This window comes from Bactrocera neohumeralis, chromosome 6 (assembly GCF_024586455.1).
Source record: "Bactrocera neohumeralis isolate Rockhampton chromosome 6, APGP_CSIRO_Bneo_wtdbg2-racon-allhic-juicebox.fasta_v2, whole genome shotgun sequence".
NCBI classification, from domain to species: Eukaryota; Metazoa; Arthropoda; class Insecta; order Diptera; family Tephritidae; genus Bactrocera; species Bactrocera neohumeralis.
In genome coordinates, this window is record NC_065923.1 from 54,634,411 (window position 1) to 54,778,589 (window position 144,179).

At 36.4% G+C, this 144,179-nt stretch overlaps 1 protein-coding gene across 2 annotated transcripts; it reads left to right on the forward strand.

Moving 5' to 3' along the window:
- The first annotated feature begins 37,506 nt into the window (after positions 1-37,506).
- On the forward strand, positions 37,507-111,601 carry LOC126762296 (SOX domain-containing protein dichaete). Of its 2 annotated transcripts, XM_050478969.1 has the most exons (8): positions 37,507-37,605; positions 42,288-43,264; positions 65,827-66,839; positions 70,750-70,913; positions 98,477-98,543; positions 98,704-98,831; positions 103,450-103,538; positions 109,691-111,601. In XM_050478969.1, exons 3-8 carry the CDS (start codon positions 65,968-65,970, stop codon positions 110,336-110,338), a joined length of 1,968 nt encoding a protein of 655 aa, XP_050334926.1. In that variant the 5' UTR covers positions 37,507-37,605; positions 42,288-43,264; positions 65,827-65,967; the 3' UTR covers positions 110,339-111,601. The 2 variants fall into 2 exon arrangements, with proteins under 2 accessions (XP_050334926.1, XP_050334928.1); XM_050478971.1 differs by lacking the exon at positions 37,507-37,605 and having other exon boundaries at positions 42,234-43,264.
- Positions 111,602-144,179: the final 32,578 nt, after the last annotated feature.

The window sequence follows — 144,179 nt, forward strand, 5'->3', positions numbered from 1 at the left end:
TTATGTAAAAATTTTAAAAATAGATGCTGACTATTCAAAATATTCTAAGTTGCGTCAACAATTTGCTGAACTCAACAAAATATGTTCTAATAATTTTATAAATAAAATAAAAAATAATATTATACGTAATTCAAAATAGTTCTATGGTTTCGTCAACTCCAAACGCAGGATTTCTAATATTCCGTAATTTCTTAGTAATAGAATTCAACAAGTCATATTTAACGATCCTTTTCTGACATAATCAATGTTCCTTCAGGCGTTCCCCAAGGTAGCCATCTTGGTCCAATTCTGTTCTTGTTATTTATTAATGAAATATCATCTGTTGTTAAGTATTCAAGAGTTTTATTATATGCTGACGATGTAAAACGTTTTAAAACGTATACTTCAAACAGCGAAAGATGTTAGTTGCAAACAGACTTAAACAACCTAGTTTCTTGGTGTGATAGAAATGACATGCCATTGAACCTTAAAAAAATGCAAAAGGATGTGCTTTTCATGCTGTATACCCTACTCCATAGGCAATACAAAACTTTAGGTTGGAGCAAGTATGCAGTTTTGTTTGGGAGTACGGTTTTTCAAGCTAAAGGCGCTCTTAGTTTTGTTAAACATTGGTCTAAAGAATTTAGAGATCCGCTTACCTCAAAAATTCTTTTTACATCTCTGGTGAGGCCTATATTAGTGTATGCTTCTGTGGTTTGGAACCCTAGTTACCAAGTTCATTCGGATAAGTTAGAGTTCGTTCAAAAACAATTTTTACTTTTTGCCTTAAATCATTTGCATTGGGATTCCAGTTTAAATCATCCCCCTTACACTAACCGTTTAAAACTTATAAATCTCCCGACACTCGCTAGTCGTAGGGAGATGCTTGGTATAATATTTCTTGTAAAACTCATGAATGGGTCAGTCTGTAGCCCATCTCTCTTATCTGATATTAATTTTAACGTTCCCGCTCGCCCTACCAGGCAGTTTAGACCCTTACTTTTAAAATTTTCTAGAACAAATTTTGAGTTAAACGAACCATTCCGCCGTATATGTCATGATTTCAATTTTCATTCCAGCACATTTGATCTAACAGACTCACTCTTTACCATTAAAAAAAAATATTTTATCTACTCTTAACAAGTAACATTTAAAATTATAAACTTTAATCTAATTCTAAATTTTGGCTGTTGAAATTTTTGTTTCTGTAGCTGAGCAGCTTAAGATCGCAACGCTTAAAACTCTCTTGCCTTTTATGACTCGGCTAATTCCGCTCGTTCGCGGATTGCGCCCCTCGCGTCGGTTGGGCGGGTGGAGGGTAATTGTTGGGTATTATTATTAATTGAGTTCCTTTAAGAATTTTATTTTAAATTTTGTTTTTTTTATAAAAATTAGTAATATATAATGAAAGAGGACACATTCAGTCATAATCGTACTGAACACATTCCAAATATTGATAACAATAATTTTCCGAAATTTTCGAATTTCGAAAAGTCTCTTGCCACATGTTGCTTCAGAGTATAATAGTTTTGTTCATCTAACGGCTGTAAGTATCACCTGAAACTAATCGAGTTAGATAGAGAGTTATATATACAATATACTTGTATGTATGTATATGGAATTCTTCTTGGCTATTCAAAGCGTGAGAAAAAAATGTCGATAGCTTTCAACCATGATGGGCTTTGAAAATGAAATATGCAATTAAATATAATTCCATCTTAAGAAAAGACTTTCCAGATTTATGCGGGGGTAATCTTTGTGGGTGAACCTACTGGTTTGTTGTCATTCAAACCACCCCAAAATCTTTTAAACCACATTCCTATAAACCCAAAAATTGCTTTTAAAAATACAACATGAGTTTGAAATGATATTGACATTGACAATGACACATTTTCAAAATACTTCTATAGAATACTCGTATTCATTGTAGAAGCTGCACAATAACAAGGAGCGAGGAGGAACATGTGTGTAATAGTTCATCAAAATATGATAGAAAAGGCATTGCTGCGGCAACTGGAACAGGTTAGGTTAGACAGTTCATCTAGGCGATCGTTTTTCTTCGACTACAGCACACAAGGGTAATTCTGTCGGGCGCGCAAAGAAAAGGTGAACACGTCAAATTTGAAAGAAAGGGGTTAAAACAAAAATTACAATTCATTGAATTTAATCAAATGTAGCACTGATGCACTCAGCCCAATAAGTTGCTATCTCGACCGGCGTGGCTCATGGCAAGCAAGTTCACGAAATAATGGGGAGTGATTTCTTGCAAGCATGTCACATAATGTTAATAGTTTGGAAAAGGAAGTGTTCAAGGATGGTAATGAAATTAACTGACGAACTGGTTTGCAGACCGCATGCTACAATTAAAGGTCACCATATGGGCTACTGCAAGGCGAACGACAGATAATCTAAATTTAAGAGTTGTGTGAGATTGCGTCGTCATAGGACCTCGAGGTTAATTTGTGTGTGTGCTTGTGTGTAATGGACCGTTTGCGAAACACGCACCAAGTAAGAAAAACAGATACTCGCGCAATAAGACTGCAGTGTCCAACAATTTACCACAAAGTGATCGACCTAGCAAATTAAGGGAAATTACTGCTTAGACGGTTGACACATGACATGAGTAAACAAAAACGAAAATTTTGGAAAAATTTCAATATATTTATCAACATAACTCGTCTGAAAAATACTTTTCTGCAGGTCTTGACAGTAGGTCGCTCTGGCGGCGAAAACCTCTTTATTCGACTGAAATTTCTGCCTAGCCCAGGTTTCTTGATGTCTCCTGCGAACCATTTAGCGATGGGAGCCGATCTAGGACACACAAAAGGAAGAATCGAATCATCGAACGAGATTTGCAAATTTTCTAAAATTCGCGGAAACACTCAGACAAAATAAAACTCCGGATCCTATTTGTCTGTAATTTCGGCATTAATCGCTTAAGAAAATGTGTGACGTATGTAAGTATATAAGCAAAAAGTGTAGGCGCTATTGGGTGGTGAGGCTATGTTGTCATCAGAGCGGCCTCGTATGTGTAACACCACTTTAACATTTTACAAGTTTTGAGATATTCAATCTGTTTACTGATTGGTATATACATAAGTATTTAAACGAATTTGCAGAGGCAAATCTATATAATATATACAACTCGTTCAGTCTCTAGGCTTTTTGTTGCTTGTCTCTTATAAAGTGATAGGTATACAAGTGTGTGTTGCCATGTGTAATGGAAAAAGTGTCAGTTTATGCGAATGGTCACATACATGCGTTCGCATGTACTAGAAATGCACTTCAGCTGAAGGAAGATATGAGATGTGTGCGGGTTTGTCTACCTTCAGGCACTTCAATGTTAATATGCGTGATTTTGATGTGGCTATCTTTGATTGCTTTTGACAGCATCTAAAGGGAAAGCGTTAAAAGGAAAAAACATTTTTCGTTTGTTGTGGAGTTACGCATGCGCATCAAGCTAGCAAACAAGCAAACAAGCGCGCATACACATGATGATTTACGTGCATATCAATACCTATGAGGATGGTATGCTTGTAAGTGAAATTGTGATCACACAGCTGCTGGCGAATTTCACGTTTTTTATGTTCATAGATACGCGCCGCTGAAAAGGGGTCAATCCGAGAAATATCCTTAAAGATGTTTTTAATAAGTGCCTCATCATCGCCAGAAAATCTCGCCGTTTGTCATTCATTTAAATTTCTGATCCAGATTTCAAATTGTTGTTTTTACTTTTTGGAATTGCCCATTGTATGCCTAGAACGGGTGCTTTAAGGTGTTTTTTATGCATCCCCGCTGATGAGGCCGATTGTTTAGTTGGCGCGTCTGCAACGGCGTTCTTCAGGTCCTTTGCTTTGTATGATTATTTACAGAACGCGGAAAGGACGACATTAGTTTGGACTTATGGTCATGCTTTGAAGGAACCTTTGATTGAATTCCAATTGTTAAATGTATGTTTGTATGTCTCATCATGTGTAGCAAATGCTTGTGAGGAATTTCTCATGAGAGCGGTCCACGTGCATTCTTCAACCAGTGGCATTTGCATACATTTTCTATGCATGTATAATTTGAAAATATTTGTGAACACGCATTTGTTTGCATTGTATTTTCAAAAACAGTGGACAGCAAAGTAAGAAGCTAAATGGCTACTAGTAACGGTTTTCCATTTTGATACAAGTAGAAATGATATTAAAATAATGCGTAGCATTCTTCTTTATAACTGCTCAGTTAAATGCCTTGCAGACCTCGTTCTTTAATTACAGGAATACAACTTTCAGAATTTTTTGATGGTGTACTCAAGTACACCATGTTTCCACTAAGGTGTTCACTCTCAGTTTATTTAATTACTTCAGTCGATTAAGTGAACTAATTTTGACAGACATTTTGCCTTCAAGGGAATGATTTTTATACGCTCGCAACAAGAGTGTATTATAGTTTTGATAACCTAACGGTTGTTTGCATCACTTTAAACTAATCAAGATAGAAATAGAGCTTTACATACATAAATGATCAGGGTGACGAGATGAGTCGAAGTCCAAGTGACTGTCCGTCTGTCCGTCTGTGCAAGCGATAAATTGAGTAAAAATTGAGATATCTTGATGAAACTTCGTACATCTGTTCCTTGCTACGCAAGAGGGACCGAGCCGAATCAGTCCTTTGCCACGCCCACAAAGTGCCGTTAAGCGAAACCATATAAAGTGGCATAACTAACTACTACATTATTATATAAAATTGTAATTTGGTATAGGAAAAACTGTTAAAACGGGTAAAATCACATGATAATCACTCCCACTTTCCATATAACGGTTTTCTTAAAAACTACAAAACGTGCGATAACTCACCAGTAAAAATTGAAGAGTGGGCGTGGCACCTTCTACTTCTTGGTGAAATCCCAAATCTCGGGACCCGACCAACCGATTTCTACAAAATTTGGTATTTCTATAGACCCTGGTACCTATAGTTGACTTTTGATCGAAAATGTCGATCAATGTGTGATATACGATATATAACTGAAATTAAAAGATAATCCTTCTCTTATAATGGTATTTCTGTACGTCAAAAGTGGGTTGAATCGGACCAATACTTCCCTTAGCCCCCATATACTTAATATAAAGATTTTCGAACTTCCGGGTGATTTTGTACCGCATATATCGGTCAATATCGCAATAAAAAGTACAAAGAGTGTTTTACTCATAACAGTGTTTCTTTGTGCCTAAAAAAGATAAATTTGAGCGAAAACTTGGCTTATCTCCAATTTAACTTATATCAGGATTTTCCAATATCCAGCTGACTTTACTCTATATGATTAATTTTTTAGTATGTGACTTGTTAAAAGACGTGGTGTTGGGAAAAATAGATAAAATCTGGTCGACACTACCCCAAATATATACTACATATGTACGTATATAATGGTTTTCGTTTTTCTAATAAACCTTATGTGTCTGTCAATATGAGAGTTATATACAGTATATGTATACCATATATAGAATTGCTTGGATTTCGATGCTCAGGTTGACATTTTCCACCATAAAGTAGATTTTGAAACTTTTCTGCCGAAATAAATTTGAAATTGAATAAATTGAATTTCACTTTCTTGAATTGAAATTTATTTCATCGAATATACATAATTGCAAGGTCGACGGTGATTTTGCAAAAAGGCCTCCGTTAGGACCTTATGTAGGAATAACCAAATTACTATGCCAATTTTCATGTCTAGAGTCTATACACTATATATTCCAAGTCCTTTTTGTGTATTGCTAACAAACATCGTCATCATTACTCCAAGTCTCAGAGTTTGCATCGAAAATCACGATTTATGCCAGTTTTATGCAGTTGATAATTCCATAATCATATATGTACTTACATTACCCTAATTAATAATAATGGCGACAGACGCACTTCTGTCTCACTCCACTGCATATAAAAAAGGACTCGCTGACCTGCAAGGTTGCATTTTTATAGGAAGGTTGGCATTGCAGATGTGCGCCCACAAAATGCCATTATATGAAAACATTATAAAATGACATAACTATGCGGTGAATTAAGATACAAAAATGTAATGTGTAATTTTGTACAGCGAATCGCAGTAAGGAGAGATTTCTGTGATTTGAAAATGCTTTAAAAGAGGGCAGGGCTCCTAATACTACTTGGCTTAATACACATATCTCACAAACTACTAAAACTATATCAACTAAATTTGCTTTTGACATCAAGAGACAGAAAGGCCTCATACCAACCGGTGTCAAACGGAAAATTTGTGTGGCAGCGCCCACTTTTAGTTAAAATAACAGTATATTCTTCTGCTCAAAATTAATAAAATCGTGTCAATACTTACCCTAGTCCCCATGTACCTATTTAAGGGATTTTAAAACTTCCGATATCGATAAGTATGATTCTTTTCTTCTTCTTCTTTTTCTGCTAATACTTAATATGTGGAAATATCAAAGTAATTAATTAGTGTTAAAAATTGTACAATGGGCGTGGCAGTGGCACATTTGGATCCTTTATCTCAGGAACTACCTAACCGGTAGATACTGTGAAATTGGAGAAATCGAGTGACAACCACGCCTACAAAGAAAAGCAAACATCAGTGAAGTTATCAAAATAAAACTTGGCACAAATAGTGCCCTTAAAATTTTCCATCTTACGAACAAAAATTGTGAAAATCGATCTACTTGTATAACTGGGCCCAAAAATGGGTAAAATCAGGTCAAGAAATAAATATTTTCGATTCTCCGGTTTAGTTTGTACCGCATCTATCGATCAATATATAAGAAATCTTAATGAAACTCAGAAAGAATCACCTTTCATCATCAGGCTTTTCTCTTGCTATAAAGTGATGATACTTTCCAAAGTTAAATATAAAGTTGTGCTAACACCTGAAGGTGTTTCCCAAACTTTGATCCCTGCAAGTTGCGATAGTGTAAAATGTTCTGTTACACCCGAACTAAATCCTACCTTACTTGTCTAATGTAAACTTTTGCCAATACCTGGACAAAAAAATTTTGCAAGAGATATATATCCAAGTATTGACAAAGTTTACATTATTAAAGTAAAACTGTTAAAAGAACACACGATTTTAAAATAATACAATAGAATACGGGTATACGTATGTATATGCATCAGGGATTTTTCAATCCTAGGTATAAACAGATTTTGTTCTAATTTTGATTGGCAGTTGGATTCCAGTTATAAGCTGTAGTGGTCCGACATGAAAAATATGTTTAGAAATTGTAGCGATATCTTGGATAATAATCGCTGTAAAATTTTTCGAAGATACCTGGCCCAACCCAAAAGTTTTCCGAAGAAGCACTTGATTCCGTTCGTTAAGTCTGTATGGCAGCTACATGCTAGAGTTGTCCGATATCGACTGTTTGTAGAAATAAGCAGCTTCTGAGTGAGGCAAGGACATGTGCAAAATTTCAAACCGATATCTCGGAAACTGAGAGACTAGTTAGTAGTAGAGAGGCGTACATACAGACGGAAAAGGCTAAATCAACTCAGCTCATACACTAGTTAACAGTCATTTTGCGACTGTGATGTTAGAGACTGATATTGTTTATTATATATTTGTGCAATTACTTGTGAAAGTTTCTAAAGTTTATTTTAGATTTAATTACTTAATATGGTACGTTTGAAAAAAATATATCTTGATCATGAGTTCCCATTCTGTAACTTTTCTTTTTGGCTTCGAGCTATAAAATTATTATCAAGTGAATACTTTCTAAACACATATACAAATGGATGTGTACAAATCTTTTATGTTTTTGTATTCGAATGGACATTGTGCACGTAATGGTAAAACTGTATTTAAATTTTAATATAATATTTTTGAACATGAGGGGTGGTAAATCACACAAGCCCCTCACATTTAAAATTCACACTTCCATAATAAGAATGTATAAAAAATGTGTACACTTTATTCAATACAAACCTTAGACTTGTGCAAAATGTCAAATGCCTTTGTAACATTTGCACGTTCGCAACGCTTATGCACTGCCACAATTCGCAAAAATGCGAACTTAATCGATTTTTGGCAACCGTTGAAAATGGTCGCAATGTCAATTGAATACAAATGAAATGCAAATGGGTGAAAGATGGAAAAACATAAATTACATAAAATTACTACAGAGTTCTGAAAACTACACAAGCTCTCACACATGCTCTAAATCTCGCTCAAGGTAAATCGAGTTAAAAAAGAAATCAAAAACTGTAGATTTAACCCTTCTTTAATGTAGCCATTCCACAATGGCGCTGTCAATAAATTACTCCTCGTAATGAAGTCATTAACACACATAAATGATTGCATATACATATGTATGTATACTGACATCAAATATTTATTTTGCGGTAGAACACTATCACCCTCCTTCCATTCGTTTATTGCGAACATTTGCAATTGCAAAACGAGCGGCAAGGAAATCAAAAGTGGGCGTTGCAATTCGGTTGCTTGGCATGTCTCTGTATCATTGATCGCATTTAAAAATTGGCAAATCCTACTTTAAAGGTTCACACAACTGTGCATTTAATGGTTCACGCCCATTTTGCGCTTTGGTTTTGCGATCCCAACGCGTTTAATGACCTACTGATTTATAACTGATATTGGAAAAATCATTCGATTGTCATTTCATATGCTTTACCGAGATTTTTCAAATGCGTAAGACATCAAATTTTAAATTTAACCATTATTTAATGCTTTTAAAAGTATAATTCTGAAACGGATGCTTACGCACGTGCGTTGACCACGTATTGCTTCGAAAGGGTTGAATTTCTAACTGCCATTTCACTTTCTCGACTATTGTATTCCAATAACCATTCGATTTTATTACGTTTTATTTCCTTTCAACAGACCATTTTCAATTTACAAAATTAAACCATTAATGCAACTTCCTTTCAACATTGTTGTAGAATGAACAATCAAACCCTTTGACCTTTGCTAATAAAAATCTGTTTTTAGTACTACCACACATTTTTATTGTAATGACAAATATGAATCGTCGTAAATAATGGCTGCATTCAATATCTTCACGCTCCTAATCCATTTTTCCATATCTAGTTGTTTAAGTACTAAATCATGTCAAGTATTTGTTGTCCTCATTCTTAAAAAAATAAGAAAAAATTAAATATTATTAGCATATTGCTTAGATATTGCTGCCCTTAATAGTGTTAAAAGACTCAAATACATGGCACGAAACACCAATGGTCCCTTTAAAAATGTTCTCTTACATTGAATAAAAAGATTTTATCTCAATTTCTCATCTTGCAACAATTATGGAAAAGTAACGTTCGGTTGCAGCCGAACACCCGATGTTTTCTCTATTTCTAAGAATTAAAGGTTATAGAAAGAAAATAACGATATTGTTACATCAAAGTTAGAGCAATGTACTTATTGAAATTTAAATATGTTACACAGCACAAGATATTATGCTGTATAGAATCAACCGGAAAAGCGATAAAGTCAATTTGGTTTAAATGAAACTAGCTTTTCCAGCTTTTCCAGCGGCTTCGCTCGCATTGAAATAACAACTGCCACTGAAACAGCAAATTGCTGCTTTCCTCTTTCTAAATTTTCACGTCTTCTTGTGCTGTGGTTCGGCTGACTACATAAAAAATACAAATAAATGTATAGACTATTATAAAAACTGTTGATAGCAAAAGTCTTTGTGCTAAGTTTAGCACAAGTCACTAAACGACTCGAAAGATAAAGTGTTTACACTGTTTAATGTTCATATCTTCCAAACCACTAAATCAAAATTAACAAAACTTAGAAGAACTCCTTTAAGCAGCTCTTTGTACAATATGGAAATAGGCAAAATCGTACTAAAGTATGATAGCTCACTGAACAAATGCGTCACAAGCATTACACTTAACCAGAAAGATGGTCAGAAATGAATAAAATCGGATTAGTACTTATCTTAACCCCCCTATCCTCTTCTTTATTGGCGTAGACACAGCTAACTCTCGAAAATTTCGAGGATTAAAAGGGAGTTAGCAACGGAATTATCTTCACTAACTTTTTAATTAATTCAGATTAATGCAGTTAACCCGGATTAACGCCGTCTGTCAATGCTATTACGCGAATATAGCCTAGTGAACAACAGCGCGCCAATCGTTTCTTCTTTTCGCTACGTGACGCCAATTGGAGATTCCAAGCGAAGCCAGGTACTTCTCCACCTAGTCCTTCCAACGAAGTGGAGGTCTTCCCCTACCTCTACTTCCCCCGGCGGGTACTGCGTCGAATACTTTCAGAGCTGGAGTGTTTTCGTCCATTCAGACGCCATGAGCTAGCCACCGTAGCCTCTGTCTCTTAGTTCGCTGAACTATGTCAATGTCGTCGTACATATATCTCATACAGCTCATCGTTTCATCGACCGCGGTATTCGCCATGGCCAACGCACATAGGACCATAAATCTTTCGCAGAACTTTTCTCTCGAAAACTCGTAACGTCGACTCATCAGATGTTGTCATCGTCCATGCCTCTGCATCATATAGCAAAACGGAAATAATGAGTGACTTATAGAGTTTGGTTTTTGTTCATCGAGAGAGGACTCAATTCTCAATTGCCTACTTAGTCCGAAGTAGCACCTGTTGGCAAGAGTTACATTGTTGGTGGTGTTGCTACTGGTTCCAAGATAGGCGGAATTATCTGCGACTTCAAAGTTATAACTGTCAACAGTGACGTGAGAGCCAAGTCGCGAGTGCGACGACTGTTTGTTTGATGACAGGAGATATTTCGTCATGCCCTCGTTCACTACCATACCCATTTGCTTCGCTGCTTTATCCATTCTGGAGAAAGCAGAACTAACGGCACTGGTTTTGAGGCCAATGATATCAATATCAGCGACATACGACAGCAGCTGTACACTCTTATAGAAGATGGTACCTGCTCTGCTTAGTTTTGCAACTCGAATTACTTTCTCCAGCAGTACGTTGAAGAAGTCGCATGATAGGGATTCGTTTGAAACTACGTGTGGTATCGAAAGGCTTGGAGAGGTCCTCCCTGACCCTGACGTATCTTTCAATGTTGCTCAACGTCAGTTTACACTGCCGTATTAGTTTTGCGGGGATACCAAATTCAGACATTGCGGCATAAAGGCTTTCGTGCTGTCAAAAGCAGCTTTGAAATCGACGAAAAGTGGTGCGTGTCGATTCTATTTTCGCGGGTCTTTTCCAAGATTTGGCGCAAGGTGAATATCTGGTGGGTTGTTGATCTTCCAGTTCTAAAGTCACACTGATAAGGTCCAATCAGTTTGTTGACGGTGGGCTTTAATCTTTCACACAATACGCTCGATAGAACCTTATACGCTATGTTTAGGAGACTTATCCCACGGTAGTTGGCGCAGATTGCGGGGTCTCCTTTTTGTAAAGCACACTTAAATTTCAATCGTTGGACATGCTTTCGTTCGACCATATTTTACAAAGAAGGTGATGCATGCTTCTTATCAGTTCTTTGCCGTCGTGTTTGAATAGCGAGGCCGGCAATCCATCGGCCCCCGCCGCTTTGTTGTTCTTCAGATGGGTAATTGCTTTTCGAACTTCTTCATGGTCGGGCGATGGAACGTCTGCTCCATCTTCATTGATTGGGGAATCGGGTTCGCCTTCTCCTGGCGTTATGCTTTCACTGCCATTCAGCAGGCTAGGCATCGCTTACTAGATCATCTCCGTGGATTCTACAAGAGTATGTTCCGGTCTTGAAACCTTGTGTTAGTCGCGGAATTGTCCCTTGTCGGCCAGCTTGTCAAGCTGTTCATACTCACGCCTCTTTCTTTTTCTGTCTGCAAATGCTTCTCGCTTCCCTCTTCAACTCTCGATATCTCAGTCTGCTTTCTCTAAGCTGAGACGCGGCACTTCTCGTCGTACCAGCTGTTCTTTTGCTTATTCCAAAAACCAATGGTTTCGGTCGCAGCTGGACGTAAGGAGCTTGAAATGCCGACCCACAGTTAACCCTCATATACCAACCATAAATATTTTCGACTTTACGGTTGACGTTATACTCCATCTATCGGGCAATTGGGAAGATGTCTTATTGAAGATCAGAAAAAAATGAATAACAGTGTATTCTCTTGTCTAAAGTGCTTGTAATCAGGGCAATACCTTTCCCAGTCCCCATATACATTCCTAATCAATCTGTGAGTTATTTTAATTCAATTCTTAGGGCATATACAGAGGGCAGCAAATGTGATTCCGGCATCAACATTTACTTGTTTGAGCGATAAAACTTTTTTTCTAGAATTAGTATATAGTTTATAACAATTATGGATTTCTAATTAAATAAATAGAAAAGATATGTAATAGTTAAGAAACAAAAGCAAAAACAAAACAAATGTACTCAATGTTGCACCTTCCGTTTTTACTTGCTGTCGCTCTCCTTACTCCCTAAATATATTTGTCTCGACCAAAAAATTGAACCAAATTCCGAAAATTTTCGTGCGATTATTTTTTGCAACTTTCGACGTGGATTAATTCAGCAACAGTGCATGGATGAACCTCATTAACTTTTTGATGATGAAGCTCCATCAAGGACCAGTGTTCATTAATTCCAGAAACTACTGATGCTGTGCGCAAACTGATATTGCAAGCTCGTCATGTGACCAATTGTGAGATTTAGACAGCTATGAGTAAAACTATGGGTTTTTCAAGATGAGCCGAATCCAACAAAAATTGTTCGTCACGAAGCACTTCCAAGCAAATGGATGCCTGTTTTTTTGGAAAAACTAGACAAAATTGGAAACACTGGAACAAGGCAGAACAGGATATTGTGAGTGGTATACAACCTTTTGTTTGAATGTTGTCTTTCAGGAAGTCTGGAATACAAACCGTGGAAGACGGATCGCTCTTCACCACGACAATGCTAGCTTTCACACATCGACTGAAACAACTACAGTTTTGAGCACTCAAAATATCCTCCGTATAGTCCTGACTTGACGCCAATGACTTTTTTTATTCCCGTTTATAAAAAACAAACTAAGTGGTCAACGTTTTGCGACATCTGAAGAGCTGCTTTTGGGAGGTTACAACCTAACACGTTTTAAATATATGATCAATCTCCCCGAGACAAATTCCGTCTTCTTATCGCGATCTATACTGTCTATCCTCTTATGCGAACTGCCGGGTTTGCGACATGGAACCCAAAACTCCAGAACACCTGAGTGCCCAGCAATTTGTAGAAGCAGGTTCAAGGCCCTTGATCCATCTACGTGGACAGGGATCACTTCACTTCCATGGCGCTCAGCAAGTTCTTGTAATTTTTCAGTGTGATGAGCCTTTGTGACATGTGATAGAGAAAAGAGCACAATAACCATGGAACGTGGTGAAAAATCTCAATCCATTTCTATTATATTCTATGTGAGCTAAAAGATATTCACCCAATTCATCCAATTTTTGACATTCAGACATGCGTCAGGAAAGGATTATAACCGATTCAATTATTTATCTCACACATTGACAGATATCTTTATTTTTACACGGGAAGGTGAACGAATCAGATGTAATTTGGGTTATATGGGATGTAGGTGTGGTCGCAATTCGAATTCGCCTTTTTCGCACTGAAATATAGGAATATTTAAGGAATATTATGTACCAAATTCGGTGTAAATAGGTAAAGCAGTTCGCGAGATATGTCATTTAACCTAAAATTCGATGGCGCCACGCCCTTCGTCCAATTTTGACACTGGCTCCTATAAGGCCTTCTTGTGCCACCATGGAAGCACTTTTTCAAAATTAAACTACTCGAGAAATACATATTTATAAATAATCAGGCAAGTTCTCTGTCCGTCCGTACAAGCGATAACTTCAGTAAAAATTGAGATATTGATGAAATTCGGTACACGTAAACCTTGACACCCAGGGGGATTGGTACTGTAGATGGGCGGAATTGGATCAATATCACGCCCACAAAATGCAATAAATCGAAAGCCTACAAGGCACCATAATTAATATTGGGAATACGGATCTCTAGTAAAATGGATCGAATTAGAAAAAGGCATCTGTGGTTTAATGGCTTACAATTATTTTTAAATTTGTCGTGACCCTGCCCTTTATTAGGTAAATCTTCTAAACCACTTAAGTTAAATCAACCAACCGCACTCAGGACAAATCTTTCGATCACCACCTCCGAAACCGTAAAAATGGGTGAGATATCGGATTATAACCATACCTACACCATACAAGGGTTATGTTGGAAACTACAAAAGCTGCGATAACTCAACAAATAAAAGCGTTAGAGGCACTCAATTTTGCATACGAAATGGTACAAAAGGCTTTGTAAGAGCCGGTATAAAAATCAGACTTTAGGCGTGCCACAACCCATACTTAGGTGAAAAATCATATCACGGGACCTGCTCGACTAATTTCTACTGATTTTAGCACATCATATCCTGTCATTTACCGTGAGAGAAATCAGACCACAACCACGCCTACTTCCTATACAAAAAACTTTAAACTTCATCTGATACTTTCACTTTCCAGTATACAAATCAGGCACCAATATATATATCGAGATAAAACTTTTCACGAATCGAGCCTTAAAATTATGCCATATCAAGTCTAAAAAATGTCAAAGTCGGACCATAGCTATTAAAGCCCCCAGAAACTACGGCTGTGATATATAATTGAAATTAGGGGAAAAACTTTTCCTGATAATAGTATGTCTGTATGTCAAGAATGGATTGAATCGGGTCAATACTACCGCTATCCCCCATATACCTAAGAAAGGAATTTCCCGATTTGGTCGAATGAATGTTGGACTGTTTCCCAACAATTTTAAAACCAAATTTTGACAACACCTGACGGCATTTCTCCAGTTTTGATCTTGGCAAGTTGTAAGAGTTCGATGAAGGGCAGGGAGTATGTCACACTATGGTTATGAGGACGAAATTTTAAAAGAAAAGTGTTTATCAACAATCGATAACAACACCCACAAATAATGTAAACTGCAAGGAATTCATACATACATACATATGTAGCTGCGTAGCAACCAAAATAACCTTTCCATTTTGCCGAATGGATTTCAGTGTTCGGCCATCTGCAATTCCGTCTGTGGGCGTTTGAATAACTGACAAACACCCACTGCGCCTTTGTTTGACATCCTTTTCACTGTTACTTCGCTTTGGTTTATTGACAATTGGCAAACTACCGAACACTTACATGTACAAGCAGGTATTCTCATAAGCATAAATATACATACATACATATGTATGTATTTCCTCATGTTTGTATGTATGTGTTTGAGGTTTAATCCTTTTCGCAAACACTCTGGCACTCATTGCAAATAAAAGATTTCCTCTGTTGGCTTTTGTACAATTCGTGTTTACCTTTCGCAAAAAATACGAAAAATCATCAATGCCGTGACAAATGTAACAGCAGATATAGTTATGTAAATGTACTTAGGCCCACACTTGAAGTATGTATGCCCTATGTCTTGCCGTAGTGAAGAATTATCCAATAGTCCCAAAGGTCTATTAACTTGACACATTTTTTATTTTGTTCTGTTTGATTTGGAAGACTGTCAACTGCAGTGATTAAGTTTTTCTTCAAATTGAATTATAAGGTTTCAAAAATGTAACTAAGTTTTAAATACAGTGAAGTTTTTCATAACCGTCACAGTGTTTAAAACGTATTCTTTGAGTTAGAAGCTGCAACTCAACTTGCTTCTGTTAAGAGATCGTCTCAGTGTGACCGTCCGAAAAATCATTGATTTCACAAATTTTTTTCTAATGTTGAAATTGACTAATCGGTTCGGTTTTTTTATAAATAAATACATTCATTATAAAACCAAAATGATTTTTTGTTATGTTTATTTATTGGGTGTGTAATAGTTAAATAAATTATTGAAATGACACGCAAAGAAAAAAGTCCTGTACAATGTCCACGATTGCGGCCGCAATTTTTGTCTAAAACAAAATTTTCAAAAAGATTATTAATCTGTACGAAAGTCGCTATCGCACTATGGAAGCTTTTTTTGTTTTTTTCTTTTTTGAAATTTGACAAAATGGTGGCGGTTTAAAAAAAAGTTTGAATTTTGCCTTTTTTTCGACAGTTTTTCGTAGAAAAAATAGGAAGATTTAAAAAAATAAAAGCTTCCATAGCGCGATAGCGATTCACGTTAAATTGTTCTCCAAATTGGAACTAGATATCTTCAAAACTCTTCTTTTGAGAGTGGAAACCGTTTTGAAAACGCGTTCAAAAATTGGAGTCGCTATGTTCCGCACTCTGTTCCTTATCTACAAGAAACGCTGTAGCGAGCGTAATAATTTACATTTCGCTTTCAATATTGGAGAAAATGTTTGTTATAGTTATACTATCCAATAATGCTACAAGAAAAAATCGATTTCTCGAAAACTTCACGCTGAGACGATCCCTTAAACCACTACGAACTAGGTGCCAGTGCAAGTCAATTTGTTTGCGGTGATCATTTTGTTCTTAAAAAAAAGCTGTCTCAAAATACAAAAATAATGAGAATTTAAAAAAACTGGAACAAATTGTTTTTTCTTGACAAATTTTATGAAATCTTGTTCGCTTATCAGAGATTTGAATGAAATTGTTTGCATCAAAATATTATAATAATGGAAACAGTGTGTTCATGAAATGTGTCCAGTTATAGGTATAGGTGTCCGGCTATGAGGAATGTCCGTATTGGAGAGTCTCACTGTACTTGGTTGATATTTATTTAAAACATTCACCAATAAGAAATACTAGTAGTGATAGTAAGCAATTTAAATAATTGTAAATTGTAAACATTGAGACAAAGAACCGTATATCATTTGTCATCTGCTTCAACTTGAAAATTCAAATCCTTCCAAATATTTCTTGGTGAAGCACCGCCAGAACTCATTTTTTTGGCAGACGCAGTTACGACTAACTTAGTTTCTATGAAGATTTTAAACGAAAGTGAGCTGCTTCTCTCAAAATAACACAGGTATATATGAGTAATACTCACAAAAATAAAAAACATCTTCTCTGCTCGCCATCTTTGTACGCTGCTCCATTGTCAATAAAATTACATGCAAAAGCAAACATAAAGTTATCGAGGTGAATTTTTATGAACGAGTATGAAAATACCTCATTAAAGTGGTGTAAGCAGCTTCGTTTTGCATATTTTAGATCAGTTTACCTATTATGAATGGATCAAATTACAAAGTATAGTCAAAAAAGAAAAATGCGGTTTTTTGTTTCTTTTAAAAGCTTAAGATTGGTTTCAACATCAGGTGGTTAAATGAAATTAAAGATCAAGAAAATTTTATACAAAAATAGGAGGATTAAAAAAGATGGCTGTCTAGATACTTATATATGTATATGGTCTATATATAATTTAACTAAGACGAATATTGATTTTTATTCCAATGTAAATGAAATTGATTGATTCAAATACAACATATGCACTCAAATAATATTAAAGAAAATGTGAACAGCATGGTTTGCAAATCTCAACAACTCGGGTCCAGTAAATCTGTAGGTCCATGTGTTACCAAGCAAAAAGTAAAAAAGGTTATTCATAATTTTTCTAAAAAACCGGACACCCATATGTACATATTTGTCCGTCATTCTGCTACTCGACCCTGTGTGTAAAGCTATTGCCGAAATCAATGAAATTGTAACACATAAAAATGAAAATCCAAACAAAATAAACAAGACTAATAGCCATTCAAAAAAGTTGCAATTCACTATACGCATTAAAAATGTGTGCACTCATATATTCATACATACATACATACATACATATGTGCAGGCAGGCGTACAAACATGCCTTTGTGTATGAATGGAGAGCAATCATAAATTAGCACTTGGTGCATTTCGGACTCCATTCGACACGGTTGGCCACTGTATGAACGCCCGACATTTGGCATTTTAATGGACACTAGCCGCGGAAAAAGAACACCTCACCAACATTAGCTACCTGTATAACAAATGGTTCTCCTGCCGCCTTAGCCGCCTCACATCCAGATGGCATGAGAACCAATGCAGTACACGCGCCATCTTTTTGTCGTTGCTTTAGGAAGCTAAACTGGGCAATTCGCTCATGCCACTTGGCTATCAATTTCGTTGGTCTCACAGTTAGGATAAAGTAGTGGCAGCGCAGATGTTATCGCGCTGGCAGATTTCTCATATGTCATATTAATAAATCTGCGGATTGGAGCAATGAGTTGGAAAACTGGACACTCGATGATCAATTAAAAGTTCTAATCCGCGCTGAAAATAAGTATGAAACTCACGTTTTGTGAGTGTATGTACACATAAATGTATGCACATACATACATATGTATGTGGATATGTATAAACATTTTTACATCTTACTTATCGGTGGATTGTCGCACATTGTATAACATATAGTTCGAGATCCAAGGTTAAAATTGAGAAAACTCTTGGACGGTGTGGGATTCTTTAAGAGGCGTTTTGCTAACTGTAAATTATATATACCATCAACTGTAAACTCAAAATAATAATTTCTAACGTCTGGACGTTATTGTTGCGAATAGAAGTATTTTAAGAAGGTATTCTACTCTAGAATTTTGAAAAATTCGATTTTTTTCATATATTTAAAGTTTAGACCCTTAAGAACACATCCTCCAAAGGATTTTTAAAATTAAAATTATTTTAAGAGCTACTGTTACTTTAGTGACGCAGTACCTAGCCCGTTCGGCCGATGGAATTTTTTTAACGCGTTTTTCTCGAAACTACTTCTTTCCACACGGTACCGGCATTATCTCAAGTTCTATGTAACCGATTTACTTGAAATTTTGTGTGAACCTTCTTTATACAATCCTTTATCGTTCCTATAGGCATCGTGTCAAAATTTTTATTTTTAATATAAAACAATTCAGGAATTTCAAAAAAAGCGTAAAAATGATTTTTATTTTCAGGCCGTCGCCATTTTTCAAAAACATTGTTTTTCGTGTTCCCTGAGGTAAGGACTATAACAGCATCCTTACTGATTAAGAATTTCTTTTGATTTTTTTTTTCAGACCACAAGGAGAGTCAGGATCAATGTCACCAGGATGCGCCATTTTTTTACACCTGTCTCTCCCCCCCTCTAATTAGTTTAATTTTTAAAATTCTTTTGTAAATTTTTTTTTCTGTATTCTTAAGATATCAATAAAAACACCATAAAAAATATTATTAATTGCCTCTTTTTTACGACACTTTAAAAATTACCTGAAATTCATGCTTCTAGAGTAGAATACGCCCTTAGGCCTATACGAATGGAAATTATATTTTGAACTTAAGGAGTTAATTTTGTTGTGTTTTTACTTCTATAGAATCTCTACAATATCTCTATAATATTGTTCTCTCAAGTTGATCTCAATAATAGTTTTGGGGATAAAGTTCAGTTATATTATAAAGTCACTTAACAAACTCGTTTTTCTTGAAACTGCGTTTTCGAAATCAGTTGTCAAGACTTCTTGCGAATGAAAATTTTACACAGGCCTTCGTGATATAATTGAGAAGATCTTGAACAAAGGATGTAAAAAAAGAAAAACATTAAGAATCTTACAGTAAAATTTACTTTTTTTTGGAAAACCTCTGCCAAAAATAAAATTTTAACTTTGTTTATTCTTCGTCTACTACTTAGTTCATGGTCTTAATTAAAGCATGTATTTATACCCTGGACAGGATTTTGGCACGGAGTTTGTAACACCCAGAAGGAATTGTCGGAGACCCTATAAAGTATACATTTAAATGATCAGTATGTTTAGCTGAGTCGATTTAGCCATGTCTGTCTGTCTGTCCGTCTGTCTGTATATATACGAACTAGTCCCTCAGTTTTTAAGGTATCGTTTTGAAATTTTGCAAACGTCATTTTCTCTTCAAGAAGCTGCTCATTTGTCGAAACTGTCGATATCGGACCACTATAACATATAGCTACCATACAAACCGAACGATCGGAATCAAGGGCTTATATAGAAAACTTTCGCATTTGACATGGTATCTTCACGAAATTTGACATGGATTACTGCTTAAAGTAATAACATAATCTCCAAAAAAATTGTTCAGATCGGATTACTATAGCATATAGCTTCCATACAAACTTAACACTAAAACACTAAAAGAAATGCACCTGTGAAGGTTATATTAGCTTCGATGCAGCCGAAGTTAACGTTTCTTTACGTTATTGTAAGAAGTTCAGCTGTCAACGCTTTTCTTTGTCACAAAATCTTTTTCAAGTAAGCATCTTTGAAATAATATGAAGTTCGAATAAAATTTATGTAAAAAAAAATTGTTGAAAACAGGTCGTATTTTGTTCGACGCAACCCATGTAACCCCTTATTGAAACTTGTGTAGTTCGTGTGGGTTTCGCAAATTCATACATAAATAATTACGTAGGACTTCATATAAATTACTAAGTTAAAATCTTACATCCTTTTTCCGGTAAATTGTTTGTTCGATAAGGCTCCGCAATCCATAAACCCGATGAAAATGCTTCTCAGCAACCAGATTTCCCCATTTATTTGCACATATTGTATTGGTAAATGCAATGTTGTTACCCAAATATAATCGCGACAACTCATCAATTTGCATTTGACTACAAAAGGAATAAAAAAATTTCAATGGTTTGTTAGAAATAGAACCACTCCCACTCCTGCTAAAATATTGTAGTAGAGTCTTTAGGGATTACTAGCGATAATTTTTTATTTAAATCGTTTTCTACATTTATTGTTGAATCCATTTGCTGGCCAGCAACGCATGCAAAAATGGAAGACGTATGAGTAACTCGCTGTTTCACATAAACACACTTTCCTCCTGCGTTCCGCTTGCTTTTTTCATGTTGCCCCAGCATTGTTTGCACTGTTTTGTTTACTTTTGAAAGCTTTTCTTTGAAGGCGGCGCGTTTTGTCAGCTTCTTAAGACGGATTTCGACCGCCTTTCAGCATTATTATTTTTTTCAGTGCACTCGTTTTCATAAACTGAATTTAAAAAATTGAAATTTAGAGAGAATATTTTATTTTATTCTTGCGAAGAAAGTAAGTGATCAAATGTTGCACCTGCCGTGCGACCACCCTCGATAGATTTACACAACAAAAGATTTCCCGAGGATTTCACTTGTGCATGAACATATGCAAAGGTGTAGAAAAAAGTCGCTACGCGGCTTCTGAAAAGCACACAACAGAAAGCATTGCGGGGAAAAATTATTGCCATTATGCAAATGAGCAATTCACAAGAGCAATGTATACCATCGTCACGTTGCCATGGAATGCAACAAGAGATGTGTAGTCAGGGCAGCACACATTTGTACTATTTGTAATGGTCCACTTTGTGGTGGATCTGGCAGTATGTTACAAACATTCGGCTCAATAGAGGTTTATTTAAATCTCCTTGTTATAATTCCTTTATAATATATTTTTTAGTACTATAGACATACTCTTAAGGCTTACTCATGGTTTTGAAGATGAGTCTGAACATACCCATTTATAGATGATTTACATTATCTACCTTATCTGTCATACTGAACCAAATACATATATTTGCATCATAGACCAACATATATGGTCCAGTTACAAACCCTGAAACACCCGTTATCTTTGAATTGAAATCGTAATCAAAAATAAAAGTACGTATATGCTCACAAATCAATTGATTTATAGGAGCCCAACAAACATTCACTAATAGGTTTACTCGTGAGATCACGAATCCCGCTTGGACTGCTATAGACACTTGTCCGTTGTGATGCAAAGAACTCCAAAGTCTGGCATAAGCTGGACAGTGGAGGAGAAAGTGTCTAGATGTTTCCACCTCATCTTTCTCATTGCAACTTTGACAAGTTGCGTCAATGGGACAGTGTCTAGTAAGGACGCCTATCATTGTAGACGAATGCACGCTGACAAGGGAAACCCTGCCCGTTCCCATTCATTTCCCAAAATGAAGCCGCACTTCGGAGAAAAACATCTGCTGCTACTTTTATGACTGCCACTTCTGCTTAAAAGACTCCACAGTGGACTGACAGACTGAAACAAAAGATGATGGAGAGCTCCCGAAAGCAGACTCCCCTCCAACCTTCCCATTGAGATTCAATCCGTGAAAACGCTCACTGCATCTCTTCCTCAGCGACTCTTCCCCTCATATTTCTCCTAGGTATGAGCACGCAGAAAATTCCGCTAGGAGTTCTCAGGGATGCAATTGAAGTTGTAGAGAATTTTAGAATGTCCCCTCCTCGTAAATAAAACCAATTTAATTTTATTAAAACCAGTATAGTTTTATTTGGATTGGCATAAGTCGCTTCTTTCCGCCCTTCTAGCTGGCAGTGTCTCTCGACTGGCCTATGCTGTTGACACGCTGCGATTCTTCCAATGGCCAACAAAGAGGTTTCTCTTTGACTTTCTGAGTTTTTAGTTTCCCCTTATGAGGGGATACACAGAAGCACATTCTGCGGCGTTCGGACCCAATAATCTTAACAGACGTTCTGCCTTTTCCAGAAAACTGTTCAGTTTTCCCATATCCCAATCCAACCTACTTTCTCCCACGTCTGTTTTTGTATTGTTATTACTTTTCATGCTATAAGGGTCCCCACTCAGATGCAACTTAGCCTTAACCCACCAGACACATACCACGACTGCCAGCCCATGCTACAACCATATCCAAAAACGTCATTCTAAAAATATTCCGTGTCGGTCAGAGTTTCACCAGTCTAAAATTTAAGCAATTTTAAACAAAACAAATACAATTTTAGGCAAGTGTTTTGCCATATCGCGTATTAAAAACAAGATATTCATCGTGTTCTTAAAATATTTCAGTAAAACTTAGAAAATTTTGGCCAAATTGTTTTTTTTTTAATAAGACGGCCTATTGTCAAAAATGGATAAAAACGGATCAAAGCTTCTCCTAGCCCGCATTAACATAATATAAAAGTTTTCGAACTTCCGCTTTGCTTTATACCGCTTATACCGGTCAAGATGTGAGTTACTGAAATTCAGAGAGCATTTACTTCTAATTGGAGTGTGTTTAAAATCGAAAATTTCCGTCTGACTTTTTACTACATATATCGGTCAATGCGGGAAGTATCTTAATGACAACTGGTAATAATATGTCACACTGACAAAAGTGGATAAAATCGGGTCAATGGACGAATGAAACTAAGTTAGTCAATAAAATGTCATGTTAAATAAGAATTAGTTATAAAAACTCGAAGATTAGCGAATATTGAATTCTTTCTTGAAAGTTGAAAGAGTACCAGAACTTAACCCTGTTTTACTTCTTTCGTTCGTACTTTTAATTTCAAAGGAAAAAATTAAGAATTTCCGCCCATTAATTTAATGAATTAAAAATTTCAGTGAACCTTCAATGAGATTAAATAGTTTCTGAAGAGTGTGCATTTCTCAAAGAGTTTTATAAATCCTCCAATACGATACTTACAAAAACATTTAAAAGCGACAAAAACAATTCTGCTGGTCATTCGGTACCGAAAAAATACAATCAGGATAATCATTGTAAAACCCGTTGTCTCACACGCTTCGAAGGTGAGACACGTTTTATGCGTCTGTTCTATCGAAATTTTACAAATTTCTCAGAAAACGTATAACAAAGGAACAGCATATCGGCCCAGTAGGAGAACAGCTTCATAAAACATCATAAACTATTAACAATTCACATACCTATAGATCGTACAATAAAAAGAAAAAGAAGAATAACGAAAGAAAACACAAATAATTGACTTTTGTGTAATTTCATTGAGAAACAAAGTAACCATCCAACCAAACAAGAAGACAGTCAACGGGTCAACCGACTTTATCGAACAGCAGGATACATGTACGTGTGCAGGACATTCCAGGACACCTGAACAACTACCAAAACACCGACAGAAAAATGGATACTAAAGCGAACGAGCCAGACAGTCTGGCGACGATCAATACTGCGAATGGGACGAACGGACATGCATTATTCTCCATACGCTATGTATGTTTGTATGTATGTGGTTATGTACATACATATGTATATATCTGGATATGTGGCTTAACGAATTTCTCAATGGAAGTGGAACACCAACGGTGCACATACTCATAAAGTGTCGGAAAGAAGAAGAGAGCAGTAAAGTGTCAAAATGCCATAATCCGCTTTAAGGTGTTGTAGAACAACGTCTCGAATTGAAACAACGACGGTAACAATGCTGCTTAGCCAAGAGAAGTGAGGGAGGACTAACGACAGTCGTATGTACGTTTAGTTTTGAAATTTGTGCGTGTGTGAATAGGTGCAGCACCTTGTCTCTTACGTTCACCTCAGCTGCCATATGACAGTTTCGAATGACTTGAATGAATTTTTAATTTAGAGGATTCCCATTGTTCGTTCGAACATATGTTGTTGTTACATATATTCATACATATATAGCCGCATTTGTTTCGATTGAACACAAAAGGTGAGCTGAAGAAAAATAGTATTAAAAAAAATGTTGAATGGGCGATGCATTTGAGAAATAAGAATGAAAAGAATGGCAAAACGTGCAGTGAGACAAAGGCACAGTATGATGGGGATTAAAAGGACACACTTATAGTAATTCATATTAGCATATGAAAGTGCACGCACAATATACCCTGCAATGAAAGATCGAACTAGTCAGAGAAAAATACCAGTTTAGGACTAGGACTTTTCAAATGGAATCGTGCTAGTTAGAAACGTTCAATTCACTTTTCTATATACTAGACTAGAGTTCATAACTTCTTGATTCAATAAATTTTAAGACGTAAAATCTATTTAAAGTTTTATAATCATTTAAAAACATATTTATGTTTAAGTACAAACAGTTGCGGACAAACTAAAAGGCTCACCCGTTCAGCAAGGCCAATAAAAACAACTTTTTAAATCAATTAAATAAAATAATTATTTTCATTTTAGTATTCACTGCAAAAGTGAAAATTGAATTTGAAATATAGAATTTTCTGCATATCTACCTAACTTCGTAATTATATTATTTAAAACAAGTGAAGAAGGGCTAAGTTCGGGTGCAACCGAATATTTTATACCCTTGCAAGAATTAAAGCCAGGCAAATAACTGAAGGTGCAAACCGTCAACCCGAGGATCGGGATCCAACCCATTATATTAGGTCTACAACTTTGATTCCGCTTCCGTTTTCCAATAGATGTCTCTAGGGTGAAGCACTGGTCGATTAAATCGATTAAATCGTTTTATATCGATCTTGGACATTTGTGTCAACATTAACCCAACAAAATATTTGTAGAGATCTGTTTGCATCCCAAACTTATTGTCAACTGAAAATGTCACTTTTTGAGCCGAATTCTCTACATTTGCGGGAAATTTTGCTTTTCTTTTTTAATTCCTTGAAAAGTGCGGCTGAGGCTCATCGAATGCTTTCAGATACGTGCGGTGAGGCTGTGAAAGAACATGTCGCGAATGGTTTCAACGTTTTAAGAATGGTGATTATGTAGTCGAGGACCGGCATGGTGGGGGAAGGGAGAAGATTTTCGAAGATGCTGAATTGGAAGCATTAATCGACCAAGATGCGTTTCAAGCCCAAGTGGAATTGGCCGAATCGTTGCAAGTGACACAGCAAGCCGTATCAAAACGCCTCAAAGCCATGGGGATGATTCAGAAACAAGGAAACCGGGTTCCTTACGACTTGAAACCAAGAGATGTCGAACGGCGCTTCTTTGCATGTGAACAGCAGCTTCAAAGGCACAACCGAAAGGGATTTTTACATCGCATTGTAACTGGCGACGAAAAATGGGTCCACTACGATAATCCTAAGCGAAGAAAGTCATGAGGAAAGCCTGGACATGCCTCCACGTCGACGGCAAAACCGAACATTCACGGCGCCAAGGTCATGCTCTGCATTTGGTGGGACCAGCGGGGGGTGATATATTATGAGCTGCTAAAGCTAAGTGAAACCATCACAGGAGATCGATACCGAACGCTATTGATGCGTTTGAGCCGAGCACCAAAAGAAAAACGGCCACAGTACGAGGAAAGACACATTAAAGTCATTCTCCAGCATGACAATGCTCGGCATCACGTTGCAAAGATGGTCAAAAAATATTTGTAGACGCTGAAATGGGAGATCTTACCCCACCCGCCGTATTCTCCAGACGTTGCTCCATCTGACTACCACTTGTTCCGATCGATGGCACACGGTCTAGCTAACGAGCACCTCAGTTCTTATGAAGAAGTCAAAAATTGGATTGATACTTGGATCGAGTTCTTTCGTCACGGAATACGCATGCTGTCAGAAAGATGATCAAAAGTAGTAGCTAGCGACGGCCAGTATTTTGAATAACATTTTTGTAACCGTTTTTATACAATAAAGCCTTAAATTTACAAAATATACAAATATGGAAGTTCAAATGTATTTTGCATATATCGACCGACATATTCGACCGACATATTCGACATGTTTGATAGAAAAAGGGAAATCATTAAGTCACCCGGATGTTATATGTGGACACCATAGGCCAAGTTTTCGCCCAATTTTATCCATTTTAAAACTCGCTCTCTTATTTTCAGAGAGATATGTAACTCACATATATGCGGTTTAAAGTCACTTGGAATTTCGAAAATCGTTGTGTTAGTTATATGGGAGATAAAAGAAATATTGACTCGATTCAACCCATTTTTTGCACACAGACAAATCATTGTCAAGAAATTATTATCCCTGAATTTCAATTGTATATCTCACACATTAGCCAATTTTGTGATAAAAAAAGTCTACTATATATGATGGGGTCCAAATATTCGGTACCCGGGTGGTTGAACAGTTTTGGTGGATTTGAACAATTTTTGGTTTTAAGGTGGAATACTCGAAGTGGATTATTCTTGCCAAGTTTGGTGAATTAATCAAAAAAACATCATTTTATATGGGAAGTAGGCGTGGTTGCAGCCGATTCCGCACCGTAAAAGAAGAATCTTAAAACCTTGTTACGTATGCGATTTGGAATCTCCCCCCCGTCGGCCCCGGGCGCAACGTCTTGGGGGCGGCAAAACGATCTTCGCTGTTTTTTAATATTCAGAAAAACACTTCAACAAATTTTTTTACAAAATTTATTATAAAAGATAAAGAGTTGTACACTCACAATGTAATAATCTGAATAACAATGAAAAATATTAATTTTTACTCGAATACTCTTCAGCCTTTGAATTTGTCTTATATCTTTTGGCTTATATCTTTCTTAAAAATAGGGATAGAACTTAAAGATGCACTTTTCTTTTGTCTAGCGACATGTCACTCTAACAGTTACCCTATGCTTTGAATGTAACAAGTAATTTTATTTCTTCAAATTTTCAAAAATTGTATTTAAAAACTCCAATTTGGGGCAAAAATTCCTGCAAACTGTGCCAAAAGTGTAAAAGATATAGGACGAAAATGAGTTTTTTCTATAGCTTTTAATAAGATGTCTTGTAAATTTACTATCAATTTCCTCAAAAACCGTATTGTGAGAATTTTGGAACTTCAGAATTTGCGTGGCTTCTAGTTCCTAAATTTTATATATTTAATATCGAAGATATTTTGTAAAAATTCACTTTTGTTCGAACCACCTCATGAAACTTGTAGATAGGTAGATAAAAGAGAGCGGCAGAACATCTTAAGCATTTATTTATTTTACCGTTTGCTTCGAGTGATTGTAAATAAGAGAATGTTAAGAACTGTGACCCACTAATAATTTCCCAAAGCACTCAATAATTACTGGCTAAGGATCCCAAAGAACTTAATTAAATTACATTTCCAAAAAGTAACCCTATTATTTTGACCATAATGTACATATGTATGCATATGTACTCTATTTTTTAGACACTATTGTATTTGTTTGTATGTCAGCTTATATGATAAGGCACGTCGACTGTATTTGTCATTCACATCAATATGTTCTCTCAAGTGGTAATTGGTTATCTATGGTTTAGTTCTGTCGCTGAGGTTTTTCAATTGAACAGTTGTCCTGTCAATGGTTTCACCGTAAAAGGCTTCATCTTTTCATCACAATGCACACAAAAATTTTACCTAAACGTTTGCATGTATGTTTGTAGGTGCTCAATCATATTTGCAATCTCTTTCATTTGTTTCTTTTATAGTTTTTTGCTGATTTTCCTTTAAGGATTAAGCGCTTTCAATTGTCTGTTGACAATCACCCCCAAAGTGTTCGTTTATTTGCTTCTTCTTTTTAGCACACAAACAATCGCCAGTAATCTTGTAATGAGAGTCTGCAAAACACTGAAGTCCATAGTTTGATCAAAATGCTTGAGTACAATTATTACAACTGTAAGTATCTGTTACATAGCCATAATATGAATGGGAAATGTGTATGTCATATGCGATCACACATGTGGCCAAATGTGTTTTCTCGCTATTCTCGCTCCTCTGTGCAGATATGTGTGAGTATGTACGCTGTTGTGGTCGATTGCAATCGCATCGCCCTTTTCGCAACTGTGAAATTGAATGCCCAGAAACTGATGCTAATCTGAATTCGAATAACTAACAGTTTTACAAGAATTCTCTATGAAGAGCCGCACATGTGTGTGTAAATCTTTCATGGAATATTACTTCAATATTTAAAATATAAGACGTTGTGCGAAACTAGCAAAAATCTCGTAACAAGATATGTGAAATTTTGAAAATTGAATACAGTTGAACTTCCCTAACTCAAATCACCATTTAAAAAAAAAAAATTCGAATTAGAGAGACTTCGAGTTATAGAAGTTTTCATTAAATTTTTTCAATAAGCTTTAAATGCAGATTCATACACAGTTTTATTTATTTACTTCGCATAAAGATTTTTGCTTACAGGAATATACATACATACATACATACATACAGTTTAATAAATATTCATATTTAAATAGGAATTCAAAATTGCAATGAAATGCGTTACATAATTTTTGGATGACGGTTGAACAATGTCTTCCTCAGAATCTTCATCGTACTCCATGGCGCTAGAAGTGATATTCGTTGGGTCTGAAAAATTCGGTTCTACGATATCATATGTTATAAGTCCAGCTGAGCAATTCTACGTGAGCAACTGTTTACAAAGTGGGATTTCCCTGAAAAATGCGACTTAGAGAATCAGGTGCCAATTTAAAAATTCGATTTATGGAAGGAAATTTGTACGAAATTTGACTTCTATTGCCAATTCCAGAGTTCGAGTGGAGAACTTCAAGTTATGGAAGTTCAACAGTTTATTAAAAATAGTTATCATATTTGTTCTTTTTCACTGTTCACTGAAAGATCAGAGGGAATTCAGTTCAATGTTTTTTAAAGCTGACTCGTTAAAAAACTGAAGAGGTCAGTATTTTAGTGTAAGTCAATTATCAATTATCAATTAATTCTACAAAAGATTTTATAAATTTTTGGACAAAATGATTTTATGTAAAAAAAAATATTTATTGAGAGAAGTTAATGTGCGAAGATAAGGTAATATTATCAAAAGAAAAAACTAAGGCGACTTAAGGCGGTTAGAAATGAACCTATGTACATAATGACTATGTACTGAAAACCACAAATACACACAAACACACAACTATAATTTTATTTGGACATTTAGATATCTGATTTAGAATTCCATTGTTAAGTTAAAAAAGATAAAAAATAGTGTAAGAATTTCTGCTAGTTTTAGAAAAACGCTGTGCAGTGATTTGGAAAAATAAATTATTTCAAAAATAGGTTTTCAATATATTAATTGTTTATAACGCTAATGCTCTATTAGATGAGGAGAGTAATACATTGAGCTCACGGGATGGCTTTGCATGGTGTTTCAATCTTTCCAACAAGAAGGTTTGTTCAAAACGTGTCGCGAATTTTGTATTTCTTAAGGAAGTGTTTGTTTATTCATGAATATAAACATTTTTGTCTCTTGCAAAGTAATCCCCATCTGATAAAATGCAATTTTGTCAACATTCTTTCCAGTCCTCGAAACAATTATTTTTCAGGTATAGCTTTCAGGACCTTCTTCGATTCTGTTTCTGTATACTTAATCATGTGACAACGTCATCCCCGCATTGCCCTAATGAGTTTGCTGAATAGGCAGAAGTGGCGGTGGATCAATCGATACCTGTCCGTTTTGAGACACAAAACATGCTTCAAAATAGTTTAGGTCGAGCCAAAAGATGTTCCAGCACAATCAAAGAGATCTCTCATTCTCAACCGACGATTTCCAAGCACCATGTTATTGACGTAGTCCTCGTCGAGAGGCTGTTGTCGTCTAGAGTGCGGTTCGTCTTAGCCCTGTGAATTTGTTGTACCACTTATAAACGTTTTTGTACCGCATTTTGATACTCAAAGGCCTTCTGCGCCATATCAACAACGGTAAGGACAATAATAATCTGCCACAAAAAAATTTGCTGCTCAATAAAATCAACCTTACACAAACAAACACTTCGCAATTATTATACCATTCGTATAAACTTCGTACCCTTTCAATTTCAAATTTTATTCAAATTCATTTTGACCTCACTCAATCAATAGTGAAAGCATGCGAAATCGTTTCCCATATTCATCCCGCTCATATAAACAATCTTTCTTAACTGGAAATATCATCTGTAGTATATGAAAACCTTAAATACGAAATATTTCCCAAAAGTGTCTGTCAGTGAAATGATAGCTCTTCAAGAGCTTAATTGTGATCTACATGCATATTATATGCATTTTAGATTATTAGTTCAACTGGCAATTCGCTACTAGGTAGTTATGAGTATTTTACAACCTGTTTCTTCCAAGACAGATTATTAGATAATTTGGAGCCACTATTATTTTCAATATTTTCTTCTAATAATAAGAGTTGCAGCAAGTAACTGAAAAGCAAATGTACATAGATTAAACACAGTTTACTTTATATACTAACGCATATCTACTCAGGTATGTATTTAAAGTATATTGATGAGCCTATTTCCGGTAAAACAGTCATGAAAGTTAATTTAAATGTTCATTATTGCGTCAAGCTCTCCGTGCCATCCTGCATTCTCCATGGTTTTACATCTCAACCCAAACCTCCCATCCTTTTCTTAGCAAATTTTATTTCTTTACGCCATCAATCAATGGCGTGCTAACCCTTCGCCAGCCGATTCCTTACTTGTTTCATTATTCCGTTCGTTGCTCATTTGCAGGAAAATTGCTATTGTATTCATTAGATCGAATGTGGAATGGTAGTAAAGGAGGCGAAACAATATTGAAAAGTCATAAATAATGAATTCAACCAGATCGACCAGCCGACAAAGAATCGAGGCATTTGCAAATAATGAAAATGTATGAAAAGTAGAAAAAAGACCGTGCCACTGCATAGGAACGCACTGAATCAATCTAAAATAGGTCGGTATACCGGCTGTTTTCACATCACCCCAGAGGGCTTGCAAAAAACCAACACTGTCGTGTGGAACATAATCAGTTCGTTCATGAAGTAAAATGTAAGACTGCTGCGAATTGCGCAGTGATTATTTCGGAAAAATTAAGTCTTTTGTGTGTTTCCCATTATTTTTTGTGCTTGGTTTTTTACTTTCTTTGTTCCATCAGAAGGTAGATCTGGAGCATAGCAGACAAAGGAGCATGCAAATTTTCTTCTCAACCGTTTTCTCCTTTCATTATTTTCTTCTTATCGAGTCGTAGAGTAACGGTAGATGTAATTTCAGGCACAAACTTTTCTTCCTTGCATAAAGAAGCAATACAACGCTTTCTTACCCCTTTATTGATGTTGCGAAAATAGAAACAATCCATTTGCGATTGTTTTGTTAGAAAAGTTAGAGAATTGATGGGAATATTTCCGCGAGACGATCGAAGAAGCTTTGTTGTCATTCCCGCGGAAAATGTAATAGATATTTTATTAGTTAGTTTGTTCACTTGAGTTGAGGTTTTCTGAAGATTATGATTTACATATGAGATTATTCAGACAACGGTATTTCATAGCGAAAAATACGTTATATAGACATCAGCTAATTCATTACAAACACTTATTGAATACAAAAAACTACTCTGATTAGAGCTAAAAGTGAATTTTGTCCATTTCATCCCCTCCCGCTGCAATACACTTATGCCAACGAATTTTCCAATCATCATAACAGTTCGGAAAATCCTCAGAGCCTTCTTCGATTTAGCTTTTATATCCTCAATTTAGTCAAAATGGTGTCCTCGGAGTGGTCATGTGGATTTGCTGAATAGCCAGAAGTTACACGAAGGTAAATTAAGCGAATGCGGTGGTTGCCGCACGATCTTAGTTGCAGATGTGGCGAAATGATCACGAATAACCGATGCAATATGAGATGGTGCATTATCGCACCACTTCTTTGTTCAATAAATTCAGACATAACAAAAATCGAGCCTCTCAAAACGATGCGTATCTCAAATACTAATGAATATTTTGACGTAAATTAGCATAGATGTCACTATGGAACAGTACTCCAAATTACAGAAAAAAATTTACCGATTCGAAAATTACGCCAAATTAAAAATTCACCTTTCAATTTGATCACAGTAGTAATTATTACTCGTGCAGATAATATTAAAAAACAAACATTGTAATATTAAATTGGGAACAGAACGTTTTGTTGTAGAAAACAAATTGAGATTTGTTAACTCATTTTAATCAATATGATTTTATTTAGTAGAATTAAAATCCTAAATTATTCTGATTATTAAGTCATGAAGACAAGATGTAGTCAGGCAGTACATACATACATATGTACATATGTACATACATACATATATACTGTATAATATACATAAGTGTTTAATTGCACACCGTTTAATATGCATTAAATGCAAAAGGATAGTCAAACATTTCTAAACTGATTACGCTTGTCTTATAGTGATGCATATATTTACAAAATATATATTTTTTCAGCAAAACAAAATATAGTTTGAGGTATGTAATAAAAGCTGTGAATAGAATTTTTATTTGGGATTTGAGTTCGAAACTAACAGAAACTACCGTCTTATATATTTTAGGTTTTCTAATTTTCCACAAATTTCCAAAATCCGTTTTATATCTTCGGTCAATAAACCATCAGCGCATAACCACAAATACCTTGCATACCTCAGACCAGATTGTATTATGAGTAAAAATATTAAGTTTTATACCTACATATACATACATACATATGTATTTCACATTCTCAAGTATATATTTTTCAAACACAATTTCAAACTAATTTTATTCACATCCATTTTAAGAATATGAATTACAAAACTTAACCACTTACATATTCACAAAAAACCGTAGTTTTTCAAGACCTTTGAGAATATTTTCTTATATCTACGAACGTTTTATAATACAATAAGAGCCACACCATGTATTTGACTCTTCTTTACTTCTATCCACGTGCATATTTAATTATTGAAATACTCTTTCTTTAACGCTTTTAACGCTCAAATATTACAAAAAAGCAAAAGGAAAGAAACAAAAACAGGAAAACCAAATATATTTTCGTTATTTCTTATTTCTATGTAGACGTTTCAGTTTTCATTTAATTACGTTATTGTTCGGGCTTTTTCTACTCTTTTCTAGCACTTTATTCGGTGTCTGGTGGCAACGTTCTTTCACTATGCCGTCATGAATAACGGAACGATCATTTGAAAGGAATGAATAGAAAAATGGAGACCAAAGTGGAAGTCCTTTTTCGTTCAACACCTTGCCGCGTTAAATAATGAATGAATTAAAAGCGAGTGTATTCATACATATATACATACAAACGCAAACACACCCACGCATATTGAACTTTCCCCAGGAGGCGCCCAAATGAGTTGACTCACAAGGACGTAACTACACACGCCAATCTATACACCTCTATATGAATATACACAATCACATATACACACGTACAGGGATATACATACATATGTATGTATATACGCTTTGAAACCGTATGAGGGCTCAAACAAAGGCGGTCGCTGACACAATGGCGACAAATGGAGTCGCTCTGGGCAACACAGAGAATTACGAAAGTACTGTCGCTGCTCCTTTCTCTCTCACTGTCTCTGCTGCTTCAACACTAGGTAGCTCAACATTAGTACGGGGGAACAGCAGTTGAAGATGCAGGTGAGCGGAAGAGTGGCGCAATGTGCGTTCATGTTTCTATTATTCCAAAGGACTCATAATTAAAACGAGGTGTTTCAAACGGCATGGGTAAGGCCTAGACGTAGACATAAATAAATGTGTACGTACATACATACATATGTACGTGCGTGGAAGATTGCCGTTTATAAGTCTATAATAATTAGCTTTTAACTTGACATTTTTGAGGGAATGAGTATAATTAAAATTTTGACTGCCAGAAAATATTCTATTAGTGTAATTAAAAGTGAATATTGTCTTGGAGCTCTTGGCAATAAAACAGTTTTAAAATATCAATGTAAATGCCCCAATATACATACATACTTATGTATATATGTATAACTATGTGCATTACCAGCTTTAATGATTTACTGAATGTATGCATTGTATCCATTCTTCTCTGCTCTGTTATATTTTTTCTTTTAGCTGATTATATTTATGCAAATGTTAGCCAAAACCAAAAACTAGAACAAAATGGAATGCTAATGAATATTCTGATTAAGAAAGATACTAAAGAATTCATACAAAAACATTGTTACATGCAAAGAAAAGCAATGTAATAATGATGAAAACCATATAAAAAGGAAATACACATTTCTACAGTGGAATGAAAGAAAAGAATGCTTGTGTTGTTGTAGGGGGTACATTCATGTATACATATTATTTCGTACGAACATGGATTGGTATGTAATTACTTTTATATAGTAGTAGGTGGAAAAGAGGCGGAAGTGAGATGAGCAACTGAAGACAAGCAACTGCATTGTTGCGAATTTCAATTGTTGTTCCTGAAAAATAAATGCAAATGTTCTATGAAAAGCGTTTCGGTGGCTGCAGTTGGGGGCGAGGCAAACTGCCATTATTTCTAATACTTTTATGAACACTAAAGAGGCTGGTTTGTTCATTAAAATGCTGGTACATATGGTACATGTTTATTTTAACATGTAAACTTAAAACGGTAATTAAGGTTACTTAATAAGTAAAAAAGATCCTCATCATGGTTTTTATCGGTCAGTTTGTATGGCAGTTATATGATAAAGTGGTTCCCGACGAATGAGTAGCGTCTTGGAAAAAAGACATGCGTCACACTCCAGATCCTGAGAAAACTGAACTCAAAACAAGGGGAGTTCGCGTATATACAGGTGAGGAACATTCAAAACATTTTGTTTTACAAAATACGAATTATACCCAGAACAAATTTGCCACGAAGTTTGTAACACGCAGAAGGAAACGTCGAAGAATAAATATTTAAATTAGTATATGTACATACATATATATGTATGTGTATGAATGATCAGCGTGACGAGCTGAGTCCGGAGTTGGATTATTGCTCAAAGCAACGTCAGAACCCCCCGAAGAAATTGTTCAGATCACATCACTACAACATATAGCTGTCATACAAACTGACCTATCAAAATCAAGATAAAAATTGTCATAAAAGATATTTTTCCTTATCAATGACAAATTACATAATTCTATAAAAATAGGTTGGTATGTAAAAACCACATACATGAATGACATTTGTAATTCATAATCAGTTTGAAAATGATATGCAATATTTATAAAACCTTTGGAAAGAACCGTTTGCAAATTTTATTGAAAATATTATTTTTTTATTTTAAAATATCGAAAGTCAAACATCATTAAAATTGTATGTGTATTCAAAACTCGTATTGTTTGGCATCAAAAGAACTAAATCAATTGAAAAGATTTTGGTTTGAAACACATAATCAATCATTTAATAATGCACTTAACATTTTTTGGATGATATACATACATACATACATAATTTGTTTACTATCAAGATGGCAAGAAAAACAAAATTTGCATTACTATGAAAACATTATATTTTTCTTAAGCTAAATATGCAATTCGCGTTATCCATGGAAAAGACGTTAAATCTACCGTATTATCAATTTTGGAAACGTCTTAGAATGAATTTAAAAAGTCCTAATCGTGTTTAATGCATAAAATATTAGACTGTTATTCAAGTTAAATGTGAAACTCTGTTATGAGAAACTCGATTTATAGGAATAATTTTCATACGAAATAACATCACAAGCGCGTGCGTCGTTTACATTTTATAGTAAACTCAGTGCTTGCTGAGTATTCTCAAATGGAAATGGATAAGCAACTCTTAAAAATTCAGAACTTTTTTAATTCAACTGAAGCATTTTTAAAATGCATTCCATACTCAATGTTTCACAGGGCCGATGGTATATAAAAACAACACAAGTTGCAAGTTTTACGTATATGTATGTATGTATGTTTACCATGTGTACTAACTACGAAACAAGAATATATCAAACCTCCAAAACCCTACATACTTGTATAATGAAAGACTGCTTGCCTACTTTACTCCAAAAGGCAACGCCCATTTTGCTGAGAGCGGTGGCGAAGTGGTGGCCTCAGTGTATAAAGGTGTGATGGCAACAAGTGCTTCGCAGAGCGACAAATGCCAGTTGTTGGAATACTTGTGTCATAGAGCTATCTCTTTCTATTGAGCATAGCCACCTGCTGCGCCACAGTTGGCGGTTGCCATCGCTCGTCTATACACGATGCCCACGCAGCCCCCTGCATATTTCATTTTGCTTCATATACACATGTATGTGTATAAAAGGGGTGTGTATTCTTCGTCGCTGTTCACCATTGGCGTTGTTGCATTGGACAAGTTGTACATTGGTTGCATTCGCTCCCTTCAATAAATGGAGAGTGTGTACTTATGTTGGCGGTTGTGTATTGGTATTGGTGAGCGCCACTTTTGGTGTGTACCGGTATTAGTATTGGTGAGTGCCACTTTTGGTGTATATCGGACCGGATTTATAAAAAAAAATACTTACTAATAGCCACCTAAACGAAATGCGTGCCAATATGTAGTTTGTGTAACTCCTGACGTTTTTTGAACCAAATGAACAGTGTAAGCGAGCTTGGAGCTCTCGAGCTTCGCTCTCTTGGATGCTTGCGTATAAATCTGCTATCACATTCATTGATCAAATATACATAGTCTAGAAGTGCAGTTACTGAGAGTTCATGTTACTAAATTTTCTCAGTTTCTTTGAAAGACGTATTTGGATTAAGACTTTGGGTTGGTTTAGATATTTAAAATATGATAATGCACACGTGCTGTTTGCACAGTCAACGAAAATTTTACAATTTTTCCTTTCCTTTAAATTCATTTATTGAATTTCTCAATTTGATTCGGGTTTTATGTTTTCTCTTTGCCTGCGCCACAAACGTCGATTACACTTTTGGTCTGCGGACTTCTGTGCGAGTTTCGCTCCCCGATGATTGTATCCCTCATTGCAGTAGGCCGTTTCATCTAACTTCAACCTTTACTTCTATTCAAGCTCCAACCATGGCTTTTCCATCCTCCTGGGCGAGCTTGCCAACATGTTCACACCTTGACATGGCAGTTTATTTGCTTGTTCACATTCTCAATCGTCTCAAATGCAGTGGTATTCAGGTACATAGAGATGTACATGTGTATGAATTAAATAGCATAGATATTCGTATGAATGGTTGCATATTTTTTCTAATCTCTCCTTCAGTTTGATTTGTTGACGTGCGCGTCTGGACGCGAATTCACTTTTAGTCGTTCGAATTAAGTAAATATTTACTTAAACTCTCGAAAATTTTCCCAATTCAAAACCGAAGTTGATTGATTTTGAGTAAATAATTACAAAAGTTTTACAAACGCTTATATAGTACCAGTATCCACAGTGTTGATTTAGATGCAAAATTAAGATAAATTCAAGTAAAATCTTAAACTTTAATAAACTAAATCATGATATAATTTAACATCGAAATTTTTTAGTAATAAGCGGCTTTATTAAAGCTAAATTTTAAGACACTCTGCTCCAAGTTAAACTTCAAACTTGTCTTTAATGTTCAGTTGTATTGAAATACATCTATTTAAAAACTAAAAAGAACGATTAAAGAGTAAATGTGTAATATTCGGAAAAGAGGAATTACACACATAATTAAATAATTGCCTAAGTTTCCCCATTCCAACCTTTGTTTATAATATCTGTATGTTATATGAGTGTATAAGGAAGTTTCCGTGTTTCCTAGTGAATCAAAACAAAAATAATGTGTTTACTAAAACTAATTATTTCATATTTAAGAAAACTTGATTTCAATGTGTAAATGTGAACACAAAGAACGTTAAATATTGAAATTCGAGATAACATTTCTCGTGCCCTTAGAATCTACCTCACGCTTTTAATGCTATTTAAATTGCATGCCAATATAAAAATTGCTAGGAAGACAGAATTTATGAACAGAAAACAGATAACAATCAATCCACAGCGTTTTCGAATAAACTGTTTTTTCATTTGGATACCTTTTCAATGTCCAAAAAACTGATGGAAGTAATTTTGGCGGATATAAGCCTCATTTTATTCCTCATTCTCCTGCACTGTGCTTAAGATTTGAAAGTCACTTAGTCGTTTGTCATCAGTATGTGTCAGCAGCTTAATTTAAATTTATTCGTTAATAAAATCGGTTTGTGGTTGGCTATTTGCTCCAAAATACAAGTCAATTTATTTTGAAACAAAATTAAATGTTTGTTTTTGGTTTTTAGAAAACTAAACAACTTTCGTATAAATTAAAACTAAAAAAGAAGTAAAAGTAAACCAAATATTTAGATATACACATGTACATATGTGCCCATAGTAATGTTGCCATTTAAAAAAAAACTCAATACATAATAATTTCAGTAATTGATTTTAATATTTCTAAAATAATCAAATAATTTGACAGGCTTTGAATCTTATGTTAAATACCATGTTTCCATAGCGCGTGGCCTATAATTATACCTTTGTAAACTTATTTCCTATGTTTTTTATGTACGTCTTAGTAAATATATTATGTTCAATTGACCTTTAAAACTCCTTTGTCAATCATTTGCAAAAAAATGTTTCTCCTATTGAAAGAAAGAAAGATATAAAGAAAAGTTGAAAACTAAAGCGAGAAAATACTTAGGATATTATCATTCCGAAATTTTATAAATATATTAATTACACAAATTTTACTACATTCCTATGTGCACCAGCTGTCGAACTTTGTTTAAATTTGAACTCTCAAATTTATCTAAAATACAAAACAAAGATATGTTTTAAAAATTAGACACCAACAAGTATCCTGCGATAGTTTCTTTAATTTTTTCAAGATTTTAATTCAACAACTTCCGCATTACTAAAAGTATTCTCTCAGTTGCTATAGTTTTGAGTTTTGTTTAACTATATAACTAAATGAAAAAAATTAGAATTTAAAGCTATGTATATAAAAGAGCAAAAACTTAATACTGCAATACCAGTTTCGGTGTCAATTTGTTGTTTTCTTGGGAAAATCGATAATAAATGTGGTAAAACCAAAATCTCGGACTATTTTCAAACTCTTCGCATGTGGTTATATACATACGTATGTACCTATGTATGTGTCTGCACATATGTATGTATGTATGAATATTCTGCATGTATGGAAATTTAACAGAAAACTTTATCTTAAACTTCGTACTTCACTTTTGATATCAGCAAATATTTCTATAATATGAAAGAAAAGAGCAAAATTTTCAACAGTTGTATCGGCTGTATCTGCATGTTATAAGTATATGTCTGTGTGATCGTTGTGTATTTAACTGGATTTTTGGGGCGGCATTTCGATGCCCCAAGGTCTTGTGGCAGCACTGTAACCAACAATATGGCTAACAACGTCCAGTGTACATACCTTTGCAACAATAACAAAACACCACCAATGTCAGTAGGGGAGAAACTCTTACCACCTCTTTCTGTGAACAGTTCTGTATTTACACACAGCTAGTGTTCTATGTTATTGTTGTTGTCTGAACTTAGCTCTCCACTTTAATACTTATACGTATGGAACTCTGTAGACAGTTTTACAACAGTAAATGGACATTGACTATGATATGAGAGCCAGTGCTTGTGCAGCCATGGTGAGTAGCAAAGTGGTCATTATTATATGAATGAGGTGAGGTTTGGTGTATATGAATATAAAAATAATTAATTATTACATTTTATCACTGTCGAAAAATGTTAAATTAAACACATATTTTCTTAGTAGGTCGGATATATGTATAATACATGGGCGTATGTAAATAAGTGGGAAGTTAATATACGAATTAAAACGTTTTAACCGGAGTATGCCATATTCCATACGTATGTATGTACATATGTACATACATGAATTTGTATATACTTGCACTGCATATGAATATACAAATATATAAGTATGTAGATAGATATGTAGATATATATGAAGTATTTACCTACTGTGGGGATGAGGTTTACATTCGCATTTGCTATTCGCAAATCCAAATTCGCCTCTTCGTATTCACATATTCGTCATCGCCGTTGCCAGCGATGTAGTCGTCGTGGTCGTCGTTGCTTGCTCAATACCATCCCCACTGCCGTCAGACGCAACAAACTGCTCATAACTCCAGCGCCATTTACATATCCCCAAACATTGCCGTATTCGTTGTGCCTGTGTGCTTTTTCTTCTACTGTGTATTATTGTTGGCGTTGTGGCATTCTACTAACTCGCACTCGTATTGGAGTGTTGAACTGGATTGGATTGGATTCGGATTTTTTTGCGTATCTGTGAAATTGTTTTGGCCCGTGTCGTTGGTCGTTTGTCGTTTGTTCTCTTTCGATTTTTTCTTCGATTTTATTCAGCGTGTTTATTGTTGCTATTGTTGCTGCTGTTTTTGTATGTCTCATTTGGTTCTTTGGCGCTCTTCTCGCTTTAGCCAAATTTCCACAAAAGTTCAACTCAGTTGTGTGACTTTTTCAATTGGCTCCAGTTTCACGCGGCGGTTTTGAAAACGTGGCCGACGCGAATTTCAAATGTGAGCGCGTTCCGTTGTGCGTTTCTAGTGTGCTGTGTGTACTTTATTTCTAAGTTTAATAAATCGAATAGAACGATGTACGATATACATATGTATGTACATATGTACATATAAACTGCATTACGACGGATAAAATAAGATATTAATTTCAAAATACTATTTTAAGTGATTTTTTGTGTTTAAGCACTAATATCTATATACATATGTACATATTAATGTATCCTCATGTAAACGTGAGCTTGTATAACACATACATATCCTTAAGCGAAAACGCTTTAAGAATGTTATTTAAATACAGCGATGAGAAAAAAATCAAAAGCCATCCACAAATAACCTAATAATAATATCCCCATTGAAGTAAATTGAAAATCAAAGTTCTTTCTACTTATTAGATAGACAGATAAATGAGGATTGCACCGCGACCGAAGGTCTATTGTGCCCACCCCTAAATCACAACGACAAGGCTATGTGATTCGCAGCACATTAGCGAATTCCAATATACTACATATTAGGAGCTATTGAGGCGATGTGATCCCCATTAAGAAATATGAACTTTAGAACTTACTTATTAGAAAACGCATCAATTGTCCAATAAGAAATTAGATTTTTTCAAATATCCGCGCTGTACAATACCGCAAATATCTCATCAGACGTATAACAGCGATGTTGTAACAGTTTTAATCGAAATCAGTTTTGCCGTCGGTGACTTCTGATTCCATTTTAAGGGGGCATTTAGTGGAAAGGCTAGAAAAATATGAAGTATTGTTATAAAATACCACAATGGAAATTTCGATAAATATTTTAACCTTAGAGATAAATTTTTGAATTTCGAAAAACGCCAAAACTTATCATACATTCAAAGCTGCGACCAATGGAATAGTAGTGGATATTAGTTAAATAAATTTTGCTCTATATTTATATATGTATTTGGCACTTCAAAAGATAATGGTGCCGATTACTTTTAAAATACTTCCCTCCACCAGAAGTTTTCAGTGTTTCGTGAGGGTATTCAAGTACTTTTAGTTACCCGTTGAAAACTGACTTTTTGGATAGAAAATACCGACATTCAAAGCATAATACATCAACACTCATACTTATTTCGAGGTATTGAAAAAAACTTAGATTTGCTTTTAGTTCAAAATTACCAAGTTTAAAGTTTTTCCTGCTTTATTTGAATAGTGGTGGATAATAAACTCATTTGTATTGGATCCCTTATTAGACTTATTTTAAATGTTTTACATTTCTCAACATGAAAAACTATTTAAAGCTGACGAGACAGCAGAGGCATACTCTTGATGAGCAGAGTATATATGTATGTATGTACATAAGTATATGTACATTTTTTTATTATAACCCCGATGCTTGATAGTAGCCTAATAAAATCGTTGAAACCGAGTATGTGGATAAAATGGATCTAACGGAGCGATATTCAAACGCAGAACTAAAATAAGCAATTAAATAAAAATATGAATACATTATTTTCAGAAACAATGCATGCTATTAGAGGAACACACAAGAACAGTAAAACATACAATTAAAGTGATAAAATAAAACAATGGAGCAAGTTTCTCGAAATGTCAGGGAAGCGAGCCAAAGTCAATAAAATGTACATACATACATATATATCTATGCACCCATGTATGTATATGAATAGTCCGACTTGTGTCGAAGAAACATTATAAATAGTAATAAAAAAATTAATCATAAAAAGTTATTCCGTAAAAAGGCTAAAGCCAACCGCAATAATAAATCGTGAACGCGCGGTCACAACCATAAAAGTCCATCTACAACCGTCAAAATTAAATATTATTCACAACAATAACACCGGTCAAAACCGTTTATTGATTGTAAAAGTTTTTAATTTGTTACTTGTATCGTCTTTGTGCTTGTGTATGTGATGCTAGTGAAAGAATATCCGTTCAAATATAAAGCCCAATATCTAATCAAAGTAACCGCATCTTAGTTATATTTGCGCATGTGTGTGTGACCTTCGCTTGGGCTGGGATGAGTGTTTCAAATTGGGCCATCAAGTGCAACAACAACAATGACGAGCAAAACACTGATTTTGTAGCTTGAAAGCTGCTGTAGAAATGACAAACCTCCGATACACAATTTACGTCGAAGCCGATACGAAATCACATAAAAATTCTCAACAAGTTTATTACTTTTAAATCGTGCAGTGGTCAAACCCACAGCTTACAAATTCATATTCATAACATACAGACGTATGTATGAAAAAAAAAAACAAACAATTTCGAATACCTCGCCAAAGTGACACGTATTGCGCTTGTAAAACACTCCGTGCCTGAACTAAGTATCTATAAATATTCATCGGCACCAGAGTCACAACAAAAGGCGTTCTCTATAAACATACCGAAACAGCATTTAGCTGCAACATAAACTGATTTGCGTTTCACTACGGAGATATCAAAAGATTAACTGGAAATGACTAAAATATTAAGGTGAGTACTTATTTGAAATTAAACTAATTTTTCAAGAGTTTTTTCTTTCTCTTTTTCTTTTACTGTTCGAAAGTGTTTGGCAATTGAACCTAAAAATGAAACTGCAATCTTATGAACTGAAATTCCGCTTTTTCAATATTCTGAAGTTTTAAAAAATTATCTTTCTTTTTTCTGTAATAAGTGCAAGTCGTTAAAAAAAATCTCGAATCGATTTATTGAACGGTCTAACCTGATCTCCCCTGAACCCCTTACAGACACATTGAAGCATTTAATTTACTTGTAGATATGCATAAAACTAATATGAGGTTTAATAAGCAGACCGGCAGCAGAGTGATATTTTTTAAGGAGTAAGGAAGGGCTAAATTTGGGTAAAACCGAAGTTTTCATACTTTTGCAACTTGCAAAGATTGAAGCCGAGGTAATACCTTCAGATACATAAGGCTTGTTAGTCATATACGGTCTAGGAAAAGTTTTTAACCGACTTTATTTATGCAAAGATGCACCGTTATTGGAAAAATATGCTCTTTAAATTTTATTAATACGTGAGTTACATTGGTCGATATATGTGGTACAAAGTCCCCCGGAAATTCGAAAATCTTTATATTTGGTACTATACATATATGGGGGCTAAGGCAAGTATTGACCCGATTCAATCCATTTTTATCAGGAAACTATTTTCTCCAAATCCCACACATTCCCCGAAAATTTTCGGTAAAAAGTAAATTATAGGTACTGGGGTTCACATAATTGGTATCTAATGGCTTGAACAGTTTTGGCGCAATTTGACCAATTCTTGGTCTAAAACTATGATACTTCAAAGGCACAATTCGGGCAAATCTTAATTTGTATACTGAAAAGTGAAAGAATCAAATTCAATTTAAAGTTGTGTTAAATGAGAAGTAGGCGTGGTTCATCCATTTCGTACTGTGACATGTGAATTTAAAAAATATATATATTCTTAATTTGGTTGACATTGGTTGATCGGGTAACGAGACATATGATATTACATATACATAAGTGAGCGATGACACATCCTTTGTCCAACTTTGACTGCATCTCCTATAAAAGTGTCTCAAACCTCAACGAACCTAAACTTAATGTGTCTAGTGTATTTAGTTATTGATTAATTGGTCTTTTAGAAGTTAGTTAACTTGAAGAAATTTGACAAATTTTCACTTGAATGTTTTGGAAGATAGGAACTTTAAACCTCTCAGGGGACGGGGCCACACCACTTGTGGCAAATTACAGTTGTATATCTTAATTTAGCGCTTAGTTAACCCATTTTATAAGTTTTCATTTTATGAAGTTCTGTGGGCGTGGCAGTGGTCTAATTACGCCCATGTACGAACTCTCTTTTTGCCACGGAACATAATACCGAAGTTCCGATAACTCAATCTTACGCAAGGTATAGCTTCCACAAACAGGCAGACGGGCGGACAGGCAGTCACTCGGATTTCAACCGGCTCATCATCCTTATATATACATATTTTAATATCTAACTGAACTTGGTGAAACAAACAACCGTGAACAAAAGTATTATACTCTGCTGCAACATGTTGGAGGAATATAAGCACATGAAAATAGTAAAGGAAATGGTTGAATTTTGTTATTTAACATATTTTTCACAATAATATCTAACTTAGATTCCTACCATTACTACTTTTAGCTGTATGCACCTTACGAAAAGCTCAGATTGCATATGTTTTTGAATATTTTTCCCAAAACATTGAATGAATCCATTGTGTCCAGTGGCATAGCTATGGGGGGAGGGGCGAAGGGGGCCGTCGCTCCGGGCGCAACGTTTTGGAGGCGGCAAAACGATATGCTGTGTTTTAATATTCAGAAAAATACTTCAACAAAATTTTTTACAAAATTTATTTTAAAAGATAAAGAGTTGTACACTCACAATGTAATAATCTGAATAACAATGAAAAATATTAATTTTTATCGAATACTCTTCAGTCTTTGAATTTGTCTTATATCTTTTGGTTTATATCTTTCTTAAAAATAGTGATAAAACTTAAAAATGCACTTTTCTAGCTTTGTCTAGCGACGTGCCACTCCACAGTTACCGTATGCTTTGAATGTAACAAATACTTTTATTTCTCCAAATTTTCAAAAATGGTATTTAAAAACTCCAATTCCTTCAAATTGTACAAGATATTGGACGAAAATGGGTTTTTCCTATGGCTTTTAATAAGATGTCTTGTAAATTTACTATCAATTTCCTCAAAAACCGTATTGTGAGAATTTTGTAACTTCAGAATTTGTGTGGCTTCTAGTTCCTAAATTTTGTATACTTAATATCGAAGATATTTTGTAAGAATTCACTTTTGTTCGAACCACCTCATGAAACTTGTAGGTAGGGGCCCCGGACGCCCGAAGTTGTAGCTACGCCACTGATTGCGCCACAACAAAGGACTTAAATGCATACATAGGTTGAGAGATTTTGCTAAACCAACACGAAATTCAATGGTAATTAGAATATTGCAAACGACTTTTAAACTAATTTAATCGATTCAGTATTGCCCATTTTATGGTGATATGGAGTAAAGAATATAGATATTCATCCACAAGCCCACTCGTTAGACGCGTCTGATGCCGACAGCGTGTGGTCTATACATATTTAAATGTTGTCAAATAGGCTGTGGATCACAGGGAAAAAGCCTTTATTTAACTTTTCGGTGCCATTTTGTCTGCAATTAAATATTGCTAAAGTACATTGTATACCAAACATTTTTTTCACTGTACTATATGTGCAAAGAATATGCTGAAAAGTTAAATAAAAGTTCGAAAAAAAATATGAAAATGTTTTGGAAGAGATACGGTTTCTGAACAAATGTTAGAAAAAATATTCGTACTTACATTTATCACTATTGTTAAGTCAACAAACGTCTGAAGGCCTTTTTAACAAATCCGAACTCTTGATTACCACTCATTTATATTATCATTATTACCCATTTTTTCAAATAATTTCCAATTTTATTACAAAAAAAGAGTTTGTGATATTGTATTTCTAACAATGACACTTCACCGCTACTCAATCAGTTAAGTTTAAAGATGGTAGAATACATAATAATAAAAAGTATTATAAATGCATTACAAAAAACTGATTAACACTGACAATGGATAGTCAATCGGTTACACTGACAACTTCCGTTTTTGAACACTTCGCTCTCATTCGGTCACACGCGTTCTCCACAAAACACTATGCATGCAATCAATTTAGGCAGTCAGTATGAAATGCTATCTAACAGACTTGAGTTCAAAATCCGACACTGTAAGCGGAAAATGTTACTTTATTAACAAATTGCCTAACAAACAGAAATCTTATTCCACTTAAGCAAACAATGCCACCGCACAAAGCACTCTCGAATTCATTCATACTCTATTTCATAACATTAAAGCAGAATTAAAAAGTTGGAAAAGAAATCGATTCATCTAATCGGAAAGATAGCGGGCTGGTTCCAAGACGTCTAGGCGCAATATCCATTCAAATACGCCTTGACGGCTTTCTCCACTCACGCAGAGCGCTCGCGCGTTCAGTCGCGTCTGCGCCCCATTGCGCATCTACAAGTATGTATGTAAGACTCTATTTTGCGGCCATGGTTTTATTAATCCGGTAACACCAGTTGAACAGTAATAGATATCAGTGTTTGAAATTTATAGCTCACAGCTAAATTATATTAACATGTAAATATGACGCGCAAATGCAGCAGCCGCTTATGAAAACGTGAACAAGAGACGGATAGGCAGCGAACAGTCAGCAGGTTTTGACCGCCGGCAACTACTATGCTGCTCGTGCGACTAACTAACTTATAGGAACACAGTGGGAACAAATTGCCCGCTGCCACTTGACACATGAGCAAATATTTTCTACAAAACAAACTCAACAATAAGAATAACAATAGTCGTGTATTGGACCCTCACAGAAAGGGCAGTAAAGGAGGACAGAAAAATGGTCAGAATCGAATGGAGCCCACCAAAAAAGGGCGACAAAACAATAAGGTTCCACATAAATGCAACAGAAGAGGAGTAAAACGTAAGCAACGATTTCGAATATGCTTTGAAAGTGGCTTTAGGAACGTTGCTCCACTATCTGTCTGTTTGTCTGTCTGGCAAACAAGAATTATGATCGGCTTAGCCACATGCTGAGCCACTGCTTAACTCGCCCATTCAGCCACCAGACTCGCGCAGGCTTCTTGGCTTCCGAGTCAACGCCGCACCGAAGCGATTTTTGACACTTCAGAGTGGATAGCTGCAACTACTTCAATAGGGAAAATAACGTACTTTTTTATATCTTTTGTTGATATTTTTTTTATTACTTTTACTGTCCTTTTCCGCGCCATTGCGGCTGGCAGCTGGTCGCTTGTTTTACATGTTGCTTTTGTTGTTTCCTTCTCTGTTCTTGGCGAAACAGTAGTACCCCAAATGTCGTTTCGGTCTAGTCTTCGTTTGTCAAAAGCACCGAGTGTTCTTGTGTGTGTGCATTCTTTTCCGTTTGTGCACCTTTTTAGGTGCGCTTTGTTCCTTGGCAGCCCCCTAATGTTTATAATTAACTACTTTCACACTCGAATACAATCACGCACGCATGCGGGCCACATTTGCCGCGCACTGCCCGCCTCTTTATCCCCCTCGCTCACATGATCCAAGCCAACGCTGCAAATTGAAGCAATAAACCTGTAGGTGGATGCTATGAAAGAGCCACAGGCAACAAACCCCTGTTGCTCTGGTTTTTCAGTTTGGCATGTGTTTATTGTTTTAATTAAAATTTCAATGGAATGGAACAGATTTTGGAAATTCGTCCAGTAGTTTGTCCAAAAATCTGAAAAAAATTTATTTTTTTGCATATTTTAAATGAATGCAAAATTAGACACCTCCTGTGTACTTTATAAGTATTAGAAAGGTTTTGATCCATTTTTTTGTGAGCTTAGGCTTGCTGTTGAACGTAATCGGTCCATTTCCTCGCTCACAAAATGCCATTAAACGAAAACTTCTATGCAGATGATCGCAGTTGTGAGAGTCACTTGTGAGCTGAAAATGCTTAAAAAAACAACCTAAATGGTTTCTGGGACATCTTCCGCCAATGTGAAAATTTGGTGAATGGTATGATAGCGCCGCACACTCTCCATATAATCGTCATGTTGGAAAACCATAACATGTGAACCTCAGTGTAACCAGCTGATTTTTGGCACACGATATCGGCACATCTCTGAAACATATCATTGAAATTCAGAGATCTTTTCCCGATAATAGTGTGCGCTTGTAAAAAAAATTGGCATTCATATATCTAATATATAGGTTGAACTACCGATCAATAATGAAATCTTAATCTAATCACACTAAGTTCTTATGCATAAAATGGATAAAATTTATATACGTATTAGCCCAACTTATTCCCTTATTCTTAGAAACTTAGACTTAATGTCCAATGTGTCAGTTCAGCATGTGAACTATCTTCACAAAAGTGTATGTATGAAACTATATTCTCGAGTAAAATTTGAGTAATGTCAAACCTTAATTCAATGAGTCCAGACCCCTTATAGTGATTTCACACTTTCCACCTGACTTTAAACCATTTATATTGATCGAAATTTGTGATACCTTAAAATTGGTTATTTGTCGGCTTTTATGTTATTCCATAAATTCAATAAAAAATGACATTCGAAAGACTTAAAACTTTATTTTCTATTTGGTTTCAATCTTGCGTTAATTTTATGAGATCCTGTAAAGTCTCAAAACAAAATCCTCTGCTTACTATGGTACGTACAATTCATAATAAGTGAGCCACTTATACTCATGGCTAATTCATTTTGTGTGAAAATTAATAATACAAAAATGCAATTTAAAATATTCTGCAATCTGAATGAGAGCTTTAGAACTAGCGTTTTGTAATGTCACTAAATTTCACCTAAAGATAAACCCCGAGTTTGAACCGCTATAGTGCTTCGAAGAGAGAATTTTGATGCTCATTCTAATATGTCCTTATGTCCGATTATATATATTTTAAATTTATAAAATATATTTTAATATCTTTACCTTATTTAACATCACTTCATACGAGTTAAACGATTTATAATATCTCTTAGTCTCGTATAGCGCTATAATGCTGTTTAAATCATCATCATTTCGTTGTCATTTAATATAAAAATTGATCTTAATAAATTTACGTTTTAATAGTAACATAATTATTAAATAGCTTAGATATTATTCCATCAGTTGTCAGGAAGTTCAATTTAAACCTTATAATAATTCAATAGCTCGGTTATGTCGACAGAATCTTACCGAACTTGGTGTTGTATTTTGCCATAAAATTTTTTTGATTTGCTATTTAACGGAGATAACCAATCTCACTGGTAGGAGTGATCTCGAAAAAATATTGACGACACTATTACCAGTTTTAAAAATTTTCGAGAAATACTTAAAATTGTTTGGTTACACTGAAACAAAAACAAGTAAAGATTCGAGACAGTTTCCGAGTGAGATATACTATAACATTTGGCGTTCTTTAATTTTTGACCTATGACTAGATTTTTCAGGCAGTGATTGGAAGTCTGTTAATGACTTCTATGAAAACAGTCATTCCATTAGATCAATAATATATAATTTCAATTTTGACAAGTATTTGTTTGTTTGTTTTCTTTTAATGTATAAATCTCGCTGTTGGAATACCTCTGTATCAAAATAGGTTTGAATAATAATAGTTGGCGTAGGATGTACAATCGAATTTGATCTTCTATAGATGGTCACCACAGTATATGTCAAATACCATTTTACAGATCAACTGCATGATGGTCACAACCAACGCTTTCTCAAAATATACAAACAGAAGAGCAGAGGACGGTTAACTCGGCAAGAAAATACGTGCAGTTTGATTTTTGTGAGTACTTGTAGAAATGCTTGCATTGGGAACACGGAAAACTGAGTAAACGTTATGACCCATGTACATATGTGCTTGTTCGACTGAAACTTTCAGTGAAATATCTAACAAATTATGTCCAAGAAGCAGAAATATACTTATACGTATATGTATGGTGGAAGTCGATGTAGACTTCACATCACATTTATGTACTTCAATTAAGGAAGTTTTCTATCGAAACTTAAAATCAGTTTTGCTATTTGACATATGAAATCATCTCTATATGAGAACCAGTACTTACAGTTCGAAAGAATGTGGTCCGTATACCTTCGACATAAATGTTTAACTTCTGACAGTATTTCGGGCTTATAAAATATTCTCATCAAATCCATCGCCTTGTCACGCATCTAACAAAAACGTAACCAAGTTCTACAGAGCGAACTTATGTAAGGTCAAAATAGATTCCGATAAGTTAGCCTCCCTAATTATCTATTAGTATTAGCAAATCCTAAGAAAATACGTAATTTTAAAAGAATACTTATAAGTGTTTCACAAAAGTAATAGGCACTAATTTGTTTAAATATTTGATCAGCAAATGCAACTTTAACGAAGAGCTGTTTGTTTGTTTTACAAACTTAATTTCATTAAAGATTGTTTGCCAATTATTGACTCAACTGCGCTAATTTACATGCAAATGATGAAATTCACTCAACACTAAGAGAGTTTAAAAGCCAAATCTATATGTATTGTTCGGTTTTGTAATTGCAAAAATCTATTTTAATGGATTGTTGAAAGAAATTAGTCAGGAATAAAACTTAATTAAATGTTGATATGATCTTTCCTCCCTAGAAAAGCAATCAATGGAACACATTATTGAATAATCGAAGAACAAAGCGCTTGGAAACTTAAGTAGGTATTTTTTAGTGTTGCGCTGTTTGGTCTAATAGACCGAAACCTCTCGCTATAAATTTTAAAAACTGAACAAGGTTCGACCTGGTTAATTGTACAAAAATGCTATTTAATTGGAGTTATAGCATGTTGAGTACATACACACATATAGCATACTAATTCTTCTTCTTCTTAATTGGCGTAGACTCCGCTTACGGGATTATAGCCGAGTTAACAACAGCGCGCCAGTCGTTTCTTTTTTTCGCTACGTGGCGCCAATTGGATATTCCAAGCGAAGCCAGGGCCTTCTCCACTTGGTCCTTCCAACGGAGTGGAAGTCTTCCTCTTCCTCTGCTTCCCATCGTTCCTACGAATGCGATATTCGCCGTGGCCAATACGCAAAGGACCATAAATCTTTCGCAGAATTTTTCTCTCGAAAACTCGTAACGTCGACTCATCGGTTGTTGTCATCGCCCAAGCCTCTGCACCATATAGCAGGACGGGAATTATGAGCGACTTATAGAGTTTGGTTTTTGTTCGTCGAGAGAGGACTTTGCTTCTCAATTGCCTACTCAGTCCGAAGTAGCACCTGTTGGCAAGAGTTATCCTGCGTTGGATTTCTAGGCTGACATTGTTGGTGGTGTTTACGCTGGTTCCAAGATAGACGAAATTATCTACGACTTCAAAGTTATGACTGTCAACAGTGACGTGAAAGCCTAGTTGCGAGTGCGACGGCTGTTTGTTTGATGACGGAGATATTTCGTTTTGCCCTCGTTCACTGCCAGACCCATTTTCTGTGCTTCCTTGTCCAGCCTGGAGAAAGCACATATAGTGTATAGGGCGATTTTTTCAATGAGTGAAATTATTCAACAAAGAAGTTTCATTAAATTTTGTATGCGTAATCAAATTGTTGATGCAAAAACAATCAGAATGTTGAAAAAGCCTTCGGTGATAAAGGGTTTTTGATTGGTTCAAATTATTCAAGGAGGGTCGAGAACGCGTTGACGACGAACTATGTACGTCCAGGACGGCCATCAACTGATAATCAACACGTTAATAAAATAAAGGAATTAGTGTTTGAGGTTCAACGATTAAGAGTCAGAGATATTACTGACATCTTTGGAGTATCGAAAGGATCAGTGAAACTATTTTGAAAGATCATTTGGGTCTAAGAAATGTGAAAGCATGATGGTTTTTTTTCGAAAAGCAGCATCGCATTAACGTCTGTAAAACAATGATTTGCGACTATGAGGATGTCATGAAATATATTATTAGTAGCGATGAGTCTTGCTTCCATGCTAATGACCCCGAAACAGATTATCGATCGGCCGAGTATCGTGGCAAAGGTGAGCCGTAGCTAAACCACCTCAAAGCAGGTTAAAAATCAAGGTTATGTTGACAGTTTTCTTTGATTATCGAGGTGTGGTACACTCCGAATTCCTTCCGAAAGTCACCGCTCAGTGACTTTATTAGCCAGAGACTGTGACTTTTTTCAGACAATTTTGAAAGCGATAATAAAGTTTTGTACTAAAATTCGTAAAATATTGCTTTTTATTGCCGGGTCCAACTTGATCAGGCAGTATGCAGTATATGCTTTTAGAGGCTTGTGAAATACGTATATTAAACCTTTTAGAAGGTGGGAATGCTGGAGACGAGAGGACAGATAGACATCGGAACACAATGCGTCTCATCTCATATTTGGATATACACGTCTACACCTATCTTTATTATTAGTTTTAAGTGTTATAGAAAACTTTTAGGTGAATACAATTATTATCCGTGCAACATTTTGTGAGAGCAAAAAATAAAAATAAAAGACATAGGGATAAACTTATAAGTAATAATGAGACGGCCGTAAGCGGAGTACAAAATAATACTCGAAATTCGGCGCAGCAGGATTGCTGATTCTAACTACTGTGGAGAGATAGCCGGCTGTAATACATGTGGCAAAGTCCGAAACTTGCCGAAGTTATTGACTCGCATGCGTGTATATATACTCAAGTATATACACGTAAAGTTAACCAAACATAAAAATCTCACAGTCACTTTGGTACAATTCGAATGTGGTCTGGCATGTCACTTCTGTCCAACAAGCTGTTTGACACTTCTGTACCATGGAAATAAAAGTACCACAACAAAAACACAAGTGAAACCAAAAAGGCATGTACCAGCTATACTGTTAAGAAACTATCATCTTCCAACAATAACTCTGTTTGCTTTCATTGGGGATTAGACAGAGTCATGCAGGCTATTTGCATCCACTTACTCAGAATGGGCTCCAACTTTAACGGCTCATTGCGGACGCTGGATATGTGTGCAACGCCGACTCCGACCTCCAGCTGTTACCATAAATTTGCAGCTTAATCCGTCGAACAATTTCGCAGCTAGGCAGCCGGTCAAATTTTGATGGTAACTTTAGCGAAATCGAAGATTAACACGCGAACATTTGCCGCCAACACCATTACTACCATAACACTTTCATTTTATATTCTGAAAGGGTATACATTGTGACGAAAAAGTACTCGGAAATTGTAAAAATAATACTTATTCATCAATATTTATTTCGTCGCCTTCAAAGTAATGCGGACGAGATGTAATACACTTATGCCAACGATTTTTCCAGTCCTCGAAACCCTTTTCATAAGCACTTTTTGGGATGGCCTTCAGTTCCTCTGCGAATTTTGTGTTATCTCTTCGATCGACTGAAAACGGGTTCCAAGAAGCGGAAATTTTAGTTTGGAAAATCACACGAAGCCAAATCTGGTGAATACGGTGGTTGATCGATGGTATTAAATGCGTTTTTGGCTTCAAATTCGGTCACAATCATGGCTCGATGCGATGGTGCATTACATCGTGTAAAGTCCATGAAGTGTTCTTCCACAATTGCGATCCAATACGGCAAAATAGAACTCCTTACTGACCGTCGGGAACAAATTCATAATGCACCAAACTACGAATAACGATTTTTCTTGGTTTCAGTTCAGATTGTTGACTTGTTTGCGTATCAAACTCATGCCGATGGAACAAGGGCAGTTATAATGCTCTCCATAAATATGGTATGGGAATTGGCATGATCAAGCTTGTCCAAAGAGAACTGTTTACGGTACTCTTTCTCAAAAAATAAATCAGTTTTATCGGGACGAGTCAAGCAAGAACGCCTTTCATACCCAAAATATCCTGAATTATTCGAACAGACCCGCGAGAGATGACAAGCTGTCATGTCATCTCTCTAACTCTTGCCTGACGATTTTCAAGCATCATATCCTTCACTTTTTGAATATTTTCATCAGTTAAAGAGGTCGCAGGTCCTCCAGAACAAGGCATGTCTTCAACGATCTCTCTGAGGGGTACCGACTTAAGCAGTTGCTGTAAACAAACTGATTGACAGATCGCGTTCATATTTGACATAGTAATTAAAGACAGTCCTGGCAACTTAGCAAAATACCTGTTTTTCAATATTATTTACTCGGGCAATTTAATTACAATTTCCGTGTGCTTTTTTGCCACAATGTATTAAGTTTTACACTAAAATGGAAACCCGAGGCCCTATAAAGTATATATAAAAAGTAATGAAGGGATAAGTTGGCTGTGACCGTACATTTTATATTCTTGTAACTTGCAAGAATCAAAACCTGTGAAAATACCTTCAGATGTTGAGAAACTTTATTTAAAAAATTTCGCGAAAGAATTTAACATTCATTATTGGAAGAAATTTTATTCGCGTCAGCTAAAATTATATGAAAACACCGTCAAATGAGGTATATATTTGTATGTGATATCAAGTCGACCGAAGAGGCTGGAAGACGTCAACCAAAGGATCAGAATTGATAATATTAGGGATATGAGATTTATATCAAGTTATAGAGCAATTCCGTTCTAATTCAGCGCTAAACCAAATAATTTTTAAGAAAACTTCTCCTTTTAATTTCACTAACTCCATTTTTTAAATTTTCAAACCACCTGTGATCTTCTTAATTTTCGGTTTAGTTATGGCACTTTACACGTTTTGGATTAATGACGTTTTATGGGCGTGTCAGTGATCCGATTCCGCCTATCTACGAACTCATCCTCAATTTCAAATGTCAAGGAACGCATATACCGCGAAGTTACAGCTGGTACTGGCGGACGGACGGACTGACAGGCAGTCATTCGGATTTCATCTCGTCTTGTCATCATGACCCGATATCTATCTCGATTAGTTTTAGGTGATAAAAACAACCGTGAGGTGAACAAAACTATTATACTACGTAGTAACATGTTGTAGGAGTATAACAATGACCAGGGTGGCGAGTTAAGTCGATTTAGCCATGTCTAGTATCTCCGTTTGTGAGATATCGAACTGAAAATTTGCACACGTCTATTTCTCTTCAAGAAGCTGCTCGAGTGGAACTGACCGATCAAAACCAAATGGATCTGTCATTGTGGCAAGAATGCACATGCACATACATCGTATTAAAATCGAACTCTTTATTACTGAACATTCGTAGAAATGTATTTTATACACACAATGTATGCAAATACCCAGCAGTAAGTAGCGCTGTCTTAAGTTTCTGAAACAATATATATGTATATGTATCAATCTGCCGTCTTAAATTCGTCACTTCAGTCACCTGTGGTTGGTACCTCATTAAAGTAGATTCTTACTGTCCAAACTCTATTTGGTTATGCTAGTTTATCATCCTAATGTTAGGTGTTTGTTCGATTCTCCAAGGTTTGACTATTGATCAAGAAAGTAATAAAATAAGATATTTGCATTATATGCTCCCGACGATAAAGCGATTTTAGAAATTTTATTTTAGGCTGGAGTATTATACAAAATAATTTTCAAAGTGTCATAACTTTTAATATGAGGTTAACACGGTCAGTTTTACCTTACATCCATCCACATGTGTATAAATATTTCAGGCTTAGCAGCGGCAATAAGTAGTCGGATGAGATTGCAAGTGTTAACGCAGTGTCCGTTTTAAGCCATAAATTCCGCTGCAACCTGCTGTTAAGGCAATTATGTTTTTTATATCATGAACTGTTTTTGTTGTTTGTTCTCCACCGTTTGTGTAAAATTAGTACAGTTATTGTTGACAAAATACAAGAAAAAATGCTTTTGACTACAAACTGTTGGCGGTCAGCTTCTGCAATTTTCTCGACGCGCGCACATATTTTACAACCTAATCAAGTAGTTAAGACGGAAGATCCGTAAGCAATTTGTAAGAAGTCCCTTATTGATAATGCAAAATATGTATTTTTTTTATTAAAAGTGCATATATTGTATGTGTATTTAGTTGCACCAATTCATTTCTGATAGAAAGAAAAGTAAGGAAAGAGTATGAAGAACTATTTAACATTTTTATTCTCTTGCAACATGTAGCTACAGAGTATAATAGTTTTGTTCACCTAAAGGTTGTATGTATCATCTAAAACTAATCGAGATAGATATAGATATATGTATATAGGGTCAACTTTATATACAAAAATTACGTATAGCGTTGTTTGTCCGCGATGGACTCCTAAACTACTGAACCGATTTTAGATTTGATTTGCGCACCATGTGCAATTTGATCCAAATTAAAAGATATGATAGCTTACTTCTCAATTTATAATCGTAATATTATTTTATTGCAAATTATTTTCTGCTGAACAAGGCAGTTTTTTTTCTTGGACGCACCAGGTGGGAACGGTAAGACATTTTTAATTTCCTCGATTCCCGCCAAACTAGGATCGCATCAGAAAATCGCATTGGCCGTTGCATTATCAGGCATAAGTCTACTTTGCTAGATAGTGGGCGAACGGAACATTCAACATTCAAACTACCATTGGACATTCAAAATAAACCAAATGCAATATGAAACGAAAAGAAAGAAAAAGAATAGTGGAATAGCTGCAGTTTTGCGGACGAGTTCAATTATTAGGTTGTCAAATATCTCCCTTCCGCCTTTTTGAATTTTGAATTTCGCGGCTATGTTTATACTCGTATCGCTCGTATCTGGCAATACTATTCATCTTTGAAAGGTCTTGACATAACCTACAAAATGACGCTATGCATGATTAGTTTGGATATCGCGTTCAACAGTTATAGACGCATATGGAGTTCACTAACGCCGAAATTCGCGCTATTTTAAAGTTTTCCTTCGCTAAAGGCAAATCCGCTAGAGGAACGTTCCGTGAGATTAATGTTGTTTTGGGGGAAGGTATTCTATCACTTCGAACTGCGGAGGAATGGTTTCGACGATTCTGAGCGGTTGAAAACGACACCATGGATAAGCCAGCCGGCGGAAGACCTGTGACGACGAATACCGATCAAATCATGGAAAACATTGAGTTAGACCGGCATGTGGCATCTCGTGACATAGCCCAGAAGATGGAAGTTACTCACCATCCAGCAGAAAGCTGAATACACAAAAAAGCTTGATGTTTGGGTGCCGCATGATTTGACGCAAATAAACCTTCTGGACCGAATAAACGCCCGCGACATGCTGCTGAAACGGAACGAACTTGACCCATTTTTGAAGCGGATAGTGACTCTCGATGAAAAATGGATCACATACGACAATATCCAGCGAAAACGGTCGTGGTCGAAGGCCATTGAATCGTCCCAAACAGTGGCCAAGCCGGAATGGACGGCCAGGAAGGTTTTGCTGTGTATTTAGTGGGATTGGAAGGGAATCATCCACTATGAGCTGCTCCCTTATGGCCAGACGCTTAATTCTACCATCTACTACGAACAACAGGACCGCTTGAAGCAGGCGATCGACTAGAAGCGTCCAGAATTGGCCAACAGGAAGGCTGTAGTGTTCCACCAAGACAACGCCAGACCACACACTTCGTTGATGACTCGTCTGAAACTACGGGAGCTCGGATGGCAGGTTTTATCGCATACACCATATAGCTCGGACACAGCGCCAAGTGATTACCACCTGTTCCGGTCTATGGAGAACGCCGTTGTTGGCGTAAAGTTGAACTCAAAAGAGGCTTGTTAAAAGTAGCTGTCCGAGTTCTTCGCAAATAAGGAGGGGAGTATTATGAGTTATCGAATGAAACGGTGCATATTTGAACTAAATCCGATCAATATCGTGAGGGAGATATCTGACAACCTTAAATAATTTGGGATGAGTGCATAAATATTTACTCGAAGCTTTGCAAAGAACTATGTAAGATCTAATCGTCAATGATATAATTTTCTGTGGTCTTACTTTTGTCTGGAGATTTCCGACAGACCTTACCGGTTATATCTCACTCTACTTTCGCGGATGAGATTAATGCATGTTTGAAACAATCATTCATATGGCGAAGTGTTGAAACACTTCGATTGACCATAAACATGCGCGTACAACTGCGTAATGATTCATCCATCTGCACAAATATTTTCCGAAAAATTACTAGATATTGCAAACGGTAAAATAGAAATGCAACCAAACACGCCAGACAATTTATGCACTGTTCTTCAGAGAAAAAATGAATTGATTCAGAGTACACAGAGTAATTACTTGAATCATAACTGGCTCAGTGAGCGGTCTATTTTGGAAGCCAAAAATGTTGCTGTTGACGAAATTAACTTCCGGATACAACAATTGTTACCAGGCGATCTGATGTCTGTTAAATCAATTGATACTGTTCTTAATGAAAATGAGAGTATAAATTTTCCAATTGCATTTCTGAATTCACTAGATACCATATACCGGAAATACCACCACATAATCTTCGATAAAAGATTGGTTCACCTATTATTCTCCTGCATAATTTGAATCCAAGTCGATTATGCAATGGTACGCGTTTGGCTATCAAAAAGAACACCGGAAATATTCGTAAAGCAACTGGAAAGTTTGAAGAAGAAATAGTCCTGTTGTCACGTATTCTAATGATACCATCGGACTCTACGATACCCTTCAGGAGGCTACAGTTTTCTGTTCGTTTAGCTTTTGCAATGACGATAAATAAATCTCAAGGCCAAACAATGCCCATTTGTGGTTTGAATTTGGAAAATCCATGATTTTCTCATGTTGCATGTTCATGTGTAGGAAAACCGTTGAATCTATTTGTATTAGCTAAAGACGGATTAACCAAATATTTGTGCACCAATTAGTGCTAAATTAAATTGAGATTAAAAGTATTGATAATTCTAAATATTGCATAGTATTGTTAAAGATTTAAAACTATCTGCCCTACCTACCTCATTTATAAGCTTAAGTGCCACATGTTATTTATTAACAACTTTGTAATATACTCATTTGTTACGAATTTAAATAGAAAAATAAATAAATTTTAAAATGTATTATTTTGTAAAATATCAACTGTATGAAAATTTTGTTCAATCGTGTTCCCTTTCAAATTCCAATACAGAGGATTCTTATACCAGCTTTAACGTTTCCGCCTTCGTTCGTACATATTAATTTCATTGTATTAAGGGGTAACGGTAGTAGAAATATATATATATACATTTGTATTTATTCTGTCGCAATGTGTATCGTCCAAAACGACGAAAAACAAATTCTGATAAATTTTGAGCTACTGATAATAATATTAACTTTTTAATATAATTTCTCTACAAGAATAAGTTTTCATTTGCACTACAAACTAATTTATTTAAATGCATTTACCAGCCAAGGAGAACAAAACAATATTCCACAATATAATCAAAAAATACACTAGCCCCTTCTTAATATGTATCAATTTTAAGAGCTCAAACTTTACCAGAAATTGTTTTCGTCATTTCGAATATATCTTTTATTTCTCATGATTTTTGTTTCTCTAGTCGTCATAAAATTGTTACTTGTCGTCATAAATTACGTTAAGACTTTTTCTCAAGTATAATTGAGTAATTTTTGAAGTTATCCTAATATAAACAATATATTTAATATAACCATTTTGATTATGTTCACTTATATGTATTTTGTAAATTAAAAAATAAATAAGCAATGAGTTAGTGTTCAGGTTTCAGCCTTTTTTCAACAATTTTTTTTTCATACAAAAAATGAAATATTTTATTAGTATTTTTTATTGTTACAAACACAATGAAATTCTGAAATTTTTGGAAAAAAAATTTTAAACTCGGCCATTGCGATTCCATTCCCGGTGACCCTCTCGAAAAAAAGATGCGCCCGCGTTGGCAGGATAACTCTTTACAGAATCATCTAAATGAAAATTATGTGCTTTAGTTAAAACCTTAACTTAGATTTCTTCTATTTTACGACACAAAAAAAATGAAAATTCAGTATTTTTCGCACACATTAAAAAAAAAGTTAAGATAGAAAAAAAAATTTCGCAACATTTTAACATAGTTTATCAAAAAAAATCCTTCATCCAAGTCTTTAATAATTGTTCTCAAAATCTTGCCAACTGATAACCGTTTAAAGACGGCACACTTAGCCTAGCTAGCCTCAACCCCACAAGTTCTCAGGGCTATTTCCGAAATTATTACTCAGATCTAAGTACTTGAAAATTAAGAACAATATTCCGGAGATTTTGTCGAATTTGATAAGAAAATAAAAAAATTGTCTTTTTTGAAACCCGTAAAGCCATGTAACACCTTAATTGAATTGATGAACAATATGACAAATAGAAAAAACTTATCGGTGGGAAATATTTTTCGGATAAAAGAATCGCGCCAATACCCAAAATAATATAACATGCTGATATGTAATGGCATTTTGAATACCAATTTGTAAAACAGTCAATTTCTTACAAAACTATAAGTTTTCCAAATTATTTATAATGATATTTTTTCATTGAATTATAAAGTTCAAAGGAAAAAAGTGCCTTAGTTAATCAAAATTTAACCGTTAATATCTCTTAAACGGTTAGGCTTGCGAAAAAATCGTTGGGACATTTTTATAGAATCTTCCATTTCCTACAAAACCTGTGAAACGTGATATTTTTTCAAGTAGCTGGAGGTGAGATTTGAGTTTTTCTATCTGAAAATAAGAAATAAATAGAAGACTGGAAGGGCGGAAGACCTTCCCGTTACAATTATGAGCTCATACTTGGAGAAAATTTCTCTTTTATATTTACCCACCCTACTAAGGAACTAGAAGAAACTTTTAGAAGACTATTTTACTTTTTACACCAAACCGCATTATGTATATTTTTCTATGAATTCAAATTCCAAATATCGGAGAAACGGTTAGTGCTATGTTTTTTTTTTCGGAACTGTTAGGATTCGTAATGATGGACTAAGCGATATTAGCAAATTTATGGTCCGAAGCCGCAGAGCGCATTTAAGAAGCTGGGGCACTATAAAGAATCCTAAAATTAAGTCTAAGCAAAGTGGCGGCTACGTTATCTGGATTAGTTTTGGTTGTTGCAATCGTTAGGTGAATAAAACTATAATAATCTTGTACAAAATTTTTGTAGAGTATAATCAAAAATAAGATTTATTTTATGTCCATGGACTTAAAACATTAAAAAATCCAAATTCCAATAGTTGGATACTGGTTGCGGATTTGGTCTGTGTTCTCCCATTTTCAAACATCATGTATTAGATTGTATCTTCCAAACTTCAAACTTTACACAAAGTAATACTTTAGTTGGTTAGAAATTTCCATATTATCCGTTTAACTCGTTTCATTATTTTGCTTTTCAACGCCTCTAAAAATGTAGAACAACGGAAATGAAAATGTACCACTGTACTACTTTAGAATATTAAAGATCGCTTCAGTGCCCTTGAAGGAAATAGTCAAACACAGTGGCCATATTGTAAACTCGAAAAAGGAGTACATCCCTTCAATTCAGGAATTAATTAATACATCAGCTGTAAAGCACTTGAGAGGACAGCAGAGAATAATACCAACAACTGTCGGTGTCATAAACCGATACTTAAGCTGGTCATAAAGCGTTTAAGTTAAGCCTCATGGAAATTAAATAAATTGCCTGATTATGATTATTTTACAGCTTTTCACTCCGTTATGCTTTGAAAACAATGCCGAATATAACAAAAAGAAGACAAAATAAGAATTTGCCAAAAGCCGGCATTACTGGATGTGTTGGCGAAGGAGTAATAGGCGAAAGAATAATATCGAGGGTGAATAATACAGACTGTGATAAACAAATGCAGTACAAGGGTCAGGATGGGGCATACGAGTACATACAAGTATTATACCAATTCCGTTTGCAAGGCAACACTTTAGGGCACTCGACGACACGCATCCATTAAAATTGTTTACTTATTCGCCACTAGGGAACAATCTGCTTTATGAAAGGATGAAGTTAAGAGTTTACTGACCTCTATTTGGGTACAAGTTTAAATACTTGAAATTCGTGTGGGCGTCAGCTCCTTTTTTGTTCTCCGTTGTTGTTCAATTAAGTAATTGATTTAAGCTATTAATGCTTTTGACCGTTAACCCCCCAGCTAATGCTATGCCTCCGAAGCTTTGCTGATTTTGTATTCTCTGAAACTTTGCTTTGTTTTAAGTTTTCATAAAATATTCAAACAAAATGAGTTCTTTGTGTGGAGCTGTCGTTTGCCTGTGGCCAACTCTTTGGCTTGCTGGCAAACGCACTTCCGCCTCCGCTTAAGTATATCAATTCAGCGAGCGAAACATTCAAAGCGACGCGCTCACTTATAGACATACCGACATCTTTTTAAAATTTAACCTTTCAGCGAATGGCTCTGTCACCAGATTTTCGGCACCATCGCCACCACACTGTGGTCAAGTTGCAAAAAATAGATAATTAATGTCAAGTGGTATATAATAAAAAAATTGTAGTTGCATTTAATATTTTACTCAGGTCTCAATTGTATTTACATGGCATGTATGACCACTGTACTCTTCAAATCACTGTTATTAATTTAAGTTTTTTATTTACAAATTTTGTTGTTGATTATTAAATATAATTAATATTTACTTAATTCACTGTAAACAAAATAGAACCAACCGAACTCCGCTATCATACTACGAGTTGACAATTGCATGGTCCCTCTGGTTAATGGTTAAAAATCTTATCGGTTGCCAGTTGTAGAAGTTACTTCGAAGCATACGAAGTATAGTACAATCTTCTCAACACTCTCTTTAAATGTCTAGACTTTCAGACTCCCCTTGGATTTCGCACACTCTTCTATTGTAGACACATGAAATCCAATTAAAAAAGTTTTCCAGTTTGCAAAGTGGCACTTTAAGTAAAATTCCATTCTTGAAAAACCCAAGCACTTAATTTAATTCCCTTTTTTATAACAATTAAATCGTAAGATTGAAAAGGCAGATTGTATAACTTTAGATAAAAGTTAAAAATCTTAGAAAAATGCTAATCATAAGTATAAATATATTCAGCCTTATCATAAACTTTCCCATGAGAAAATTTACAAATTTGTGGTTCTTTTAATCATGAGGTTTCCATGAAAAAATCACTTATTTTCGAAAATGTTCACTAATCGTAAATGAACTTTTTTCACGCGAATCCAATAAATTTGTTCACAAAAACCGCAGTTAGAAACAACTGTAAATATAATGTTAGCAAACTTGATTAACTATTTACTTCATTTGAAAAACGTTTTTATATGAATTAAGGCCTACTATCGAAATCGATTTCGGAATATTGCTCAATGTGAGCCATTCAAGTTGTTCTTAATCCATTATTCACTCAAATATATCAATAGAACATCCGAAAATTGTTATCTCCATCAGCTAAAACCGATTTGATCAAGAAAGTTATGTACGATATATAGTATAACTAGAAACACGCGTTTAAGCTAAAACAGTCGGATAATTGGCTCTATGAGTTTACAAAATTTTTTTCACACGAAGTTCGTGATACGAATTTTTCATTCGCGTGAAAATGAAAATACATGCGAATGATTAATTCACGCGAAGTTTACGATAAGGCTATTTAAAAGAACATTTCACTTTATTTTATTTTAAAAAGGTTATTGTTTATAGTAACAGCTGAATGTTATAGATATTTGATCATTATTTGTATCATAAACGTTTCTGTAACCACTGTGCGATTTATGATGAAGTCCACCACTCCTCGGCAGACGCTCGTTGCGCACGTTGACTGCGTTGAAGTGAAGTATTTCTTTGTGAACAATGGGAAATTCATTAGGCGTAAAGGCACTTACCATAAAACACTAAGCCGGGCGAGACCACAGCGCATGCCGGCGAATTTCACAACCCAATCCTTTTATTTTGTCAAAATGTCCCTTATATTATATTATTTACTTTTTTCACATTGCATTTTTTTTCTACCATTTTCACTTTGTGGTTATGTAGAAGTTTATAAGCTATTAATTCGTCGTCAGTCAAAACATCCCCCGGTAAATAACACCCCCATACAAACGGTACTTAGCATATTACTCATGTACTCTTAAATTTATATGAAAATGCGGTTGTCGGACATATGGTGGCGACATTGTACGATATACTAAACAAAATTTGGGTTAACACTGTTTCTGGCATTCATATTTGCTGATGGAATTATTAAATTGAATCCATGACTCTATGCCTTACATATTATATATCTATCTCCATACTTACTGCCATTTGTATGTATGGATCCAAATGTATATACCATACTGAATCAACAGTCTTAAACCATAATTCGATCAGAAGGACTACGAAATATGTGTATAGATATGTATATGTATGTATGTGCCTATATATTGTAAGATGTACTAAACCGATAATGAGTTATTCTCTTTCACTCGCCTGCGCAATCAAATCACTTTGCATTCAACATGTTTATCTGTTTGTTGAAGATTTGCTTCGACTACTTTCCCTGGGCCCCAACGGTGTTTCCCATACACATTTATACATACGTAGTATTTGTACATTTATATCTATTTTTTACTTTTAAATAAATTTTTTTATTTTATTTATTTTTATTTTTTTTTTGTCGATTGCTGTTTTGTTTCGGGCTCATACGCATAGATCCATGATTCGTCACCTGTGACGATCTTATAAACGTCTTTTGAAGCACCGCGATTGTATTTTTTCAGCATTTCTTTACACCAATCCACACGAGCCTTTTTTTGACCGATTGTCAAATTGTGCGGGATCCAACGAGAACAAACCTTTTTTACGGCCAGGTGTTCATGCAATATCGAATGTATGCTGGTGGGAGAAATGCATAGGCATGCCTCTGTCTGAAGGTATGTTACATGACGGTCTTGCATTATCACTTCACGTACGGCATCGATGTTTTCTGGCACAACGGCAGTTTTTGGACGACCTTCACGGTATTCGTCTTTGAGCGAGCGTCGGCCACGATTGAATTCGTTGTACCAGTTTTTCACAGTGCTATAGGATGGTGCTTCATAGCCATACAAAGATTTTAGTTCATCGATGCACTCTTGTCGTGATAATCCACGTCGAAAGTTGTGAAAAATGATCGCACGAAAATGTTCACGAGTTAATTCCATTTTTTGGCCGAGATGAATTTTTTAATTCCCTGTAAATAAAACAATTCACGATTAAACGACAAAACGTTCTGAGTGATGTTATGCTAAAAAATGTCAAACTTTCCAATGGAAATGTCAGATTGCACCTGGCAACACTTAGTGTTGCCCTAGGCCAGAATATATATAGCAGCCCTCGTACAAGTCCATACTATTCCACGGCAATATCTCAATTGTTTCTAAAATTAATCCACCGAATCGGGGTTATTTAAAGTTATTACCGCAATATTATATGTTATAGGTAAATATAATCAATAATCAATATATACTTAGTTGTATATAACAGATTGAACTGAAAGTACGAGCCCTTATTCTTATTCGTAATATTAAATTAATATTAATATTAATTACTTATGCACATAATATACATTACATATTGTATTATACATATATAAAGTATGGTCGCGGAGTTATAAATCAATTTTGTCTTTACAGCCTCCATTTGCCTTTAGCTCTTGCCACCAAACACAACACCATTACTCCGTCACTCCAACAAGGACCTCTTTTTCCACACACTACCACTCCCACAACCATACGCACGCCAACAAACAAATATTCCCAGCGGATCTGCACAAAATGATGGATCGCATCCCATCATTATCGCTATCAGGCATATCGCTCGCGCATCCACTCTCGTTATCCACAACAGGACAGCAACTGCAAAACCATCTTAATTCAGCATCGGCGGTCACATCGTCAACTAGTACAGGTGGGCACCATCACCAGCATCATCATCATCATCACCATTTGGGTCAATTAGCCGCGGTTGTTCATCAACAGCAGCAACAACAGTTGCAACAGCAACAGCAGCAACAACAACAGCATCATCACCAACAAGCCCATCTACAAGCACATCACAACAATCATCATCTAAGCCATCACCAGCTTTCATTGAATTCAGCATCCTCGACAAGCCACTCACCAACATCTAGCAACTCAGCGTCTGCATCGCTGCACCATCATCACACCTCACTACTGGCGTCACACTCGGGCATTCACACCTCTCCAACTTCGTTGTCACACCATCCACACAGCAGCAGCAGCAATAACCACTCCGCATCGTCATCCACGTCGCTTTTACTTCATCAGTCAGCCTCAGCTTCGTCGTCGGCTGGTTCGGCGGGATCAGGCAGCTCAGTGAGCTCAGGTGGTGGTTCTGTAGGAGTTTCAAGTTCGTCCGCACATCAGCTGCAACACCACAGCTCAGCAGCGTTGCATAGTCAGCATCAAAATTCGCTGCACCATACCACCCACCATCACACGCACAGTCACATAAACGCGCACGTAACCGCCGTTTCGTCACCCGCTAACGCAACGAATTCAGCCAGTACCGCATCTGTAATGGCCGCCGCCGCTGCACACCTGCACCACAATGCGCAGGCGACTTCGCCGATGACAAATCTACATCAAAACATGGGTGGCCTGATGAATAGTGGCAGTAGCGCCAGGTAATTACGCCATCCACATACATATGTATATATGTAAATCTAAAAATGTCTATTCACTTACACACAGATCACACATACATATATACACAAATTCCGATTTCTGTTGATGTTTGACGTTGTGCAATAATTAGGATTTCCCCATCTTAAGCGAGTGTTTTGGGCACCACTCTGAAAATAAGGACGTGCGCTTTGTCATAAGAAGAAAAGAGAGAGGGGTGATGGGTTGGCGGTCAGTGACCAGTCAGCCAAAAAAAAAAAGAAACTCGATATATTTTTCTTTACTCCTAAAATAAACTGTCAAAGTTACGTAATTTTTTCTGGTTATAGACTGGCCTAACAGCTAAAGTACTCTAAGAGCAACTATTGTTCTGAAAATTTCGTGATGCTTGCGGCACTAATACTTTGGTTATTATCTGGTATTACAGGTATTTTTCTTTGCTCCCAGAATAAATTGTCAAAGTTACATATTTTTTCGGGTTCTAGACCGACCTAAACGCTTTTTTATAGTATAGTAGGGGGAAGCATCGAAAGGCGGAGTGTGGAACTTTAATCCGCTTAACTTAACCTACTCCCAACACAAGACTCTCCCACGGAACCACCGGCTAAGTATTACTTCTTGGGAGGGACAAGACATTTAAGTCTCCTCTATCGCGCCGACTGACGGACGCCTAGTCTGTTGAAAAAATCTCAATTTGGTCATTATGAATGCTGACGCTTCGCTGACAGCTTTCCATTTATCAGTCGACTGACACATGAGTGTCGTTAAATTATCGACCGTAAAACTACCCCGAGTATGGTTTTTAGCTTGTCCCTTATATTCGAAAATCGAAGGCAATAAAATAATACATGTTCAAAGTCTTCTATATACTCTGTACACGTCGGACAGTTCGGACTAATGTCATTGTGGAATCTGAAGAGGTGGCTTCTAAAGCATCCATGTCCACTAAGTATTCGGGTCAGATGGTAATCTAGGTCCCCATGTCGTCTGTCTACCCACGAGTGGATGTCCGGTATAAGTCGATGGGTCCAGCGACCTTTGGATGAGGGACTCCACCGCTCCTGCCAAATTTTAGTGCTCTTGTTTCTTTCTTCTGGCCTTGCCGATACTGTTTTAGGCGTTGATAACTGATATAAACGCTCGAGTTCATCTCCCTGCCGATGCTGGCTAATTTCAGCAGCGTTTGATATAGTCCGGCACTTATTACACGAATTGCACTGCAATTATTTGTTTAGCATATGCTTTCATATCCATTGCCTGTATCCATACAGGTGCCGCATACAGGATTACGGAACTCATTGCTTTCGCTATTAAGAAACGCCGGCTGGAACGCACAAAGTCTCTATTGGTCATCATTCTCGATAGGGCATTATAAATTTTGTTTGCCTTCGCGAAATAATACTCCAGGTATTCTTTAAATTTTAATTTGGAATCCAATATTACTAACAGATACTTCAGTTGCGGCTGCGAAGTAATCTCGCACTCCCCTATGGTGAGCTCTATTCGTTCTTCTATCTTCCTAGTGCTTATGAGTAAAACTTTTGTTTTTTCCTCCGCCAGTTTCAGACTCATAGAAGAGAGCCATTGGCGTAGGCCATTTAAGCACTCTTTATATTTATTTTTCAGATCGGCTAATCATCCGCATAAGCTACTAGTTCACGTCTGCTGGTTGCTGTCTTCTTAGCAGCCCGTCATACATAAGGTTCCATAATAGTGATCCTTGGGGTACTCCACTCGCGATAGAGTAGCTCTCATTGTTATCATTGTCGAGTTGACATCCAGGGTAATCAGCGCGCAGTGCTTTTTTGTACCACCTTTCCATCTTTTGCCACTTACTACACATTTCGCAGTATCAACGACTTCTCGTAGTGCGTCTACAGTGGATCTCTTTCTTATAAAGCCGTATTGTCTCTCTGATAATCCGCCGGCTTTCTGGATTGCTAACTCCAAGCGGTTTCGTATTATATTTTTGTACACTTTAAGTCGGTACGATGAAGGTTCTTTAGGTGGTTTCTTTGGTTTTGGGAGCAGAACCAGACGCTGTACTTTCCATGAGTCGGAGAATACCTCTTCTTTTATACAAGCGTTGTATATTTTAGCGAATACTTGAGGTTTTGAGCTTATGGCTTCCTTCAGAGCTCTGTTTGGTATGCCATCCAATCCAGGCGATTTGGTGTTTTTGATTTTCTTTGCTATTGCCAATAGTTCGTCTTCCATGACTAACGGGGCTGACTCTGCAGCCTCGTTTCGTCGCTTGGCATATGAAATACGGTCATGCTTCGGGAATAATGGTTCGACGACTTTTCCCATAAAAGAGGCATCTTTAGGTTGCTGCTGCTTGTTTTTAAATCTGGACGTACAGATTTTGTAAGCAGTATCCCAAGGGTCAATGTTTGCTTCCTCGCATAGCTTCTCAAAACATGATTTTTTGCTTCGTCTAATTGCCGACTTAAGAGGCTTCTTGTGGCTTTTAAATTCTGCCCTAAGGCGATTTTCGTTCGTTTCTCGTTTCGGTCTAGCTGAGTGGCAAAGCTTTCTCAGCGTGGAATTTCTTCATTCCACCAATATACAGTCCGCCGCTTGTTGTGATGCGACGTTCTACAATTGTTGCATCGTATGCTGCGATCAGTTATTTTCGCACTGCCGATACCAATTGGGCGGCGCCGTCACCTGATGCCTTTGATGCACTCCAGACTAGCTCAAACAGGTCTGGTTCGAACTCTTGTTGCTTCCAGCTTCGCTTTCGGCAGGTGTTTCTGCTAAGAAGTTCCTGCTTTCGGAGGTACGAAATTTGTGCTATAATTGCCATTTGATCACTGTTTTTTCCTTTAGGCGGCGTTCTCATTATTTTGGAAATCCTTCGGAAAGGATTACCCGGTGTTCGCCCCATACTATTTTCAGAGGCCATACCTCTGTGGAAAAAAAATAGTCTGGGAATACCCGTCGCTGTATATGTTCAGTCCCTAGCCTTAATCCTTAACTAAAAACAAAATGGTTGGCAATGCCAGAACAGAACAGAAAAAGGCAACAGGTGATACTTGTGTTTTCTATGGTTGGCAATGCACAAACCAAAAGGAAAAACGAAAACACGAAGAGGGAAACAGCTGATCGATCAAAGTAACAACGGCGGGAAAATACAATTAACTGCACGCTGTTCTAAGGGCAAAAATTAAATTTATTTTGCAAATTGGCGCGGAAAAAAGACGAAAAGGTATGTGCGAATGATTATATATAAATATAAATCAAAGCGTACTTATCTAATCCCATAGGTCTGATGTTCAATCCTCCCGGAACGTCCCACACAAAAACTTATTTTTTTAATATAAAAAACTTGAAATTTACTAAGAAATTTCGGGAACACAATAAAACACTCTACTTCACACGCTAGTTGCTCTGTAACTCTCTAGACGCTTAGGTACTTAAAGAGCATATGTTGTTCCGAAATTTCAGTGGTTCTTGGTTCTATTATTCAAACTTTGGTAATTGTCTGGGTAAGACGGGTCCTATGATATATTATCATAAGGTGTATATAATCTGTTCATTGAATTTATCATAAGTGTTTAAATTCATATTTTAAGCTTCGCTGACAAAACTATAAGCTCACTATATTCTAATTATTGTACACATGTCCATTCCCCCTCTTAACAAATTTTAAAATTGAGTTCAGCACTGTTAAACTTTAAAAGTCTAGAGTTTTAGCGATATCTGCAGACGGGCGACAACCTAGTACATTTCCGGGTTAAGTGAAGTTCTGCAAAGCACTTACCTACAACAAATTAGCAGCCACCAATAATAAAATAACTATTCAAATAAATTATTTTCTCCACCTCGCCGCTCTTCCCATAGTATATTCATCAATATATGGTTTTTTATAAACTTTGCTTGTAACGTTCTCACCTCCTCCTTTTGCAGCGACGTCTTCTTTAGTTTAATGATACAAAATACAACGAAACGTCAAAACGAGGAACACATCAAAAGGCCAATGAATGCATTCATGGTTTGGTCTCGACTCCAGCGGCGAAAAATTGCACAGGATAATCCGAAAATGCATAACTCCGAAATATCGAAACGTTTAGGTAAGCACAATTATGATAATTAACAAATAATATTTATAGAAAAATATGCAAACAAAGAATTACAAATCACATCAGAAACATTATATATAATATATACTATAAGTGTGTGTACACAGCCAAATGAAGTACAGAGCAGTATTCAAGTAAACGACGTGTGTAGGGTTGAACATTTACAAATAATTTTTTTCAAAAGAATGCACAGAACGTATGGAACTCCTTTAAACAAAAAAAAATTGGATTTATTTCAACTCTCAACGGAAATAATACTGAAATGAATCTTTAGAAACGCAGTGGTAAAAGGGTTTCCCATGGTGATGGCAACATGAGCACAAGTCCAATTACGCTTAAAAACAATGAATAAGGCGCAAAAACGTTCACTGGCCCAGTGCACTTAGAACGAAGTACTCATAACAATGAATTGAACGAAACAAATGAATTTCCCACACAAATGTGTGCTTATAAATACAAACAAGTGTATGAAATAAGATGGGTTATGAATATTAAGCTCATACGAGCCACGAGCCCCTCGCAACTACAACGTTTGCAGGGAAATTCTTTACGACTGGAGTTGCTTCAACTCTCAACTCGAAATCTGACCGCATACCATGGTACTCACAACCGCTGTTGACCTTTGCAAGCACCCTTAGTTGAGGCGGTCTATAGATTGACGTGATTACAAGCATGTTGCGCCATTGATACGAGTTCTGAGTCATTGTGTTCATGTGTGAAGCAAATATTTCGGAAAGCTCTTGTATATATTGGGCGCGAGAAAATTAAAGCTGTGGGCATTTTTTTTTTTTTTTGAATTTAATACTTCACCTTATTGTTATTTTCGTTTTTAATTTGTATTATTGTATTGTTGATTTTTGAACTGCGAAGGTCGTATGGGGGTGTGGAAAAATGTATATGTATATTAATCTTTTGCTTTTGACCTCTAAAAATTGTATGAAGGCCTAGGAAAATATATGTTTGCATCAATAAAAGTAGCTCATTGCGGGAGAATTGCAGTTCAATTGATTTTTTAGGTTTTGGAAGTATCTGATTGTTGACCAGCGCTTGCAGAAGTCTCGGTAGGTACATAGGTCGAACACAAAGCTACTACAGAGTTTCGAATTGCTTCCAATTGGGTGAAATTAGGATGCCACCTTGCAAGCTCATCGGCTCTGCTGTTTTTGACGATACTGAACGATACTTGATGCTGTTGTTAGTGAAGTTTTTTGACAAGCTTTCAACTCAAAGCCAGTATATCCTCTCTACTATCATAGAGCTGATGCACACCTCTCTATCAAATGCACTCAGTTCAGGGAAAGTTTTCGGAGAAGAATCTTCTTCCTGCACTCCCTTTTAACAGCGAACCACCTCTACGAGTCGTAGTGAACAGTTATCTGCTTGAAGATCAGTTTTCATCCGTTCATCAAAGGGGCTTTCTTTCAAGCTTGCCTTCAACAAGAGTTGATTGAAGTTTTTTTGTCGTAAAAGTTTCAAGTTGTCTTCCTAAAGTTCCTATAGAATTCAGTATTTGGACCTATTCTTTCCACCTTAAAACCAATACACCTGTGATCAGAGGATCTTCATCCTCTGGAGGTAGATCACTCGAACACGCTGCTTTGTCGTCCTCACCGCCGCTCGGCAATCTCATATCCAACTCAAGAGTACTTCCATCCTATTCAGACTTCAGAATAGTCTGCGAGTGACCGCAGCTTGCTTTTGTCTTTGCTGATATGCGACGGTCCGACTTCAACTTCCTTCCTGCCATTACTTGCTTTCTATTTGCATTTTTAAAGTTACCTGAAGTCCCCGAACCTCCCATGGACCTAGCAGAAGCTCCATTTCTGGTGCTGGCAATCCCGCATGGACCCACAGCCTTACTTAGATTTCCCGTCAGCTGACTTCTGCTCACTGGCTTACCATCCTAGACTGGGGATAACGACGCTTTCAAAACGTAACTTTCCCACTGACTTTCGTGAATTATTATTTCGTCGCCGCAGGCAGTGCCGCAAACGGGAACTCAGAGCCGCTACCAAGGTAGCAAGGTTATCTCTTATGAAGCTAAAACGAGGGTTGACAGACACAATTATGGATCAATGCGTTCAGGCCTAAACTTACCATATCAATTCAATGGTGACTTCTTACGGTTTTAACGGACCGAAATGACGGACATGAAATCATTGTCAAGTCGAAACCGAGGTCAAAGGTCCATTGGCTGCTTTTTTGGTTCGTGAAAACCGCAGGTCACTTACAGTTACCCACGAAGCACCGCATGGAGATGACCTACCTTACATCCCAATCCGTTAAACCCTGCTGAAATTGTCTCATATTTCTATATACTGTTAAATGCGCGCTGTGTGTCGGAAAATAAAATTTGTAATTCCTGAATAAATTAAAATAAACCGATGTAAATATATGTATGTAGTAGGTATCTTTCAAAAGAATACCTCTTACACTCTCAAATTTTTCTACTTGAGCTTAACTTTAATGGGGTTTATTTTAGTTTCTCACACAATTTACATAGAAAAATTATTTTTATTTTTTTAATTTATATATAATTAGATTTGATTAAGTTTAAAGCTTAAAATTGAGTTTTTAATTTTTATTAAGCTCTGTGCATTGCACTCACAGATGAACTATTTTAAAGGTTTAGCTATGGGCGTGGCTGCTTCTTAATGAGTTGGAGTTTCGATAATAGCTATTACTAAATTCATTTGTTATATTTTGTATCATAAAAAACATGTGTAAAATGTGAAAAAAAATATTGTTTTCTTTAATGGTCAGTAGCGCCAGAATATACTTCCTCCTTATTTACTAATAATAACATACTTCAATCGATAAGACTAAAATGGTATGTACTACTGTGATCAAAATGAAAGGTGAATTTTGTCCATTTCATCTCCTTCAAAGTAATCCCCTCTTGCTGCAATACATTTATGCCAACGAATTTTCCAGCCATCAAAGCACTTGGAAAAATCCTCAGAGCCTTCTTCGATTCAGCTTTTATACCGTCAAAACGGTGTCCTCGAAGGGGTCAGAAGTTACACGAAGGTAAATAAGGGGAATGCGGTGGTTGCGGCACGGAAAATATGGAAATGTGGCGAAATGATCACGGATAACCAATGCAGTATGAGATGATGCATTATCGTACCTCTTTTTTCAAAAAAATCGGAAATAGTAAAAATTGAAGAATTCACTTTTAGAGCCTCACAAAACGACGCGTATCTCAAATAATAATGAATATTTTGACGTGAAATTTAGCAAAGATGTCACTAATAGTACTACCAACTTACAGAAAAAGTAGTACGAGTGCTATATATTTTCTGGCCTAATAATGAAAATAGGAATATTTATCAACGAAAATGGATTTATTGTTTTTCAAAATACACCTCCAAAACATGGTTTTTGAATGCTTCAACAGCATCTTCTGGCGACGAAAATCGTTGACCACGCATTATTTTCTTGATGTGTGGGAATAAAAAGAAGTCATTAGTTGCCAAGTCAGGCTGTGTGGCGAATAACCCATAATTTGACGTTTTGGCCGGTCAAAAAGGCGTGGTTTGAGCCGATGTGTGAGAGCATTGTCATGGTGCACAATGATTCGTCTTCGTTTTTCGAATTTCTCCGAAGACTTCAGGCAAACAAATGGTGGTACTACCAATTATTTTTTTAATTCAGATAAAACAATTCACCGATTGAAAAACACGCGTTTCCAATGGAAATGTCAGATTATAACACTGTGTTGCCCTACATATATAGCAGCCTCCGTATAAATAAAAAAATTCACCTTTCAATTTGATCACAGTAGTATATTGGTGCAAAGTAAGATTGCCGATATTTAGAGATACCAGTAAAGTATATTGGGTGTCAAAATACCATGTCGTCAATGCATTAATAATTTGAAGGTGATCCAAAACTCTCTTTCTCTTACATTAAAGTAAAAACTCTTGACTAAAAAATACATTTACTATTAAGTTTTAAATAAGGCATTCCTTGTGACCACAGAACATCTACTTGAAACATGATGTTTAAACTGTTCCTAAATACATATTGAATTTTATATTTGGTAGATAATATACATATTTTTACATATTAAGCAATACATAAGCTTCTTTAAGGTTTTCCCATTTTGGTATTTTTTGCTTATCTCTGTTAGGACAGATCCAAGTTAGCTTCCAATAACTATGCTAATCTCAATGGTGTCTTTAGTGCCTTACGTCTAAGGTAAATTCATTCAAATTTATACACCTGTCAATGAGAATGTTCGCTTAAAACCACAAAAATCTATTTAAATTAAGCTCGAGTATCGCTGTCAAAACTTACAAAACTTATTCTATCTGTATTTTGACAACGCTTCGCTGGTGGCAGTAGCGTTGGTGCAGACGAGCAACAATGACAACGCGAAGACGAAGCCGATCACTTAAGCGAATACACTCGTTTGCATATTTAATAAAGTGCAAATGAAACAGTCAAAGGCGATGACTTGGCAAAGACACTGAGCGAAAGCTAAACATTGAGCTGCTTAAGGCTTTGCGCCTATTGTTATGCTAAGATGTAGCATATTGTTACTGGGGAAGTTTAGACTGTGATTTGGGCGTTGCGCCCTTTGCGCAGGATGACTGAACGGCGAATGGCACGTGCCGTTCACACAGTATCGTTGATGTGTGTGATTGAAATTGAATTATTTTTGTCAAGCAAGTGGAGTGGTGGTTGGGAATTGCGTAGGTATGTGTGAAGCTGTGCGAAATTGTATATTGGCTGGCGTTGACACACGCCGTTTATTTTCAATTCTCTGCGAGACCTGCAAGTTGAGCCCAATGTCGATTGCGATGCAGGAGATTAGCTTTACGTAATCATTTAACTATGCAACTGGTTAAGTGGATGAGGGAGTATACTTGATGAGTTGGCAGCTTTTGATTTTGTTGCCACTATAACATTAACTAATTCACCCACCCCGTTCAAATAAACAAACCACCATCCGTCCGCCCACCAGACAGTTGAGGGTCGAGTGATTTCAAATAGTTTATGTATTCGTTGTGTCATTGTTTGACAGCGCGTTAATGTCAGTTGTGACAACTCGCCGGCGGCGAATAATGCGGTGTGCTTGTGATGACACTCGTCTCTGGTGGTTTAGGTAATTATTAGATTTCAAAGTGAGCGCGTGAGCGCGTTGTTATTGCAATCAGTGTTACATTTTGGTAGATATTTGAGGTGATTACTTTCGTTATAGGATTGTGTGTAATCGTGCAACTGTGGGTAACGCTTATCGACCAAAAGCTTAAACAACGGACGGATCAGGCCACGTATCTCAGCAAAAGCCGATTCGAAGAGTACCAAAACTGTCTATCTTTTTTTTAGATTTATAACTTGGAAAACCTTAATGTACTAAAAAATAATAGTTTTAAGTAGTTGTATACAAACTGAGCCTCAAGAGAGTAGAGTAGCAGAAAATAAAAATATTTTCTCGTACACTCTAAACAGCTATTTGTGGTTCGAAAACTTGACGTATTATTTTTATTATAATTGCTACGAAAATTATTATCAAATTCGCTTAGCGCTTTCTTATTAGAACTTATATATACCTACCTATAGGAACAAATATTGTAAATACATATATGCACATTATCGAAAGCTCTAAATAAAGTATTTTAGTAATTTTAGTAAAAGAGAGTGTAATAAATATACCTTTATTTCAATTCCCATATTCCACTTTTTTTTGTAACCGTTAACTCGAAATCATTGAAATACGGCAATTGCTCCAAAGTACTTTCCACTCATTTGAGCATTAAAAAGCATGCACGGCTCGACAGATGAAAATGAACACGGATCCATTAGAGACTTGTCTGAAAAACTTTGCAACAGAAAACTGGAAAACAATGCAAATTAATTACGAATGAATTGTTGCGAAGTTGAGCAAAAGGAAACGCCTTTTTGAGAACACTTGCTCATTAACCCATTACTTACTTGTGAGTCTGGAATACAATAAGAATACCAGAACAAAGCAAAAAAACAAACATTAATAATTTAAAAGCAGAACATACATATATACATATGTATAGTAGATATGATTAAAATCATTTACATACATATCTACATTTTCAATATGTATGGTCGGATATAAATTTCACACCAACCGATATTTCCGCTTTTGGAAGCCACAATATTTAATTTCCTAATCAGTGCAACACAAAAGAATATTTCAATTATGATATTTTGAAAGAATTGATGAACCTGATTCCCCAAAAATGCCTAACAAACATCCGTTTGAAATGTAACAACTTCAATTTAAAATATACAAACCGCTCGACTACTATTTGTATGAGTTTTCAGCTCTCCTGCCCAACCCACAAACACATTGCATAGTTGACGTGTGTTCTGCCTTTCACTTCACCCACTTCACTCTACTTGCTCAATTCAATTTCGAGTTCGTTATTTCATTTCCGTAAAGTGAAAACAGGGAAAGGACAAACAATGACAAAGTACAATCGAAAGAATGGGAATCGCGCCCATTGTTAGAGAGCGCAGTCGAAACAGTCGTTGCTCTATTATGTTGGCACCCAGTGTAAGTCGACAATAGAAAGAGACAACTAGAGCACGTGAGTGCTTGCCTCCGAAACATGTGAGGGGAGCGCTCGTATGCAGCCAGAATAGCAGGTTAGTGAGAGAATTGATATTTACAAAATTGAAAAGAAATGAAAAAATAACAAAGGCAGCACACTGAAACGTCGTCTGCGGCAGACAAGGAGCGAACGAAAAATATTTCAATGCGTTTAATATTTCTGCTGTGAGAAGTTGTCGTGGCATACTTTTAGGCGCATATGCTCGAACATATAGTCGATTACAACTACTCCGATTTGCGTATGAATGTATTTCGGTACATCAACAACATTTTTTTTAATATCATCCACATACTTGAATAAATCTACCGATTTTTAGAAGTTTACTTTTAGTAGCCAATTTTCTTGTGACTATTCGAGTAGACCACATACTTTTTTAAGAATTTACTTTCGCACGCATGTACTTACATATATTTTCATACTTTGTATTCACACACCAACTTTTTCCGTGATTTTGGGTAAAACCATTATGTCAATTGACAGTGGCCTAATATTTTCTGTCAGTTGCAGAGTGCATTTGTTTGTTTGCATTTATTGTTGGAGGCCATTGTCAAAATTGTAAAATAAGTAAAGCTGGTTTAGATGCGAAAAATGAAAGAGAGGGAGCAACAAATAAACATGTTTGAACATATGTACATATGTATGTACTTTATGAAAATGTGAGATTATTTCGTTTTGAAAATATTACAGGTAATCACGGTAAAAGCGAGTTTTTCATTGAAATTCAGCCCATCATACTTATGTAAACACTGCGTTGTGGATCAGTATTTTATGAAATTCGCAAACTTTACTTAGGTTCATTAGATATCTCTTGATCACTATATTGTAGTCAAAATTTAAGTAAACGTTTGGACAAAATGTTTGAATTTTTGATTGATTCAACTGATCCTAAGATATTGTGTATTTTAATTTGGGTTCATTTAGACAAGATTTAGATTGAAAATATGCTCTTGAGTTATATTAAATCTTGTTTTAGGACAAAAACTAAGACTTCAGAGGACGTTTACCAACAAAAATCAACTTGGAAAATATATAACACACTAAATACAAAAGATCAACACTCAAAAATTTTCAAAATAGAATAACTTTAGTAAAAAGTACTATTTGTAGTTGTATCGCTATTAGTGAAATAACTCGTAAATTTTCTGGTGTAATCTGCAAAGTTATATCTTTATCTGGGAGTGAGTCATCTGTATTATTTGAGAGGTTCTACATTTGATGAATTAATTGTGATGATCCCATTGTTATTCGATAAATTATATTTGAGTAAGACCTCTTTGAAGAAGATACTCCACATTATGGACGACGATTACACTGTGAAAATTCAATTATTTTTACAATAACGGTTTTTTGCTGCTCCTGAAATTTTATCTTTTTTCGAGTTGTGACTCTTTTATATATAATGTGCGATATATAAAAAAATATTCCTTAATGTACACTTTGTAATTTCAATATTCCGTACTAAAGCGTACTTTGTAGGTAAAAACTTTTAGCGAATTAAAAAGTGTGTAACGAACACATAAAAGCTATTAGAAGGCTGCGTCCGAGTACGACTAGTGTCGTCAGATTGAATTGCAAAAGCAGCAATGGAAATATCAAAGCTGTCATTCAATGCTTTTGTAAGCAATATGCCAAGTCAAGGGTTGCGAATGATAGTAGTTGTAGAGAATTGAGGTTGGGATATCTGCACTCTTGTATACCAAAAATCTTTAAAAGTATTGGGAACAAATACCTATGCGAGTGAGTTTTTGCGTACGGACAAATTTACTTACTTTCATAAACGAATAAAATATAGTTGCTGATACATACATATATGCAGGGGCGGATCCAGAGAATAATTTTGGGGAGGGAACTATACATATAATTTGGTACTTGCATCTCAAAGTCCGTTTCTTCGCGGAGTGTCACTTATGATGGAAATAATGTATAAACTAAACTAAACTATTGAACCAACTTGAAGGAAGAGTTTATATTTCAGTAATGGTCAAAACAATTCAGAAACAAACCAGTAAGGAAGGGCTAAGTTCGGGTGTAATCGAACATTTTATACTCTTGTCACTTACAAGAATCCCAGCCGGCTTAATATCTTCAGGTGTTGGCAATATTGGAAAATGTAGCGAAAGGGTTTAACTTTATTGTTCGACGAAATCGTGAATGGATTACAATATAATTGGCGATATATGGAGCCTAAAAGAAGTATTGACCCCATTCAACCAATTGTTAACATTCAGACATACTATTATCAGGAAAGTATGCTCTCCAAATTGCAACTATATATCTCATACAATTACCGATACTTTTGATAAAGAGTCAACTATTGACACCGTTGTCCAGAAAATTCGGTTCCTAAAGGCTTGACTTCATATTCATCATTCATGCAAATTGGTGCTTACTTTGTATACTGGAATGTGAAAGAGTCAAATTGTGTTATATGGTAAGTAGCCATGGATGTAGTCCGATTTCCCCCATCTTTGCTCTGTAATGCCAAAGGAATGTTATGTACCGATTTGGTTGATATCGGTCGAGTAGGTCCCGACATACGGATTTTCACCTAAGTGAGGGCGGTGCAACACCCATTGTCCAAATTTGACACCGGTTCCTTTAAAACCCTTTCGAACCATTGGGGAAAGAGCAGTATTATAATCCGATTTCGCTTATTTTCACACTATCGTTAGAGGAGTTAAAAATATTTATCCTGTATAAATGTATTTCTTCGTTTGGAAGATATATACATTAAATTTATTCGTGGCGGGGTCACGCCCACGTTTTGAAAAATTTCAAAACAAAAAAAAAAGATCTAAGATCAAAACATATCCGAAGCATTGCACACATTGAACAATACTACAAGATTTAAACGCCGACGAACATGCCTGAACTTTGGTGGCGTTGGTTATTTGCAGCGGCAAAAGACAGTCGATGAATAAATGTTTATATATGTTATATGATAAAAACAAGTTTTGAATTTTTTTTTTCAATTATAGCTAGTGTTAAAAAAAAATGTTAAGTTTGCGCGCGGTCGCTATTTTTTTTTAGGTTCTCATACGTTAACATAGGAATTTCAAAACTAAAATTTCACCAACAATTTTCGTTTCAAAAATATCCAAATTTATCAATCCAACTATCCCCGTTTTCTGATCAATTTATTCAAAATTTCCGAAAGTTTTTTATTTTGTAGAAATACGTATGAAAAAGTTGAATGCTACAATATTTGTTTTTCAAATACGATTCACGTAAGATATTAATTACATCAAAGCTGTGACACTTCCGGAAAGTGAAGCTTAGAAAAGTTTCATCATGATAGTTGAAAATTTCCAAAGTAAGTATAAATCACCATGAAGAAATTGTCCAAAATTGCTAACAAACTTTCGGATTCTAAAAACAAATATGAGTATCAAGTCAGACAATCTCCATAATCATCTGGATACATTTCTTCATAATTTAGGATATTATACTGAGAAACAAGTAAAGCAGTTTAAGCAAGAACTAAAAAATATGGAAGAAAGTTATCAAGGTTGATGGGACTGTCTCATGATGGAATATTACTTCTGGCGCTTAAAAATATTGTTAACTGGAAAATTGTAAAAGGTAAACTTTATACAAGGCACTTTATATAAATATAAGTTATACGAGAGCAAATCTTACAAAATTATTGATGGTATCATAAATTGTGAGCACAAATATATCCAAACGATTTTGGACAACAAAAGCACTGTAGACCAGTGTAATATAATTTAATTATGTATGTACATCTTAGCCACCGCAAGGCGAGGCCTTTATCTTCTAGTACATATACAGTTGAAATTCCTTAACTCGAACTCTTGAATTGGCAATAGAAGTCAAATTCCATACAAATTTCTTTCTATAAATACAACGTATAAATTGGCACGAGATTCTTTAAGTCGCATGTTTCGCGGAAATTCCACTTTGTAAAAAACTGTCGCCGAGCATATTTATGCCTTCATACTTGTATGTTACTATTACAGATTATATTGAGGTGGACAATGTGATATGTTCAGCCGGATTTATAACCCAACGAATATGACTTCTAGCGCCATGAAAAATAATGAGGATTCTGAAGAAGAAACTATTCCACCTTCATCCAAAAAGATGTAACGCATTCTTTTATAATTTTAAATTCCAGTTTATATACGAATATAAAACAACTGAATCATCACAAAGCAAAAATAGATTAGAATCTTTTCTAATGAAAAAAAGAAGCAAAAAATATATGTATGTTCAGCAAAAATTACAGAAAACATGTTTTATTGTACATACGAGTGTACGAAAATCTTTATGCGAAGTGAATAAATAAAACCGTGTATAAATCTATATTTTCAGCTTTTTGAAAAATTTTAATGACAACTTCTATAACTCGAGGTCTCTCTAAATCGTACTTTTTTGTGGATTATGGTGATTCGAATTAGGGAATTTCAACTGTATATGTATATAAGTTCGTGTAGGTGACTTACAAAATCACTTGCAATAACGAGCTAAAGCCTGCTCGTACGTAGAAAGCGATTAGAATATAGAACAATAGCTAACGATCCATTCAACCGTCAAAATAAACAAGGCAACGTGAATTGACGTAAATGAAAAGAATTTGATATAAAGAAATGCACAGAAGTAAAAGGAAAAACACCTGTCAATTGCACAGCAGGCGACTGACAGGCGCGACACAGCGCAATATCCCCGCCTATTCAAACCCCAGAAAACACCTCGAACATGTATAGGCCAAATCCCACCCAAACCCACTTCTCTAAACGGAACAATTGATGGGTTAATATATACAGCAAGGCCTTAAGTGGGGGATGATACACACCTCCACACTATGTACATGCATGGAATAAAAGAGGCATAAACAATTTCAATGCGTATTCAATGAAAATACAATTCCAATTGCAAACATATCAATTGTTCAATGAGTTGCCCCATGCCTTTGCTTCGGAAGTCTCTGGTGATTCAAACAGGACGAAGTTGAAAATAATGATCCAAGCTCTCGCATTGTTTTGTACTTGTATTTTGCCTACATACGCATAATCTCACATACATCTTTGTTTATGCAATGCCTTTTCAACTGACGCGGCTCATTTGCCATACAACATCTCATTGATTAAGTCGATTCCATTATGTTACATAAGTAGTCCTTAGTAGTCCGTCTTCAGGAAATAATATATAACACAACTTTATTCTCTTCTCATATTGTTGGAAACCCAATAATAAAAATCATATCAATTTTGTGGCATAATGCATAAAGGCCAATTTAGACTTATGCTGTTATTTGTTAATATTAAGAAAAATTAAAATTTTTATAAATGTATATTAAGGACATGCTTCTTTGCATGTATGTAATAAGATTATGTATCCCATCTGCTTTGACTTGATCCGTGTTAAAATGGATAGCTCGCTCATTTAGCTAACCATGACCCTTACAGCAGCGTTATTCATTTGCAGAAACTAACATAAAATAATGGCCAGTAGATCTTTTTGTAGGTTCACAAAAACGCGACTAAGGAACAGCGACAGCGACATTTCCTTGCCTGCAAAGAGCGTCTTGACCAGCTTGAAGACGGCGGCGACTATAAAACCGCTGATGTAAATATCGTTGTTGCCGTACCAAAACCTTTCATTTCAACGAAATTTAAATATTTTGACCAAACTGAAAATTCTGTAAAAATCTGATTAGGTAGCTGTTCACAATAAAGGCAGTGTTAGCCGGGGCGTTGCCGTGGTGCAACTTCCAATATTCAAGTGCTCCGTCACAATGTCATGAACCACAGATTTTGATAAATTTAACATCTCGGAAATTAAACGAATACTTAGTCGAAGGTCTGAGTTCAAAACTTTGCACACACGAGTCATATCGTCGGTCTTGGTCGAAGTCGGCCCTCTAAAAAAGCCTGGTGCCACCGATACACACCACTTTTTGCTAAATCAACATCTGGGTAAGCCTGATTGATCATATCAAACGTCCCTGTAGCAGATTTACTTCTGTTGAAACGAACGCTGCATTTTCGATTTGCACCAACACGTTTGCAGAAACACGTCCCGCGAAAATGCTTGTTCTGACTCTCTAGGTGCTCGGAGATAACTGACCAGCCGCTCGTTCGTTAGCTAGGAACGCCCTATACTGAATCCAGTCTGTGTGCACACGCTCCGCAGAAGAGTAGCGGCGGAAGAAATCAGTCCTATTACTTTCCGGACAAACCCTGTATATCAGAGCTCTTTTATATTTCTGTTAGTAAAATATGTTAGCTTTATTGTAGCTTTCAATCATTGTACATTTCAAATATTGTCATCGGAAAATTAAGAAACACAGTTGAACTTCCCTGCTGTCGCAGGTCGTGCCCCTGGTGGCGCCATCTATATGTCGACTGGTATCTATCTGCTATCTTTATCGACTGTCCAGTAAGAATTTCATGACATTTCATAGATTGGAAGTGAAGTTATTGCGTTTTAAGTGTCAGTATGTTTGTGTTATCGGTGCGAAAATGAGCTTCGAACAAAGAGCCAACTTTAAATTTTGTTTCAAATTTGGTAAAACATGTACCGAAACGTTTCAATTCATGAAACAAGTTTATGGTGATGATTGCCTACCCCGTACGAGTGGTTTAAACCTTTTCAAAGTGGTCGTGAGGACATAAATTATGATCAACATGTGGGCCAATCAAAATTCGTGATCTCCGGAAATTCCATCGAAACTGTGCGTGAATTCATCAAAAATCAGCCGAAATCATCATCGAAATTCATGGAAATGGAATTGAACATCTCCAAAACATCGATTTATCGCATTTTGACCGAACATTTGGGCTTACGAAAGGTGTGTGCACAGTTTGTTCCGCACAAATTGACTGACGACCAAAAATTGCTCAGAATCCAACATTCGATCGACGCTTGTGACCGATTATTTGACCAAAAATCACATTTTAACCATTAACCACGCCCCGTATTCACCTGATATGGCACCGTGCGACTTCTTCCTTTTCGGAAAAATGCATTTGCCCATGAAAGGAAAGCGTTATACGACGTAGACGCCATTCAAAAGGCTTGCACCGACATACTGGCGGCCATACCGGCCAACCAGCTAAAACACTCGTTGACATGCTTTTGGACCGAGCAAAAAGCTGTATTGAAGCAGAAGGAGACTATTTTCAATAAAATAAATTGATTTTGCCGAAAAAACCATTTGTTCTGTTATTTCTTTTTTAAAGTCCTGTTGACTTTGGAACGCACCTTGTATAAATTTTGTAGGTTCCAAAAGTTGTATAAAAGAGGAGAAATATTTTTATCATACGGAAAATCGATTTTATGAACTCTTTCGGGCTACCTCTGTATTGCCTATCTCTTACTTCTCTTGTTTAAAATGAGGACGTGCCTGCCTCTGCATTATGTAGTCTTAAAGCTTTTATATTTCATAATTCTGCATACAACTTTTGATTTAAAAAAATATGCACATGTTGTTTATATTATTCCTCTCTTAAAGTCAGTCCTCAAAAACATAATATTTATGGCCAATCTATTAACAAAACCTGTTCTTAAATACGCCCTAATGACTTGTTTTAATGTTAATATGAGTTTCGGACTTAATATTCACAACGCTCTAAATAATTGACAGCTTAATTCTTTTTCACCATTACAACTACATATATATCGGAGATCGATTATTTTTTACGAACGTCACTAAACGCGATAAAATAATAATATTATTCTTATGAAGCTCGCTCAGAAATTAATGTAAGTATTATTAGTTGTGGTGCCATATATGTATGTACATATATATACGAAATATTTACATGCGTGTATATTATATAATATATATACATAGATGTGTATATGTATGTAGTTGCGTATATACATATGTATAAAATGTATTGAATAGTGCTGCCAACGTGATTTTCCTTATTGTCAATGTGACAGCCGGTTTCCTTTCAATTCTAGACTTTGTGCACCGGCTCGTCTGACTGACGCTATCAGTTTTTGTAAAATCTGTTTTGCAACAAAGCCAACCGCCTTGAATGGTAGCTTATTAATCGTAACAACAGTATCAGAAATGAATGAAAATGACAAAACACTCGAGCATTATGTGACAACAAAAACGACGAACAAAAACACAAAAAGCCAAAAACGCAGTGCAACACTAGCGTGCGCGACTCGTATAAAAGTGGAAGTGGTGGCTTACAAACGGCATTCAAAACAGACATTTTTCAAAACTAAAGTACCGAAACAATCAAATGTTGCCACATTTCATAATAAACCACAAAGAGCAACAAAACACAAAAATATATTGCAAAAGTGAAATGTTAAACTTTTGCACTTGAAAAGTTTTCTGAATCGGCTTTTTTAGTTTTTGTTGTATTGGCGTTGCTGTGTGTTGCAGTTGCCATGTTTGCAATTTGCTTCCACATTTTGTTTGGTTTTTTGCATTTATTTTATTTTCATTTGTTAATTTTCTTTTCACAAGTATTAAAGTAGCAGCCGCCAGCCGTCAGCCGTCAGCTCATTATTAAATTTTAAAAAGCAGCTACAAAGGCAGATACAATAACAACAATGGCGGAAACGAAAAACGAAGAGTGGCTGACAAAGGCCGACGCATACTCAACAAAAAATGGCGGCGCGAATTTCCCTTTTTGCTCCGGAAGCCACGCGTTTGTCCCCCGAGACGAAGACCATAGAACAAATAAAATTTACAAAAAAATATGAAGTGTGCTTCGGAGCCCTTTACTTCTCGTTATGCACCAGTTTAGTCCCTCTCACGCCCCAAGCCACGACACATTGCTCATTTATGGTAAAGCAATGGCAACTGTCATTAATTACTGTCTGAAAATTTTTATTTTTTTATTTAATTCTATTGAAATTGAAACAAAAGTTAAGTAAAATGTTTGTTTCAATTTGTTTGAATTTAAATGAGCGAGGTATGCGGTTATTATTATTCAACACTGCCTTGCTGTTTTCTATTTTTTGTATGTTTTTTATTTACGATTGGCAACAGTAGCCAGTAGAAGTAGCTTACTACTAAAGTCGAAGTTTATATAGAAGAAAAATTTAAAGATCGCAATCGCATTATTAAAGATAATTAATCTCATATTTTGGAAACATTTTTTAAGCGGTCAGTAGGGTAATCTGGCCTGTTTTTTGACATTTTTTTTTCATATTTATTTATTTTCATTTTTATTCTACAATGGGACCTTTTTCACATATCATGAGGTACATACATATATCCTGGAGTATAAACAAATTTTTCGGAATTTTTTGATGACATCTGTCGGAGAAATGGCTGGATGAATGAGATGCGTTTTTCCAGTGGCGGACACGATTTCTCATTTTTGGATCTTCTGAAACACAGAAACCCAATTTATTCTTAAAAAGTACGTGAATGTATATCGTCGCTACTAGAATCATGTGCACTCCGAGCGCTCCGAACGTCGAGCGGTATTATTATTTTTGGGCATTTTTCGAAACCTTCCAATGGTAAAGTGGGTTTCTACATTAATTGTAAGGGTATAAGGGAACAGAAAATGCAAAACAAAAACAAAATTTTTGAAAAAATATTATCCTACTGACCACTTAAGGGGTTATATACAGTTAGAATTTTCAAAAATACGATTTTTTACTATATTATTTTCTTAAGGGGGTATTCTACTCTAAAAGCATGAATTTCAGGTAATTTTTAAAGTGTCGTAAAAAAGGCAATTCATATTTTTACCATCCATTTTTTTATGTTGTTTTTATTGATATCTTAAGAATACAGAAAAAAAAATTTTACAAAAAAATATTAAAAAAAAAAATTGACACGATGCTGGTAGGAACGATAAAGGATTATATAAAGAAGGTTCACACAAAATTTCAAGTAAATCAGTTTTATAGAACTTGAGATAATGCCGGTACCGTGTGGAAAAAAGTAGTTTCGAGAAAAGCGCGTTTAAAAAATTCGATACGGCCGAACCGGGCTAGATACTGCGTCACTAAAGTAACTGTAGCTCTTAAAATAACTTTAATTTTTAAAAATCCTTTGGAGAATATGTTCTTAAGGGTCTAAACTTTAAATATATGAAAAAAATCGAATTTTTCAAAATTCTAGAGTAGAATACCCCCTTAACCTGCATATGTTTAAGAAAACACACAAAAAATTTCATATCGTATCGGTTTTCGAAGTTACACGCAATTTTGAAAAGGTGTTTCAGAGTACTTGGAAGTGCAAGGCCGGACTTTATACGCGTTTTTCCCAAAACGGCGTTTTCAAAGTCGGTGACCAACATTACTCGAAAATTGCTCAACCTATTAAGCTGAAATTTTATTTATTTTATTTATTTATTGATTTTTTCTCACTGATAAATATTTTTTTTAAACAATTTAAGACCGAAATTTTGGTCAAAATTCGATTTTTTTTGGGGAAACTGTTTTTTTGGCAAAAAATTTAATTTTGTTTATTTCTTCGATTTATTACTAGTTTTAAAATTACTTTTTAATTTCTGAGGATCCAGTTCAGAAATATAGTGGTCTTCGCAAAATGTATTTTTTGAGAAAAGCTCCCGGAGATCAGCAGCAGTTCCTTTCCAAATAAATATTTTTACTAATACTAAGTGTTACGATACAGTTGAAAGATACCATAATCAATAAATTTAAAAGTATTCTTTGAAAAAAATTCTGCAAAATTCGCTCCTTTTCGGCCTTCTAACTATATATAACTCCTTAAGCGAAACTTAATTTCCATGCTCTTTTAAAATTGTGCAGATTACTAGTCGTTTTTTTTAATAGTAACAAGAATAAACGTTAACTTCGGTTTTACGAAGCTAAATACCCTTCACAGGTGCATTTCTGTTGGAAGCTAAGTGTTCAGTTTGTATGGAAGCTATATGCTATAGTAAGCCGATCTGAACAATTCCTTCGGAGATTACATTGTAGTCTTAGAAAATTATCTATACTAAATTTCGTGAATATATCTTGTCAAATGTGAAAGTTTTCCATGCAAGAACTTAATTCGGATCGATCAGTTTGTATAGTAGCTTCTTGAAGAGAAAATGACGTTAGCAAAATTTCAAAACGATAGGACTAGTTCGTATATACATATACATATGTACACCAAGAGGGACAGACGGAGAGACAGACAGACGGACATGGCTAAATCGACTCAGCTCAACTTACTGATCCTTTATATATGAACTTTATAGGGTCTCCGACGTTTCCTTTTGGGTGTTACAAACTTCGTGACAAACATAATATACCCTGTTCAGGGTATAAAAATAAAAAAATGTGATGTTTTGCACCCGATGTCAATATTTATATAAATGGCTTGATTAGATTTTTTGACTAGAGCTGAGAAACGAGTTGTATCGAGAAAAATATGTTTAAAATTTTTAGAGTATTTAAACTATAAAAATGCAAAAAAAACGATTTTTCAATATTTCATTATACATACATATGTACATATGTGGTTATTTCTAACCTAGATGAAATTACTGGAATACATGCCGTACTCGTCGAATAATACAGCAACCCAGAACATTTTTGCCAATTGCTCTTTTTCCATTTCGGAAATAAAAATTCCAATATATTTTTGTCCACTGATAAAATATACCTCAAATGCGTATGCAGTTTAGCCCTTAACAACAAGTGGTAAAAGTGTTCTTATTAAATAACAATACAATCAATTAGGCGATAATTACGTATATTGCACCTATATACCATAAACGCTATGTACCAACTAACACAAGTATATAGTAATTGATTTGCGCATTTCTAATAGAATAATTTCCACTTTACCGCACACAGACATATATATATTCCATATACGTGACATGACGATTGTGTGGCTGTCACATGCAATAATGGCTAACGCCAATTATGTTGGTAATGTAGTGTATGTATGTATGTATATGACGTGGCCAGACAAATCGGTCTTACAATTGTAACAGTCATAACTGATTATAAGAGGATGTCAAGATGCATTTATACATATTAACAAATGTACTGGGCTAGAAAGGAACAACAAAAGATAATTTATATCAAGACAAATACAATTTCCTCCATTCAGAAGTCACTCATATTGCTGCCCTTCTCTTATAAAGTAATACATATGCATATGCATATACATATATATATATATATATGCACACTTCACTAAGAAACATAATGACCCTTTAAGGCGACAAGGGCGAGAAGAATGAAAGCAGGACAAAGTCGCAAAATGCGCAATTCCAGTTTTGACACCTTCATATTCCGAGAAAACACTTACTCATATACACTATTTGCACACATACATATATCGACATATGTATATATCTGTATTTGAAGAAGATTATACTTACATATATAACAATACTATCAACAAAGAACAATCATAATGTATATGTAGACCTGTCAACAGAACAAGACGTTAACAAAACTGCCAAAAACAAGCGCACAACAAAAGCCTTTACAAAGCACCTGAATGTGTACGTTACATACATTCCATATAGTTGAATGGGGATTACGGTAGTGAGCTTCTTGATCGGCACTCAAACTCATAACTGGCCTTATAATTGATGTGAAAAACAAATAGAAGACATCGAATGGATACACGAAGCTCAATGCACCAATTTCAATACAATGCACTTACCACACATAATGTTTGGATACATGGCGGCTCCCTATGCAAACGAGGTCGGTGTATCGGACAAAAACCGGCCTCAATATTTGACAACTATTGCAACCTGTATCTAGAAGTGTAAACTCAAACACAGTTAGAAGCAATGGCAATAGACACATATTTACATAAACGAAAAAGTTAGTTTTAGCACAGCTTAACGACCAAATAATACGGATACGTCAAACATAGCAACCAACATCCTAGCAAATGTTCTGCTACACCGAATATATATATGTATGTATGTACATAACCATGTCCAAATGTGAGATAGCAAATGCACCTAACGCACTAGATACACCTTAAGCAGAGCTGGCAAAGTTGCACAAGTACTTACATACATACATGTATGTATGTATATACTAGTATACCATTAGTCCAGCCAAGTGGCAAAGAATGCTGCTTGAACATACCTCCATTTGCAGACAAATTTGAACAGTAGCATTCATTTACTCTAACCACAATGTCAATATCACCATTGTGACTGGATCGTTCACAGTTACACGTCAACTTTTCATACATATCCACAATTCGTGCCAATACCGAGTTCACAATTTTGTTCCACGGTCCGGGAGTTTCTTTAAATGACCAGCCAGAGTCAGAGAAAAGTTAAACAGCTACTTTTACATTTTTGCTTTCGTTTGTGGCTTCATCTTTTGTTAGTTTTGTGGGCTTATTCGTGTGGATAAGCTGAATCAATATAGCACTCGTAACTTCAATGCTTACAACACAATAGCCGAGATGAATTGTGTGTGTCGTAAGAATATAAGTAGCTAGTTATTATGTTATTTGAAGCAATACTAAAATACATTAAATAAGAATGTTCTAAATGATTTGCCGAGACTCAGCAATTAGCCCGGATTTACTAATTGGATGTATGCACTTTTCTTCCGATAAGCACTTTTCCTATGTGAAACTCATCCGCTTGTCCCCAAAAGTTGCATTTAAAATATTCTTCTTCTTTTATTTACTGCTAATATTTCTATCAACACAATCTAACGACTGCTGGGGGATTATAGTCATCTAATTACTTCCAACGCTTCCTCTCTAGATATCTTGTCAATATCTTGCTAATAAACTTCTAAAATAAGATATATTTCTTTCTGAATTGTTCATATATAGTTCAGTTAATTGAACACACGTCACCGTGCGAAAATGGGCGAAATCGGGCTACAACCACGTCTACTTCCCATATAACACAATTTTAAATTCCATTTGATTCTTTCTCTTTCCAATGTACAAATCAAGAATTAATTTATATAGTATAACGGTATAAAAATTTGCGCAAATTATACTTATAAAGTATGCGACCTTATGACCAACAATTTCCCAAATCCAAACAAAACTGGTCCAGGCCACAAATGCCGGAAATGTGGACTCCAGTATCTATTATTGAATTTTAACCGAAAATATCGGCATGTATAGGATATACTTACAACTCATCGAAAAGGGATTGCATCGGGTCAATACTTCCCTGGGTCCCCATAAACCAAATATAACGGGTTTCGAGCTTCTGGATGACTTTTTACTCTGCCAACATTTGTGTTATCTCAATGAAAATTATAAAGGGTACTTTACTCATAAGAGTGTATCTGTGCGCCTAAAATAAATAAAATTGGGCGAAAACTTGACTTTCCTCCATATAACTAATATCAGGATTTTTGAACATCCGGCTGATTTTACTCATATGATTTGGAATTGTATTTAAAGTACTTTAATGAAACCCAAGGAACATTATTTTAGTATGTACCATGATAATAGTAGATAGATATAAAATTGGGGCTATGATACCCCAACTCCCATACACTGATTTTCGTTTTTCTAATTCCGAATTGTCGATCAATGTATGTACATTAGGGTGATTCAAAAAATTTTTCTTTTTTTTTTCAATTGGTACTCGCAAAAATAGGTTCCTAGACACCTCTAAGAAAGCCTCTCCAAATATGAGTTTTTAATTGTAACGGGAAGGTCCTCCGCCTAACGGTTTTCTATTTTTTCTTATTATCAGATAGAAAAATTTATATCTCGCTTCCAACTACTTGAAAAAATATCTTGTTAATTAGGTTTTGTAGGAAATTGAATGCTCTAAAATATGGTCTCTTATGATTTTTTTCGTAAACCCAACCGTTTAAAAGATATTAACGGTTGAAATTTGACTATTTTTGGAAAAATTCTTTATTTCTTATGAATTTTATAACTCAATGAAAAAAAATTATTATGAATAGATTTTTGGAGAGGCTTTCTTTGAGGTGTCTAGGAACCTATTTTTCCGAGTACCAAACGAAAAAAAAAAAATTTTTTTGATCCACCCAAATATGCATTGATGTTTGACGATGAATATCTCGTAAACGCTTACCTTAATCGAAATATCATAGTAGACCATTTTTATAGAGCAGTAAATTTCCTACAAAACTGTGTGTTTCATCATTCAATCTTATGCCGCGATCATAAAAATCTCACTGCCATAGATGTGGGGAAGAATTGGTTTTTATTGAGGGCTTAATAAACAAGCAAGTGCTCCAAAACTGAATTTGGGTACATCATACCCGTTTCAACACGGCAAAGACCCTAAGCGTACAGCACACGCCGTACGTACTTACATATGTGGCTCAACCCAATCAAGCTCCTGTGGGATGAACTCGGTCGGAGGATAGGAAGGAGACGCATTATCACTAAACCCGAATTAAAGATCGTATTATTAGAAGACTGGCAAGGTATTGTAGAGAAAAAACAGAAAAATGTGTGCATTCTATGCCAAACCGCCTGATTGCTACTATGAAGCGAAATGGTAAGCCAACAAATACTAACTGCTCGATTTTTCTTAGTTTTTCTAATATCAAGGGAAAACGTTCCAATACTTTTTTACGTGTGATATAGGGACTTTTTTAACTTTCAGAGAATTAATGTTATGTTATGTTACTCATGTCCGCTATACTTTATGCGGACATCCATTCAAGGTGTGGTGCCTGACGTTTTTCCAAGTATTGTCTGGTTTGTGCTATAACTGTAAATCTAACCATGGGAGAATATACAGAATATAGAATTTGAATATACATAATTCTCTTATGTTTACCTGGTGCAGGATGGCGCTATTTCGTAACAATGAAATAAATTAACTTCTTAACTTACATTTATAATCTGCCAGCGACTATCTTCTTGCTTTGTTTCTGATAACAAGACTGATAAAGTTTCTGTTTTTGAATTTATGACACCTAATATATTTTTTTAGCAGTTTCAATTCTGATTTAGACAACTATCGAATTCTACAACACTCCTGATTCAGGCTATGTAAATATAATATCACGAAAAAAATTTGTTGAGATGATATTAATTATATATAGACAGGGGCGGATCCAGAGTAGAATTTTGATGGGGGTACTTTATGATTTTGTAACTGATTTAAGAAATGTTTAACTTTAAACTATAATTTTATTTTTTATACATATTTCAACATTTAATTTACAGCATAAAATCAATACGGAGTTCGCTCATTTTACTAAACCTTTCTATTAATTATTCTGGTTCCACAGCAATTTCGTAGTTGATGTTGAGGAGTGCTAAGCCGTTCTTTTCTGGATCTTTTCTGGAGCATCGTTCTTCTGAGCCAAGTCTTGATTCGGCGCAAAGAAGAAAAGGATCGTTCAGCGCTAGCATTTATGGCTGGCAAAGTGCTGAGGCTTTCTAAAACAAAAAGCACTTGTGTTCTCGTAGTCATTTTCATTTTCCATGGTTATTGAAATAGCGCTACTTCTGCTTAAAGCTTCGTTTTTTGCAGTTTGTTTCCGCGCAAGATTTTCCCAAACGTCTAATTAGGCATTCTAATAGTACAGTTAAATCCTTTCATTCCAAATTTAGGTTAAATTTTGGTAAGAGCTGACTCAAATTGAAACTTTCAAGAACTGTATCGGAAAACCGTGTTTTTAAATCTTGCATGCAGAAACCCTGCAAAAGTCTTCACAGCTTTGAGATGGGTGATAGTTTAGATGACTCTGACGACTACATGTTCCAGGTTTTTCCACTTCAACATCTAATTTTGCAACCATCTGTACCCTAAAGTGATGATCAGCATGCATTCTTCGCGTGTTCAGTGTTGCAACCAATGTTGTTATGACGTTTGATGTTTTTTTTCTGTAAGTTGGTAGTACTGTTAGTGACATCTATGCTAAATTTCACGTCAAAATATTCACTAGTATTTGAGATACGCGTCATTTTGTGAGGCTCTAAAAGTGAATTCTTCGATTTCTACTATGTCTGAACTTAGAAGTGAAGTTGGGGAAGGTGCGATAATGCACCATCTCATATTGCATTGGTTATTCGTGATCATTTCGCCACGTTTTAACTAATATCGTGATGCAACCACCGCATTCGCCTGATTAACCTTTGTGTAACTTCTGGCTATTCAGCAAATTCACATGACCACTCCGAGGACGCCGTTTTGACTCAATTGAAGACATAGTAAAAGCTAAATCGCAGAAGGCTCTGATGGCCATCACGACGGAGGATTTTTCCAAGTGCTATTATGACTGGACAATTCGTTGGCATATGTGGTTTAATGTGAGAGGGAAGTACTTTGAAGGAGATGAAATGGACAAAATTCACCTTTCAATTTGATCACAGTAGTATTTCTTTATAAATGTTTGTACATACATATGTACAAGTGCGCAAGAAATAAATTTTAAAAACTTGAAAATAAGATGAAAACGACTTTGATGTTTTATGACATTTGTGGCTCAGTGGAAATAATGTATAACTTTTCACTTTTGGTGGATTAAATATGTATATGAATAAATATTTGCACTTAACTTCTTTTCGCGATATTTCGCAGCTATTATTTGAGTTTTGTGAATTATAAAAGTCACTGAGGCTCAAAGTCGTTGGGACAGAATTTTCAATAATTTTATAATGTAACTAGAGGACCCGTCCACGCTGTGGCTGATACATAGATAATACTACTACTACCATCTATACGATTTCTATTAGTTGCATTATAACTATTCGTTAATAAGATATAGCATTTCTCTGAAGCAACTTGTGTTAGTTTACAAAAAAATGGATCATAAGCATTTCGTGTAATAATAAAGCATTGCTTTTTGGGGAACCGAGGACAATGATGCTCTAAAAAGGAGAAAGCTCTGTACAAAGTGGTTGCCTCGCAAGTTCATAATGAGAAGTGTTTGAAATAAAACCGAATTTTTGCGTCGGTGTGTGACAATAGAAAGATAGCTCCATCATTTCTCACTAGAGTTCAACCGACAGTCATTCTAGTGGACTGCACATGGTGAACCGGTTTTCAGGCGTGGAAAGATGAAAAAATCGGCTGAATTACTGAGCCAGTTATAATCTATTTCACTGCGTATTTGGTTGCAGTTCTTTTCTACTATCCCAAATACTTAGCAATTGTATTAGTTTTGAGGAAGAATCTGTTTAAAATTGTACGCATATATTCAAGGAAAGGAGGATGATTTGAAATATAATCTTTGTATTTATGAGTTGAATTAAATTTTGACAAAAAGATATAAAATGTATCCTATGTCCTTACCCTGGTTCTAAGCTACCTTCCCACCAATTTTCAGTTAAATCGATTCAGCCGTTCTTGAGTTATAAATGGTGTAACTAACACAACTTTCTTATATATATGTATGTATATAGCCGGAATAAAAAAAGCATGCGACCGAAATTGAATGATTCAAATATTTGACAAATAAAAATATTGAAAAACAAAACAAACAAAAATTGAAAAAAAAATTTGTATGGAAAAATGTTACTTTTTGGTAATTTTCCAATTTTCCTTAACATTTAGGAGGATGAAAAATAGATGTTGTCCGATTCTCCACCCTAGCCGATATGCACGCTAAGATTCACGAAAATCGGTCGAGCGGTTTCAGAGGAGTTCAATAACGTACACCGTGACACGAGAATTTTATATACTTATGTACATACATATTAGATATTTCTATTTATGATTCGACCTCTATTCGTCAATCTTCCTGAAAAGATAGGTATTCTTGAATTATTATTTACAAGGCAAGAACGCGCATCTATGCCAAAACATCGATCCATTAAAAAAATCTTATTTATTTTGTTTGGATTTGATTGACAGAAAAATATATTAATTTGTGGCCGCATAAACAAAAAAAAAGAAAATACTATTAGAATTTCTATGAAAGAAAGAAAATACCATTCGAATTGCTATGAATGTTTGACATCCTCGAGAGTTGCAATCTTTATTTAGCGAGCTCAATGAGGTAAAGTATCATTTTAATGGAACCAACTTTTTGTTTCCTTGGTAAATAACCTACAAGTGGAACCCTTATTCCAGTCCATCTTCTCTCGATTTTTTTCCATTTCCGATTCCTTAAAACTAATTCGGATTAAATGTAATCAAGTGAAATACCTATACTCACTTAGTAATTAACTTTATTTACATTTATCATATCTAGCAAATAGAGTTTCTGACAGTTTAAAAAGGGGTTTTCGCTGAGCACTTGTCTCATCATATAAGTATAAGCACTTGCAATAAACAATTAGCATGTTACTCATTTTTCAGATTTCGTAACTGACATGATAAGCCACATTAAGCAACCCAGATAAGTACATATGTATGTATGTATGTGTACCTTTAAAGTCATTAGCATATAGGAGTTTAGACTCAACTCTTCTCCAATTTCAATTTGCTTTCATTTCCTTTAGTAGGCACTTGTATGTTATACATATGTCGTTTTCCGTTATAATGCCTCGTTGAAATACAACAAGTAACATTATAACACATTCAAGTACAATACCTGCTCCCATAGCCATCTAGCTTACACTACTATTTTACATAAATACTCTCATTTCTACTTGTAAGCATGCATCTAGTACTTTGGGTGTCATTGTTCTCGACTGACAGTGTACTTGTCGTTCTTTTGGACAACTTCGTACTTCAGCAACATACTGCTTTCAAAAGCATATGTACCTTCTAATGTAAAGATATATACATACTCCCATGTATATATTGATAATACATACATACATACATATATCCTGAATACAATCATATTTAGGCAAGTAGGGTTAGAGATAATATGTGTCGGTTTTCATATTCAACCTGTAAGCACACAAATTCAAACGCTTACATATATGTATTTAATTCTACATACCTACCCGCAAATTCAAGTGTCTTAATGTGCGCTTCTGATCTACATATCTATATATATTTTGTATCCTGTCGAGCGTTTGTAAATTTATTTACAAATTTTGCCGTTCATTTCCGCACTACAAAGCTTGAAAACGCTTGATATACATACATACATACACAGGCATGCGTCTCAAGCCCACTCAGTCCCCCAGTCTCCGTCATCCTTGCAAATCTTTCAATTCAACGCCCACTCGACAGAGCAGGTTCTGAATATTGTCGTAACGTACGGTATATGTATGTATATATGTGCACACACATACACGCTGGCTGTAAAATGCATATACATATTCTTAAGTTCTATCATGTCGGAGTTCCTACTTTCTTTGCGGTTTTGTTTCTATTTTGAAAATGGTTTTCCATACTCCATAACAACTCGGTGTATGAAACTGGTACTGGAAACTGAAATGCTACCGGGCGGATACCCGCACTGTCACCGGTTCTGGTATATCCTATTCACTTATGCAATTGTTTTTGTGCGCACCGCATATCCTTATGACTCTTTTTCACTTTAGTCTGAACCCCTTTAGTATTTTCATACTCATTATCAATTGTTGTTGTTGTTTGTTTGTTTACCTTTAGTGAGTAAAATTCTGAGCAGTCATTTTTTACAACACAGTGGCACTTTTAACTGATTTGCCTTCACAGTTTAATATTCGTGTATTCAGCCATTGATTCATTTATTCAATAGAATACACTCGTTCCTTGGTTGTTCTTTGGCTCGTCTGCTGAGGTATATCAAACCGTTGCGTGTCCATAGTCTTGTATATTATATTATTTCTTTTTCGGTAATTAGGCGGCGAAATGTTTCGTTGTTGTTGCGCTACTTGCATAACTTCAAGATATGTATACCGATAGATATGTCCTTAGATGTCCACGAAGCGGCTTCTACTTTAAGATTTTCCGAAAAGAAGAATAAACTTTTAAAATACATTTTATTTTGTACCAAAGATTTCGTTTAAATTTTTGGCTAATATTTTATTTTTTACTCTTAACAATGATTGTCACTAAATCTTCTTTCAATAATACAAAAGTTAGCAAATGACTTTTTGCCAAAGTTTATACAAATGAAGCCGGTTAACTTTGAACCTGACATTTTCTCCATAACATTTTTTACATCTTGCTTAATATTTTACTGTAACCCGATTTTCAATTTGCATTATAGGTGCCGAATGGAAACTTCTAACCGAAGATGAAAAACGCCCATTTATCGATGAAGCAAAGCGACTACGGTAAGTTAATGGACCCAAGAACATTACACCACGCTCTAAAATTGGCTGGGCAATTATCTTAATTGAAAATGTATGCACATACTTATCAGATGCACTAATTCCCAAAATATTCAAGTTATTACGGAAAATGTCTAAAATTTATTTATCCCATCAATTCCAGTGCTATGCACATGAAAGAACATCCCGACTACAAATATCGTCCCAGAAGAAAACCGAAAGCATTGCGCCGAGATGGTTACCCTTATCCGATGCCATATCCATCAGTGCCCGTGGAGGCGTTACGTGCAGGTGAGTAAACATGTCGCATAATGTTGAATTCACATAACAGAGTACGTAGACACTAAAAAGAGTAAAGTTGTACGTAAGATTACAGCCATTAATGTGTATGGTAATTAAAATGCAGAGATGTTTCATTTTTAAAATAAAACATGCATACAGGATAATTGCACAGGCACTATTGAGTAGTTTTCTCTATTCATTAATATGCAAAGATATGTAAGTGCTGTAAACTAAATCAAATTTTCCTTTAAACAAATATGGATTTGCATATGTATAAAGTCTGCATAACATTGATTTGTATATATGTATATATACATATGTATATATTACATAAAGTAATACACCCATGAAGAACCGCCCTGCTTAGGAGTAGTGTGTCGGAAGTACATTATTTGCCAGAAGACAAATTTCTAAATGACATGCACGAAAGAGAACAATGTCAAGAATCGCGTATCCCACTAATGTACCGATGACTTGTACCACATAGCATTCTATGTGTATATCTACATATCTATAAATAATATATATATTCATATATACATATAATAAGATGAACTATTGTGTGAGCCACCCTTATAACTATATGCGTGCATGCATAAGTACTCGTACATTGTAGTTACGATATAAATTTTAATGCAACAAAAACATATGCTAGGACTTGTTAAGTCATCAAGTTTAACTATGTATGAACGTAAAAGGAGTATTCCTCCTTCGTGGTGATGCATCAGCAATAAAAAACTTTGACTATTTATGCTTCTTCACCCCATATGGAATTGTTCTGCCTTCTAACGACTGCAGTGCAGGATTTCCTTAGTTCACGATTTTATTACGCACTGGGCCGGAGCGTCTGCTAAGACTGTGAGGTTTTGAATTAGCATTAATCAATTTGCCGTACGAAGTTTGGAAATAAGTTATTTTGAGGCGAACCTTTACAAGGAAGGAGCATTTAACTTTAGTGTAATATAATAATTACACACTCCTATACAAAGGTTAAGTTCAAAACCACTAAAGTTGCAATAAGGCTCCAGAGGCTCGAATATTTCCATTAAATAGCATCTAACAACGAGCTAAGTTCGGGAGTAACAGAACATTTTAAATTTTGGCGATTTGCAAAAAACAAGATGAAGACAAAACAAGTAAGGAAAGGCTAGCGGGTGTAACCGCACATTTTATACTCTCGGAATTTTCAAAGCTCAAGGCCCGGGAAATACTCTACCTCATAATTCGGCTATTACGTGAATGGATTACATTCATATTGGTTTCTTATAAACTTATATTATAGGCCTTGGACTCAATAGGTTTCATTACTACATTTTGTGTGTATTAACTCACCTTAACCCTGCAGTATAAGTGACGTGATAGGTCGCGCGGGATTCATATGTACGAGTACTTATGTATGTATGCCATTTTCATAACTATAGAATAAAACAAACTAATTTCAAATACTTGTTTAATTATTTGTTTATTATTCACTGCAGATATTTTCCAAAAAAAAAAAAAAAGAAAAGCTTAAATATATTTCAAGATAAATACGTATATAATATACAATAAGTAAACGTAATCAAAATGGCTACATAAATATATTGTTTATATTAGGAAAGAAATGCATCAACTTTTGCCATTAACTGAGAAAAAGTCTTTACGCAATTTTATGAAAATGTTCAGATCCTCCCAGTCAATAATGGTCGAAATCAATGCAGAATTGGGCTTAAACAAACCAATACTGTCGAAAAAGAATATCAAAGTACGTTTGGCAATCACTCATAGTCAAAGATCAAAAGATTTAATTTTATGGAAAATGATACATTTTACGTATGAAACCGAAATACATTGGTCCTGATGCAAAAACATCATCAAGAGTATATCAAGTGAAGAACCAAGAAGTCAATCCAAGATATACCAAAAAGACCGTAAAGCACGGTGGAGGAAATTTAAAAGTTTGGGGTCATTTTCCTGCCTTGGACTTGGACCACTACTGAAGATAGAAGATAATGGTATGGATAAATTTGCATATCTTAATATAGTGAGAAATACAATGGAGCCCTATACCTATGATGTTATGCCAGCAGATTGTATCTTTATGCACGATAACGATGGAAAGGTAATAAAAAACTGGTGTGCGCAACAAAAAGTTCCACTTGTTTATTGGCCAGCGCAAGATATAGATTTAAACTCGATCAAAAACTTCTGGAATGAAGTCAAAGTAAAAATTGGACAAAGAAAATTTACAATTGCAACGTTCTTTGGACAGGAGTAGAGAAAGTATGGAACTCGATTCTTTTGGACAGATGCCAAAGGTTAATAGGGAGCTTGCCACGCAGCTGTGAAGCGGTGATTAAAAATAACGGTTAACCAGGGAAAATATAATATCAAATAATTTCACGCCACTTGTTAATGATATACATACATATATTTTGCCTTATAGATCTTTTGAAGTGCGCTAAATACTTGTCCAAGTCAATTTGACTTAATAATATTATATAAACCAAACATTGTATATTTATTATAGGAAACTAAGTATTTTGAGTTATTTTAGTTTTTAGTAAAATATTAAATAGCTTTTGTTCAATATAACGGTTTTATTTTCTTTAACCGTAACGTACATACTTAGCTGTATCTACATACAGTGACTCAAAAGTATTCGTAATATTTCTTTGAAGGTCTCATAACAGTTATTTTATCCTAGTTTCATGTTCTAAGCACACAATTTTTAATACATGTAAATATGAAGCTTTCTTTTCCAAGAAATAATACAACATTTCAAAAACAGAAAAATGAGCTTACACTGCTCTAAATATGAACTGACTTGAATTTGCATCTCATGAGTATTCGGAATTTTTATTCTTAATGGAATCGCAAAAACACCGTTGTTCGCTTATCCCTACAGGTGTATGTCGCTTTTGGCAGAATATTGCAATCATTATGTCTATAAAACTGTGTGGTTTCGGCAGTTTTAACTTGGAGAAAATTAAAATACTTCAATCATCCACACCATTTTGCAGAGGATTTCGTTAAGCTTAGGACAGCGAAAGGGAAGGCCTGAAAAATTGAAGTCTCACGATACAGCAGTAATAATTAGGAAACGTTCTTCTACATCAGAAATAATTAAGAGTTTGGCTATTAAGCCGCTCTCAAGTGAAAATAACCGATTAAAACGTTTGTTCACAAATAAGAACATTTATCACAGCAGAAAGTTTTTGGCAAAAGTAATATTTAGTGATCAAACTAAATTCAACATTTTCGGGCCGAACTGTGGTAATAAAGTATGACGAAGAACGAATTCGGAAATGCACCGTAAAAATACAATATGTTCAATCAAGCAGGAGGTGACAATGTAATATTGTGGTGTAATGTATGAATGCAATCATAATATGCAATTTATTACTAACAAAATGGATAATCGACAGTATAATCAAATCTTAAAGGCAATTTGAATACTAGTCCGGATAAACTTGGACTTTCGAGTCGCTATAACTTTCAGCAAGATTATGACCCAAAGCATGCGGCTGACAAAACAAAAGTTTGGATATTATATAATACACCAAATGTTTTAGAAACGACACCCCAGTGGCCGGATCTTTATCCCATGGGATATGGCAGATTTAGAGTACGCCATTCGGACACCCAAGATTACGTCAAGAAACAGCCTTAAAGCAGCGATACTCAAAGAAAGCGCCGAGAACAGAAAACTTGGTGTTTAAATACAAAGTAGATAAAGAGAGGTTATTAAGATGAAAAGATAAGCCACTAGATATTAGTTACTACTAGTACTACAAGTATTTTATACTTGTACTATATAAATGAATTTTTTTTCGAATAATTTTGTGATGTAAATGCAAATATGTATATAATGTATATAGTTTATATGCAAATATGTCACTTAAAAAAAACTGATAACAAGAAAATTCAATGATCAACTATCACGACTATTTTTGCTACTTAACTTTACACACAAAAAATGTCTTTAAAGTTATAAAACGTCTTTATATTATAACTTAACTCGAAAAAATGTTGTACAATTTTAAAAAAATACAGAGAATATGTTAATTTAATTCTTAAACGCTCTACTGGTACATACTTATAAACGCCCACACTTACATACTATATCATGTATGTGTATATTGTTGTTCATTCAAACACTGGTTGACGTAGTGGAGGCAGTATCTAAAAAGTAGCAATTTAGACATTGTTTTCACACAACTACCTCTTTGAGAATTTCTAGACAACAACTGCATACTTCTTCAAACGAAATTATTGGTATGGCGCTTGTAATTATGCACCAAAAGTACTTACAAAACATATTCATTGCTATTTTTACTATTCATTTATCTATACAAAAATCGTAATCAGTACTTTGAAGTTTGCCACCTCTTTTTGATTAAAAGACTAACTTGAAAAAATGCCTTGAAAGAGCTGAATCATAAAACAATTACATGAAGTCAGCAATTTAACCCTTTTTCATTTGACGAGTTAATTTTGATATGAAAATTATTAACAATGAATCAAATTTCAATTTTTAACTTCGTATTTTGAAGAGGATGGCAATTATTTTAAACAATAGAGCAGTAGCGCTACCAGTTTTCTACAAATTATTCAAACACTTTGTTACCTTACATATGTATTTCAGGTATAACGCCAGGGTACTTTGCGCCAGGGCCAGCAGCAGCATATCACTTGGGCAGCCATCTGACACAGACCAATTCACCAGCATCACAGGTGAGTCGTTACACACATACACTCATTTACATACGTATACATTTATATATTAAGTCTTATAAAAAATACTATGTTTAAGTCTCGAGATAACAAGCCTCTATTGCCGAAATGCCTTCGAAAGCAAATCGAGCCATTCCACATATGGCGTACGGGTAGTGTTGGAGGAAATTCCGAATTGTATACGGTATAGGAAAGCGGTGAGCAAGGCGCCAACCAATCAACTCAATTGAATTTATAGTCGAAATTAACCGACTGTTCAACAACGGCGCTTTTGTAACGGTTGCAACGAACCAACCGACCACCTCCGCAACGCACTTAAGATGCACCAAGTGGAAGAGGCACCTCGTGTGTTTGCTATTCAATTTAATCACATAATTACGGAACTTCCACATACTGATGCCTACTTTTCACTGCTGCCTATTATGTTTTTATACGAACGCTTAAGCGGTGAGCGATGCCCAATGTGCACCTTATCATAACGAAGCCATCAAATATTGCACTGCACTGCACGCTGTTCTAAATTGCTCTAGGCCTATTCAAGTGCAACTCAATGCATTCCCGTAATCCTTTGAACTTTTTCACACCAATTTACAACGGACATGGATTTATGTCAAGTCATCGTCAACTTTGTTGTGAAGAATTTTTCATAGCTACAGCACACGCTAAAGGCGGAGAGTAAACAGAGCGCATGGGAAATACAAAAGCCGAGAGAAAAAGGGTATACGAGTATTATATTTGTATGTACATATGTTTGTTCTATGTGCCCTGCTGTCAGTGCTCTGCAGCGAACTTGCAATTATTCAATTATTGATTTTATGAAGGGCCCATTGCCTTGCATACACTTTCATAAGGACACAATTTAGTAAGCGTGTAAAAAAGTCTCTGGAGTTGGTTATCATCCAGAGAATTAGGGTAAGACAGCTACGGTTTTAGGCGTGACAAGTACTTTTAATTGTTAAATATAAACGCGTTTAAGGCTGGTTCCACATATCACTTAATGAAAACGACATGTGGGCGTTCTGTACTTGACATATTATGTAGGACCTTGTTTGCCTGTTGAGTGAGGAGTGACAAATTGCACCTGCTGCAATAAGAAAGGAAAAACAAAACAATATTTATATGCAGAACATATTTGCTTGAATACATACGATTATCATGTATTTAAGCATTCATTAAAAAACGTAAGCAAATAAAAAAGCGCCAACCCTGGAAGTTCGTTTCAAATTTTTTTGCATGTCTTCGAAATACATATACATACTATATAGTCGGCGCTATAAGTATGATACACCCATCAGTTTCTTTATATTGTAAAACCATTCAATTTCATAAAGCTACTTTACTTAGTAATCAAGTAAATATACACATGTTTATGATAATGTGCATTTGTAAATTTTCCTACCGCTATTGCAGTTTGCGAATTTTACAATCCTTTACTTTCTTAGCTGAAATCTTTTTCTTAACGAGAACTCAACTTTTTTACATCAACCCTATAATTACCCAACTTATAATGACAGCCTTAGCAGCATCATTAAGTATATGTATATTCAATCAACTTGCAACGCCCGCATATTTATCAATCTGATGTCGAGTTTCACCGCCACCAACTTTTCAACTCAGCCTACAACACCTCAATTATTCAAAATAATAATACCGCCGAATACAATGAGTATAAAAGTCATGGCATTTAATAATGCATGCAGTCGAAAGATCTTCAATAAATGGCTATAAATATGTATAGAGTGATATATACATATATAGACATATACATTTATGTATATACATATGTATATGGTATATACAATTAATAAGCTCAAAACGATTCGTCGATCTATTGAAATAGGTGATGCACTTTAAGGAGTTTTTGGAGAACGCAAAGGACAAATAACTACTTCACCAAGTGGGATCCATCTATTTTTGATCAAGTAGAAATTAACAGTTAAAAACGTTTTTAATCGATTAAAGTTACCAAAGTTTTACGCGACTTCAAATCAATCAGAAGCAAATTCATAATTATCTACAAAGAATGACGCGACAGCGAAAATATGTCTAATTGTTATAGTTAACGTCCCAATGAGTGTTTTTTATTTAAAAATGATTAAAATACCGACTCAGCAGAAATGCTTTATTTGTACCTTAGTATTAATCCTTGCTTACTTTTTGCTTAATTACTTCATATTAAAGACTTCCATTCAAAAGATATCCCAAATTTAAAAATATAAGTATTAGAAAAGAGTTACCGTGGCGATCGGCCGAGCGGGTCGGCTAGGCTGCAACATAGTATGCGATGTATCCGCATTACACCACGGAAGGCGCCGCAATCGTGTGCGTAGTTGAATATATGTATGTGTGTAAATAACGATGATCCCAACTGATCTACCAACCTCATTTAAACGACGTCAATTTCCTGTAAAAACTTCTTTAACTATTGACAAATCCCAAAGGCAAACCTTCGAATTAGCAGAGATCGACCTACGAACAAAGGCTTTGGCATATCGTTTGTAAAACTTGTTACAAACATTAGAAGTAAAAATAAACTAATCAAATATTAAGAAAAAACTAAATAATACAAGATATATATATCCGATTTTTTTTATAATTTTTAAATAGTAATATCACTCACAGTGAAAACTATGTAAGTATTTGTGTCAAAATTCATAACTTGAAATGTTAACCTATGCAAATCGCTAGTAGTGAAATAAATTAACCGGTTTCTACAAACCACACAACTCGGTAAGAAGATCGATAAAGAATGTCAGCATACCTTAGTTCACTTGGTTAAAGGATTGCAAGGGATTCGTCGAGCACTGCCTAAATTTTATAAAGATTTTGTGAAATTTTCAAAGGAAAATATTCAAACCTCGGCCATTACGACGTAATTTCTGGCAGTCCCTCGAAAAACAGGCGCCTCCGCGTAGACAGAAAAACTTTCTACAAGATCATCAAAAGTAAAAAAAAATGCCAGGTTTTATTAAGGAAATAAAGTAGGTATTAGAAAAAGAGAAACAAAAAAGTCAAAATTGTATTTTTTGCATACGTTTCCACAAAAAAATTGAAATTTAGGTGAAAATATTAGGTCTACAACTTTGCTTCCGCCGTTTTTTTTTGTAAATTTAAGGCTTTATTGTATAAAAACGGTCCAAAAGTGTTTTCCGTTATTCCCTCAAAAAGCAATGCTTAATTAACACACGAAATGCTTTATGATCCATTTTTTTGTAAACTAACACAAGTTGCTTTACAAAAATTCTATACTTTTTTAATACCTAATGGAAATCATATAGATGATAGAAGTAGAGTAATAGTATGATCTATGTATGTATGTGTCAGCCTCAGTAAAGCGTGGACGGGTCCTCAGCCGCACTTTTCTTGGAATTAAAAAAGAAAAGCAAAATTTCCCGCAAATGTCGAGAATTCGGCTCAAAAAGTGACATTTTCAGTTGAGAATAAGTTTGGGATGCAAACAGATCTCTACAAATATTTTGTTGGGTTACATAATGTTGACACAAATGTTCAAGATCGATATAAAACGATTTAATCGACCAGTGCTTGACCCTAGAGACATCTCGATATCATCTCGATATCGACGTTTTAGTTTTCTTAAATGGTTGTAATCGAAAAAAAACATCCTTCATTCAAGACCTTGTAAATTATATCACGAAGACCTGTGTAAAATGTGGTTAAGATCGGTTGAGTATTTCCAGAGAAATCTTGACAACCGACTTTGAAAATAAAGCTTCCAGAAAAACGCGTTTTAAGTGACGGCATAGCTGACCTCGAGCGCGCAACTTTTCAAAGCTGTATCTACAATATTTTAGAGATGTTATAGAACTAAATCAGACAATAAAAAAATTGTATTTCTTGAAGTCGTGAAACTCCTTAAGAGAACCCAGAAAAAAGTTCAGTACTTATTTTCTTCCAGAAAACAAATCAATAAAAGACAGAAAAGTGAAACTTGTATGACAGAAAGTTCTCTCTGCCATTCTGCATATGTATGTGTGCGTCGTAACACGAAGCGATGGAGCTGATCGAATCGATAATAAATCATGGTATAGTACTGCATATATACATATGTATATATTATAAATATCAAGTAATACGAAACTGCAAACTTAACGAGGCTAAAAAATCAGAAGAAATATTTGGTTAAACTGGGGGCTAAACCACGTGTGAACGCAGGACCATCACGAAGTCAGGGAAAAACAAGAAAAAACGTTAACGTCGGCTGCACGGAAGCTAATATACCCTTCACAGTGCACAAGTGCATTTCTTTCAGTAAGTAAGTGTCCAGCTTGTATGGCAGCTATATGCTATAGTTAACCGATCAGAACAATTTCTTCGGAGATTACTTTGTTGCCTTAGAAAATAATCTATACCAAATTTCGTTAATGTATCTTGTCAAATGCAAAAGTTTTCCATACAAGCACTAGATTCCAATCGTTCAGTTTGTATGGCAGCTATATGTTATAGTTGTCCAATATCGGCAGTTCCGACAAATGAGCAGCTTCTTGAAGAGAAAATGACGTTTACAAAATTTCAAAACGATATCTTAAAAACTGAGGGCCTAGTTCGTATATATACAGACAAACAGACGGACAGACAAACGGACAGTCAGACAAACAGACAGCCATGGCTAAATCGACTCAACTCAACATACTGATCAATTATATATATACTTTATAGGGTGAGACGAGTTGACATCCGGATGTACATATGTCTGTCCGTCCGTCTGTTCAATCTATAACTTAAGTACAAATTGAGATACCGTTATGACACGTTTTACTCCGCAAAAAGTGAAGACGAGTTCATAGATGGCCGTAATCGGCCCACTGCCACGTCCTCAAAACGCCATGAATCAAAACTTAAAAAACTCTATAACAAATTTTGAAAAAATGGGCATGGCCCCGTCGTCTAAGAGGTTCAATGTACATACATATCTCACAAACCACTGAAGCTATATCAACCAAGCTGGCTCACAACAAATGTTCGAAAGTGTAAGATAAGTTGAAATCGGATTATAGTCTCGCCCACTACAACCACTACATTCTATCCAACACAATTTTAAATTCCATCTTATCCTTTGAGTATGCAAATCAAGCACCAATGAATATATCGGGCTAAAAGTTATGTTACTTATTCATAAAATTGCTTGAAAATATGTTTTCAAGTAAACCTGAACAATGTCTAAATCAATGCAATCAGTCCGTCTCTTTTTCTAGCCACAAATTTGGCATATGTACTATATATATGATTTCCGACTTTCCACCGTACAGATTGGTAATTGATGAGTTTTAATTAAATAAACAAGTTTCCTTGAAAATTATGTGGTTTACTACTGAAAGTTAATTAACTTAGCCAAGACCTTGGTCTAAACCTCATATCCCTAATATAATATAAAGAATTTCGATTCTCTGGTTGACATTGTCCATTTTAGTCTCTTTGGTTGAGTTTATATCTGATAGTGTCTTGAGCATATTAAAACATTTAGTTCACAGTATTGTAAAACTTTTATACTACAATATTTGTATAGAAAATGCGTCGCTGGTAATTAAATTTATAGCCTAAATCTTACCAGAAGTTTTACACACCATCTATTTACACAAAATAAAAAGAGTGTGTTAACAACATAATTATACCCTAAAGCGTTCTAGAAATTCAAACACCCCTACCCCGCTTTCATTCAGTTCAAGCACATATGTTGCAAAGTGCAGCGCAAAGCCTGAGAATGAATCCACCCTTACAAACTGTTTGGCTACCGTTCGTCAGTTCCGTAAGCTGTAATTGGAGAAATCAAAACACAATCAACCGAAAGGAAAACAAAAACGAGCGTGAAATGTAATAATAGGATTCTCAATAGATTTGAATTGAAAAGCAAACATTTAAACAAATGCGATTACAACTGCATTCAATTACAGTCTTCTCGCCTCGCCTGTACGGTAGCTGTGTGAAGGGCCGTTAGAAAGGGCGGGTAACCTGTTTGGCATGTTTACTTTCCCTCAGCATTGCTTAATTGCGGGTGCAGAATGATGGCTCTCCATTTAAGTCGCTTGTTATCGTGGTTGGAACAAATCAAAATGTTTATAGAATTAGACCACACAATTATTTTAACGGTTCACTTAAGCTTTTTCTCCGTTTTTTTTCTCTTTTCTTCTCTATAGACCGGCCAAATGGATGTACCGAAATTCGCGCTAGATCGCAGCTCGTACCTGAGCTCCGCAGCCACAGCTGGCACGCTGTACGAGACCTCGAAAGCTGCCCAAGCGAGTGCCGCCTACAGCGCCTACTTGGACCCCAGCGTCCTTACAAAGGCATATTTCGACTCCAAAATGTATCAAGATCGTGCTGCCAACTATGCCTTTGACATTTCGAAAATCTACGGTGCCCAACAGCATGGCACATCGGCGGCTGCCGCTGCAGTGGCGCATCAACAGCAACAGCAACACTTGCTCAATGGTCTAGGTATAGGCAGCTCACATCAGAATAGCAGCAACAATAATAACAACCATACAACAGCGAATAACAATCTGGACGAACGCGACAATACACCGCATTTAGACAGCAGCAGTGGCGCCGGTGGTGGAGTTCCAATTGGTGTGGCGGATTCTAAGCCACATCTACACTCGCCAACGGACGCACAACTTGACTATTCACAATACGCACAGTACGGACAAGTTGGTGGAGCCGCCGTTGGTTTGGGTGGTGGCGTGGTTAGCAACGGCGGTTTGGGTGGCATTGGCTCGGGTAGCGGACCCGGCGTAACTGGTGCTGGTGGCGATTTTCGACGTCCGCTCACAGTCATATTTTGACCACCATCCGTCGAGAGTGAGGAACTCAACCTGTCCATGACGAACTAGAATTGGAAAAAGTGAGGTTATAAGCATAAGAACATATAGTGAATCAAAAAAACTTGTACAGCGAGATGGTTTCAAACTTTTGAGATGCATCCAAAAGTGTTAAAAATGCCTTTTTACACATTTTCATAATTTAAATTTTTTTATTTCATTGCCATTCTAACTTCTTCTTTACTGCCATTGTAACTCACGAACAATTTTTTTTGCTTATTTAAATGAAATTTTTTTTTTAAGATACAGATTTCCTCAAAAAAATATACACACATACATTGTATATCTAAATTAACTCCATTTTCCAAACAAACAAATTCGACATACATTTGCATAGCTGGGCAGCCACCTCCATGCGAAAGTCTTATTTAATTTTTTGTATAGTGATGATCTGTACGTTTAGCTCTTCTTATGTCATACAAATCGACGCTGATTCAAATAAATTAAATAAAATTAAAATTAAATACTCATCGGTAAAAATTACAGAATCACAAAATTCGGTATCACGGTGTATACACTTTTTATAGGCAACGTTTCGTAATATTTCTCTATATACGTATATAGTATACGCTCTAAAATCGGGCGAAAGCAAGAAGTTCCAAGCAGTTTGAGGTTGGACTTTTGCAATAGTAGCTTTCTCCAACTCCTTGGCATTAACGACAGCGGATATTTTGGGGTGTTCCTGATACTCCGTTCCACTACCAAGACGTCTTTTGTTTCCTTGCCAATTTCGACTCCAGATTCTGTGAATCCAAAGATATTTGTTTATTCACCATGTTTTCTTCAAAATATACAACCCCAAAATTCGTTCATCAAAAACACACATAATTTTGACTATACGTTTATAAAACAAAACAATAATATCGGTACGTACTAGAATTTAATTTAAAGTGTTGTCTACGTAATTGCAAAAGTCTTTTTGACTGCCAAAAACCAGATAAAATTCGAGATAATTGTTAAAATGTTTATAAAAATACAAAAACTGCATAAGATTCCGATACTGTTGTTCTAGGTTACAGCTTAAAAGCTGAAATAGTTTAAAAGAAAAGTCCATTCAAAGTCAAAACATCTATCTGTACAAGTTTTTTTTGTTTCACTGTATATACAAATGTATGCGTTTCAGCGATAACCGTAAATCGTACGAATATTTCACAACAACGGTTTTATTTCTAGAATCTTAGTACATAGCTGCATATACAAGTATAAAATAAACGAATATCTAACAAATACTTGACTAAATAAAAGTAATTGTAGAAAAATCTGTGGAAGTACTTAAGCAGAAGGTCGAATTTTTTACAGGACTGTAGCAAAAAAAAAAAGAGTTTAGGCCTTGGTTTGGTTTGAGGTGGATTTTAAAATGTCATGTGTAAAAATTATATGTAAGTGAAAATAGATATTAAAGTGTTACAAAGTTGATCGATTCACACAAAGTTGGCAGGTTCATATGTGAACGAGTGTCTAAACAGAGCTCAACGCGGATAAGATTCCCTAGGAGGTTGAACAATACTGTAACATCTTAACTGTCAAACTGAAAAATTATAAAAAAGTGTTAAGTGAATTAATATACTTGTGGTATTATGTTCAAAAGTATATTTAATGCGTAGATACGTTACCTTACATTTGTCAGGAGACAGTAAGGCATGCTTCTTTTGCAATTGTTAATAATATTTTAGTTTTTCTAGCATCTATTTTGTAAGTTTAGCGCACAAATAAGAATGGGTGGTAGATATTTTTGATTAAGGAGTTAGACCAGCAAGGATTTTCACAAAATCGAAACTTCCTTTAGCTTAATCAATCAACTATAATGTCAAATCGGACGACGATCATCGAAGACTTTTCCACGTAACCACTTGAATAAATTAACTGTAGCTCTGCAATAACATTATTTATTAATGTTTTTTATTATTGCAATCAGAAATTGAATAATTTTTTTCAAACCCACCATTTAACGAAAAATTTATGACGTAAGTTCCTTTCTTTTATAACGTTTCTTAGAATCAGCTTCGACCGCAAAGGCCCTCTTAAAAAGCTGGTTGCGAAGGTTAGCACAGCTGCCGTGCAATATAAAAAAATAAACTTAGATGCGTGTTCATGATTCGTTTCTTGTTTCCTTACTCTGAGAAATATTGGTCAAAACTTGGCTCTTTTTTAGGTCTCTTAACTGGCCTAACCCCTTAAACATTTACATTAAGTCAGTTTTTCAATCGTTTTACGTGAAAATAAAAGAGTTTCATGGAGTTTAAGCAGCCACATAGAAACTTATATTTATGTTTAAATTAATAACATTTTGCTAAATTTTTTCAATTTTTATTTTTTTTTTATTTAATGTTTGTTTTAAAATTTTGACAAGGCATTGGGCTAAAGGAAAATAAATAGTATTAATAACCTGGGTTTGTTGAAGTCTTTTGATAGAACATCATGCACAGAACTGTAAAAATGTGTTGAGTTGTTGAGATTATTTCGAAATGTGTAGAACTTACAATTTGTGACGGACATACATACATACATATTAATAATACAGTACGATATAAATTTTAAGTAAATAAATAAGAAATCAATACCATTAAGCATTTAATAATAAAAGAAGTATGAATAAAATTGTTTAAATAATAATAGAGAAATGAAAAACCAAGAAAAAGTCGATAGCACTAAGCAGAGTTAATAAGCTACAAATATAAAGCAAATACGAATTAGTAAATGTTAATAAATAGAAATGCATAGCATAATTAATATTAAAATAAATGTGCAAACTCACACACACATTGAATCTAACGATGTGGCCATTGTAATTAAAATATTATTATCAATAAAAAATATGCAAATTCATAGGTCTTTCTATGTCAGTCATGTAATCCTAAGTACGCAACAACATTTTCAACCACTGAGTACAATTGACGGTGACATAAAATAAATATGTATACATATTTATGTAAATATAAACATATCTACACATGTACACGCATATATGTATCTGGAATTAACTTAAATTAATAGCAAGCCAATCTTTCACACAATACGCTCGATAGAACCTTATATGCGATGTTGAGGAGGCTAATCCCACGGTAGTTGGCGCAGATTGTGGGGTCTCCTTTTTTATGGATTGGGCATAGCACACTTAAATTCCAATCGTTGGGCATGCTTTCGTCCGACCATATTTTACAAAGAAGCTGATGCATGCACCTTATCAGTTCTTCGCCGCCGTGTTTGAATAGCTCGGCCGGCAATCCGTCGGCCCCTGCCGCTTGTTGTTCTTCTTGTCAACAAACTGATTGGACCTTATCAGTGTGGCTTTAGACCTGGCAAATCAACAACCGACCAGATATTCACCATGAGTCAAATCTTGGAAAAGACCCGTGAAAGAAGAATCGACACACACCACCTCTTCGTCGATTTCAAAGCTGCTTTCGACAGCACGAAAAGGAGCTGCCTCTATGCCGCGATGTCTGAATTTGGTACTAATACGGCTGTGTAAACTGACGTTGAGTAACACCAAAAGCTCCGTCAGGATCGGGAAGGACCTCTCCGAGCCGTTCGATACCAAACGAGGTTTCAGACAAGGCGATTCCCTATCGTGCGACTTTTCAACCTGCTTTTGGAGAAAATAGTTCGAGCCGCAGAACTAAATAGAGAAGGTACCATCTTCTATAAGAGTGTACAGCTGTTGGCGTATGCCGATGATATTGATATCATCGGCCTCAACACCCGCGCCGTTAGTTCTGCTTTCTCCAGGCTGGACAAGGAAGCACAGAAAATGGGTCTGGCAGTGAACGAGGGCAAGACGAAATATCTCCTGTCATCAAACAAACAGTCGTCGCATTCGCGACTTGGCTCTCACGTCACTGTTGACAGTCATAACTTTGAAGTCGTAGATAATTTCGTCTATCTTGGAACCAGCGTAAACACCACCAACAACGTCAGCCTAGAAATCCAACGCAGGATAACTCTTGCCAACAGGCTGCGGACTGAGTAGGCAATTGAGAAGCAAAGTCCTCTCTCGACAAACAAAAACCAAACTCTATAAGTCACTCATAATTCCCGTCCTGCTGTATGGTGCAGAGTCTTGGACGATGTCAACAACGGATGAGTCGAGAAAAGTTCTGCGAAAGATTTATGGTCCTTTGCGCGTTAGCCACGGCGAATACCGCATTCGATGGAACGATGAGCTGTACGAGATATACGACGACATTGACACAGTTCAGCGAATTAAAAGACAGCGGCTACGCTGGCTAGGTCATGTTGTCCGGATGGACGAAAACACTCCAGCTCTGAAAATATTCGACGCAGTACCCGCCGGGGGAAGCAGAGGAAGAGGAAGACCTCCACTCCGTTGGAAGGATCAAGTGGAGAAGGACCTGGCTTCGCTTTGAATTTCCAATTTACCCCAAACAGTGAAAAGAAGAAATGACTGGCGCGCTGTTGTTAACTTTCGCCTATAATCGCTTAAGCGGTTTCTACGCCAATTAAGAAGAAGAAGAATAGCAAGCCAATGTGAAACGTTTGCCACAAAGGCATTGGCAAAATTATTAACCCGCTGCGTGCAAACCGCAGCTCAAACAGCACTCCAGCCAACTCAAGTGAGCGAAAGTAAAGCGTTTCCTCATTTTTTTTTACTTCTGCATTTGCTCATATTTTGTGCCTTCTGTCACCAGAGTTGTTTGCGCTGTGACAAAAAAGCAAAAATCATAATTATGAACATTGCAGCGCAAAGAGAAAATCAACCCTTAAATGGCTAAAATAGTTGTTTTATTTTTATTTTAATTGCTATTTGGTTCTTTTGAGGATACAGTCAAAACGAAACGTGCGCCACTTAGCGGATCGAGCAGGTAAAAGTAATTGGAAAATAGCACTAATTGCAATTTGCGCCAATTTGAACGCGCTTCAACTACTCTGGCTTTGAGTATCCTCTCGGTGGCACACAGTTTGCCTAAACGACACAACACTCCCAATGCCCCCACGGCGCGCTCCTCAGGTAATGAGTAATGAGCAATTAACTCAAATCATCGTGCTTCGTTTCGTCGCAATTGGTAGCTTGAAAGCGTTGACACCTTCGCGGCTCGGTGAGATGGGAATGCTGGAATTAGTTTAATTGAAAAGCCCTCAAATTCTTGACTTATGACTCTTATACAAGTATACATATGTATATATGTGCAAATATATGCTCATAGTACCAAGCAAACTCGTAGGTTTGTTAAAAAAATTGCGTGAGTTACAACGACAGAATGCCAGCTCGGTATATTCCAGAAGGAATCAAAGCTCAGACGTGTTCCTCTACATGGATTAAAAAAATAAGATATATTTTCCTCCTATGCCCAGAAAAGGAACTATTATATGTATGTATGTATGTAGATAAATCGCATATATTAAAGAAGGAAGGAAGGAAATCTATTGTTCGGTTACATTGAAGCTACAATTCCCTTCACAAATACAAAAGGTTCCTTAGAAAACCGATCCGATCGTTAAGTTTGTATGTGAGCTATATGCTATATTGATCCGATCTGAACAATTTCATTTCATCGGACTGAATTAACGGGTAATCCAAGTAGGGGTACCTTTTTCAATAGCCTTTTTGACAGATTACGCATGAGTCGTGTCAAGTAGTCATGTTATTTTTGTTACTTTTGTTCAGTATTGTTTGGCATTTCATTAGGGAAGGATTTATGCCTGAATAACGTTTACAAATCGTTCAACTTTATTACGAAAATTCACGTTCAACTTATGGTCAACTTAATCGGCCTATTGAGCGTATATTCGCAACACCATCACCCACCTTGAGACCCAGCACTCATTATTGGATAATATTGGACCGAATATACGACTTCCAGCATGCAGTGAAGAAAGTATGGCAGCCGTAGCTGAGAGTGTACACGAAGACCGTGGAGAGTCGATTCGGCGATTCGAACTGACGTACGTTGGCGCATTTTGATCTTAAATCGAAAGCGTACAGAATACAGCTTGTGCAAAAACTGAAGTCAGTTGACCTTCCCAAGCGACATCGCTTCGCTCTATGGGCTCGTGAAAAGTTCCAAGAAAATCCGACGTTTTCGACCCAAATTTTGTTCAGAGGTTAGGCTCATTTCTGGCTCAATGGTTATGTAAAAAAGCAAAATTGTTGCATTTGGGACGAAGAGCAACCTGAAAATATTTAAGAGCTGCCATTTCATCCAAAAAAGCAACGGTTTGTGAACTATTGGAATCATACATATTTCTTCAAAAATGATGCCGGTGAAATCGTAACCGTCAATGGCGACCGATATGGCGCCAGAATAACTATTTGATGCCACTACCCACACATCGTATCAGTCAATGGATTCATTAAGATAACACTTCGGTGAGCAGATAATTTCACGTTTTGGGCCGGTTGATTGGCCACCAAGGTCCTGTGGGATGTATCAGTTCGTGTAGCACAATAATGGTTCTCACGCTAGTTAATTTTAACATCAAGTAAAAATGAGTCGAAAGAATATATTTTTGAGCTGCACCGAAATGTGTTCTCTTTATTAATACACACAAAAACACATTTTTATGATTCAAAATACACTTTATTATTCAGTATAATCTCCCTGAACATTAATACACTTGCTCCGACGATCCTCCAATCTGTGGATCCCATCCCTGAAGTGAGAATCTGGAAGGACCTCTTCATTTGATGAAAAACGCTTGCCACGCATATATTTTTTGAGTTCTGGAAACAAATGGAAGTCGCTGGGGGCCAAATCTGGTGAATACGGTGGCTGTTTCAACAATTCGAACTTTAATTCATGGATTTTAGCCATTATCAAAATGCTCTTGTGACTCGGTGCATTGTCCTGAAAAAAAAATCGGCAAACCGGATATTTTTACACGAATTTTTTCCTTCAACTGATCCAAAAGGTTGCAATAACATTCAGAATTAATTGTTTTACCAGTTTGCAAATAATCCAAAAACAAAATTCCTCTCGCATCCCAAAAACTGATGCCATAACCTTCTTGGTCGATTTTCGGACACAAACTCGTTTCGAAGCCGAACAAACAGGTTCACACCAGTCTTTAGCCTCTTGTTTTGTTTCAGAATCATGGTGATAGACCCAAGTCTCATTCATAGTGATGAATTGATGCGCAAAATCCACTTTTTCCTTTTTAAAACGCTCAAAACGTACGGCACCCATTATGCACACAGCTTTCTAAAACCCGAGATTTCACTTAAAATATGCCTCACACTGCCTAATGAGATGTGTAGAGCCTCTACTAAATCTCTCTCTCAGTCAATCGACGAACTTCCAGAACCATATCCTGTATTTTGGCTATGATTTCTTGTGTTGATGCGCTTTTTGGACGTCCTTCACGTGGATCGTCTTCAAGGCTTGTACGACCACGTTTAAATTCAGTAACCCATTTTCATACTGTTCTAATTGTATAAAAACTTTATCACTACACGATATTCAATTTTTCCTATTGTAAAAAATACTCTGACACGGCGACACTAAATGGCTTGTAAACAAGGAATGAATTGACTGATTGAAATGAAACTTCACATACGTTCATATGAAGAGTGTAGCAACAAAACAAAAAAAATTGGGCTGGTAGCAACGCGCTCTCTTATCGAACGACAAAACTTATTGAACAACCTGGTATTTTGGGTTAGGAGAATACCTGGACTTATCGCTTTAACCTTTGACATAACTCAAGTATATTGGGGAACATGTTTCATTTTGGGAATATAACTCGCACTTAACGGTCAATATCACATTCTGTACAGAGTCTGCTAAATTAAGGAAAATATATACATATACATACATATATGTATATAAATATATGGGAACGGGGTAATTCAGTAACCAGATATTTATGAAAACCTTTTATTAGTATATGGAAGCTAAGAGGCATACACTGTTATAAGAACAACTGAAGAAATTCATTATCATATCTCGATTTATGACCGATATGTGCGATATGAAGTCAACCAAAAGTTCGAAAATATTTATATTTATGTATATTTGTATATGAGTTTCATTGTTTATGATCGAGATTATCTGCTATTTTCGGTAAAAAGCCAGTCAAAGGCACTCAGGTCCACATATTCAATATCTGGGAGCTTGATAAATTATGTTAATATTTCAAACATTTTGAGACGTTAGATGTCATATCTTATTTTATTTGTAAAAAGTTTTCTCCCAATAACTTCATTCTGCTTTATTTGTATACTGTAAAATGAAGAAATTGGGGGGGAATTTTAAAATTTGGTATTCTCTTGCTCTTGCAAACCCTTTGCACGGTGCACGAATTTCAGCATGATACTGTCTCAAGTCTTTAAATTTGAGATTTTGAGTTAGAGACAATTTTTGTGACTTGAGACGATTTTGCTATTCTGTAAGTGACAGTCACAAAATCTATTACATTTCATTATTCAGAGATGTTTTTAAACTTGAATGAAATAAATATGTCGATAACAAATATTAAATTTTCTATAACATAGTCAAAAAACATAATTATCAATAAAAATAAAAATTATGTTATCTTTGTTTCATAATATTTACGAAATTTATGTAAAATTTATTTATTTTTAACCTTTTCGTGTTTGAGTTGCTTACAAAATAGAAAATAACTACAAACGATTAATATCTGTGATGATCTCTATTCAGTATATTCAAAATGGCAGACAAGAGTTCTTTTTGGTTTTGTGACCTGCTAACTACCAGGTCTCAAGTTTGAGTCAATATTTTGAGACTAACGCTAGAGACTGTTTAGTGAATAGTAACCAGTTACAAATTGAGATTTTACCTCAAAATGTCACAAATAGAGACTAGAGACTGGTTACAGAATCCCGCTAAAAGACATATTTCGCCGTTAAATTTTTGAGGAAGGTAAGTTTTGAATAGATTTTATAATTTCTATTTAAATTATAAAGCTTTGTTACAGTTTTTTGTTAAGAATGAATGCAGAAGGTGCGCTAATTCACAATAGTCATTCTCATAAAATAACCGAATCAGCCGTTCATACATATATCACTAGATCTGCAATGGGTGCTCTCTTGGCCTTACATATTTCGGTATAGGATTTTTGCATTTCATGTCATCGTGCAATCTTGCAAGAGCACAAAAATCACCCTACAGTGTTGAATTCAATCCCTTCAGAAATAGTGGACTTTTTTCAAAGTTATAGTGACGACATTAATATTTTAATGAAGCAAAAAATTTTATATAATAATTTTTTATAGCATTATCTCATTTAAACTAATAAATGCACACATTAATTAATATAATATTCGTTCTCTTTGGATTGAGATCCGCTTTTTGATGGCCAATGCAATGAAATAATCCCAAGTGTTCCTTAAAATTTCAAATCTCAGATGTCAAAATTAACGAATTAACTTAAACCAAATGGAAGAGTGAAAACTCTTCATTATCTAAGTTGCCGAGCGGGAACGATAGCAAGGTGCAGAACTATTCTAAAACATAGGGCTTGGCTTCCCACCCTTTCCATTATACGAGTAATATTTATATATTTTTCAACGCTCATTGACCCCTCTAATAGTAAAATTAAGTCCGATTTGTACTTGGAAATGCAACCCTATATCATTATATAGGGTGTATGTTTCACAGCATTAAGAGTGCAATTTTCTGCGAATCGTTTACCACGTCTGTGGCGAACGGCTTGATAATCATCAGGCCTTATAAGGTTAAACTTCGACTCGTCAAAAAACCTTCTGGTTTCTCAAAATATTGAGACCTGGTAGTTAGCAGTCACAAAACTAAAAAGAACTCTTGTTGCCATTTAATTTGAATAACATCAAAGATAACGATTGTCAATATGCTTTTCTTTAATTTTTCAAATATTATGAAACAAAGTCACATATATTTTTATTTGCATTGATAATTATGTTTTTTGACTATGATTTTAATATTTGTTATCGACATTAGCATTCCCATACCGTTAGGTCTCATTTTGCGCTGTTCGAGTTAGATCGCACGGTAAACTTCGACTCGTCAAAAACCTTCTGGTTTGCGTCCATATCATTTGTACTAAATGATTTCATTTTTCTGCAACTTTTTTACCGATTTTCATCTGTTTTCTTACGGCTACGTTTTAAAATCGGTAGTAGTTAGCACTGTCTTCTCTTAAGCTAGTGCTTCTTGTTCTTCCTGAAGTTTTCTTTCTACTAGATCTCCAGTTTGACGATACTTTTTCAAAACACGTCGCACTGACCTTTCGTTAAAATGTAATGTTGCAAATAACAGCTTTTTGTGAGAATGAAAGCTGCGTTTGCTTAGGCATGATTTTACTAATCACACAAGAGAATCTTTTGAAATTAACGAAATGTAAAGCAATATTTCTAAAAAGTTCCCTTCACAGCCGTATGTCCGCTATCTGGGAACCGTGCAAGAATGATGAAGACGAAAAAGAGTCGCTTTTGATTGACGTTGATTGCATTAGATATGTGACGACATTGCTAAAAGTCCTTCTTCAGATAACATTCGAAAATGTAAACGAGATCATCATCCGTTCGGAAATCAGGTATATACCAGAGTATATACTTTATTATTTTTCCAAAATTAAAATATCATTTATATAAACAAAAATTTCTTTCTTGCCATTATTTTCGATTTTTTTATTAACACGTTCGCGGACGCAAAAAATTTTAGGGAGCTGTAAAAATATACAGGCAATTATTTTTGAAACTAGTTGTAATATCCGAAATCTAATTAGACATATATTATAAAAGTAGTCAGAAGATCGTATTTTAACCGTTATATACAATGAATGCTATAGCATCCACGACGATATAGAAAATATTTTTCAACCAGAATGACGTGAGGAAATTTGTGAATACACGGAGAAAAGATAAAATAATATGAAAGTATCTAATGAACCAATTGGTCATTATTTTGAAATGTGAATTAATTACAAAAACTTAAGATTGTATAAAATTAAATGAATAAAAATTGGCTTTAAAATTTGAATGCTATAGCATTCACGTCATTTTGCATCAGTATGAAAATGAATGCTATAGCATTCACGTCCGCGAACGTGTTAAGGTTAGTTTTTTGACAGATGTGAGGTTTAGAACATTTTTTCTGACTGAAAAGTGTGTAACAAAAAGTGGTTTTGATATAAGTTAATTTAAAGAGTACGTCGTTTAGCGACATCTATGTCCCAATATGTTAATGAATAGAGAAGACGCAAATGTTGGATCAAGTTCGTTTAAGTACTAAATTGTAGTTTTCATATAGGGAACATCGAAAAATATTGCTTTTAGGAGCAAAATACACCATGCAAAGAGAGAAATGTGTAAAAAGTCTACAAAGAGGCACAACAAATTTTTTCCCAATTTACGTTTGCGTCAACAATTCCTATTATATTACAAAAAACTCATATTATTATTAAATTATATTTATTAAGAATATTTTGTAGCAAAAAGAGGAATGTGGTTAAAAGCTTTAGAATTTATTACAACGTGACCATACCAAAAAAAAAAATTAAGCAGAGCATCACAATGAAAGAGTGACTAAAGCGCGGAGAAGATAACATCCAACATTTACTTAGTACATAGTTTTTTTAATTTTTAAAATTTTTATTAATTATATCTAAATATTTATTTTCCAGAAAATTATATAATAAAACATTCCGAAAATAGCTGTCATTTTCAAAATGCTTGAGACCGCAACCGCAAATTATCTGACTCCGAAGGATGTCCTGAATGCTAACCTCAGATTTCATAACTGTACTATTGACTGGTAGGTGGCGCAATCATTTGTAATCTCCACAATATTTTCGGAGTGGGCTCTATCCGGATGGTTAGATGGCGCTATTAGCTAATATTATGAGAACAGTCATAACATCAGAGTCAGAGCAGAGAATGTTAATAAATATGGAAGGCGCAAATGTTAAATCAAATCTTTTTGGATACTAATTTGTAGATTTCACATGAGAAAACATCGAATATAATTTTGAAAAGAAATATACAGCACGCAATAAGCGAAACGGGGAAAAGGCTATAAATTATATAAATTTAGATTTTCGCTTCCGGTTTCTATGATATTACTAAAAGTTCACAATTTATATTTACAAATAATCTGTTGAATTAAAAAGGAGAATTATTGGTCAAAACCGCAGAAGAAAATAAGCATTTAATAGATAAATTCTATTACACATGTACATATGTATGTATGTATGTGCGTTGCGTGAACAATTCTCAATGATTAAAGGATAACAATGAAACAGTGACTAACTGGCGTACCTAAATAAAAGCGTTGAGCGGTGCGTTTTTTACCGCTTAGCGTTAACGCCGTCAGGCCATTCTAAAAAAACAACTTTAACTCGAATTCTCACATAAATCCTAGAATTAGTACAAAAGAAATTAAATGCAAAACGAATTAATTTATTAATAATGTTTTCATCCATTAGTATAAACGTTAAACATCGCGCGACAAGAAAATTTTCAGAAGAATTACTATTTTCTTATGCTATGCCAAATGCACTGTCAAAATTGAATTTCTCACCGCTTAGCATCATTGCCTCTGTCTTTGTTTAGATTTGCGCCATAGAAAAACTTATGGGCATGATGAATGTTTGATAGTAATTTGCCACTGCCGCTGCCGCTTTTACTTATGTACAGCAGTATACATAGCGGCGACGTGAAGGAGCTAAGCTCAATGCGAATAAGAGCATTTATGTTCAAATCCTGAAACTCAAGAAATTTATATTTAATTGAATTTGTCTGTAAAACAGTCATAAAATTATTTTAGCTATTTTCTTTTTAAGTGTATTTATTTAAAACATTTTGAAATTAGTATGTATTTCTATTATGAAGTAAATATTATTATAATAGGAAAATAACCCCTTAATGTTTCAATAAGCATTCCTCTATACAAATTAATCACTATCATTAATAGGATTCCCTGAGATGAAATGCTTCTGTCTCTGGTGGCGGCTCGTATGTACTACTGTGATCAAATTGAAAGGTGAATTTTGTTCATTTCATCTTCTTCAAAGTAATCCCCTCCTGCTGCAATACACTTATGCCAACGAATTTTCCAATCATCATAGCAATTGGGAAAATCCTCAGAGCCTTGTTCGATTCAGCTCTTATATCCTCAATTGAGTCAAAACGGTGTCCTCGGAGTGGTCATGTGAATTTGCTGAACAGCCAAAAGTTACACGAAGGTAAATCAGGCGAATGCGGTGGTTGCGGCACGATATTAGTTGGAAATGTGGCGAAATGAACACGAATAACCAATGCAGTATGCGGTGGTGCATTATCCTTCTTTTTTCAATAAATTCAGACATAATAAAAATCGAAAAAATCACAAAACGACGCGCATCTCAAATACTGGAATATTTTTATGTGAAATTTAGCATAGATGTCACTAACAGTACTACCAACTTACAGAATTTATCGATTCAAAAACACGCCAAGTATAAATTAAAAATTATTGGTTGTTGAAAAATGACTTATGTTGCTTTTGAAGTAACGCGAAAACCGAAATTTACTTTTTTATTTGAGGACCAATAAACAATAAATGGTTTACATATTTTGCAGGAACACATAATAAAAATGTGAGTATCGGTTATAACCGAAAAATTACTGTGGCAATTCTGGTACAGGGGCCACTTGTGTACTTAGTTTATCACTGATTTTCCAGATTTTGAAAAGTAGACGCCTACGAAAATTTAGCTCCAGTAACAACTTTCTGGGCTTAGAAAAGGCCATCAATTCCATTGAAGATGACAGTGTTGATGATTTAGGTTCCGCCAGAACCCAGCAACGAAGATGAACCATTAGCCACCAAGAGAACTCGAATCCGGCGTATCCAAAGCAGCTCACCAGTCCAAGTCCATCAACTTCTAACTTCCTGTCTGTCGTAAAAGATCTCACACCTGTTCAAATATTTTTCCGTGATGAAGTATTTAACATGGTTGCCGATTTTAGTAACTTATACGCGAGTCAAAATAATCGCCACAATTTCTCTGTCGATGCTATAGAGCTGAGAATGTATGTATACGTGGTTAGATGATCATATCGGAGTCAACGCAGTAACAAATGCTATGATCTTTAACCGATTTAGAGGAATAGAGAGGAATCTGCACCTTGTTGACAACGATGCACTAAATCTTCTTCTTCTTCTTTACTGGCCTAGAAACCGGTTGTAGCCGAGTTAACAACAGCACGCCAATCGATTTTTCAGATTCATCGTTAATGCCTCTGCACCATATAGCAGAACGGAAATAACGAGTGACTTATAGAGTTTTGTTTTTGTTCGTCAAGAGAGGACTTTACTTCTCAATTGTCTACTTAGTCCTAAGTAGCACCTGTTGGCAAGAAATATTCTGCGTTGGATTTCGATGCTGACGTTGTTGTTGGTGTTGATGCTGGTTCCAAGATACACGTTTGTTTGATGGCAGAAGATATTTCTTTTTGCCTTCGATCACCACTGGACCCATTTGCTTCGCTGCCTTATCCATTCTGGAGAAAGCAGAACTAACGGCACGGTTGTTGAGGCCAATGATATCAATATCATCGGCGTACGCCAGCAGCTGTACACTCTTAGAAAATATTGTACGAGCCGTATCTGCTCGATTAAGTTCTGCAGCTCGATTTTTTTTTCTCCAGCAGCAGATTAAAGAAGTCGCACGATAGGGAGTCGTCTCGTCTGAAACCTCATTTGGTATCGAACGGCTCGGAGAGGTCCTTCTCGATCCTGACGGAGCTTTTGGTGTTATTCAACGTCAGTTTACACAGCCGTATTAGTTTTGCGGGGTTACCAAATTCAGACATCGCGGCATAAAAGCGGCTCTTTTTCGTGGTGTCAGCTTTGATAACGATGGAGAGGTGGTGCATGTCGATTCTGTTTTAGCGGGTCTTTTCCAAGATTTGGCGCATAATGAATATCTGGTCAGTTAGGTCTAAAGCCACACTGATAAGGTCCAATCAGTTTGTTGACGGTGGGCTTTAATCTTTCACACAATACGCTCGATAGACATATGCGATGTTGAGGAGGCTAATCCCACGGTAGTTGGCGCAGATTGGAGGTCTCCTTTTTTATGTATTGGGCATTGCACACTTAAATTCCAATCGTTGGGCATGTTTTCGTCCGACTATATTTTACAAAGAAGCTGTTGCATGCTCCTTAGCAGTTCTTCGCCACCGTGTTTGAATAGCTCGGCCGACATTCCATAGGCTCCGCCGCTTTGTTGTTCTTCAGACGGGTAGTTGCTATTCGAACTTCTTCATGGTCGGGCAATGGAACGTTTGCTCCATCGTCATCGATTGGTGAATCGGGTTCGCCTTCTCCTTACGTTATATTTTTACTGCCATTCAGCAGGTACTTATCTTGGGATATCAGCTGGATCGATGGCGCACGTGGCGAAAACATATAGCGAGTAAAAAAACTTGCATGAAGTTAAGAGCAGCAAATTTAAATGGGCTTTTAAACAAAAATTGTATCCTTAACCTAGACAACAACGTCCTGTTATACAATCATAAAACCGATTTGGATGTATGACATTCAACTGTGGGGCACGACCTGTGCAACCAACATTGATATAATTCAAAGATTCCAATCTAAAATGCTTAGAACAATGACCTATGCACCATGGTACATGCGTAATAAAAATTCCATAAGATCTTGGTACTCCTATGGTAAGGAAAGAATTAGAAGATAGCTGAATTAAATATATTACTAAACTCCGAGATCACCCCAAGCCCTTTTTCTAATGCTTTGGTACATTCCTGCAATCAAACTCGTCGAAAAAGAAATGATCTACCAGCCTTCTATAAAAAGCGTTCTACCTTAAAAACTCAATCGCATTCTGTGTTTTTAAAAGCATTTAAGATTTGAATACTTATTATTAGGCTTTACCAAGCAGATGCAATAAATTAAGAAATATTGAAAAAATAATAATCAGCAGGTTGGAGAAGTGTTCCCTTCATAATTTTAGTATGCTCTGGGTATCAGTCACTACATCACCTTTGGGGGTTCTACAGGAGTATGCTCCTGTCTTGAAACCTTCGGTTAGTCGCCACATCTTTTCGTAGATTTTTCGAGCATTACCCCAGCCAGCCAAGCTCTACGAACTCACGTATTTCGGCCTCTCTCTTTTTTTCTGAAAATGCGTCTCGCTTCCCTCTTCAACTCTCGGTATCTATCCCATCCTGTACGTGTTGTGGTCGATTGTAACGTGCGAGGTAGGCTGTCTGCTTTCTCTCCACTGCGACACGGCACTCCTCATCGTACCAGTTCTTTTGCATTTTACGAAAACCGTTGGTTTCGGTTGCAGCTATACGCCTTCCCACTTTAGCTTGCCTTCAAACGGATGTACTTTGGCTACCCAAAGGATACTTGGTCTAGGACCGGAAACCGTGAGCTGCTTGAGTCATATGTAAAATAATGGTTTCTGGCCACCGCCAAGTGAATGGCGATCAGAGAACTTTTCCCACATCCTTGACTCTTTATATGACTCCATCCTCCAATATGTGAGTTATATTAATAAAAATGAGTGAGCATAATATCCTCCTAATGGTGCATCCCTGGGACTAAAATGCATAAAATCGGGTGAAAACTTGCCCTTTAGCCCCAATGTAACTAATGTCAGGATTTTCAAACATCAGGTTTACTTTAATCCTTATAGAGTTATTATTGTGGGATACCTTAATGAAACTCAAATGGCATCTATTTTTCTTAATAATACGAAGCAATGCCAAGATTTTCAAACTTGTATATTATACTACAAGTAATAATGAATTCAAAACTAAATAGAGAAGGTACCATCTTCTATAAGAGTGTACAGCTGCTGGCGGATGCCGATGATATTGATATCATCGGCCTCAACACCCGCGCCGTTAGTTCTGCTTTCTCCAGGCTGGACAAGGAAGCACAGAAAATGGGTCTGGCAGTGAACGAGGGCAAGACGAAATATCTCCTGTCATCAAACAACAACCGGAATGTTTAACGTGGGCACCTGCTGACGACAGCCTTACTCCACGGTACTCAAAGTACACGGATCAAATCAAAGCGTTGATCAGCGCCCTGAAAATGCCAGGCACCTTCAGTACCAATTGGCAGTGTGGAATGGACACACTAACCACCTTGGTGGGGTTCGAGGCCCATCTAAAACCTCTGCCGTGCTTTGGGTCCGGCACCCGGTTGCAATGCAACTCCACATCGAACCAACAAAACGTCAGTTCTACCCGCATTTGGGTACAAACCACAACCACCACGATACTCCCCGAGGGGCCAATCCGCATGAGCAGGTTGGAGTTACCTCCAAGGGCTCCTGCTCCCCGTGGTACCAGAATTAAGTCTCCGGTCAGACCTCGTAGCCGAAACTACTACCAGTTGAGCTTCCATACTGCCCTGGACTGGTGGCCAATGAAGAAGGTGAGGTTGGACCCCACTGACACACAAAATATACCCAACACACACAACACTCATACCAAAAACTAACCCTAATTCACAGTTAAACGCCTTCGCCGCTTAAAAACCTCACGCGCATACAACCCTAATAATTCGGTATTCCGACTAGTGGAGATCACACCACTAACATCTAAGTGCCCATTTGTCCAGCTAATCCCCATACCACCCAAATCCCTAATGTCAGAGTACATCGGGCATTCTGCAATAACATGCACCCAATCTTCTACCCGTGCCCCACAAAAACAACCGGACCGACCAGATAGGTGCCTCTGATGCAAAAATGCATTCAGAGGCCCATGCCCCGTAAACAAAAAACCCAGACTCAGACAAAAACTGAAGTCTGGGTTATCCGCGACAAACCCAACATCCCGAATGTACTCATACGTTACTCGGCCATTGGGACAATTGTCCCAACGTTCTTGCCACCTACACCTAACCCTATCATCTAGAAGCCTCTTGCTCCCTAGATACCCCTCCCTCTCCACATCATCGTCAGAAATCCAATCACACCGCAGCAAGGAAACACTCAAACCCCTTCTTAACCTGAAAGCAACAGCACGCTGTATGACAATCAGGTCAAGAGGGGGTGCTCCTAACAACACATGCAAAGCCCCCGTCGAAACAGTACGACATACAGGCAGACATGCAAGCATCATACAACGCTGCATCGAGAGGAGTTTTTGGCGACCCGAGACCGCCAATGCTGCCTCCCACCATACAGCAGCTCCATAAGTGGCACAAGCCACAAACAAGCCACGGTATATGGTACGGACAGCACGACGCCCGAGACCCCAATCACTCCTCAAGATGCGTCGTACTTTGCCTATGACCGCCAGTATGCGCTCCTTAACCCTAACCAAGTGTGGAGTAAAACACATTCTTTCACTCATAGTCAGTCCCAGATATTTGACTTGCGTCACATATCTGATACTGACTCCATTCACACGGACAATCGGTGGACGAACCGGCGACAATCTACCTTTCAGCAGCATTGTCACCGTTTTATCCATCGATATGTCAACCCCCCACATCTAAACCCCAAGAATTAATGATCTCCAAGAGATCTCCTCCCGCCCGCTCTAATTCACACCGCGAACGACCTTCCACCATAAGTAGAAGATCATCCGCATACGCACAGCACCTGCAAAGTGGCTCGAGCTGCCCAAGCAGAGAATCCATCATGAGATTCCAAATATATGGACCACAGATAGAACCCTGCGGGCAGCCACGAACCACCTCAATCTCCACACTTTCATTCATACCAACTAGAGAAGCCTTTCTGTCCGAAAAATAGCTCCGCCAAAGAGCAATTTCCGGACAGCCAAGCTCCTCCAGCCGTTGCACCACCCGATCCCAGCTTAGGTAATCAAATGCCCCCTTAAAGTCAACAAATATGCCAAGGACATACCTGTTGACATTATCCCTAACAACATTCTGAACAAAAAACCACGCATCCTCTACACTGCGTCCTTCCCTAAACCCAAACTGCCTATCCGACCACATACCCCTCGTTAGCTCCTGAAGCCGTTCCACCATTACTCTCTCCAGCACTTTTCCAAGTACTGGAAGGAGACTGATGCCCCGATAAGATCGAGGATCACTCCTGATCTTATCAGGGGACTTCAGGAGAGGAACAACCCTAGCACTTTTCCACTCGTGTGGAAAATATCCCTCCCAAACGCACTTATCATAAATAGCCTCCAGGTATTCCGGAATGAACTTCCACAAGCTTTTACACATCTCTCCGTTCAAACCATCCAAACCAGGAGACCGTTTAGACCTAACCAGGCCAAAGGCGTACCCCAACTCCCCATCATCTAATGGAGGGACAGGCACCTCTTGTGCTTGAGGTACCTGCACCTCCGACCTGGGAAAGAACGCACCTAACAGAACCCCCGCACACTCTCTCCACGTCGATAACAGAGTGTCACCGACGCGAAGAGAGGTGATATCCTGACTTCTACGACCCCTGCAGATCCTATAGACCTGACCCCAGGGGTCGTTCCTATTCTCCCTAACGAAACTCCTCCACTGATCCTCCTTAATTTTAACTAACATATCCTTATACTCCCTATTCGCACAACTAAATTCATACCTAAGCTGGGACAACCTATCAGAATTGGACCGCCGGGCGCGTTGAAACTTCCGCCTCAAACGCCTGACAGTCCTCCTCATTAAGGTAAGCTCACGCGTCCACCATTTAATTTTAGAAACCCTACGAGACTCAAACCTTCCAAAAACCCTATCATTCACCCCCCAAACTACCTCATAGAGACGAGCAATTTGCTCGTCCACCCCCAACTCCTCAAACTCACTAAGCGGTATACAAGATACCGCTTCCCTAACCGAGAGTCCATATTGGTTCCAGTCAGTACCAGCGGTACGCCATCGCCGCCATGGACTCACATAAGGCGGGGGAGGAGATCGAGGGGTAACCATAATTTGAATCAAATTATGATCACTCAATCCCCACCCCCCCCTAACCTCCCACCTAACACTAAAGGCCCTACTTGCTGCCTCATTCATTAACGTCACGTCAATATCACTCACACCCCTAGGCCCATCAAAAGTGTACCACTCACTGGGCTCGTTCACAACGTGGAGACCATTAGCCACCACCCATTCACTCAATGCCTCGCCTCGACTGTGGCTCCGATATCCAGACGAATGCCGGGATACCTTACTGAACCACATCGAAGACGAGGCATTCGCATCCAACCCCAGGATAAATGGACTACCACCTACAAGAAGTAGCAGCATGTCCATGTATCCTAGGTAGGGCTCTAAGGGCTCGCTATACTTACAATATAAGCTAGCCACAACCATTCTACCGAAATCCCCCTCAATAGCTACACAAACACCCAGCCGTGAAGAATCCAAGACTACACAATCATAGCTTGGATTATTCACAACTATTGCGGCATTAGCTCTAAGGTCCGTAAAGACCTTAAAACCCCCAGGAAGACCCCGAACCACCCCGTTGGTGGCGAAGGGCTCCTGGAGTAGAGCAATGCCACACCCACCCTCAATCATACAACCCCCCAACTCACACATTACGGCAAATGCCCCCTGGCAATTTAACTGAACAAACCCCCCCATCAGTGTCTGGCGAGGGCACGCTCAACAATGCCACAGTAAATCGGGCAGACAGCTGACATCATAAGATGATCAGCTGGCTTGCCCTTAAAAGCACAGTTGCGGCAATGTGGTGCATTGACGCAACCGGCAGCCCTGTGGCCTTCCTGACCGCACCTCCGACAGACATCTGATCTAGCCCTACACTCAGCCACTCTATGATCAAAACCCATACACCGGAAGCAGCCAGCGACGGGGCTGTCCAGTCGCACCCGGAAGGAAAACCACTTAACGTAGCACCGACCTGTCTCCAAGAGGGCGGACATCAACTTGTCCGTACCCTCAAGGACGACATTGGTCCTACCATCAGCAGCCACCGTCCAGGGGCGACTGACCATCCTAACGTCAGACTTCAGGGCCACCGGGCTAAGGTCCCGGAAGTTCAAACGGAACAACTCCTCCATGAATTCCTCATGGGGGATCTCCGTATGAACCCCCTGGACCACAACCCGAGGACCCAACTTCCGGGTGACAGTGACGTCCAACCCCACCTCCTCAAACTTCTTATTCTTCACAACTCTCTCCCTCTCGCGTGCAGAAGGAGTGCGAAGAATCGCCCCACCTCCCTTAAGTGGACGGACATCATGGACCCTCACTCCAAGTGAGGGACCCACCTCCTGAACCACCTTCTTAATCACATCCTTAGAGGAAGTTGCAGGCCCCTTGCTCCTTACAACCACCGCATAAGTCTCCACCGGCTTCGGCGTAACCGGTGCAATAGCCCCCAGCACCTGTGCTGCAGGCGCAGGCATCGGTGCCGACGGAGCCGGCAAAGACCCACCCGGCGGCGAAAAGTGCCCCCCACAACCTCCTCTCAAAGCATCAACCTGTCCACGAAGATGGGCATTCTCAGCAATAACCGTCATCAGGAGTTCCTCATACTTTGAGGCAAACCCCAGCAGCCCCTTCGCGACCTCCTTCTCGAAATTCTTCGCCCCAAAAACTAACTCACTAAGCTCACCATTGAGCTTTTTCGCAGCCACAACATGGCTGGTTGCCCCCCCCAACTCAAGACGCTTCCTCTTAGTTTTACCCCCTGAACTACCCTCACACCTAATGCGCTCAACCCCTGCACTAGCAACCACTTTTTCAGCGGCGTCACCCTTACTACACCCACTACCTCTACCACTCCCGCTCCCGCTCCGTCCCACTACCCCACGCTCCAGATCCGGAGACTCCAAACGCGCCTTACGCTTCGGTGGCGACCTCAAAGGAGGTCCCATCCCCTCCTCCCCGGAAGACATGTCTGCCACCACGGTTGCAGACCCCGAACTGTCACTCCCAGCGAGGGAATCACTCCTCTTCTTCCGTACCTGAGGCATCCCTACCTTAGGAACCGACCTACCAAGGAGGCTGATCCGCCGGCAAACACAAACACCAACGCAGGTACCACAAGTACAAGGGAAAACCCGGAACAGCTGCTCGCCGGGCACGTGTGACCGAACACACAGAAAAAGCTACCAACCGCGCAAGAATGTTCAGTGGCAGTCGCCACCCAAACGGCTGATTAACGCGATAAACGCGAAGGCACACCCCACAACCCAGGCACTAAGCCTGAAAATGGTCACTCAACCGGGTGCCGGACGGAACTTTGTCCCCGTACCACCCCGAGTCGACCGATGCGGCAACGCACCAAATCACACCGCGGGCACAAAGGCTACTACCACGACCAAACCAGTCGCAAAGCTAGACCTTCCCGCACAAGGACAGGCACCAGCACCTTTTGAGCAAAAACTGCCCAAGTCCCCTCGCAACACGAGTAGCTGACCGCTGGACGCACAGCACAACTCACACGTGACAGGCGATTCCACCAGCAGAGAATACCAAAAGTACGGTACAGCACTGAAACTGTGTGACAGTTCAGCAACTACAACCGTACGGCAGTACACCCAACCGAAAAACCACCTGTTATAAAAACCCACTTTGCCCTCACACTCACAAAAAAAAAAAAAAAAACTACCTGCTCAACCCGCCTAAAAATCCAAATACGAAAAAACTACCTGCAACAAAAACACCTACACAAAAAACCCACCTACTCAAACAAAAAACACTTGCCTCAAAATTCTGTACAAGCACACACACCCAAACGAAAAAACTACCTGCCGAAAACAAAAAGCTACTTTTGAAAAAGTGAAAAATTTGTATATGAACAAATTTTCCACTTGTTTCCCACAACGCCTACGATTCCAAAAACAGAAAAAATTATAAGAAATTAATTCTGAAAATGAAATAATATGACATAAAACCAAAAATCATGCAAATCTCGGCCTACACCAATGCAAATCTAGGCCTTCCACCACAAAACAAACACAAATAATAGTACTTACTTGTAGGCCTCACACACAATGAAAAAACACACAACAAATCAAATGATATTGATATTCTACAAGTTTTTCATCCACCAGTAAAGGACTCCAAGAAGAAGGATTAGATCATAAAACGTGTTCCAATTTGTATCATTCTTTATCGGGTCATCTCGTTAAAATGAGGAATCAATTTGAAAAATTTGAAATCGAGGCAAGAAAAAATTTTCCTAATAGGGAATGTAAGGAAACTCGAAGACGAATTAGGAAGAAACAAGTAAATGATGGAAATGCAGAGGACCTTGATTTGAATCCTAGAGCCAAATTCTACATTGAGACTTTCAATGTAATAATTGACACACTTAATGCTCAAATGTGTATTGAGACAGACATCTGATTAAGGCAAGAAAAAAAATGTTTTAAGTTTTAAATTATATCCACTACACTTTCTATTTTGATGAACTTTCATTTTATACTTTCTACCTTCCATTCCATTCCTTCCATTTCCATTTAAGCAATAGAGGGCCTACACAGGCTCTGTGCTTAGGTTAGTTAGATACTCTTAATCCGCCACTGGGTAGAATAGAACTGCAACTAAGAAATCAATGCATAAAGTTGCCAGAAAATTTATGCACAACAACAGGTGACCAGGGTAATTTAGTTTCGAAATTATTCAACAAAGGAGTTCAATTACTTTTTTTGTGCGGAATCAAATTTCTGGTTCAGAATGTTGATAATTGTTTGTCGCTAGCAATTGTTTTTGATTGGTATAAATTATTTAAAGAGGATCGAGAACACGTTGGCGACGAACCACATCCAGGACGGTCATCAACATCATCTGATAATCATCAATAAAATAAAGGAATTGGTGCTTGGGAATCGACGAATAACAGTCAGAGATCTTACTGGCATCGTTGGAATTTCGGAAGGATCAGTGTCGCGTTAACGTCCGTGGAACAATGTTTTCCAACTGAGGTCAGAATTACGGGCATTATCCGACAACTCTTGATTTTTAACACCACAATAATGCACCGTCGCATACTGCATTGATTCTTCGTTAGTTTTTCTCTGATTTTTCAATCAATTTCGGGATTACTTTGTTAACAGGGATTACTTTGTTACATATTGTTAATAATAAATTAAGAATTTTAAAATTATGAGAAAAATTCTTACTATTTTTTGCTCATAGTAGTAAAAGGTTTTCCAAAAGGCACTACAGAAGTAAGCCGATAGGGACAGCAAACGAAGCCATTTTTTCCCACTCTTTTGACATTTCTCTTCAATAAGGCTTGCCATTTCATCATGGTAAGATATACGATCTAACAATGCGTCGAAATTATTAAAATTTACTACCGACATTCGGAGTCATTGGCCTCAACTTTAAGAGCAATCCAATTTATGGTCGTCATAATCGTCCTGCCAGGTCAACAGTTGAGCGTCTAGTAGAAAAATTTGAATCCTCACGCACCGTGCAAAATATTACCGTGCCAGAGAGAGAAAGAAGTGCCTGTAGTGTCGAGAATATTGCTGCTGCTAGCGCATCAATTGAGGAAGACCCAAATCAGTCTCTCACACGTCGTTCTCAAGCGTTGGGCATCTCTGTGACGTCGTTATGGCGAATTTTGCAAAAAGATCTTGGCCTACATTCTAACAAGATCAAGAACTGAAGCCGTATGACCACCAGAATCGTCGTATGTTCGTGAATTGGCCTGAGAAACAACTTGAAAATGATCCGGATTTTCATCGAAAAATCATCATCAGCAATAAGGCTCATTTCTGGCTGAATGGCATCTCGATAAAATTACGGTTTGGTGCGGTTTACGGGCCGGCGGCGTCATTGCGCCGTACTTCTTCCATGATGATCAAGACCGCCACGTTACAGTGAATGGAAATCCCTACCGCTCAATGATAACCGAATATTTTTGGCCCGAATTGGATGACACGAGGGCAAAACGAAATATCTCCTGTCATCAAACAAACAGTCGTCGCACTCGCGACTTGGCTCTCACGTCACTGTTGACAGTCATAACTTTGAAGTTGTAGATAATTTCGTCTATTTAGGAACCAGTATTAACACCACCAACAATGTCGGCCTGGAAATCCAACGCAGGATTGCTTTTGCCAACAGGTGCTACTTCGGACTGAGTAGGCAATTGAAAAGTAAAGTCCTCTCTCGACGAACAAAATCCAAACTCTATAAGCCGCTCATAATTCCCGTCCTGTTATATGGTGCAGAGGCTTGGACGATCACCGCAACCGATGAGTCGACGTTACGAGTTTTCGAGAGAAAAGTTCTGCGAAAGATTTATGGTCCTTTGCGCGTTGGCCACGGCGAATATCGCATTCGATGGAACGATGAGCTGTACGAGATATACGACGACATTGACATAGTTCAGCGAATTAAAAGACAGCGGCTACGCTGGCTAGGTCATGTTGTCCGGATGGACGAAAACACTCCAGCTCTGAAAGTATTCGACGCAGTACCCGCCGGGGGAAGCAGAGGAAGAGGAAGACCTCCACTCCGAGGGCCGTCGCCCCGGGCGCAACGTCTTTTTTAATATTCAGAAAAATACTTTTTTTTTAAAAATATTCATAAAAGATAAAATTGTACACTCACAATGTAATAATCTGAATAACAATGAAAAATATTTTTTTTTATCAATACTCTTCAGTCTTTGAATTTGTCTTATATATAAAAAATAGTGATAAAGCACTTTTCTAGCTTTGCCTAGCACTGCCACTCCAAATTTTCAAAAACAAATACTTTAAAATTTTCATAAATGGTATTTAAAAACTCCAATTCGGACAAAAATTCCTGCAAATTGTGTCAAAAGTGTACAAGATATAGGGCGAAAATGGGTTTTTTCTATGCCTTTTAATAAGATGTCTTGTCAATTTCCTCAAAAACCGTATTGTGAGAATTTTGTAACTTCAGAATTTGCGTGGCTTCTAGTCCCTAAATTTTGTATACTTAATATCGAAGACATTTTGTAAAAATTCACTTTTGTTCGAACCACCTCATGAAACTTGTAGGTAGGTAGATAAAGGTAGGCGGCAGAATATCCTTGGCCCCGGGCGACCGAAGTTGTAGCTACGCCACTGCCTCTTTCTTTATTTAGCAATTTTAGTTCTAATAAAAAGAAGTGTGCCTATAAATTATATTTCAAATTAAAATGAGTATAAACAATCTTTCCATGCTTATAGATATTTTCTTATTCAAATTTAATAAACAAATAAGTAATATTATATGATGATATTATGTAGAAAAATACTTAGGTTACCCCGGGTATTTCACTCGGGTATTACGCAAAAGTAGTTCAGTTACCCCGAGTATTAGGTAAGCGCGGCCGAAGGGGGCCATCGCAAAAAGAAGTACTACGCGAAAGTAGTCGACCAGGGTTTTTTTTTAGAACGCTGACTCAACTATAGCTTAAAAAATGTTGAAAATGATTTTTTTTATGGTTAATAATTTATAACAGTCAAAAACACATTAGCCCACGACAAACAATTATCACAGAAGGCCTTTTCCAACAATCTGAACGTTTCGGCATTGACTCCGCGCACACAATTTAATGGAACTTTTTTGTTGAATAAATTCGTTTATCTTAAAAATCACCGAATGCACTCTATGTACTTTAGAGAGACAAGCGTATACTAAACACGAACGATTATTTTAATGTGATATATGCTGCAGAAGTCACTGAGAGTCATACCAAAATATTTCGACGAATTGGGTTTTCGTCCAGAATTTAAATTACAAAGTCTTGCTATTTCAGAAAACAAAAAAAAATCATAGTAGAATGAAACCCATCGAAAACGAAGGATAAAGTATCAAACTTTAGAAGAAAGTAATTTACGGGCGCTCTGAGGTCGGGAAAAGTTGTCTTTCCTAATCTGAAGTTCAAATTTCAAATTTTTTGTAAGAGTCTGTAGGTGATAATAGTACTTTCTGATGAAAAATATATATGTACAAGTACATTACTGTGCTAAATTTGATCAGAAAATGGAAAAAATACGCAACTAAACAGCTAAAAAACTATTAAAAACTGCTCTATATTCCATCTACTCTATTATTTCGTAGTAGGAGTAGTAAGAAAAGCTTAGAGGTCAGGGCCACGCCAATTTTTATACTCTCGCAACAATGTTGCTAACGAGAGTATTATAGTTTTGTTCACATAACGGTTGTTTGTAAGTCCTAAAACTAAAAGAGTCAGATATAGGGTTATATATACCAAAGTGATCAGGGCGAAGAGTAGAGTCGAACTCCGGATGTATGTCTGTCCGTCCGTCCGTCTGTCCGTCCGTCTGTCCGTCCGTCCGAGCAAGCTGTAACTTGAGTAAAAATTGAGATATCATGATGAAACTTGGTACACGTATTCCTTGGCTACATAAGAAGGTTAAGTTCGAAGATGGGCGAAATCGGCCCACTGCCACGCCCACAAAATGGCGGAACCCGAAAACCTATAAAGTGTCATAACTAAGCCATAAATAAAGATATTAAAATGAAATTTGGCACAAAGGATCGCATTAGGGAGGGGCATATTTGGACGCAATTGTTTTGGAAAAGTGGGCGTGGCCCCGCCCCCTGCTAAGTTTTTTGTACATATCTCGGAAACTACTATAGCTATGTCAACCAAAGTCTACAAAGTCGTTTTCTTCAGGCATTTCCATATACAGTTCAAAAATGGAAGAAATCGGATAATAACCACGCCCACCTCCCATACAAAGGTTATGTTCAAAATCACTAACAGTGCGTTAACCGACTAACAAAAAACGTCAGAAACACTAAATTTTACGGAAGAAGTGGCAGAAGGAAGCTGCACCCAGGCTTTTTTTAAAAATTGAAAATGGGCGTGGCGCCGCCCACTTATGGACCAAAAACCATATCTCAGGAACTACTCAACCGATTTCAATGAAATTCGGTATATCATATTTTCTTAACACCCTGATGACATGTACGAAATATGGGTGAAATCGGTTCACAACCACGCCTTCTTCCAATATAAAGCTATTTTGAATTCCATCTGATGCCTTCTCTGTATAATACGAGTATAAACATTAGGAACCAATGATGATAGCGGAATAAAACTTTACAAAAAATACGGTATTTGAAAAATATGTAAATGACGTATTATGAAATCTCGATTATCACTTTACCATGCGAGAGTATAAAATGTTCGGTGACACCCGAACTTAGCCCTTCCTTACTTGTTTTTTTAATTTTTGGCCCACAGATGTCCCTTCTTAATGCATCCCCTTTACCAAATAACAAGTTTTTACCTTAATTTAGTGCTGAGTTATGGCATTTATAAAATTATGATTAACGGTGTTTTGTGTACGTAGTAGGAAGTTTTATTACGCTACCTCAAATTTACCCAAGTTACAGATAGACGGATGAACAGACAGACACATTCGGATTTCAGCTCGTCTCATTTTTATACTCTCGCAACAAAGTTGCTAAGGAGAGTATTATTGTTTTGTTCACATAACGGTTGTTTGTAAGTCCTAAAACTAAAAGAGTCAGATATAGGGTTATATATACCAAAGTGATCAGGGTGACGAGTAGAGTCGAAATCCGGATGTCTGTCTGTCCGTCCGTCCGTCTGTCCGTCCGTCTGTCCGTCCGTCTGTCTGTCCGTCTGTCCGTCCGTCCGTCCGTCTGTCCGTCCGTCTGTCCGTCCGTCCGTCTGTCCGTCCGTCCGTGCAAGCTGTAACTTGAGTAAAAATTGAGATATCTTGATGAAACTTGGTACACGTATTTCTTGGCTCGATAAGAAGGTTAAGTTCGAAGATGGGCAAAATCGGCAAACTGCCACGCCCACAAAATGGCGGAAACCGAAAACCTATAAAGTGTCATAACTAAGCCATAAATAAAGATATTAAAGTTAAATTTGGCACAAAGGATCGCATTAGGGAGGGGCATATTTGGACGTAATTTTTTTGGAAAAGTGGGCGTGGCCCCGCCCCCTACTAAGTTTTTTTTTACATATCTCGGAAACTACTATAGCTATGTCAACCAAACTCTACAGAGTCGTTTTCTTCAGGCATTTCTATATACGGTTCAAAAATGGAAGAAATTGGATAATAACCACGCCCACCTCCCATACAAAGGTTATGTTGAAAATCACTAAAAGTGCGTTAACGGACTAACAAAAAACGTCAGAAACACAAAATTTTACGGAAGAAATTGCAGAAGGAAACTGCACCCAGGCGTTTTTTAAAAATTGAAAATGGGCGTGGCCTCGCCCACTTATGGACCAAAAACCATATCTCAGGAACTACTCTACCGATTTCAATGAAATTCGGTATATAATATTTTCTTAACACCCTGATGACATGTACAAAATGTAGGTGAAATCGGTTCACAACCACGCCTTCTTCCAATATAACGCTATTTTGAATTCCATCTGATGCCTTTTCTGTATAATACGAGTACATACATTAGGAACCAATGATGATAGCGGAATAAAACTTTACAAAAATACGGTATTTGAAAAATATGTAAATGACGTATAATGAAATCTCGATTATCACTTTATCATGCGAGAGTATAAAATGTTCGGTGACACCCGAACTTAGCCCTTCCTTACTTGTTAGTATATACTTATATAACTGTATATTTACATCGATTCGGTTTTGGGTGATAAAATCAATCGTAAGGTGAACACTTCTATTATTCTCTGTGGAACATATTGCAAGAGTATACCAACCTAAAGGTTTTTTCATTATTGGAGGGTGAAGAGCAAAAGGTATAATACATATAAAATTATATTTTTGGCAGCTGTAAAATGGGTGATTTTGGATTATAAACCCACCCATTTCCCATATTAACGGTTTTGTTAAAAACTTCTATAAGTGTGACAAATCTATAACTAAATGAGCCAGAGACCTTAAATTTTACATCCGAGATGATATAAAAAGGATTTAAAGAAGCCGCAGTCAAATTTGAACGATGGGCGTGGCACCGCCCACATTTAGGCAAAAACTCATATCTCCGGACCTACTCTAAGGATTTCCACCAAATTCGGTATGTAATATTATATTGACGGCTCTGCTCTTTGGAAGTTCTGGCTATTCAGCAACATCCCACTACCACTCCGAGGACACCGTTTTGACTCAATTGAGGATATAAAAGCTGAATCGAAGAAGCTCTGGGGATTTTTCCAAGTGCTACGATGAGTGGAAAATTCGTTGGCATAAGTGTATTGCAGCAGGAGGGAATTACTTTGAAGGAGATGATATTGACAAAACTCACGTTTCAATTTGATCACAGTAGTATGCGGTACAAAGCCCCTCGGAAGTTCGAAAATCTTTATTTTAAGTACACCCAACTAATTTTTTTACACGGTAGATACGTTCCTCAGAAATCTGTGTAAAAAAAAAAACCGTGTAAAACAAGAGGCGTTTCCTATAGTAAAATGGGGGATACGTTCCATGTCATCTGAAAACCGTGTAAGATAAAATAAAGAACTATATTTACTTTGAAAAACCGTGTAAAAAATGTTGAAAACTATGAAATTTCAGATATGCATACAAATTGCATCTTCATATGGCATTTTATTGAGCATTAAAACTTAAAATACATAATTTATACAGGTGAAAAATTGGTAGATTAGGCAAAAAACAAAAGAAATCTGTTAGTCCAGAATTAAGAATAGAAAAATTAGAATAAAAACAAGTAAGGAAGGGCTAAGTTCGGGTGTCACCGAACATTTTATACTCTCGCATGATAAAGTGATAATCGAGATTTCATTATACGTCATTTACATATTTTTCAAATACCGTATTTTTGTAAAGTTTTATTCCGCTATCATCATTGGTTCCTAATGTATATACTCGTATTATACATAAAAGGCATCAGATGGAATTCAAAATAGCGTTATATTGAAAAAAGGCGTGGTTGTGAACCGATTTCACCCATATTTTGTACATGTCATCAGGGTGTTAAGAAAATATTATATACCGAATTTCATTGAAATCGGTAGAGTAGTTCCTGAGATATGGTTTTTGGTCCATAAGTGGGCGAGGCCACGCCCATTTTCAATTTTTCAAAAAAGCCTGTGCAGCTTCCTTCTGCAATTTCTTCCGTAAAATTTAGTGCTTCTGACGTTTTTTGTTAGTCCGTTAACGCACTTTTAGCGATTTTCAACATAACCTTTGTATGGGAGGTGGGCGTGGTTAATATCCGATTTCTTCCATTTTTGAACATTGTATGGAAATGCCTGAAGAAAACGACTCTGTAGAGTTTGGTTGGCATAGCTATAGTAGATTTCACGCCCACTTTTCCAAAAAAATTACGTCCAAATATGCCCCTTCCTAATGCGATCCCTTGTGCCAAATTTCACTTTAATATCTTTATTTATGGCTTAGTTATGACACTTTATAGGTTTTCGGTTTCCGCCATTTTGTGGGCGTGGCAGTTGGCCGATTTTGCCCATCTAACTTAACCTTCTTATGTTCACCGTACCAAGTTTCATCATGATATCTCAATTTTTACTCAAGTTACAGCTTGCACGGACGGACGGACAGACGGACGGACAGACAGACATCCGGATTTCGACTCTACTCGTCACCCTGATCACTTTGGTATACATATATAACCCTATATCTGACTCTTTTAGTTTTAGGACTTACAAACAACCGTTATGTGAACAAAACTATAATACTCTCCTTAGCAACTTTGTTGCGAGAGTATAATAAGGAAAAGATATTTACATATGTATGTAGCTGCATAATTATTCGTCGTTACTTGATAACAAGCGCAATTGTTTGTGACGAACTGGACTAAAGTCGGTATCATCGCTGGAGATATCCATTTCAGCAATGTAGATAACATGCGAAGAAAATGTGTGGGTAAGAGTTATCGAATAAGTTGATTTCCCAGTTACTACTGTGTATGTTCATTTCAGCAATGGTGCTAAGTTTGCTAAAAACAAGACAGTGATTTTGAAACCGTACTATATTAAAAGTTTTTTACAAAAAAAAATTTTTTTACAACCGTGTACCTTCATGTTACCATAGCATTATAATAGAAGGATTATCTCTAAATTTCAGTTATACATATATATCTCACATTGACCGATATTTTCCATCAAAAGTCAACTATGGGTACCGGGGTCTAAATATTCGGTACCTAGGGGCTTGAACAGTTTTTATACCCTGAACAGGGTATATTAAGTTTGTCACGAAGTTTGTAACACCCAGAAGGAATCGTCGGAGACTCCATAAAGTATACACATATATAAATGATCAGTATGTTGAGCTGAGTCGATTTAGCCATGTCCGTCCGTCCGTCCGTCCGTCCGTCCGTATGTCTGTATATATACGAACTAGTCCCTCAGTTTTTAAGGTATCGTTTTGAAATTTTGCAAACGTCATTTTCTCTTCAGGAAGCAGCTCATTTGTCGTAACTGCAGATATCGGACCACTATAACATATAGCTGCCATACAAACTGAACGATCGGAATCAAGTTCTTGTATGGAAAACAATCGCATTTGACGTGTTATCTTCAACAAATTTTACATGGATTACTGTTTAAGGTAATAATATAATCTCCGAGAAAATTGTTCGGATCGAATTACTATAGCATATAGCTTCCATATAAACTGAACACATATAAACTGAACACATAACCGAAGTAAACGTTTTTTCTTGTTTGATCATAAGGTGGTGCACACAAAAAAAATTATTAGTGCAAAGTTTTATCCCGTTATATTAATTGGTTCTTGATTTGTGTACAGAAAACTGAACGAATGAAGTGGAATTTAAACGTTTGCTATTTGGGAAGTAGGCGTGGTCATTGCGCGATTTCGCGCATTTTCATAACGTGACATAGAAATATGAAAAAAAAATATAATTTACCAAATATTGTCGAAATTGGTCAGTCGGGTTTCGAGATATGCGATTTCACCAAAAAGTGCGCGGTGCCACGCCCATCGACCAATTTTCACACCGGCTCTCATAAAGCTCTCTCATACTATTTTGGTGGTAAAATTTAATGTCTTTGGCGTATTTAGTTATTGATTTATCGCTTTTTTAATAGTTTTTGACAGTACCGTCATATGGGGAGTGAACGGAGTTTTCATCCGATTTCGTCCATTTTCACAATATTGGTAAGAGTTCTTATAATATTTGAGCTGCGCGAATTTGGTTGTTGGAGCTTAAGCGGTTTAGGCAGACTTATATACATTAAACTTATTAGAGAGCGGGGCCACGCCCACTTTTTCAAATTTTTTTCCCAAATATGCCCCTGGCTACTGCGATCCTTTGTGCCAAATATGAGTTTCATATCTTAATTTAGTGCTAAGTTATGGCATTTTATATGTTTTGGGTTAATGGCGATTTGTGGGCGTGGCAGTTTTCCGATTACGTCCATCTACGAAATCGAACTTTTTTTGCACCAAGGAACCTGCATATCAAGTTTCATCAAGATATCTCAATGTTTACTCAAGTTACCGCTTGCACGGACGGAATAACTGTTTCGGACAAATTTTCTTCACCGACTTTGAAAACAAAGTTTAGAGAAGAACGCGTTTAAATTTGCCGATCAACTTCAAATTTTCGGGGAACATTATCAAAAAAAATATTATCATCAATATTCACAAAAAAATTGATTTTCTGAAGTTCACATGTGGATACAGCTCTGTAAAAGCTCCTCCTAAAGTCTGTCGTTAGCAACTCTGCTTTGCAACATTGCAGAATTCCCAGCAACCGTCGGCCAAAGTACGTATGAATAAGTATACATACACACTTGTATATTGAATACTACAGCTCTGTGTGCGACTTAAATTTTACCTATAGGACCAGCCTGTGTACGTCTACATGAACATCCTCAGCATAAAAGCGTTTATTCATTTCTATTGTTTGAACACATTGTTTTTCCTCAGCCTTGTGCACAATTGCCTATTGTCGTTTTAATCAACTGTGTCAATTGACTTTTGTTTTTCTCTACCGTATTCATTCGTTAGTGTTTATCT

Bases quoted from the DNA above. Each gene is read 5' to 3' on its own strand.
- LOC126762296 (XM_050478969.1), top strand. From the start codon at position 65,968: ATGATGGATCGCATCCCATCATTATCGCTATCAGGCATATCGCTCGCG. The intron at 66,840-70,749 runs GTAATTACGCCA...CTCCTTTTGCAG, and splicing joins AATAGTGGCAGTAGCGCCAG to CGACGTCTTCTTTAGTTTAA. The intron at 103,539-109,690 runs GTGAGTCGTTAC...TCTTCTCTATAG, and splicing joins CCAATTCACCAGCATCACAG to ACCGGCCAAATGGATGTACC.